The 144,179-nt window shown below is 37.5% G+C and overlaps 1 protein-coding gene and 1 pseudogene across 1 annotated transcript; both read right to left on the bottom strand.

Annotated features, from left to right (window-relative positions):
* Nucleotides 1–24,672: 24,672 nt before the first annotated feature.
* Nucleotides 24,673–105,863, bottom strand: LOC149154975 (alpha-dioxygenase PIOX-like; annotated as a pseudogene).
* Nucleotides 105,864–106,526: 663 nt separating this feature from the next.
* On the bottom strand, nucleotides 106,527–133,652 carry LOC149154974 (alpha-dioxygenase PIOX-like). Its single transcript, XM_089444273.1, has 15 exons — nucleotides 133,581–133,652; nucleotides 133,223–133,480; nucleotides 132,984–133,133; nucleotides 132,514–132,647; nucleotides 132,290–132,395; nucleotides 131,943–132,088; nucleotides 131,556–131,783; nucleotides 131,215–131,417; nucleotides 130,852–131,095; nucleotides 130,510–130,741; nucleotides 115,874–115,948; nucleotides 115,676–115,732; nucleotides 115,462–115,536; nucleotides 115,118–115,143; nucleotides 106,527–106,650 (listed from the first exon to the last, which is right to left on the bottom strand). Exons 1-15 carry the CDS (start codon nucleotides 133,650–133,652, stop codon nucleotides 106,527–106,529), a joined length of 2,130 nt encoding a protein of 709 aa, XP_089300399.1.
* Nucleotides 133,653–144,179: the final 10,527 nt, after the last annotated feature.

The following is a 144,179-nucleotide window of genomic DNA, read 5'->3' as shown; positions in this document are numbered from 1 at the left end:
TCCATGGTCTATCCGTGGAAACATTTGCAAGCATGCCATAAAGGTTAATTGGTTGTATTTCCACTTGGATAATTCTAATCCATTGCTTCATCAGCATGCAGAGGATAACATATGCAATGACCCACCTGAGATCAATATAGAGCCTCAAAACCATGATGAAGATGTCGATGCTACTCTTATGGCCACAAATGTTGTTGATGCAGATGCTGAGGCACTTCATTTGGCAAGGGAGGAGTTGTTTAGCTATACACATCTCATTTTAGATAACCCTCCCACTACTTTGGCGAAGACAATCCAGTTGACTGGCATGCTTAAAAAAATGTTGGATGAAGCCAATAATTTGCACGTTACTGGTTTTGACTTCACACCTGGATTGGAATCTCTTGATCCATCTTTGAAGAGGAAGAAGAGTTTCCTTAGCCCCACAAAGCAAAGAAGAAGCAGCAGAAAAAACAATGGTTTGGAAATTGATTTAAATGTTGATCCATCAGAATATGAACCATTTGAGTTTCAATACCTCAATAAGCGAGGACGTCATCGATCAAATAATGTCGTCTCTATGGTTCCAGGTTAGTTTCATGTGTTGAATAGAGTCATGGTTTTAGATTTAAGTATTTAATCATCACTATTCTTTAACATGTGGTATGTTTATTTTTACAGCAATGCAACAATCCCCAACCATGGTGATAACCCAAGACCAAAGGGAGATGCAAGACCATCCAACCTTACCTGCCATGCCAGGTACATTTGACGCTCTTTCATTGTGTGTGCACATATACCTTGATGCTCTAGAAAATTTCTTTGCGATAACATTTGACATTTTTCTAGGTAACTATAGAATAAGTGGAGAAGCATCATCTTCTACCATGACTGATCATCTATGGAAGGACTTCAACTCTAGTGGGAATCAATGAGGTATGCACAAAGAATAGATAAGCTAGACTATTATGGCGTCGTTAGGTGGCCCTTTATCATATGATAAGTATATTTGTGTTTTCCCATTGTTATGTTGTTATAAAAATACCTTTTTCATAATATGTTCATGGACATAATCTGTTCTCTTAAAGTTCATGAAACATTGTGCTTTGACATGGAATGTTGGATTGTTTCAGAAGGCTCTAGGTACATTGAGAACATGGGTGCGTGCAAAATTTGAGGAAAGTTTGAGCCTTCATCAGTGCAATATTAAAAATATGGGTGCTTGATGAGCACCGAGGAATGTTTGAGCCTTCATCATTGCAATATTAAAAATATGGGTGCCTGATGAGCACTGAGGAATGTTTGAGCCCTCATCAATGTAAAAGTAAAAGTTCAATTATATGCCACTACTCTCCTGAAGTTTCATGAAATTTTGAACTTTGACATGGAATGTCGAGTTAATTCACATGGCTCTGTAATTGTTCAACAAATTGAATTGTTGGTTCTTTTTACTGCAATGTTTCTGTATTTTCTCACGTAATTGGTCTAATACTGCAGACTAAGCTGTAACAATGTTGTATACACACCACAATTTGGGAATGAATTAGTGTTTTGGACATCAATCTAAATTGTTCTTCAAATATATTCTCAAATGTTAGATCTGTTATATGATCAAAACAAATCTAATTTTATTTACGGTGTTCATATTTAAGAAAGAAGCTCTTGGGTTCATAGCATCTTGACGTGCAGTTTTCTGAACCTGTTGCTTTTGAACCAAGTCAACCTGAAACATGCATTCTTAGTTATTCTAATGCTTCAATTATGAACTCTGTTACCAACTGCACAACCAACTTTTCCATGAGTTCTAAAAACATGAAGCAAACAAGACACAAATCAAACCCCTTATTTGGAATTGAAGCCTGATTTGGTATTTTTGAAGAAGGAGTGTTTAATTTAAACTGTCCTAGAATCGTTCTCATCACCAATGCTGGATTGTGAGTTGCTGGCAAGTTTGGAAGTGAGGAATAGGGCATGTGTCTTTGTTGCAGAACCTGGTGGTGCATTTATATATCAGACACCCATATAGCAGTTGTACCTACTGTCAATAAGTTTGTTTTCAAGGAGCTGAACAACAACTGTGATTAATGCCTGCTTTCACCCTCTAAGAGAAAGCATTTCAAGTTTTAGCTTCTAGTTGTATTACATATGAGATTTCTCACAACTTGGTAGTTCTTATTTACCAAATAGAAAGCACTGTGCTGATGAATTTTCCTGGCAGAGATTAATGAAAGCTTTGTACCATTTTTCTGGGCTATCTATATGTAAGCCGTTTCTCTTATAAATATTGGTAGTTAAGATATGTTAAAATATCAATTTTTCACTTGATTCTGTTAATGCTGGTCTTTTAGATTAAAGTCAAGCGAGTTTAACTGAAAAAATTGCTCAATTCAACTCTCTTCAAGTAGTTCCTGTGGTGTTTTAAGAAACTTATTTGCCCAATTCTCGTGGTGCTTAAGAAACTTATTTGCCCTTGCTCTGATTTTTTTTTGCTCTGTAGTAAATGTACTGTAATTTAATTTTCTGCAGTAAATGTATTGTAATTTAATCTGACATATCACTCTCTGCCTTATGTGGGTAGTTGGAGATTTGATTTTGATTTTTCCATCTTTTGTTTAAAAACATGTCCACAGGTAAGAGGTTCATACCATACTTCATATATGTTTGATTGCTTGTGTTAGGAAGTTTGCTATCCTGGATCTACTTCCCATGTTTTATGTTTAATTCACAAGACTCTCAAGTTTCTATTAAAACTGGCTTACAACTTTTTCAAGTTTTTACTAAAATTGCCTCTTTGTTTCTAAACCAAGGCCTGTTTGCAGTAAAGCTAAGTAAAGGCTTATAGGCTTATGGGGATTTTGACTTTTGATGCTATTGGATTACTTATTTTCATCTAAGGATAACAAAATGGAGCAATTGATCCTATTGAGACAGACACTGGTTTCTGTTTTTAGAAGGTTCTATTAAAATTGGCTCACGTCTCTTTCATGTATCTACTAAAATTGGTTCGTTGCTTTTAATGCAAGATCTCTTTGCAGTAAAGCTAAGTAAAGGCTTATGGAGAATTTGACTTAAGGTCCTGTTGGGTTACTTATTTTCATCTAAGAAGGACAAGAGAAAGGAGCAATTTTTTCTTTTCATTCCCATCAATTACCATAGCATCGTTTAAATTCAGTGATCTTGGCATCAATGCAATGCATATTCAGCATGTTAATCCGGATAAAGAAGCACATTATCTTTTGAAATGGATGAAATATGTTATTAATTTATTAATATTAATGTATATTTATTTTGATTTTTAATTTATTAAACATGGAGAAGATTAAAACCATGGAAGCTTTAGATTTGAGCAGAATTAAAAAAAATGGAAATTTCAGAGTTGAGTAGAATTAGGGAAAATGTAAAGTTTAGAATTAAGTTGAATTTATGTTCATTTTTTAAGCTACACTTACAGGATTTTGAACCAGCGATCTTCACATAAAAAGGATTTGGAATCAGCGATCTTCACATAAGAAGTGCCTTAAAACAATGAGCTTTATCATGGACTCTTCTAAGCCCATGGATTAAATTAAATTAATGTTAATTTATTTTATATTTTATATTATTTTTTAAATATTAAATAATATAACCAGTTTCAGGCTACCTCTAGAATTTGGCTTACCTGAAATTGTTGATATCACAATTTTTTTCTTTAAACTGTGATTTCAACCATCTAGGTTGATTGAGAGAACCTGTTACACTCTAATATTGCAACTTCGGGTACTTGAGATTCCGAGATTTGATTTGTGGACAATAGATATAAACAAGAAAGATTGTATGAGTGCCCTTTATGAACAAGTATGTCACTTGTTTATGTACAATATCTCATCACATGCATTGTAAAAGCAGTTAATTTCATTTTATAAATAATAAAACTGAGAAATAAGATTTTGCAAGTAATCACGAGGGTCAATTGAGTTTATTTCTAGTGTTTAAAAAGAATGATTGCTATCTTTGCTACTCAAATTTAATTGTCATTATATAATGACTTTAAATCTTGTTATACGGTCTTGAACCCTAAAAAAATCCATGAAATGCTTGATTTACATTAAAAAAAACAAATACTCATATAGATTGAACAGATAAATTGGCAAAATGCAACTTTACTTTCGAACTATCTCTCAAAGTCTTCCAAAAACAGGTACTATCCAGCCAGTTATGTAAACTGGAAGAGAAATAAATTGAAACTAGTTTCAAGAGAAATATGTGTTATTAAGAATAAATTGCTTATAAACATAGTAAAGAAACCTTTCATCACTGATCAACGACCAACGAACAAATCACATAGCATATCAATATCTCTCCAGAAACAAAGATCTGAGAAGGTGTTTGGAAGGATCAGACAACATCATAATGTATTGATGATAATCACAAAACCATGAACCAGTTACTTTTCTCAAAATACATTTGTCCATGTACATGGAATATATTACATTTGTCCATAAATTTGTCTCCCATACAAAAAACCGTAATCATTGCATGTTGGGAAAAATAAAACATTAATAGGTTCTTCTTTAGTGAAAGAACCATGCTATGATAGACCCCAGAAAAATGATAACAACAACCCATTCGCACAATGGGGATTTATATTGATGGTGATCAATGATTTCTGTTGCAGTGGATGGTGATCCTATGTCATATTTGACATCTACATATGTGCTTAAAAATGCTCTGGACATTATATCAATGGACATCTTTTCAATATCTGCAGAGTGATTGATGGTAAAATGTTGAAATTGACAACTCCAATTTATTGCTTCCTTATGAAGAGGTTTTAAATTGTCCTTCCGAACCCGATAGATGCCTTTCATCTGATTACATATCAACTCCGAGTTGGTGAATACTTCAATATCATTGACATCATGTTGTTTTGCCTCTTTTAACCCTTCAACAAGGGCAATGTAATATGCCTCATTATTTGTCATCATTCCAGGCACTTCTCTCTTTCCATGAAATAAATGATTTGTTGCCATATTGTAAAGGACGAATTTAATAACTGCTCGACCTAGATTTGGAAAGCAAGACACTTCAATGCATAAACGCCACTTTTGCACCATTTTTTACACTTCAAAAACCTGAAAAATAAATAACAATAAATTCATGCTAAATAAGTAAACAATTATCTATTTCCTAATACTAAACATGTTTTTCAATCATATATAATTAAAAAAAGCAGATAATTTGTGTTCATTTACATTGCAACACTTTCAATACTGGCAACTATTCTGCAAAAAACACATTTAGCAATCACCACTTTATATAGATGAAATGCTCATTATAGGACCTAAATACATCTATGAGTTTTAAAATAAATGATACTCAAGGAAGTGAATATTGTATGCAGTTCCCTTATTTTTGGATGTGTGAATAGGACTAATTCTGATCATAGACTAATTCAGATCACTCTTTGGTGTGTTTGTTGATAGTAAGTACAGATTCCCTTATTTTGGGATGTGTGAATAGATTAATTTAGATCACAGTGAACATATTGCTTCATTATTCTCAAACATTTATGTATATTAGTCCCCTCACAAAGGTACCATTACACTAAAGGGGGGAGAATTATAGTGTATTATGGTGTGTCATAAATACCATCCTGTACAGCATCATCATTTCCCAACATTCTTATTTTTAAGCGACAGCTAGAGTGTGTACATAAGGTATTCAAGGCGCTGAAGAAATTTTCATCCTTTACAAGCCTGAAACTGCTATCCACCAAGGTTTACAGGTCCCCTGACTCGTTTGCAAGGGTTTTGATTAAAAGATGATTATTTCTAGGTCAAAATTTAAAACACAAGAAAGTAGGACTTCCTTTAACACATGATGTACTCTGATTTGCATAACAATCACATCTTGTCATGCAATTTGTCAAAAGCTTGGGCTACCATCATCTTTTCACAAAGGAAATCACAAGTTATTCCAATTTACGCAAGCATTGGATCACAAACTGAGCTAGCATATGTTTCTCATTCCAAGGTGATGCATTGTGTTGAAGCAACAGGCAAACAGTCTGTCGGATCACAAATACCAGCTAGTGTTCAATAAGCATCCACTTGGTAATTGGAAGAAGATTCCCAACATAGTAGTGGAGCATTAGCTTTCTATTCAAGAATGGCATTAAGGGCATGGTCAAGGTTGAATCTTGGTCTATGCTTCATATCGTTTACACAATGTGTAATTGAACCTTTTTCATGTGGTTAATAGAAGGTTCAACTGGACAAAATAACCTTGCTCTAAACACAACTATAGAAGCCTGGAGATTGGTATTGGCTGGAAAATTTCAATTGCTTCACTAGTGTTGTGACTTTTACAGGAACATTCCCAACATAATATCTCCAAGAATACTTGGAAACTACTTCTATAATTCAGTCAACATAAACCCACAAATCTCAAAGGATATGATCCTCAGGGCAGAAGATAAACTCAACTTCATAACAAATATGGAGTGCCTCTGTTAAATACATCTTTGTCTACTCAATTAGCATTGTAAGCAAGTAGCCAAGCAGTGGACCAATCTATAATGGAGGCTTTGATATTGCCATTTCTAGTTTCTACAAACAACACCAACTTCACATGCCTTCAGAAGAATGGTGAGTATAGAGGTGATCGTAGAGAAGTTGCACTCAAAATTGCATTGAACACAAAAACTAAAACTCAAAGACCTGATTGGCATACTGAATAGCAAAGGTACATCTTGTTATTCCATTGCCCACTAACTGTTGTGCAAGCTACACTGAAGACAGAGATCTTTGTACAAGACATAGAACAAAGGTCAGAGGTCAGAGGTCAGATATTATTACTTGAATACACATAGAATTGTATCTCATAAATAGGCCATAGGCAGAAAATAGAGAAATGCATTAACCTTACAGCCACAGACTCAAATTAGTAATGTCGCAAATCCAAAGGAGTAGTTAATGAACATCCCCTGCCTCTCTAGCTACAGAGAGAACATGAAAATAAGTCCTTTATATCACAGGTTAGCTTAGTCAAAACTTCATCCAAGGAGATTGTTTCATGTATATAATTATGTAATCACAAGTCATTTCAGTGCAATTTTGGAGTGAACTTCACTTGTGTTTGCGGTGTTGGTTTGTCCTCACTCAAGGAAGTGAATATTGTATGCAGTTCCCTTATTTTTGGATGTGTGAATAGGAATAATTCTGATCATAGACTAATTCACATCATTCTTTGGTGTGTCTGTTGATAGTAAGTACATATTCCCTTATTTTGGGATGTGTGAATAGATTAATTCAGATCACAGTGAACATATTGCTTCATTATTCTCAAACATTTCTGTATATTAGTCCCCTCACAAAGGTACCATTACACTAAAGGGGGGAGAATTATAGTGTATTATGGTGTGTCATAAATATACTATATTTACTTGCTTAAGTTCTCAAAACTTGCAGATGCAGTTGATTTTCTGTGGGGCATACTGTTCTGTCTTTCCTTTCTAGAGGTAGGTTAAAATGCCAGATAAAGGGAAATACTAGCACAACCACACTAAATGATGGTTTGTGTAGGCAGATAGGAATCGAAGAGACAGTTGACCCAATAGAAATGTACGCTGACTTGCAGAAGATGTAAGCAGTATACTTGAAGTGTTGTGCTACAATTCAAAGTGGTGTTGAACGAAAGCAATTATGTGAAAAAATTCAAGGGGGGGAAGAAAAGTTACCAACTCTTGGAAGCAAGAAAGCAGATGTGTTCTCCCTCTACATTGGAAAGGTGATGTATTTGGAAACAAATGGATGATTGATCAGGCAAGACAGCCTATCTCGGATCTAATCCATCTAACAGGCATAAATGACACTGTTAATCAATTTTTCATGAGCTACGCACTTCATTCACTTTCGAAGAAGTTGTTCTATTTAGGTCAGACTCAGCTATCCAACTTTCCACTGGGATTGCCATGTTTAGAGAAGATGTAAACAATATTCAAATCATGGACACAACAAATATGGTAGCACTCTTTGCTTATGTAGGCACAGGGGACTCTTGTCTGGCTGCTCTTTGGCCCTTGGATGTAATGATCTCGATGTAGATGTATCTGACTTTTAGTATACTATATGCAGCATTTTCAAAAAAGGAAAATAGATAAATAGAGAAAAAGCAACAAGTTAGAGTTCAAGTTGAAATTGTTCTCAAGGCGAAGAAGTGGCCCTGTTTATTACAAAACCTTTTTAACTTCTATACTCCATGCAATAAAAGAGCATTTGGGGGGATGGCAGGGATCCACAATATGAAATTTTGGCTATTAATAATGCTTGATACATATGGAGATGATATCTATGTCCAATATCTCTTGAAACATTAGTATCAGTCCCCTGTACATCAGAAATAGGTCAGACAAGTGCAAGCATATAATAGTTTGAAATTTCCTTCATGGGAAAGCATAGTTTAGTGGTAGACACATCACTAACAAAATTTGAAGTTTTCCAACAATGTGTACAACATGTGCCTACAAAAAATGCATGGATTATTGAGCTCATTAATGCACTAACATATCTCATTGGAAAATGATGGAAAATATCATCTATTGGTACAATAGAGTTACAGAGTTGATGGGGTAATAGGATTTGAATTTAAGTTCATAAGTAGCAGATGGAAATATGGGTTTGTTCAAGGCTAACCTAATGCTGAATCAATATTTTCATCCTAGAAAATATTCAGTAAAGATATTAATGGTTTGTTTCACAAAACAATTATTTAAGAAAAAACAAAAAAGAGAGAGACTTGATAACCTCTGGCCCACGGCGTTCCTTACCTATACCAGAGGCAATCATGGGAGGACATATTACTGATATAATAAAAAGGACTCCATTTATGTCACTGTTGATGATAATCAATCACATCCCGTATCATTGTCCGATAGAAAACCTGCATCAGTTGAAGGAAATCATTCCATGGCATGGATACCCCATGAAAACTGTGTGGCGAGAATATGAAATAGCTGAGAGAAATTCAAAACATTACTGCCAGATTGAGTATTAGGTATCACCCAAAGTAGATAGCCAAGAACAGGTGCTTGATAACTCTTTAGAAGAGCATTTAAAATTCATAGGCTATAGTGACAAGTTACCTGAAACAGAAAAATGGGTACGGTTTTTGAAAATGTGTATTGGAAATGCCACTTTCAAAGTTTTAGGAAACCAGGAAAGGGCTATGTATGTGTGTGCATGCATATTGTGTATATACATACACCTAATGCTACAAAAATATGTTGTGTTATATTAAATCAACTGTCCAGCTGCCAAGGAAGCATGAACATCATGGCTTATGCAATTCAATAACCCACCACTTCCTTCCCTAGAAATATCAGTAGCAGAAACGAAATGGAAATATCATATCCATGATTTGTACCTTCATCTAGTCAAGCTAGATGAACAAGGTAGTCCTCGAGCAAAGAGAGACAAGGTAAATGGCCTTCAAGACAACGCTCATGCCAATGGATTCACATTCTTATAATTGAATTACTGAGAAAAAGATGTCTCTGAAAATGCATAATGAAATATTCATTTTTAGGTGATAACAGCTAGGCTTTGTATGGGGACTGTACACTCTCATAGGGTGAAAGAAAACTCTAGAATCTCTAATGGTTGTTGATATGCATGATGTACCTACAAAGGAAAAAGTCTAGAATAAGTGACATGATGGGTCCAATCATTCACATTTCCTGTCACCCCAAGTACAAAATCCAATTCAAATTTATTACCAAAATACTTAAGAAATCTCATATCTAGCTTCTCATTCTCAAGAGCCTCCGAAGATAAGGCACAAGCCAGGATGCCACAAGGAATGTAGCATAAATGAAACCTGATGCTTGCAAACATCAAGCTTATTCCTAATACCTAATTTAATGGCAGGAAGATATAAGGCCAAGTATAAGCAAAGAGCCAATGCGGCTATACAATCAACTCATAAATCATAAGAAATTTCCCCTTGTGTTTGGTAACAAACCAAAATAAGGAAACCTTGAGTTCCCCCAATGTTTACGTTTTAACTTTTGGAAATTTGTTGATGAAGAATAAGGATGGGTTGATCATATCCAGATTGATTTATATCTCTGCATGCAAGGTCCATCCTCTACTAGATAGGGTTGATATAAAAGTGATCATTGGGATACAAATAGGACAACCCACTATCAAACAAACAATCATATCTAGAACTTACAAAAAGGTCTCACCAGAGGCTAATTTGAAATGGAAGAAATCTCTACGGGCTTTGTGACAGAATTTCCCCAGACAATTAGGAAGCATGACTCTCTTAACTTGCTTAAGTTCTCAAAACTTGCAGATGCAGTTGATTTTCTGTGGGGCATACTTTTATGTCTTTCCTTTCTATAGGTAGGTTAAAATGCCAAATAAAGGGAAATACTAGCACAGCCACACTAAACAATGGTTTGTGTAGGCAGATAGGAATCGAAGAGACAGTTGACCCAATAGAAATGTACGCTGACTTGCAGAAGATGTAAGTAGTATACTTGAAGTGTTGTGCTACAATTCAAAGTGGTGTTGAACGAAAGCAATTCTGTGAAAAAATCTTACAGCAAGAAAGCACTAAGAAAATGATGAAACCCCTCTGGAAAACTAATTCAGAACACTGACCTGTCTCTACAGCTTGTAAAAGAACGGGGAAGAGTTCGCGCTTCACTGAGTTCATTGGCTGAAAAGGGAATATGAAAAGTACTTAAACATCTATTAGCCTTTTGGACGAGAATGAAATAAAGCCTACCTCAAACATTTCTGTATATTAGTCCCCTCACAAAGGAACCATTACACTAAAGGGGGGAGAATTGTTGGAAATAATACTGAGACGGGGGGGGTGAATCAGTATTATCAGATCAATCAAACTTTTCAATTTCATACTCAGAAACATATACGCTACTTCAATTAAGTGAACCCGCGTGTACACGCTACTGTGTCTAATGATACTCGCGTATATCCAGAGATCTTATAATTCAGTTAGCTTAATCTTCAGTAAATGCATCAGATCATTATTAAGCATATTAACAGTAAACAGGTGCAGAATAATAGAACAGAACATCACACAAGAGCCACACACATGAACACAAAGATATAAGGTGGAAACCCAATGTGGGTGAAAACCACCTGCTGCAAGTCATCTCAATCTTCTTCTTAATAAGAAAATCCTTTTACAATATTTGTACTGGTGCAGTCTTATACCAGTACGGGAGCTACAACCCCCTTTGCTCTTGTACTAGCCGATCCATTTACTAGTACGCAGGCTGCTACCTACTACAATGCTCCAAAGATCTCCTTTAGCTTTTGTACTAGCTTAGATACTAGTACGTAGGTGCTTACCTACAATCTTCTCACCTCCAGGTACCACGTTTCATCAATTTTCAGACTGGATACACTGAAGCACAACACATAATCTGTAAGGCCACTTTTCATCCAATTTTCATACTGGACCCATAACTATCATTGAAGCTCAAAACAATCATCAAACTCTGAATCACTGAAACCCTGTTAACAACAGTCACCAGAACACAGAACAGATACAGAACTCTGTAATAACCATCAGATCCATCTGCAACTTCAGATATCAAGCTTTACAATGTATACGCTACTTCTATGAATCAAACCCGCGTGTATACGCGCTTTTACCAAAGACAACCCGCGTACAGATCTAAAAATAATTTCTCATAACTTGCAGCTGTACCAGACATCAGTCATACTCATAACACTTATAGAACAATACATGCGTCAGTATGTAGATCTAGAATAAGCATCATAAAGATAGTTCATTTCAAACCATTTGACCCCGATCTCTCCTTAGATCTAGTTCTCCATCAACCGGTGAGATCTCTCCTTAGATCAAGCAATGCATCATCAACCCATAACCCTGCATACTGGATCTAATGCTTCATCAGATATTCAAGACATTTCAGCTGCACTTGCCTAATGATTTCCTTCTCCTTATATATCTTTAGGCCTTGTTCAATACCAAGGGCCACAACCATAGAAATCCAATACCATCAACTTCAAAACTAGGGATCAACACGTTCGTCAAGACACCAAGGTCCAAAACCATAGGCACAACTTCCAAGGACTAACCGCCATGGACCAAAGGTACGTTTTCTCATACACGCGCTTTTGATGAAGCCAACCGGCGTGTACACGCGACTTGGGCTTAACGAACCTGCGTGTATGAACTTTCTCTTCTTCTTATAGTCTGATCATCAATTCCTTGCTGATGTCCTTCTGCACTAAGATTTCTCATCAGTGTGGTTTGCCATCAAGGACAACACTTGTCTCATAATGCCAACAATCTCCCCCTTTGGACTTGATGGCAAAGCTAACTTGTCACACTTAGAACTATCATCTGATTCCTTTGAGTTGTCCTCCATCAGTCACATCTGATATCTCTTCTGAAGATTCATCCAGTTATACATAAGTGAGATATTCTTCTATGAGAGGGTTGCCATCAAGTACAACACATGCATCATAATGCCAACAATCTCCCCCTTTGGACTTGATGGCAACAACACCAAATCACTCTCCCCCTTTGACATCAAGGGCAAAGGGTGGACCAAGATATTCTCTTCCTTTGCTGAATCATTCCACTGTCCATACTCCCCCTGAGTACCTGCTGAAATCTCTAAATAATCTCCCCCTTTGTATATGCCAAGGTGTACCAATCTGTCCATGCTCCCTCTGAGTACATGCTGAATCTCTGTACCGCTGAAGTGTGTTGTTCATGCTCTCCCTGATTGTAGGCAAGATCTGCAAAAGATGTTCTTCAAGAAGAACATGACTCTATACATCATAAAAGACCTTCCTATCATCAAAGACTCATACATACATCCATCTCTCAACTAAGTGAGGATATTCAAAAATTGACTCATCCACCCAACCAAGTGGGGATACATCAAAAGTTTACATATGACAACCAATCATATTGCATCAATCATCCCAGGCATAGTGGGGAAACCAAAATAGGCCGTTACATGACCTTGACACCATGAAAGAGATACCATAAAAGAGATATATGACATAGAGACAAAATATCTAAAGTAAGACTTATGAATGTCACCAATAGCATCTGATAATCACCATTCAGATTAGCAACCAAGAGATCCTTATGTTCTCCTTTCTCCTTTGTTCCACCTGAATCAACAATAAATGTGAACTAGAACGAAAGGCTTTAAGATAATGCCAACAATGCATCATTGGAAGATTATCTGCTCCCCCTGAACCTGTGCCAGATGATCTCTGTCAGACCCATATCAGACTTTCTGCAACCAACATCTGTTCCTGCTGATTTCCTTCAGAATTCCATATACGCATCTGTATCCACATAAAAAAGCGTATATACGCAGATAGTCCTTATCCAACTCGCGTATACCAATTTCCATGTCCTGTACAGAATAAGTCATCAACCTATAACAAGGTATGTCTGCTTCAATTCATCCCTTTGAACAGAATTCAGAGTCATTTACATGTGTGAAACCACCATAGCCATTTCATCAAGCTCTACATGATCCAAGTATCATTACTTGGGAACATCTGCATCAATCAACACATGCAAGTATCAACCGATCATTATATAGATAAGAACTCATCACCATGTCTCCAGCAAAGCAACCTTGAGTAGTCATCCATGTATCAATACTATGTATCTTGAGCTCAACTCTTTTGACAAAGCTTCTTGATATGATCATCAGCAACAATCCTTATCCACATGAGTGCCTGCATCATAACTGAATGATCTTTATGCATATGACAACAGCAGTATATGAGTGACTCATCATCAAGAGAGGAAGATGTGTATTCAAGCTTTGTACTTCTCCTTGTCCTTATGAAGATCACCATGTAAGTACCATATATGCATCATCAAAGAATCAACCATAAATCTGATCTGAACATCTTCTATGTAACTTCAAGAATCATATGAGAGTTTATCATAGACAACTTACAACATCATATCATAGCAAGATATATCATTTAGCCATATAAGAATCATCACCATAATGCCAACAATGAATTACTACAGGCATATGCTCCCCCTCAACCAGTGCCATCTGTTAGATCTGATCATGCATATATCAGCAATAAGCATCAAAACATCATCATCCTCAAGTTAGGATCAAAACACTTCTAGACATCATACAAGTAACAAAACATTTCCACACATCCTCAGCAGTCTGTAGCTATTAACCAATAGAGCAAATAATGGACTGAATCATATCAGATCCCTTTTCTGAGCCTGTCCCCACTGCTTTTCCTCAGACTGACATATACGCGACTTTACAGTGTCGAACGCGCGTATATATGCGACTTCCCTTTAAGGAACTTGCGTATGAGATTCAGGACACTGAAGGTTTACACTTTCAGCTCCCCCTGAGTCTGATATGTCTGTGTTGTGCTGTGTCTCAGTACATTGTGCTGACTGTACTTCCTTCTTCCTCCATATCTTCAAGTGTGATGAGGTTTTCTTCTTTTGGTGTGATGTCCATCCTTTGTTCCTGCATTCCTTTGCTATATGTCCAAGCTTGTTACATGCATAACATCTAACATGTTTCATGTTCCTTCTGTAGCAATCAGCAGCTTTGTGACCAAACATATTGCAAGAAAAACAATATCCATTAAAGTACCTTGAATGTGATGATCTTTCTACATGATGGTCTTGAACCCTTCTTCTTCCACATCTAGCTGCAATATGTCCAAGATTATGACATACATAACATTCAACATTATTTATAGGAGGAGTAAAAGATTTTCTTTGAGGAGTCTCTTTCCTTGATTGTTGATGGGATTGACCTTTCATCTCCTTGTTGATCATTTTAGTTTTCTCTTTAGAGTTCCTTGCCTCACCTTGTGAGCTAGATTCACCTTCAACAGATTCATGAAAACCAAGACCAGTCTTGATAGCAGGAGATCTTTGACTACTAAGAATATCATCCAAGGCTTTAGTACTATCTTGAAATCTCAAAAGTTTATCCTTTTCTTCTAATTTACCTTTCAAGATATTTACCTCAACTTGAAGTTGTTCCTCCTTTTCTAGACATTGCTTCTTCATGTCTTCTCCATCTTTCCTTCCTTCTTCCAACTGATGCCTTAGTTTGAGAATCTCCTTTTCTTGTTCTTCATTCAGATCCTGCTGCATTTGACGAACTCGGAAGGCACATTCTAGTTGAGATTTTAAGCTGGTGACTTCGTTTTCTTGTTTTGCAATAGCTTGGAGTAGATCTGTATTCTGCTTCTTTGATTCTTCAAGATCTCCTTTTAGTGAGAGGATTGTAGCTTCAAGATTTTCATAGTAGCTGGATCTATCTTTGAGTTTCTTGATGGTTGTGCTTCTTTCGTTGACTTCTTTTCTTAATGATGTCACTTCATGCTGCAATTTTTGACATTGGTCTTCCTTGTCCTTGAGTAGCTTTCTTACCTTATTTCCTTCTTCTAGTTGGGCCTTTAGTTTGGTAACTTCTTCTTTGAAAGCACATTCCCTTTTGTTCAATAGATCTTGTTGATCTTTAACTTTGTCTGCAAGCCCTCTAAATACTGCCTCTATTTGATACTTTTCTTGCTCACCCATAAAAGCATGTTCAGTAGTTTCACTATCACTTCCATCACTTTCACAAGGAAATATAGCAGGAACATCAGAGGATAACACATTCATACCTGATAATGATTCTGAATCTGAAGAACTTCTTATACCTAATCCCCAATCGACTCTCCCACTGTCATAGATCTTCTGAGATGTCTTCTTCTTCTTATGAGCTTTCTTCTTAAGCTTCTTTCCCATTGTTCCACGGATCTCCTTCAACCGATCAAGCTTCTACCAAAGGACCTGCTCTGATACCAATTGTTGGAAATAATACTGTGAGGGGGGGGGTGAATCAGTATTATCAGATCAATCAAACTTTTCAATTTCATACTCAGAAACATATACGCTACTTCAATTAAGTGAACCCGCGTGTACACGCTACTGTGTCTAATGATACTCGCGTATATCCAGAGATCTTATAATTCAGTTAGCTTAATCTTCAGTAAATGCATCAGATCATTATTAAGCATATTAACAGTAAACAGGTGCAGAATAACAGAACAGAACATCACACAAGAGCCACACACATGAACACAAAGATATAAGGTGGAAACCCAATGTGGGTGAAAACCACCTGCTGCAAGTCATCTCAATCTTCTTCTTAATAAGAAAATCCTTTTACAATATTTGTACTGGTGCAGTCTTATACCAGTACGGGAGCTACAACCCCCTTTTCTCTTGTACTAGCCGATCCATTTACTAGTACGCAGGCTGCTACCTGCTACAATGCTCCAAAGATCTCCTTTAGCTTTTGCACTAGCTTAGATACTAGTACGTAGGTGCTTGCCTACAATCTTCTCACCTCCAGGTACCACGTTTCATCAATTTTCAGACTGGATACACTGAAGCACAACACATAATCTGTAAGGCCACTTTTCATCCAATTTTCATACTGGACCCATAACTATCATTGAAGCTCAAAACAATCATCAAACTCTGAATCACTGAAACCCTGTTAACAACAGTCACCAGAACACAGAACAGATACAGAACTCTGTAATAACCATCAGATCCATCTGAAACTTCAAATATCAAGCTTTACAATGTATACGCTACTTCTATGAATCAAACCCGCGTGTATACGCGCTTTTACCAAAGACAACCCGCGTACAGATCTAAAAATAATTTCTCATAACTTGCAGCTGTACCAGACATCAGTCATACTCATAACACTTATAGAACAATACATGCGTCAGTATGTAGATCTAGAATAAGCATCATAAAGATAGTTCATTTCAAACCATTTGACCCCGATCTCTCCTTAGATCTAGTTCTCCATCAACCGGTGAGATCTCTCCTTAGATCAAGCAATGCATCATCAACCCATAACCCTGCATACTGGATCTAATGCTTCATCAGATATTCAAGACATTTCAGCTGCACTTGCCTAATGATTTCCTTCTCCTTATATAGCTTTAGGCCTTGTTCAATACCAAGGGCCACAACCATAGAAATCCAATACCATCAACTTCAAAACTAGGGATCAACACGTTCGTCGAGACACCAAGGTCCAAAACCATAGGCACAACTTCCAAGGACTAACCGCCATGGACCAAAGGTACGTTTTCTCATACACGCGCTTTTGATGAAGCCAACCGGCGTGTACACGCGACTTGGGCTTAACGAACCTGCGTGTATGAACTTTCTCTTCTTCTTATAGTCTGATCATCAATTCCTTGCTGCTGTCCTTCTGCACTAAGATTTCTCATCAGTGTGGTTTGCCATCAAGGACAACACTTGTCTCATAATGCCAACAATCTCCCCCTTTGGACTTGATGGCAAAGCTAACTTGTCACACTTAGAACTATCATCTGATTCCTTTGAGTTGTCCTCCATCAGTCACATCTGATATCTCTTCTGAAGATTCATCCAGTTATACATAAGTGAGATATTCTTCTATGAGAGGGTTGCCATCAAGTACAACACATGCATCATAATGCCAACAATCTCCCCCTTTGGACTTGATGGCAACAACACCAAATCACTCTCCCCCTTTGACATCAAGGGCAAAGGGTGGACCAAGATATTCTCTTCCTTTGCTGAATCATTCCACTGTCCATACTCCCCCTGAGTACCTGCTGAAATCTCTGAATAATCTCCCCCTTTGTATATGCCAAGGTGTACCAATCTGTCCATGCTCCCTCTGAGTACATGCTGAATCTCTGTACCGCTGAAGTGTGCTGTTCATGCTCTCCCTGATTGTAGGCAAGATCTGCAAAAGATGTTCTTCAAGAAGAACATGACTCTATACATCATAAAAGACCTTCCTATCATCAAAGACTCATACATACATCCATCTCTCAACTAAGTGAGGATATTCAAAAATTGACTCATCCACCCAACCAAGTGGGGATACATCAAAAGTTTACATATGAAACCAATCATATTGCATCAATCATCCCAGGCATAGTGGGGAAACCAAAATAGGCCGTTACATGACCTTGACACCATGAAAGAGATACCATAAAAGAGATATATGACATAGAGACAAAATATCTAAAGTAAGACTTATGAATGTCACCAATAGCATCTGATAATCACCATTTAGATTAGCAACCAAGAGATCCTTCTGTTCTCCTTTCTCCTTTGTTCCACCTGAATCAACAATAAATGTGAACTAGAACCAAAGGCTTTAAGATAATGCCAACAATGCATCATTGGAAGATTATCTGCTCCCCCTGAACCTGTGCCAGATGATCTCTGTCAGACCCATATCAGACTTTCTGCAACCAACATCTGTTCCTGCTGATTTCCTTCAGAATTCCATATACGCGTCTGTATCCACATAAAAAAGCGTATATACGCGGATAGTCCTTATCCAACTCGCGTATACCAATTTCCATGTCCTGTACAGAATAAGTCATCAACCTATAACAAGGTATGTCTGCATCAATTCATCCCTTTGAACAGAATTCAGAGTCATTTACATGTGTGAAACCACCATAGCCATTTCATCAAGCTCTACATGATCCAAGTATCATTACTTGGGAACATCTGCATCAATCAACACATGCAAGTATCAACCGATCATTATATAGATAAGAACTCATCACCATGTCTCCAGCAAAGCAACCTTGAGTAGTCATCCATGTATCAATACTATGTATCTTGAGCTCAACTCTTTTGACAAAGCTTCTTGATATGATCATCAGCAACAATCCTTATCCACATGAGTGCCTGCATCATAACTGAATGATCTTTATGCATATGACAACAGCAGTATATGAGTGACTCATCATCAAGAGAGGAAGATGTGTATTCAAGCTTTGTACTTCTCCTTGTCCTTATGAAGATCACCATGTAAGTACCATATATGCATCATCAAAGAATCAACCATAAATCTGATCTGAACATCTTCTATGTAACTTCAAGAATCATATGAGAGTTTATCATAGACAATTTACAACATCATATCATAGCAAGATATATCATTTAGCCATATAAGAATCATCACCATAATGCCAACAATGAATTACTACAGGCATATGCTCCCCCTCAACCAGTGCCATCTGTTAGATCTGATCATGCATATATCAGCAATAAGCATCAAAACATCATCATCCTCAAGTTAGGATCAAAACACTTCTAGACATCATACAAGTAACAAAACATTTCCACACATCCTCAGCAGTCTGTAGCTATTAACCAATAGAGCAAATAATGGACTGAATCATATCAGATCCCTTTTCTGAGCCTGTCCCCACTGCTTTTCCTTAGACTGACATATACGCGACTTTACAGTGTCGAACGCGCGTATATACGCGACTTCCCTTTAAGGAACTTGCGTATGAGATTCAGGACACTGAAGGTTTACACTTTCAGCTCCCCCTGAGTCTGATATGTCTGTGTTGTGCTGTGTCTCAGTACATTGTGCTGACTGTACTTCCTTCTTCCTCCATATCTTCAAGTGTGATGAGGTTTTCTTCTTTTGGTGTGATGTCCATCCTTTGTTCCTGCATTCCTTTGCTATATGTCCAAGCTTGTTACATGCATAACATCTAACATGTTTCATGTTCCTTCTGTAGCAATCAGCAGCTTTGTGACCAAACATATTGCAAGAAAAACAATATCCATTAAAGTACCTTGAATGTGATGATCTTTCTACATGATGGTCTTGAACCCTTCTTCTTCCACATCTAGCTGCAATATGTCCAAGATTATGACATACATAACATTCAACATTATTTATAGGAGGAGTAAAAGATTTTCTTTGAGGAGTCTCTTTCCTTGATTGTTGATGGGATTGACCTTCCATCTCCTTGTTGATCATTTTAGTTTTCTCTTTAGAGTTCCTTGCCTCACCTTGTGAGATAGATTCACCTTCAACAGATAAATGAAAACCAAGACCAGTCTTGATAGCAGGAGACCTTTGACTACTAAGAATATCATCCAAGGCTTTAGTACTATCTTGAAATCTCAAAAGTTTATCCTTTTCTTCTAATTTACCTTTCAAGATATTTACCTCAACTTGAAGTTGTTCCTCCTTTTCTAGACATTGCTTCTTCATGTCTTCTCCATCTTTCCTTCCTTCTTCCAACTGATGCCTTAGTTTGAGAATCTCCTTTTCTTGTTCTTCATTCAGATCCTGCTGCATTTGACGAACTCGGAAGGCACATTCTAGTTGAGATTTTAAGCTGGTGACTTCGTTTTCTTGTTTTGCTATAGCTTGGAGTAGATCTGTATTCTGCTTCTTTGATTCTTCAAGATCTCCTTTTAGTGAGAGGATTGTAGCTTCAAGATTTTCATAGTAGCTGGATCTATCTTTGAGTTTCTTGATGGTTGTGCTTCTTTCGTTGACTTCTTTTCTTAATGATGTCACTTCATGCTGCAATTTTTGACATTGGTCTTCCTTGTCCTTGAGTAGCTTTCTTACCTTGTTTCCTTCTTCTAGTTGGGCCTTTAGTTTGGTAACTTCTTCTTTGAAAGCACATTCCCTTTTGTTCAATAGATCTTGTTGATCTTTAACTTTGTCTGCAAGCCCTCTAAATACTGCCTCTATTTGATACTTTTCTTGCTCACCCATAAAAGCATGTTCAGTAGTTTCACTATCACTTCCATCACTTTCACAAGGAAATATAGCAGGAACATCAGAGGATAACACATTCATACCTGATAATGATTCTGAATCTGATTCTGAATCTGAAGAACTTCTTATACCTAATCCCCAATCGACTCTCCCACTGTCATAGATCTTCTGAGATGTCTTCTTCTTCTTATGAGCTTTCTTTTTAAGCTTCTTTCCCATTGTTCCACGGATCTCCTTCAAGCGATCAAGCTTCTACCAAAGGACCTACTCTGACACCAATTGTTGGAAATAATACTGAGAGGGGGGGGGTGAATCAGTATTATCAGATCAATCAAACTTTTCAATTTCATACTCAGAAACATATACGCTACTTCAATTAAGTGAACCCGCGTGTACACGCTACTGTGTCTAATGATACTCGCGTATATCCAGAGATCTTATAATTCAGTTAGCTTAATCTTCAGTAAATGCATCAGATCATTATTAAGCATATTAACAGTAAACAGGTGCAGAATAACAGAACAGAACATCACACAAGAGCCACACACATGAACACAAAGATATAAGGTGGAAACCCAATGTGGGTGAAAACCACCTGCTGCAAGTCATCACAATCTTCTTCTTAATAAGAAAATCCTTTTACAATATTTGTACTGGTGCAGTCTTATACCAGTACGGGAGCTACAACCCCCTTTGCTCTTGTACTAGCCGATCCATTTACTAGTACGCAGGCTGCTACCTGCTACAATGCTCCAAAGATCTCCTTTAGCTTTTGTACTAGCTTAGATACTAGTACGTAGGTGCTTGCCTACAATCTTCTCACCTCCAGGTACCACGTTTCATCAATTTTCAGACTGGATACACTGAAGCACAACACATAATCTGTAAGGCCACTTTTCATCCAATTTTCATACTGGACCCATAACTATCATTGAAGCTCAAAACAATCATCAAACTCTGAATCACTGAAACCCTGTTAACAACAGTCACCAGAACACAGAACAGATACAGAACTCTGTAATAACCATCAGATCCATCTGCAACTTCAAATATCAAGCTTTACAATGTATACGCTACTTCTATGAATCAAACCCGCGTGTATACGCGCTTTTACCAAAGACAACCCGCGTACAGATCTAAAAATAATTTCTCATAACTTGCAGCTGTACCAGACATCAGTCATACTCATAACACTTATAGAACAATACATGCGTCAGTATGTAGATCTAGAATAAGCATCATAAAGATAGTTCATTTCAAACCATTTGACCCCGATCTCTCCTTAGATCTAGTTCTCCATCAACCGGTGAGATCTCTCCTTAGATCAAGCAATGCATCATCAACCCATAACCCTGCATACTGGATCTAATGCTTCATCAGATATTCAAGACATTTCAGCTGCACTTGCCTAATGATTTCCTTCTCCTTATATAGCTTTAGGCCTTGTTCAATACCAAGGGCCACAACCATAGAAATCCAATACCATCAACTTCAAAACTAGGGATCAACACGTTCGTCGAGACACCAAGGTCCAAAACCATAGGCACAACTTCCAAGGACTAACCGCCATGGACCAAAGGTACGTTTTCTCATACACGCGCTTTTGATGAATCCAACCGGCGTGTACACGCGACTTGGGCTTAACGAACCTGCGTGTATGAACTTTCTCTTCTTCTTATAGTCTGATCATCAATTCCTTGCTGTTGTCCTTCTGCACTAAGATTTCTCATCAGTGTGGTTTGCCATCAAGGACAACACTTGTCTCATAATGCCAACAAGAATTATAGTGTATTATGGTGTGTCATAAATACCATCCTGTACAGCATCATCATTTCCCAACATTCTTATTTTTGAACCCTTGAGGCTTCTTATAAAATTGTTTTGCCCATTACCAAGTTTCAATGGTTGGAAGCTTTACTGATTCAGTTTCTTTGTTCCCAGTATTTGATAGCAGAGAGTTTCAATTTTTGTGTGTTTCTATGAATTTCATGGAGAAGGATTGTTAGACCAGATTAGTTAGGTTGAGTGGCCTTACGGTGAGCTTTTGAAAATGCATTGTGTGGTTTTTTCAAAAGTTAAGTTAGTTGTAGGAAATGTAATGTAATGTAATCGTAATATATTGTGTTGCAGTGTACATTATGGATTTGATGTTTCCAGTTGTAGAAGGCAAAATGGATACATATGAAGCAACAAGGATTGTGTTCACAAGGATTCAGAGCATAGAACCAGAGAATGTGTCCAAGATCATTAGGTATTTGCTTCTTCAAGACCTGGGAGATCAAGACATGATTCGCCTGCCATTTGGGCCTAATGCACTCTTACAGTCCATGATTTCCAATGCCAAGACAGAGCTTGGTTTATCATCTCCATCCCCTCTTCAGTCACCTCTGCACTACACTCAGTTTTCTAATTTGTTGTCTCGCTCATTCTCTTCTCCAGCACCCAATGGCTTTCATGGGGGAACTCACATTCCACATGAGCAACAGCAAGATTCAGCATTGTTCGCCCATTATGAAGTCTTGAATCCAAACCTTTTTGTAACTGATGAGCACAGCGACTTTATCAATTTGAAGCACAGGAAAGTAGGACTGCAGAGCGGATCGTACCTGGGTTTGGAGTTGCAAAGCAGAATTGCAGAGTGGGGGAATTGTAGAGCTCCGGGCACTAAGTCGAGGAGGAAGGTGAGTGAGGGAGCAACCGCGGGATCGCACCTCCTCAATTCGAATTCGAGCGAGCAATAACTCTCCGTTCCTGACATTCCAGCTCGTCCCCGATCTGTCAGGGGATGTCAGGATTTACAGCTGCGATCGGATCCATTGTTAGGGAATGTCAGGATTGTCAGGGGAGGGTGGCGGCGAAGGAGGGTGGCAGAGCTAGGGGAGGGTGGTGGCAAAGGAGGGTGGAGGAGCTAGGGGAGGGCGGCGGAGGGCGAAGGGATTGCCGGTGGCTAGAGCCGAACGAATTTGCGACCGGTGCCAGAAAACGGGCCATTCCTCTGCCTAGGTAGACTACTCCGATTGAAAACATTGCGCTTACAGGTATTGTGTCTTCAACGTGATCGACCCAGTCATGAATCATGAACTGGATCCACGTCGCAGCAAGCATGTTAAATTGTTTCCCTGTATCTACCATTTTCCTCCGAGAGAGCAGCTTGGACCATGGGATGTGGCTTTACGTACTGTTTAGTAAATGCACATGTAATTTAGTTATTAGATTAATGACGTGTGAAAAAGAAACAATGTTGGGTGGGATGGTTTAATGACCTTATCATGCTGAGGAGAAGGCAGCATGTTTCGCCCAAAGAATGCCCTTTGGCATCCTATTTCGGGATAGAACGGGTCATCGTAACTTCCATCAGGTGTTCTATCCACTGCATTATATCTTCCCCCCTGCACTGTCGTAGTTCCCACGTAGATAAGATTATAACGCTAGTACAATGACCGCCTTATCTCCAGGTATAGGAACCCTAGGCAGACAGGAAATCTATGCCACGCATAGAATCGATCCACCAAATGTATAATCTGCAGATTACAAAAAAAGAGAAACATCAAAGTTCATAACCCCTCATTCATTCAGTATTCTACATTTACAACATTTCATTAGGAAGAGGAGCCTGTCTATGAAACTCAAACTTGAATATTGGGAGACGAGGTTCTAGTCGAGCAAACCCATGATCTCAAACAGAATACAACTACAGTTAATACGCAAGATCGAAGAGGACGGAAATGCTCTCTGTGCTGGAAGAAAGAACAATGGAGGCCTTTATATAGAGGGCTGAGACCAGAGTAGTCGAAACCTAGAACGGAGTCATTCACAATTCATAACAAAGCCACCTCCCACATGCATAAACTTACAAATGTGATCCTCTGCCTCATATCGGCAGCTCCTCCGCCCAATGTGAATTCCACCAGGGACGCGGGGGGCTCCGCGTTGTTGACATTGCAGAGGAGCGACCCTCCGCCACCCCGGCATAAACTTACAAATGTGATCATCAGCCTCATATTGTCAGCTCCTTAGCTCAATGCAATTCCACCAGCGTCGCAGGAGGCTCCGCGCTATTGCCATTGCACAGGAGCGACCCCCCCGCAATTGCCGGTGGCACATTTCCATCTTCCGTCCTCATTGAATGTGCACAACGTGCCTCTCCACACACGGCCCGACCATCCACGAGGAGCTTCAACTGTCATACTCTGCCCGGGCCTCACCTCAGAACCCATGCTGGATTCCTCTGTGCCCGCGCCCGCCTGGAATCCCGGCCATACAGTGTACTCGCAACATGTTAATGGAAAAATTGGTTGGTATAAGGATTGAAGAAGACATAGAAAGGGAAATTCTCCCTATAGTGGAAATCGTTACACGAAAAAAAATGATGAACCACTCTCAACTCATAGATGATTTTCTCTTCCTCGATGAAGCCTTGGCGAAAATAGCGCAAAGATTCAAATTAACATTAGATCATAATTAGAGGCCTCGACAAAGAAAATAAATAACAACAAAAGCGACATATCTAATTAGAATAGCTTCAAGTTTACCCTCCACAATATTGTAAGAGAGATGGTATTCCTAGGTCAAGGTCATTGGAAGACATTCATATTTGGGCATCTCTATAGTGCTCACCCATCCAAGAATCTCATATTAGTCCCATGCTTCAAAATTTTAAGATTAAGATGATCTATTGGGGAACTTAGTGGCACAATCTAGTAGATTGGACTATCATTGTAAAATTTATCATCATGTCCACTCTAGTCATTTTTCTCAATTGAGCTGCTATAACCTCAATGTAGTTCACAGAATCTTTAAGAATTTAGAGATTAAAATATTCACGTGGCAAGGAAGAAAAGAAAAATAAATTCCATCTAGTCAACTATAAAATAGTTCATGGTCCCTTAAATAGATGTTATTTGGAAATAATAGATCCTATATTGTCTAATCAAGCAAAGGGAGTCAAGCTCTTTATGGAGATATGTGACAAGTAAAATATAAATAGTGGGAAGAAGTTCATGGTCCCTTAAATAGATGTTATTTGGAAATAATAGATCATATATTGTGTAATCAAGCAAAGGGAGCCAAGCTCTTTATGGAGATATGTGACAAGTAAAATATAAATAGTGGGAAGAAGTTCTCTAGTGTAGATACTTTAGAGAAAAACATATTAGAATCTCGGATGATCAAGTGCCAATGATCTTTGGATTCCCTTTTTAGTATCTCCATAAAGCATTCACATCTCCACCCAAAAGCATCTCAAATGGATTCTAGGTATCATGAAACAAACCAAAGTATGGGAAGACAATATAATGGGTTTCCATCCCTTTCTTTAGGGATTTTCCTTCAACATATAAGAGTATAGATATTAAATCAAGGTATCAAATTTCTCTTTGATCTTTCTGAATGGGAAAACTCTAATAGCCCCAAGGGTTACTCAATTGGTTGAATTCCCATAATTAAAGCACCTCAGTAATGGAACATCATGTGGTCAATTCGCCTCAATGTTCTTGGGGTTAGGATCTACTAATGAGTTGGTGGGAAGTGATCCCTTTGGGTGGATATGCTTGGGTAGTTTCTGTGGATGTAACGTCCAGTGATCTCTAATGTCCGTGAACCACACATAAAATAAATAAATAATGGGACAACTCTATTGAATTTCAGGTTGGAAATGGACTAGATGCGAGTATTTAAATCCTCCTAACGAGTTATGCAATAATATGATCTAGCATCTATCTCAACTAAAGGGTGCATCTCCCTTAAATAAATGAGCCAAATATTGAAGAGGATGCCCCCCACCCCCCCAAGGGGGAAATCTATTTATGAGCATTGAATATTTGAAATATTTAGCTAACCAAAACCTATCACGCCATTCCCTCATTTACAAATTAGTTGAATGGAGATATTGACTCCCACATATTCATATCTCCATTTGGATTTTTTCTCACAACAAAATCTTTACTCATGACAATCTACATAAACAAGGATTCCATGGACCTTCACTTTGATAAATATGCAAATGAAAAGAGGAATTAGTAAAGAAGTTATTTTTTGAGAGTTAGTTCATTGCAAAAGTGTGGAGGAAAGATATTAAATATCTTGTAAAACTTATTCACCCATGCAAGATACAAGAGAAATGTCGTTGACTTAAATACATCACTATCCTAGTTTTATGCTTAAGAAACCTCTTTTTAAGAGTTATTTGATGATGTTACCTGAGTTCTTTATGTGGAAATATAGATATCTTGTAATAAATACATATTTAAATAGGTGCCCCACATCCCTAGCAATGATATCCAATGAACCGATCCAAATTTTTTGTTCAATCTAAAGGTAGAAAAAAAAATCTTGCTATAAAAATTACTTTTCTCTAAGTTCCTTATGAAATTTAACACCCTCCTCCCACATCTACCCAAGTAACCGGCCAACCGAGGTAAACATGTGACAAGATTCTAATATGATATGATTCAAACTCCTAGGTGACCTTAAGGAAGTGGAATCGACGGAAACACAACATACAAACCTTCCACATCAGCTACAAGACCCCTGAGAACAATCCCAACACTTCAGGAAGCTAGCCCTTGGGTCCCATTGAAGTTTTTGATCACTTGACCTCTAGATGCTCTCTTTCTATAGGTTGGCCAGTGTCCAGGGGGATTTGGATGCTCTCATGCTATAGGCATGCCATCGTCCAGGGACTATTTTTTCTAGTTATGTGCCAACGTCCCTCGGATTTAAGACACTTTTTCAGGCCCAGAGCCTAGTTCACCACACAGAATTGAATGTCATATTCATAACAATAAAATACAAGGAAACAATGATGCAAAATCAAATCGTTGAACAAGCTCTTAACCATACCCCTACTAGCCATGACAGGCATTTCGTCAAACATATCACAAATATGTAATCTACATGTGTAAACAACATATTTAAGCATAGGGATCTCATACTTATCTGAGAATCGCTAAGAAACATTATTCCCTCTTATCAATTGTTGTCTTATCATCTATTAGGTCATAGATACATTTTCCATTCATTTACAAGTAAAAAGTTGATGAGAGCCATAAATAGGCACTGTCATAAAATACATATATAACCAACATAATAGTAGCAAAAATACTAATGAAATCACAACCATATGATCCACATATAAACCAATATAATACTCATAGAAATACAAAGATAAATAACCTTTCCTTAATGACCCAAAATCCAAACCTGGGATGGGACTACCACACTCCACCTGACCATAGAATGGATGAGCCAAATCTCTCTTTAGCCATTCACCCTCGTACCATATTCCAAGCATGAATGTGAGACTCAAACCAAAAGAACCAACCAGGGCATACCGAGGCTAAACCTCCTCACTCTCATCAATAGAAACCAGGCTTTACTCTAATCCATCCCGTATCACTAGGCAACACAATGAACATGTAATAACAAGCTTTACCATGATCTCCACCAGATCACTAGGCAAAAACAAGCATGGAAGCCACCATATTTCACCACCTACACCGTGAGGAATTTTACCGCTTTATCGCAATATCTTAGGCTTTATCGCAATCCAAACCCGGATTACTATGCCCTAAACTGAGGCCTACTCTCCATGCATTATCTTATATCTAAAACCCGCGATTACTAGGCACAACAAAGATCAAACCACCTCTTGGCTTTATTGTATATCCTTCCATTCACCAACAAGTTTCCTAGGCCCACTCATGCAACACAATTGTTGAGAAATGACAACAAGAAATTCCAGTTTAATTTGTCCTTGAATTAAACAGAAAATTAAAATCGAATTATATTTTCATAACAACTTGTAAATAGTTAATTAAGTTTAATTAACTTAATTAGCTTAGGAATTTCAAGTTGGAAGTCTTTCTTAAGTCATATGTATGTTATCCCTAAGTTTTAGGGGTCCAGTATGAGTTTGAATTGAGTTGGGTGGGTGGGTGGACATTCTGTTTAAAAAAGTGAGTGCAACCAGATATCCCAGAAAGTAAGCATTGGCCATAAGAGGCGCCTTCCATATGAGATGAAAAAGAAGAAGTAAGTAGACAAATATGCAAAATGCAATAATATTGGAAGTAAGTAAACAATGTAAATGCAATATGTTGCAATTATATTTCTATTTGGTATTGCATTTGTTGTTTTATGGAATTGTTGGGGATTGATAGTAGATTATTTGTTTATTTACATCAAACAACCAATTAAACTAAACTACCTTCTTAAATGTTTGTAACCTTGTTCCTCTAGTAACTTAAGTTGTTGTTTAGAAATATGAGTAACGTAATTTTGAGGTGATGTAGTTATTGAATGTGGCAGGGGCGTGGGCGTCATCGTTTACACTAATAAACAGTTGTGAGTACACGGTATGGCCGAGAATCTAGGCGGGCGTGGGCACATAGGAGCTATCAAGCACAAGTTTCGAGGTGAGGCCCGGGCAGAGTATGATAGTTGAATCTCCTAGTGGATGGTCAAACCACGTGTGGGGATGCACATTATACACATTCGACAAGAACGAAAGAGGGAAATGTGCCACAGGCCCCTGCGGGGGGTTGCTCCAGTGCAACAGCGACAACGCAGAGCCCCCTATGACACTGGCAGATTTCACATTGGGCGAAGGCGTATCTGTCAAATTTTAATAACATTCTAGACAAATCTGTAAGCTACAATATATTTCATCATCTCTACATGATTTGGATGCTAAACCTTATGAAATTTCTTTTCAATTAGTCAACCTTTAGTTCTTCTTTGTTCTCCTTGTAGAATTTCTCTGCTACATTGGTCACAAGATTGCAAATACACCCGAATTTGTGTATGACTCTCTCTGCAACAAAACAAATTTGCAGTTAGCGTGGAAGCCAATATGAGGAGGAGAAGGCATGATGTTCTTATTTTCCATCAGTTAACTTGTTGACAACGTCCACAATGTCGTCTAGAGTGACGTGAGACCAATACCCAAGTCCGCCCTATGATTAGAGCCACTAAACGTTGTAATTTTTTTTAATGGGAAATGATGTTATGATGGATATTATTAAGTTTGATAGTGTTTATTTTGAATTTTTTGAATTTTAATTTAATTAATAATTATTAGATAAGTGATAGGATTTAATTTTCATGGAATATTTTAGAATATTTATAGTAATATACACAAATTAATAGTTATTAAAAAATGAGCTATGGTTTTTTGGGCATGCACTATTAATAAACCACTAAATTGTAGCAAAATTTATTTAAACATTAAAAAGCTTCATGATAAAGTGGGAATATATCTCCATAATTAAGAATTTTATTGCATGTTTTTCTATTTATAAATGTATATATATTTAACTTATATATTAATTATTTTTAAATAAATTTATGACATGGTATTTTTTTGTAATGTGAAATATATTATGCAATACATTTTTTTTATGATTATCATTGTTGACACTTCCATTCTTTGTGAAATTATATCATTTTATGTTAATTTTAAATTAAATTTTATATACAATGATATGATTTCCAATCATTTCTAAAAGTTTGTACCCATTTGTGTTTTCTAATTTTAAATAACATTGAAGTCAAAATGAATAATAAAACCCACCTTGAAAATGTGTGTTTTGGAGAATTTGGTATCTATGGATAAATACGAATTCCCTAGATAAGTAGTTGTATCTAGAACAACAGTTTAAAGTGTTTTAGACTTTTCCTATAAGCAATAGATAAGATGAGAAGACCTACTTGTAGTTCTTCTTTCCTCTCGTCTCCCTTGTATCGATCCTGTCGCTCCTTCCCATTCTTAATACGCTTGAGAAGTACCTATAATCACAATAGAAAACAAATAATCGATCAAAGGAATTAGATAAAATTCACACATATAAGCATTATGAAACAATACAAACATATGGGAGAAAGGTTCAAACACTTTATTAGATAGAAGAAGGAACTACAACCATTGGTGTCTGATTCAAATCCATTCCTTCAGCTTGGATCCCATCCACATCACATCAAAATCATGAAAAACTTGTAGCATTACAATACTTTCTCCAAAGCCAAATCTCATAGCAGCATTATCTCCTTACAATTCAACATAATCGAGCCCCTGATCACATAGATGAGTGGTCAATTTATAGGAATATGAAGGCGGTTTTGTCATAAATGGTGTTATTGAATGGCCTTCCATACTTATAATTAGTTCCATGGAGGAAGGGATGAGAGGATAGGATGCACCCTAACTCATTCCTCATCCATTTTCAAGCTCATAGGAGTTGATAAGTGAGGGAACCTTCTAGATGAATCCAAAGGATAAGAATATTCCCCAAACCCTATGTGAATTTCGCTCATTCTCACCCAGTGCAGGTGAAAGGAAGCCTAAGTGCTCTGCAGAGCACTCTGGCAGTGGATTCAACTGCTCTACAGCGCACCTTTACAAGCGCTTACCTGCGTTGGTCCCTCTAGAGGTTGTTTCTGGATGCCTTCAAGTCATGAAATTGTCTGGGAAGGATGCATTCAAAGGGGTGAATTGTTTAGGGCATGTAGCAACTGAAATTGGGGTTTGATGAGACCTAAAACATTGATCTGGACGATGGGATTGATGTGCCCAAATGGATTTGTAACAATTGCCCCTTAAAGTGTGAAGTCAGAAAAATTCCAATGTTGAATGAAATGCTCTACGATGTGATGAGGAGGTATCGAAGTGGAAAGTGACCTGCATCAATTACAATACACATATCATGATATTTGATTTTGCATGAATTTATGAGGGAAGGCATACCCATACTCAACTTATAAACTTTCATTATAGGTACATAAACCATCGTCTACAGATATAGACCCATGATCGGATTGACTATCAATGTAAAGCCATTGTACATATGATTTAGTGCTCCTGAAATTGCAGCCTGAATGGATGAAACTAGATCAGGGTTCTTCTATCTCATTCAATCATTTGCTCAAGTACGAGTCTAACCATGTGAATATGTGATCTGAAGTCGAACATGGGAAGACACCATCTAATTACCAACCAATGATGTAAGTTGTTAACAGATGCGAGAAAAATCACCAATAATGATAATGACCCTCAAGGTACTGCAGTACATTCTGCATGGTGTGAATGGATGATTTAATGTCGAACACCATACAAATTCTTTCGGTCGAAGGCCATTGATTTTAACCTATCTTCGGAAGTGAGAAACTTTCCATTGATGCATGCAAGCCTAAAGGTACTAGAAGAGTGTTTCTAAGTCAACTTCTTGGATAATGTGCTGATGTCGACAAGAAGCGACTCATCATAGGAGGGCCTTGATGTATCCCACATCAACGACACAAAATGAGTGTAGTGATTTTAGAGATAGAATTTGACTGATGACACAAGGTTCAGGAATGGAGGTCATAAAAATGAAGGTGTATGGTATCGTAAAGGATGAATTTTGACTGAATGACTTCTCTTGAGCATATCGGCGACACTGAAATGAATTGGTACCATTAACCCAAAAAAAAGTGATGGATGGTATGATATACTAACAGTTTGATAACCATCAAGCTAATAAACTAACCCAGATAGTCACGATGATGGAGTGAAAGTGTCATGTTCAAGAGCGACCAACTACCATAAAGTGGTTTTCCCCTTTTTCCATTTTCCCCAGTCATTGCTAACCAGTACCTCCTTATTTTTTATCAATCTAGAGGAGGATAAAATATTCTTGTTGTATAATTCCACCCTTCGGGTGATTCCATCGCTATTTGATGTTTTAACGAGTCTAGCGAAGGTGAAAATCGGTCTTGTCTAGATGGACAAGTTTGTCGCTATTTGATGTTTTAACGAGTTTAACGACATAGATAACTCAGTCCTTTTCATGTTTAGAGAGTTTGAAAATAGACAAAAATAAAAATTCACAAGTTCTTTTTCGTAAATTAATCTCTCAATCTAGAAAAAGCGTAAAATAATACAAGAGAGATATTGTTTCCAATCTGTTAATGAGCTGAAAAGGACAAGCGCTCGACAAAATTTTCATATTTTGAGAGTCTGAAAAGAGCTTAAAGACGATTCCATTTTGAGTAACAAGTTGTGTCTAGGGTAGCAACTGGTTCCAGTGATGTTGGAACTTCTCAAAACATGCCGATTTAAGTGAATAGGCTGGCTAATATGACCACTCATTGCAACTGTTCCTTAAAAAGAGTAAAACAACAAAGTGAAAGCGTATGATCGGCCATGCAGATAGTGACGATGGAAGGAGAAAAACCAAGGCTCATCTGATGGAAGAGGCTGATAGAATGACAATCACGAGGGTTAAAATGGAGATGGGTTCATTTTTACACAAGCTTGAACCATGGAAAACTATGCTTGGATTCAGTTTCATGTTTACACAAGCTTGAAACTACAAACTATGCTTGGATTCAGTTTCATTTTTACACAAGCTTGAAACGGAGAACCATGCTTGAATTCAATTTCATTTTTACACAAGCTTGAAACGAAGAACTATGTTTGAGATTGGTTTACACGCCCCCAACATGATAAAAGGGAGAGTCTCTTGTAACCAGATGGAAGTCGCTGCAGTGAAGAAGGACGGTTATCCAACACGTTTTTGGCTTCGTCTAGATAGGGACAATGGTGAATGGGGTGATTCCCTTCACATAACCTACAGGGAAACTTAACTTTGCCACTAGGTGCATTCCCCCAAGCTTCATTACAGTCACCTAAGTAGACTACTTGTGGCTATCAGGTGGATGGAATGAAGGTTCGTTTATGAGATCAAGTTAAAGACTCCACTGGGATTTTATGAGATCTAATCAAAGACTCGAATTGGAACTTTGCTCGAGGGGACCTTATTTCATTTCTTATGAGCTTGACACAAGTCAAGGAACTCTTCTCAACTTCCTTGTTTCATTTTTTAACGAGCTTGAGACAAGACAAGGAACTATGCTCATACTCCTTGTTTCATTTTTTAACGAGCTTGACACAAGACAAGGAACTATGCTCATAGACTTGTTTCTTTTTTTAATGAGGTTGACACAGTAAAAGAACTCTCCTCATATCCTTGATTTCATTTTTTAACGAGGTTGACACAAGACAAGGAACTATCCTCATATCCTTGGTTTCATTTTTTGACGAGGTTGACACAGGACAAGAAAATTTCCTCATGGGAGTTGTTTCATTTTTTAATGAGGTTGACATAGTAAAAGAACTATCTTCATATTCCTTGGTTTCATTTTTTTAATGAGGTTGACACAACACAATGAACTATCCTTAAAACCTTTGTCACGACCCATACGAGGTCATGACTTCCAAGAGGTTCTCATTAGATGGGAGAACAATGCTCTGGAAGGAGAGATCTGGTTCTAATGCCCCCAGTACATAATGTACAACATCACTGAATTGATCATCAGTTGATGTAGGCATGGAACAGGTTGCCACATAATTAACCCATGGTGGGGATGATACCATTGGTACAAAAGGACCACTTAGGGAAGATGGTTGACTAGAAGCCATATTTGGATCAGGAAATGAAAGCTGGTCAATAGTGACAATTCTGCCTTCATGCGGGAAACAAATCACTCGAAAGAGTGTTGAAACAATAGCTCCCATGTCATAAACATAGTCACTCCCAAGAAGTAAATTGTAATCTAAAGAGACTGGGACTACCATCCCATTCAAATAAATGATTTTTCCTCCCAAAGTAATAGGTAATTGAGGGTAGATCCCTAATAGTTAAATGGTTCCTCTGTTAAAAACCAACAGATTCTGGGTAACAAGCACAAGCGACGCCGAACCGAGTGCTTGCCAAGCAGTTGAGGAAAGGATACTCATAGATGCACCTTCATCTATAATAGTGCAAGATATTATCATATTACAAACCTATACTATGATCTAGAAAGGCACATAAGAAGGAAGATGGAATCCTGCTAGTCGATCTAATCAAAGGAAGTGACCAGACTACTTGAAGGGGTTACCATAAGAATAGGAGAATTATCCCCTTCAGTTACTAGAATGGAAGGATTTTCCTCCTGTCTTGATGGAACAGGAGGGTTTCCTCCAAGCTCATTCAAATCTGAAGAAACAAAAAGGACCTGAGTGGTATTGTATTCACTCTCTTCAGGAAAGGTATGATTAACTGAAGGTGAAATCAGATCAACTGTTACCTCGACCCTTTGATTTGGGTCAGGTATAGACTCATAGGATTCACTTTCAGAGAGAGTGGGTTTGACCAACGGTTGATTTGAGTCAGTCAATTCATCAATTAGTGAAGGATTAAGGGAGAGTCTCTTGTAACCAGATGGAAGTCGTTGCGAAGAAGCAGGACAGTTATCCAACACTTTTTTGACTTCATCCAAATAGGGACAAAGGTGAATGGGGTGATTCCCTTCACATAACCTACAGGGAAACTTAACTTTACCCTTATTTCCATGAACTTTACTACCACTAGTTGATGGTGTGTCACTAGCATGATCTTTAGAAGTTGATGGCACAGGATGATGTGAATGAGAAGACCATTCTTCTAAGATTTGAGGAATATCAGAACAATTTCGAAGAAGATGGTATCTCGTACAAAGTTTTCATGGATATCAAACTTTGTGAGGCTTGACGAATGATTTTTCATCAGATGTTGCATTCAAAACAATGGTTTCCTGGTTGCCCCTCTGCTGAATTTGCTTCTTCTTCTTCTTCCCTTTCTTCTTCTTCTTAGCCACCTGGTTACTAGTACCAATACTTTCACTAGGAAAAGCGGAAGAAGGCAAAGGTGGTGAGTGCCTGTATTGCAGCAAGAATGTTGCAACTCCTGGGATGCCAACTTTACTTTTATCAACCCGGTAGTTCATAACAAACTTGGAAGTGTTGGTGCTATATGCACAAGTACTAATTCTCACTGCAGGATGTCACTTGGTCAGTCGGCGCGAGATCACTAGGAGCTCAAGTCAACTTCTATAGATTTCAAACGAAGCTCTATGTGTGATGAAAGAAAGAAAGATTACTCTACATAAGCTATTCTAATTGCAAAAAGGAAAAAGACTGGAATGTAAAGCAAGACCTAGTCCCTAATTAACAAGCTAATTCTACTTTTGCCAAACATAGTATGAAAACCATGAAAGAAATGCCATTACCTACTCAAGGAAGTAAACAATATCTAACCATGTTATTTCTGGAATTAAATAAGAAAAAAACATATTTTTGGGTTTTTATGTAAATTTAATCATGCATCTAATTTATTGTGTGTGAGTGTGCCAGCGAACAAGTGGCGTTGGAGGGTGGTTTTGGAGCTTGGGAGGATGTAGGATGGAGTGGATGGGTCTTAGGAGGTCTTAGGTGGCCTTCTAGAGGCTTTTTCCACACTTGGCCTTCAAAAGGGAGCCTACAGGAAAAACTACAGGAGGAAAACAAGGAAACTGCAGGAGGCCTACAAGAGGAGGCCGAGAGCAATTTCAGCTGTTTTGAGGGTGTGAAAGTGGGTGAAAAAGGTGGATGAAGGTTGGAATGAGCTATTAGGGCACCTAAGGTCTACCATGAATCACCAGAAAAGAGAAAGATGATTAGATTTTCTCAAGGAGAGAGGAAGAAGTTCTATGAAAAATGAAGGAATCTAGGGCAAAATTGAGGTGAGGTTTGGGAGACCTATAGGGCATGGATCAGATGGAGGGTGTGATTGCTGGTAAGCTGGCCTACTACTAGAAGAGATCTGCTACATAGAAACTGACAGTCAGCTAAGAAGATCAAGCAAGCAATGAAATGAGTGCTTCTAGAAAAACAGTGTTTTGCATTAAAATGATCTAAACTATGATCTATGAAAGGAAATGCTGAGAAATGATGTAGGAAAGGAAAGCATGAAAGAGGACTACTACAAATTAGGAAATGAACATGATGAAGGAGATTTGAAGCAAAGCAGAACTAGACTATTAACGTACTAAAGAGCTGCAAACACTAGAAGTCTTATGAATGAGGAAAATCTTTGTTTTTGGGGAAACAAGAGAGTCTTTGCCTCAAATCATGGTCCCAGAGGGAGGAAGAGAGGCCAAGGCACTATTTCTAGCCTTTCGAATCTTTTCTGATCACTGCTTAACCTGCTACAGAAAGCACGAATGAAAGAAAACTACTAAATCATCAAAAGAAACCTATTCTTAACCATAAAATAAATATGTCTAACATCAAACTAATCTACAACTGAAGTAAAGCATAAAAATATAATTGAAGAGAAGCTTGGCTGCTTGGATTGGGCCCTAACCTAAGAGCTTCAACCCTCTGAGGTAACTCAGTGCTAGCTCAAAAAGGATTCCATCTTTACTATCAAAAAAGTAACAAGATTACAAGAACTGTGACACAAAAATAAGCTCGAAATTTGAGCAGAGTTTACATAAGCAAAAAAGCCGACCCTAGTGAGGCCCTAGGCCTCTCTACTTATACATTTGAAGCTACCAAAAGCTTCCTTAAAATCAGGGAGGCTTGGCTCCCAAAACTCAAGATAAATATTAGTCATCTTCCACTTTCTCGGCTGCCTCCTAGTGCATGATTCGGCTGGTTGTACTCCGAGCTGAATGAAGGGGAATTATCAGTGAGGAGTAATAAATGAGGGGGATTCCCTCCTATAATTCCTATCGTCTGTCTACTTTGAGTTATTGCTGTCATTTGACCACCAGATCCTTGACTTTGACCTCGAAATCCATCAATAATCTGCATTAAATACATGTTAGACCACATGGCATCATAACTAACTCAACTCACTCTATAAGCGTAAATATAATCAGAAAATCATACAATAAGCTGAGAGAATGGTCGATTTGACTAGGATAGGAGGTAAAATGAGCCCATATAATTACCGATTTATGAGGCTCATCATCACCTCCTACTGAAGGTGTTGCTCATCCTCTGAGCAACTTAGTCAATCTCCTCATCTTTTATGGCCCTAGTGGCCTCCCTAGCATCCCAGGCTTCTGATGTGGTCTGCTCATGTTGGTCATAAAACCCTATTGTTCTGTCTATGTCCTTCCACTGCTCCTTCTCTTCTTCTTCTCTTCTACCTTTTAGCATCCTCAATAGGAGTGGAGGACTCAGTTTGAGGCCAATCCAGTTGACCTTCAGCCTTTGCATAGAGTGCTTATACATTGGCACTCTTTTCAATGCCTCCCTCAGCCTCATTGGGGAATGGTATTCTCTAATCTGCAAGTTGTGGGGTAGGGTGTTCCATCTTCTCATGCATGCATGCACACAATCATCCCCAAGTAGCCTTTGCATATCTTCAAAATGTGCAATGGCTTGTGCCTGATTGGCTAGATATTTAGGGGTAATCTGAGGGTCATTGGCAAGTAGGTTGTGTGTGCTGATGAGTGCCATAGGATCTGATGGCTCAGATCTTATCATCAATGGTTCATTCTGCTCTTTTATTATCAATCTCTTCATTTCTGTTGCCCTCAATTCTTCATGGTTCATCCATGAGGCCATGGCCATTAATTGCAGATCCCTTAGCTTGGCATTGGGGTCCCACACATTCATGTCTGTGAGGGCCATGTTGTGTAGGTAGAACTCTGCCATCTTTTCCTTATCCTCTAAGGTGCTTTGGTCACATAAATCTATGAACTGTCTGTAGTCTTGGAAAGGAATTGTGCCTCTTTGTGCCAAAGTCTTTATTTGGAATTGAAGCCATTGATCCTTCAGATAGAGGCCATAAGATTTGGCTGGTGTTTTGTATTGTAATGCTTCCATGGATAAGCTAGCCATGTATGCCAGCCGAGTCTCTTTCTCTTGCAGCTACCTCCTTAGTAGTTCATTCTCATTTTCAAGGTGGCTTCTTGTAATGGCCTCTCTGTCTCTGAGAGCACTCAATTCTTTGCCCATTTCCCTGAGTTTGGTTTCCATATGGCCAACATCCTCAACTCCTTTAGATTTGGCTATCTGCATCCACCTATGTGTTCTCACTCTTTCTTTCTCCAATTCGAAAAACAGTGGAATTACAAATTTCTTTGGGATTATCCTGCCTCCCTCATGTAGATTGTAATATGAGGCAATACTAGGCTAGGGGTTAGGTTCTTGTAGCTCTTGTGCTTCCCACTTCACCTCTGGCTGTTCCCCTATATTTTTCTCAAGCTTTTGGGTCTCCTGTAGTTTAGATAGTGTCTCCTATAGGACTCTCTGAGCCTCTTGTAGATCTAGTTTTGGGTCCTGTAGTACTGCCTTTCCATTCCAAGTAGAATATCTTGGAGTCCCCCTCCCATAGGTTATAGGTGTCTTGGAAGGAGATTCTTTCACTTTGGAAGATGTTGAATCTTCAATGGTAATGGGAACTTTTGAGGAGGGCTGAGGTTTACCTGTTTTAATTCTTGTGCTCTTCCTTGCCTTGAAATACATGGATGTCTTTCTTTTTCTCTTCTGCTTTGGCTTGACTGGTGTACTGAGGGCAGTGAGGGCAGCTTCTACTTCCCTTTCCAAAGTCTCAAGGTACTCCTCTCCTTTCTTTACCTTCTCTGCCTCCTTTTCTCCCTTTTCTATCTCTTTTTCTGTCTCTTCAACTTTTCCCTCCTCTGTTTCTTTTCCTTCATCCTTCCTTTCTTGCTCTGCTATGTCACCACTACCTTCATCTTCTCCTCCTTGCTGTTCTTCCTCCCCACTGCTAGTAGGGTTGACATCATAGGTTAATGCCTTTATGTCATCCTCAGCTATCATATTTTGGAAAACTTCCCATGCTATAGGGAGTGTAAAGGTATGGAGGGCTTCCTCTACTAGGATTTTGATTAAGCCATGGTGAGCCAACTGCCCTGAATTTCCTACTTGTACCTTGGTGTTGGAGTCAATGAGGGACTGAAGGAGGAAGTAAGGGATACTGAGCTTTTGAGGTGCTGGGGTATCTATGCCATATCTTAAGTCATGGAGGATTCTGAAATGATATCCATAGACAATGTTGTGCCTCCCCTCACAGGAAATGTATTTGATGACTTGGTAGCTAACCCCATCCCAGGGATATGGTATACTAGCCCTTCTAATTCCATTTTTATCTTCCATAGGGGTTTCATTATTTTGGAAAAAATTCTTCTTGGTAGCCTGGCCAATTGGTTTCTCATCTTTACTCCAAGGCAACCCAAGAGGAAGGGTAGTGATCCTACTAATGACTTTAGGGGCTATTTTTAGGAGAGGCCCCTAATGGTTATAGTGGCATGTGTTCTTGTGTGAGGGACCAAAGACAACAAATTCTTGGGCAATTTCACCATCAAACCCTCTAAATTTCTCAAAGAAATTCATCCAGTTTGCCCTTATGAATATGTCCACCACTTGAAGATGTGCATGGAGCCTAGTGGATTAGTGGGCTCCTTTCTCACAAACTCTCCTGTCATACTGCCTGTACTTTTTTAAAAACCCAAATATGGAGGTGGAGACAAAGGGTTTTGAGAAAAATAAAAAACATATGAGACTGTGTTTTGTTTTTTAAATAAACATAAATTTTTTATGTATTTTCTTCCCTCCTAAATACTTATTTCATCCTCAAACTGAAACCACTTCTTTCATATATTGATATTCAACAGGGGGCATGCATGAACCCTACCTCTTTAGACTTAAATTCATGCCAAAAATCATGGTTTCTCCCTTCAAAATGACTCACTGCCCCTCTTGTAGAAGCCTGTTGTCCCTCCTGTAGATTTCCAGTAGGTGCTCCTATAGATTTCCTGCAGGTGCTCCTATAGAAAATGCCGAGAGCAAAGATAGGGAGGAAATCGATGGAGGATGGTGGTTACGAGGTTGTGGGGGCACAAGAGGACTGCTATGGCTATGTTACGAGGAGGAAATGAAGAAAAGGTGGTGAGAATACATGGGGAGGAGCACTCATTACCCTTTATGGATATTTTCGGTTATGAGTGCTGAGCTGGCAAGGTGTACGTTGGCCATATTTGGACCGTTGGTCCCCACTTGCTTGGTCATCATGGCCCCTCCTTGTAATCATCCCTCATTATTGCATCGGAGTTCACACTTCCTCCCACTACCTGTCCTTGGCATCTTGTGCTTGAGTTGACTGTGCGCACGTGTGGGTGACATCTCGAATAAGTGGAGTCAACTAAATGAAGGTGGCCAAGTTAACTCACCACCTTTCCCTCGTTCAATCTCAACCATCTCATTTCCTTCGTATGACTCCTAATTACACAAATGCAAATAGAGGAGTGACTTAGTTACTTACCTGTGATCCGAGTGTATTTGTTGTGAGGTGTTGTGGCTTTCTCTGCTGCATGCCTTCATTTCCCTTTATGCATGCTGTCTTTGCTTGCTGATGTGTGGTTATGCAGGTTCTTCTCTTGCTGGAGCTAAGCTTCATGTTCCTTTTCAACCTACATATGTGCACTCTCTTGCTGCTGGTACTGGACTTCTATGGGATCAACTGCTACAGGAATTCCTACAGGAGCTCTTGTAGCTGCTTCTCCCTTGGAAACTTCAACTTTTCCCTATGCTTGGAGCTTGAGAATAATGCCAGATGTGTCATGAATGATGGAGGGATGGTAGGTAAGCTTATTTGCGCCTTGTCCTCTTTTTATTTTTGTTTTTTTTTTCAAAACCAATTGTTTTTTTTTTCTGTGTTTTTTCCTTGGTCAGGAAAAGAAAGAACAAAAAAAAAATGATGCTTAGGGTGTGATGCATGCTTGGAAATAATGGCAAGGAGGTTTTAAGATGGTAGGGGGGATTATAGGTTTCTCATGAAGCATTTTTGTCCCTCAAACTGCCTTTTGTAGGCACTTTTTGCTCTCTGTAATTCCTACAGGAGCCTCCTGTAGAAAACACAGAGCATCCTGTAGAAAACACAGTTTTGGAAGAAAAAGGTACAGTGGGGTGAAAGAGATGCCAAAAATGATGGAGGAAGGTGTGCAGAAAATGAGATGGATGTTGTTGTGAATGTCAGGATCCCCTTGGCATCTTCTTCTACTCCCTGTAGTCCTCCTGTAAACCTGCAATGCAATAAAATTTCATTTTTTTTTTTTTTGAAAACAACTAGGGTGCCTCAGAGAGGTTTTCACCTTAATTGCCTGCCCTGGGCGCTTTCAAGGGAGGTTTTTACCTAGGGATCTTATTATTTTTTCCTCTCTCTTTTTTTTTTGACATCACTGGGCCACCTCAAAAGAGGTTTTCAACCCAATGATGGGACTCAAGCACCTCATTGAGGTTTTCACTTGAGTCCTTATTTTTTATTTTTTCTTCTCTTTAGTGAGTTGGTGAAGTGGAAGCTAAGACATGCTCCACTACCATCACTGCTTTATTAAGATCTTCAATAAACTCTTGCTTGGAAAGGGTTTTCTTGTAGACTTTCAACCGATGTCCATTGACAAGCATGGGGATGGCTTCCTCATCAATGGTTCTGATTAGAACTGAACCATTGTCATTGCATTTCTCCACAGTGCAGGGTCCCAACCATCTTTACCTCAGCTTGCCTTTGAAATCTTTGTATCTTGAATCATAGAGTAGTGCCCAATCTCCCTCTTGGAATTGCTTCTCCTTGATATTTCTGTCATGCCATATCTTTCTCTGAAGCTGCACTACCTCTGTATGGAGAAGGGCTTGCAATTTGTATTCATCCAATCCATTGAGCTGAAGTAATCTCTTCTTCTATGCATGGCTGAGGTCTAGGTCCAACTGAGCTGCCATCCTTAGGGTATTGAATTCAAACTCTATTGATAGCAAAGCCTTCTTCCCATAGACCAGTTCATAGGGTGTGAACCCGGTGGTGGTCTTCCATGTTGTGTTGTAGGCCCAAGTGGCCTTAACTAATCTGTCCACCCAGTCTTTTATGCTGCTGCTCACTACCTTGGTTAGGATCCCTTCCAATGCTTTGTTAGTGACCTCCACTTGCCCATTGGTTTGTGGATGGTAAGGGGTGGAAGTCCTGTGCTTGATCTTATGATGTGTGAGTAGGTCTTTAATCAGGCTGGAAGTGAATTAACTGCCTTGGTCTGTGACCAAATCTCTCAGATACCCGAATTTGTAGAATATGTTTTCTCTTAAAAACTCAGCTACTTTTTCCTCTGTCGCTGCTTTGATTGCTTTTGTCTCTACCCACTTTGTCAGGTAGTCGGTGCACACAATGATGTATTGCTTCTGCTTTGAAGGGGGGTTGATAGGCCCCACAAAGTCCATGCCCCACTTCTCAAATGGCTCAAAGGTCACTTGAGGCTGCATGGGCATTTCATCCTTCAGAGTGGGTTTCCCCATCCTCTGACACCGATCACACTGGCTCGTGTATCTCCTCACATCCTGATGAAGAGTGGGCCAGTAGTAGCCTACTTGCAATATCTTGAAGGCAGTTCTTTTTGCTGCAAAATGACCTCCACAAGGCCCATCATGACAGGTTAGGAGGATGTCAAAGACTTCCTCCTCCCTGACACATCTTCTTAAGATCTGATCTGGGCCTAGTTTGAATAGATTGCCTCCAATCCAGGTGAAAGGGGTGCTTTTCCTTACTATCATGCTCTTCTCTTTTGAGGACAGATGTGGTGGGAACTGTGCTAAAACCAAGTAGTTTGCTATATCAACAAATGCTTCGAAGCATCGGTGTGAATGTGATGGATTGATTTTCAATGTTCTTTCTAGGCCGAACTCTATGTTTTTAACATGGAGAGAAGTAGGAGCAGCCACACAGAGATCAGTTGAGGCTTTTTTTTTGGGTTTCTCTTACTATGTCTTCTAATGGTGATACACTGGGAGGTGGATTCTAAATCAAATTTTCAATCATATCATCCTCATCTTGTGGTTTCCCCCCATTATGATTTCTAATGCAAAAAGTGGTGCAGAATAAACTTCATCCTCATCCTCCTCCTCCAACCAGAGAGGTAGATCATGTTCTAGCCGGGGTTGGGCAGGAGGATATAAGGTTAACTGCTTGTACATGTGCCCATTATTTATGGTCATGTTCCCAACTTGATAGCTAATGTAGGCATTGGTTGTAGCCAACCAGGGTCTTCCCAGAATGAGAGGATACCCAATGAGCTTTTCCTTTGGCTGGAGAACTAAGAAATCCACAGGGTACTCCCAAGAGTCAATGGAGACCATCACATCTTCCAAAATCCCCTCAGGGGTCACGGTGGAGCGGTCTACTAGCTGCAGCACTGTCGTGGTCTTCCTCAAGGAGTCTTGGAGATTAAGTTTGAGCATTGTGTCCTTTTTCATCACATTAATGGCAGCTCCCAGATCAATCAAGGTATGTGGGACCATTGTGCCATTGATGTGGACATCAACTACTGGGCTTCCAAGGTCCAGACATTTTGGATAGATTATCTGCCCCAACATCAGGTTGGACATTTGTCTTATGACATTGATGGTTGGGGCATCTCTCTTGCGCCTTCCTGGCTGTGTAAAGCACTTCTCTTTGATCAACGTATTGTAGATAGGCACAACTTTTATGGCTTGGAGAAGTTGTATCTTCACACATAAATGTTTCAATTCTCCCAGGAGTTCAGTCTCTTCTGGGGTAGGTTGGATTGTCATGGATAGTCTCTCAGGAAAGGGTGGATTTGCTTTAGGTTCGCTTTCCTCTTTATCTTCCTCAACCTCCCTAGGTGGAGGCTGGCTATCTGGGAGAACTTTCCCAGATCGCAAATTGATTTCTTGAATCTCCATAGCATAAGTTGGGCATATGGTTCCCCACTATACACTTGCTAAGCTTGTCCGTTGTTCGGGTTCAGATTTGGCTAGCTAGGCATTTGGGATTGCCTTGGTGGAGAAAAGGGTAACGGTTGTGGTTGAGCAGGTAGTGGAGGCAGAAGAGCCGGAAGAGGGTTGTATTGGGGCCTCCATCCTTGATGAGGTGCATTCCACTGAGGTTGCGGCTGAGCATAGGGTTGAAATGAATGAGTGGCTAGTTGGGCATGATATTGAGATGTGAAGGACCAAGGAGGTGGTGTGGACTAGGAAGAATGAGTAGGGGGGGCCCAAGAAGGTATGGAGGGGACTTGGTTGGGGTTGTAGTATGCTTGTGATGTCCCTTGCAACCCCTGCTGGTATGGTCTAGGTCCATGCAGCCTCATTTGGTTTATGTAATAGATCTGTTCAGTGACTCCTTCGGCCCCTTGGTATACAACTTTAATTCCGAGCAAGGAATGGCACTTGTCTGTAGAATGATTTTCTTCACAGTCTGAACAAACCTCTATAGAGTTCAATGGGCATTCGTTCCTAGGATGCCTCCTAGTGCATCTAGGGAAAAAAATGTCCAAATCCCTCTCTACATCCTCTTATTTTCTTTTGATATAAGATATCCATTTGCATGGCAAGAGTCTGCAACATCTCACTCTTGAAGTCTTCCAGCATGTTTCCAATTTCACCTTTAATGGATGAATTGGAAGAAGAGGTACTGACTATGGGTTGACTCCCCCTACCTTTCTTTATGGCTACTCTAGAATGGTTTCTAAAAATAGCCTTTATGTCCTCATAAGATAGTTGGTAGATGTCTCCCTCGGCAAGTAGATGGATTGTGTCAAGAAGGTCTTCTCGAATTCCCCTGAGCAGGACCAACTTTAGAGACTCAGGGTCAAGTGTACACCTGGCCATTTTGTAATTGAACTGGAACCTCTCTTCATAGTCTTCAAGGGACTCATCACTTCCCCAGGTCATTCGAAAGATTTATTCTTTAGCATCTTTTAACCTACAATAGTATCGATACTTGTTGTTAAAGGCTTGCTGCATCTATGCCCAAGTTGTGATGTTGTTGCCAAGTAATCTCATGAACCAGTGCAGTGCTGCATCCTTGAGAGTAGAAGGGAACAGTTTCAACTTTTGCTCATATTTTGCATAGTCATAAGTTCGACAGACAATAGAAAACTCAAACAAGAAGGTTTCAGGATCTTCTGTAGTCAGACCATGGAAGTGAGGAAGGGCTGAAGAGCTTATATTCTTCATTTTGGTGTCCCCATTGATCTCCCGAATGGGAAAGGTACCCTCTATTCTCTCTCCATTCCCCCTAACATTTCTGTTTTCAGCCATTGGCTTCAAAGGAATGTTTTCTTCTTCTTCTTCCTCTATAGGTTCCAAATATGTCCGGCTGTTCACCTAAGGGTTCTACTTGATCGCAGCCACCGAAGAAGAGAGAAGCTTGGCTGTGTGAAGCAGTGGGGGTGTTGGGCGAAAATTTTCCTGAGTTATCTCTATTCCTACGAGGCATGAAAGGAAATATTTTTGGTTGGTTTTTTGTTTCTTTTTCCCCACACTGATAGTACCAGTAGAAACTGAAATTGTTATTGAACAAAACAAATTGCAACCAGCTGAAATGAAGTCGCTGAATGGAAATTTTCAGAATTGAAAAGGAAAGCAAGGAAATGCATAATTGAAAGAAAGGAAATGACTAGTCTACTTTTGCCAAAATGAACTATTATTTGAATGTTGCAATAGGAAATAGAAGAAAGCAGTAATCACAAAATACTTTGATGCTTCCCCAACAATAGTGCCAAAAGGTGGTGAGCATCAGTATTGCAACAAGAATGCTGCAACTCCTAGGCTACCAAATTTACTTTTATCAACCCAGTAGTTCGTAACAAACTTGGAAGCGTCGGTGCTATGTGCACAAGTACTAGTTCTCAATGCAGGTTGTCACTTGGTCAGCCGACGTGAGATCACTAGGAGCTCAAGCCAACTTCTATAGATTTCAAAAGAAGATTTATGTGTGATGAAAGAAAGAAAGATTACTCTACAGAAGCTATTCTAATTACAGAAAGGAAAAATACTGGAATGTAAACCAAGACCTAGTAAACCCTAATTAACAAGCTAATTCTACTTTTCCAAAAACGCTATGAAAACCATGAAAGCAATGCCATTACCTACTCAAGGAAGTAAGCAATATCTAACCATGTTATTTCTGGAAGTAAATCAGCAAAAAACATATGTTTGGATTTTTATGTGTTTTTGTGTAAATTTAATCATGCGTCTAATTTATTGTGTGTGAGTGTGGCAACGAACAGGTGGCATTGGAGGGTGGTTTTGGAGCTTGGGAGGATGTAGTATGGAGTGGATGGGTCTTAGGAGGTCTTAGGTGGCATTCTGGAGGCTTTTCCCACACTTGGCCTTCAAAAGGGAGCTTACAGGAAAAACTACAGGAGACCTACAGGAGGATGCTGAGAGAAATTTTAACTATTTTGAGGGTGTGAGAGTGGGTGAAAAAGGTGGATGAAGGTTGGAATGAGGTGTTAGGGCACCTAAGCTCTACCATGAATCACCAGGAGAGAGAAAGATGATTGGATTTGCTTAAGGAGAGAGGAAGAAATTCTATGAAAAATGAAGGAATCTAGGGCAAAATTGAGGTGAGGTTTGGGAGACCTATAGGGCATGGATCAGATGGAGGGTGTGATTGTTGGTAAGCTGGTCTACTGCTGGAAGATATTTGTTTCATATAAACTAACAGTCAACCAAGAATATCAATCAAGCAATGAAATGAGTGCATCTAGAAAAACAGAGTTTTGCATTAAAATGATCTAGTAAACTATGATCTATGAAAGGAAATGTTGAGAAATGATGTAGGAAAGGAAAGCATGAAAGAGGACTATTGAAAATTAGGAAATGAACATGATGAAGGAGATTTGAAGCAAAGAAAAAATTGGACTATTAACCTACTAAAGAGCTGCAAACACTAGAAGTTCGATGAATGAGGAAAATCTGTGTTTTTGGGGCAGCGAGAGAGTCTTTGCCTCAAATCATGGTCCTAGAGGGAGGAAGAGAGGCCAAGGCACTATTTCTATCCTTTTGAATCTGTTAAGATATCTTCTTAACCTACTACATAAAGCACAAATGGAAGCAAACTACTAAATCATCAAAATCAACCTATTCTTAACCATAAAAGAAATATGTCTAACAACAAACTAATCTACAACAAAGTAAAGCATACAAATACAATTGAAGAGAATCTTGGCTACTTCAATTGGGCCCTAATCCAAGAGCTTCATCCCTTTTGAGGTAACTCAGTGCTAGCTCAAAAGGGATTCCATCTTTATTATCAAAAAAATAACAAGATTACATGAACCGTGACACAAAAATAAGCTCGAAATTTGAGCAGAGTTTACATAAGCAAAAAATACGACCCTAGTGAGGCCCTAGGCCTCTCTACTTATACATCTGAAGCTAACAAAAACTTCCTTAAAATCAGGGAGGCTTGGCTCCCAAAACTCGAGATAACTATCAGTCATCCTCCACTTTCTCGGCTACCTCCTAGTGCATGATTTGGCTGCTCGTACTCCGAGCTGAATGAAGGGGAATTCGAAGTGAGGAGTAATAAATGAGGGGGATTCCCTCCTATAAGTCGTCTCCTTTGTCTAATTTGAGTTATTTCTACCATATGACCACTGGATCCTTGACTTTGACCTCGAAATCCATCAATAATCTGCATTAATGCATGTTAGACCACATGGCATCATAACTAACTCAACTCACTCTATAAGCATAAATATAATCAGAAAATCATACCATAAGCTAAGAGAATGGTTGATTTGACTAGGTTAGGAGGTGAAATGAGCCCATATAATTACCCATTTATGAGGCTCATCAAAAGGGTCAACTTTAGGATCAACTGGAGGTTGATTTGTCCAATTGGAGGAGTACTCAATTACAGAGAAATCAAGACATTTTGAACTAAGGAGGTTGAAGACAACCATACTAGCAAGCCAATGGTAAATCCCGAAAGGGAAAATGTAGCCATATATGGAGCACCAATATTTCGAAAAGGAGGACTAGACAAGGAGAAAAAATTTCCCTAGCTATTCCTTTCAACCATTCACAAACTACAATATGAATGATGCAAGTTTTTCTTTTCATAATAGCATTATCTCCTTACAATTCAACATAATCCAGCCCCTGATCACTTAGATGAGTTGTCAATTTATAGGAAGATGAAGGAGGTTTTGTCATAAATGTGGCATTGAATGGCCTTCCATAATTAGAATTAGTTCCATGGAGGAAGGGATGAGAGGATAGGATGCACCCTAACTCATTCCTCATCCATTTTCAAGCTCATAGGAGTTGATAAGTGAGGGAAACTTCTAGATTACTCCAAAAGATAAGAATATTACACAAACCCTATGTGAATTTCAATCATTCGCACCCATCACAGGTGAAAGGAAGCCTAAGTGCTCTACAGAGCACCCTGGCAGTGGACCCAACTGCTCTGCAGCACACCTTTACAAGGGCTTACCTGCGTTGGTCCCTTTAGAGGATTTTTTTGGATGTCTTCAAGTCATGAAACTATCTGGGAAGGAGGCATTCAAAGGGGTGAATTGTTTACGACATGTAGCAACTGAAATTGGGGTTTGATGAGCCCTAAAACACTGATCTGGATGATGGGATTGATGTGCCCAAATGGATCTGTAACAGCTACCCCATAAAGCATGAAGTCGGAAAAATGCCAATGTCGAATGAAATGCTTTATGATGTGATGAGGAGGTATTGAAGTGGAAGGTGACCTGCATCAATTTGTTATGAAACCAGCTCACAGAAAGATAGAAAAGATAAATCAACGCCTTAGAATTCAGCCTCTTCGAGGAGAAACCTCCTTTACATTACACAAATGAACAATTCTTGGATGATACAAATGACAAGACCGCCTTTCTATATATAGGAGTCTAAGGGGTCATAATATAATTAGAGTTGACATAACAATAATAATGTAATGGCACAATAATAACAATAGTGGGCTTCTATGGGGCAAAATACTAACAATATGGGGACTACATGGGTACAACAATATAATAAGGGAGTTGTACTAATAACCATAAGGGGTTACACTAGTAGTATAGGGGCCTAACATGCCCCTCTCCTTCAAAAAGTGTTGTCCTCAATGCTTGAGTAGTTCTTGATGCTTCTGTATAAAATTCTTGTCCTCCCATGTGGAATCTTCACCAGGTAAGTTCTTCCACTTGATGAGATACTCTGAAATTGATCGATTTTGTAGCTGCTAGGTTCTTCTTTCTATGACTGCTCCAGGTTCCAATATGATTTTTTCTTCCTCTTCAAGTTCTCGCAATATTGTTTCAATTGGGATATTTTGAAAATTTTGAATGAGTGGCCACACTTCTTCGTCCTTTTTCCATTCATCCCTTACTTTGTTTATCCAATTTGGTTGGATAATAGAAATAGCACAAAACAATGCTTCCACATCCTCAACCCTTCTTGAGAGTGCATCTGCAACAAAATTTTGCTTCCCTTTTTTATAGATGATGTCAAAGTCATAACCCAACATATTTGTGACCCATTTTTTTTGTTCTTCTAAAGATAATATTTGTTCTAAAAAGTATTTAAGACTATCATGATCCATTTTTACCTTGAAATGTCTTCCCATTGGGTAAGGTTGCCATTTCTTAAGTGCATGTAGTATTGCCAACATTTCATTCTCATAAATAGCTTGCTTGAGATGTAGCTGTAAAAATACCCAATCACCTACATCAAAACATTTTTCACTGCGATGTTGATCTACCTGTTTTTTCATTCGATTCTGCACCAAAGTGGCGTTATCCTTTAAAAGTTGGAGAACTTGTTGTTGATGCTCAATGTGATATTTCCCTGCTTGAACCTTTTTCTTCTTGATATTTCCTTCTATCTTTATAGTTTGAAGAGTGGTAATTTCTTCCAATGCTTTACAAGCTATGGTCGGATTCATTTCTTGATGCTCGATGTGATCTTCACTTCTTGAGAATTTTTCTTCTTGATATGTCCTTCTATATTGATAGTTTGAGGAGTGGTAATTTCAGCCAATGCATTACAAGATATGGTTGGATTCATTTCTTCTTTCTAGATCTAATCTTTCACTTCTTGAACCCTTTTATTCTTGATATGTCCTTCTATCTTGAGAGTTTGAGGAGTGGTAATTCTTGTCAATGCTTTACAAGATATGGTCAGATTCATTTCTTCTTTCTCTGGGGTTGGTTCCTAGTGTATATCCTCCTCTTTTTATGTTTCTTGATCCTTTTCTTCCTCCTCTTCATAATCTATGTAAAATAATTTCTTCTCAGCACACTTATGACCTTTAGTGCATTTTCTATCACAATTGTAACAAAGCCCTTTTTCTCTTTTTTCTTCCAATTGTTGTGGTGTAAGCCTTGTAGGTTGTGGAATGCTAGAAGAAATAACACTTCCATGTTTATAGTTGTGAGGGGTAGAATTCATTGTTGCCATAATTTTGCTTTCAATTTTTCTTGCCAACTCGAATGCCTCCTCCAATGAATCAGGTTCCCAAAAACAAACCTCATGTTGAGCGTTATCCTTTAAAGTCCCTATGAAGACATCAATTCTTTGCTTCTCTGGAATATAATTTACCCTTCTATTCAATTTTTGAAAGTTCTCAATGTGCTCTTCCATTGAACCCTTTTGTTTTAGATTTATCAATTGGCTAAAGAAGGAGTTTCTCTTTGTATCCTCATAATCTGCTATCATTTCCTCCTTGAAAATTGACCACGTAACAAGTGGTTTACGTGAACAAAACCCTTTATACCATAGAAATTGATCTGGTTCTAAATATGAATATGCAATACGTACCTTCTGTAATAGTTGCACCTCATGTAGATCGAAATATTTCTCCATATGTAGTATTCAATCTACCGGATCCTTGCCATCAAACTTCCTCATCTCACTTTTTCTTGATTTTAGGAGCTCGATCTTGAAATGACTGTAACTCTGTAATTTCGAATCTTCTAGTTCTGAAATCATGACTTGCAGTAACCCTCTATGTCCTCTTTCCAATGCCACCATTCTGATCGAATTTAGATTCTCCAAGGAAGAGTTATACCAAATCTCCCACGCTGACCTGATTATAGACATTTTCAGAAGAGCGAACTTGTATGAAGCGCCATGTGTCACTATTTAGATCTTAGGATCTAAAAAATATAGACAAGAAACTACAGTCTCTCCTCTTTCTGTAACTTCTTACGAAATTTCAATCTGATGCTCGAAACAAAAGTTATGACTATTTTCCCCAGGTCACTTGTTTGGAATGTAATTCGGGAGTCTGCAAAAATGTCAACCTCCTCAGATCATATCTCTACAAATATAGTGCGAAAGGATATGAAATTTAGACCTATGGATAAAGATGATTTCGGCCCAAATGAGTTTTCTTTTTAGCGTCTGAAACGTCGCAGAAAAAAGTTATAGTGCAAATTCCATGATGACCTGTTTGGAGAAGCGAAACCATAGAGTTCAAAGCTCTGATACCAAATGTTATGAAACCAACTCACAAAAAGATAGAAAAGATAGATAAATGCCTTAGAATTCAGCCTCTTCGAGTGGGCAACCTCCTTTACATTACATAAATGAACAATTATTGGAGGATACAAATGACAAGACCTCCTTTCTATATATAGGAGTCTAAGGGGTCATAATATAATCAGAGTCGACATAACAATAATAATGTAAGGGCACAATAATAACAATAGTGGGCTTCTATGGGGCACAATAATAACAATATGGGGACTACATGGGTACAACAATATAATAAGGGGGTTGTAATAATAACCATAACGGGTTACACTAGTAGTATAGGGGCCTAACATAATTACAATACACATATCATGATATTTGATTTTACATGAATTGCTTAGGGAAGGCATACCCATGCTCAACTTATAAACTTTCATTACATGTACATAAACAGTCATCTACAGATATAGGCCCATGATCAGAATGACTATCAATGTAAAGCCATTGTACATATGTTTTAGTGTTCCTGAAATTGCAGCTGGATGGATGAAACTAGATCCGGGGTCTTCTATCTTGTTCAATCATTTGCTCAAGTACGAGTCTAACCATGTGAATATGTGATCTGAAATCGAACATGGGAAGACACCATCTGATTACCAGCCAATGATGTAAGTTGTTAACAGATGCGAGAGAAATCACCGATAATGATAATGATCCTCAAGGTACTGTAGTACATTCTGCATGGTGTGAATGGATGATTTGATGTCGAACACCATACAAAGTCTTTCGGTCGAAGGCCATTGATGTTAACCTATCGCCGGAAGCGAGAAACCTACCATTGATGCATGCAAACCTCTAGTAATTGGAAGGGTGTTTCTAAGTCAACTTCTTGGATAATGTGCTGATGTCAAAAAGAAGCGACTCATCGCAGGACGGCCTTGATGTATCCCACATCAACGACATGAAACGAGTGTATTGATTTTGGAGATGGAATTTGACTGAAAACACAAGGTTCAGGAATGGCGGTCATGAAAATGAAGTTTTATGGTATTGCAAAGGATGAATTTTGACTGAATGACTTCTCTTGAACATATCGGCGAAACTAAAATGAATTGGTAGCATTGACCTAAAAGAAAGTGATGGATGGTATGATAACCATCAAGCTAATAACCTATCCCAGATAGTCACAGTGATGGAGTGAAAGTGTCATGTTCAAGAGCGACCTGCTATCATAAAGTGGTTTTCCCCTTTTTCCATTTTCCAGAGTCATTGCTGACCAGTACCTCTTTATTTTTTATCAAAATTGAGGAGGATAACATATTATTGTTGTATAATTCCACCCTTCGGGCGAATCCATCACTATTTGATGTTTTAACGAGTCTAGCGAAGGTGAAACTCGGTCTTGTCTAGATGGACAAGTTTATCTCTATTTGATGTTTTAACGAGTTTAACGACAAAGATAACTTGGTCCTTTTCATGTTTAGAGAGTTTGAAAAGGGACAAAAAGAAAACTCCACAAGTTCTTTTTCATAAATTAATCTCTCAAGCCCGAAAAGGAGTAAATTAATACAAGAGAGATATCGTTTTCAATCTGTTAACGAGCTGAAAAGGACAAGCACTCTGCAATCTTTTCATATTTTGAGAGTCTGAAAATAGCTTAAAGAGGACTCCATTTTGAGGAACGAGTGGTGTCTAGGGTAGCAACTGGTTCCGGTGATGTTGGAACTTCTCAAAACATGTTGATTTACGTGAAGAGGCTTGCTAATAATACCACTCATTGCAACTGTTCCTCAAAAAGAGTAAAACAACCAAGTGAAAGTGTATGATGAGCCATGCAGATAGTGATGATGGAACGAGAAAAATGAAGGCTCATCTAATGGAAGAGGCTGATAGAATGACAATCACGAGGGTTAAAATGGAGATGGGTTTTTTTAACACAAGCTTGAACCATGGGAAACTATGTTTGGATTCAGTTTCATGTTTAGACAAGCTTGAAACTACAAACTATGCTTGGATTAAACTTCATTTTTAAACAAGCTTGAAATGAAGAACCATAGTTGAATTCAGTTTCTTTTTTACACAAGCTTAAAATGAAGAACTAGGTGCATGGAATGAAGGTTCGTTTACAAGATCAAGTGAAAGACTCAACTAGGATTTTATGAGATCTAATCAAAGACTCGAATTGGAACTTGGATTGAGGGGACCTTGTTTCATTTTTTAATGAGCTTTACACAAGTCAAGGAAATCTTCTCAACTTCCTTGTTTCATTTTTTAACAAGCTTGACACAAGACAAGGAACTATGCTCATACTCCTTGTTTCATTTTTTAACAATCTTGACACAAGACAAGGAACTATGCTCATAGAATTGTTTCTTTTCTTAATGAGGTTGACATAGTAAAAGAACTCTCCTCATATCCTTGGTTTCATTTCTTAATGAGGTTGACACAAGACAAGGAACTATCCTCAGAACCTTGGTTTCATTTTTTAACGAGGTTGACACAAGACAAGGAACTTTCCTCATGGGAGTTGTTTCATTTTTTTAATGAGGTTGACACAGTAAAAGAACTATCCTCATATTCTTTGGTTTCATTTTTTAATGAGGTTGACACAAGACAAGGAACTATCCTCATAACCATTGCCTCGACCCATAAGAGGTCATGACTTCCAAGAGGTTCTCATCATATGGGAGAACAATGCTTTGGAAGGAGAGATCTGGTTCCAATGCCCCCAATACATAATGTACAACATCACTGAATTGATCATTAGTTGATGTAGGCATGGAACGGGTTGCCACATAATTAACCTGTGGCGGGGATGATACCATTGGTACAAAAGGACCACTTAGGGAAGATGGTTGACTGGAAGCCATATTTGGACTAGGAAATGGAAGCTAGTGAACAGTGACAATTCTGCCTTCATGCGGGAAACAAATCACTCGAAAGAGTGTTGAAACAATAGCTCCCATGTCATAAACATAGTTGCGCCCAAGAAGTAAATTGTAATCTAAAGGAACTGGGACTACCATCACATTCAGATAAACGATTTTTCCTCCCAAAGTAATAGGTAACTGAGGGAGGATCCCTAATGGTTGAATGGTTCCTCTGTTAAAAGCCAAAATATTCTGGGTAATAGGCACAAGCGATGGTGAACTGAGTGCTTGCTAAGCAGTTGAGGAAAGGATACTCACAAATGCACCTTCATCTATAATAGTGCAAAATATGATCATATTACAAACCTGTACTATGATTTGGAAAGGCACATAAGAAGGAAGACAGAATCCTGTAAGTTGATTCCAATCAAAGGAAGTGACCAGACTACTTGAAGGGGTTATCGTAAGAATGGGAGAATTATCCCCTTGAGTTACTCGAATGGGAGGATTTTCCTCCTATCTTGATGGAACAGGAGGGTTGCCTCCAAGCTCACTTGAATCTGAAGAAACGAAAAGAACTTGAGTGGTATTGTATTCACTCTCTTCGGGAAAGGAATGATTAAATGAAGGTGAAATCGGATCAACTATTATCTCGACCTATTGATTTGGGTCGGGTATAGACTCATAGGATTCACTCTCAGAGAGAGTGGGTTTGACCAATAGTTTATTTGAGTCAGTCAATTCATAAATTAGTGAAGGATGAAGGGAGAATCTCTTGTAACCAGATGGAAGTAGCTACGGAGAAGCAGGACGATTATCCAACACTTTTTCGGCTTCATCCAAATAGGGACAAAGGTGAATGGGGTGATTCCCTTCACATAAACTACAGGGAAACTTAACTTTACCCTTCTTTCCATGAAATTTACTACCACTAGTTGATGGTGTGTCACCAGCATGATCTCTAGAAGTTGATGACACGGGATGATGTGAATGAGAAGACCATTCTTCTAAGATTTGAGGAATATTATGACAATTTCTAAGAAGATGGTCTCTCGTACAAAGTTTGCATGGATATCAAACTTTTTGAGGCTTGACGAATGGTTTTTCATCAAATGTTGCATTCAAAGAAATGGTTTCCTGGTTGCCCCTTTGCTAAATTTTCTTCTTCTTTTTCTTCTTCCCTTTCTTCTTCTTCTTAGCCACCTCATTACTAGTACCAATACTTTCACTAGGTGAAGAGGAAGAAGGGGAGGAAGAAACAACCGAGGAAGAAGGCAAAGGGTCAACTTTAGGATCAACTAGAGGTTGATTTTGTCCAATTGGAGGAGTACTCGATTGAGGAGAAATCATGACATTTTGAACTAAGGAGGTTGAAAAAAACCACACTGGCAAGCCAATGGTAAATCTCGGAAGGGACAATGTAGCCATATATGGAGCACCAATATTTCCAAAAGGAGTAAAAGGACTAGGATTCCCATCCAAAGGAATTCCTTGGTCAGTGGAATCTGGTTTTGTCGCCATATGTTTCAAAATAATATCATATAAGAAGCGAATGTGGAGGATGTTATCGTGGTCAATTAAATTAATTTTAATCAAAGTAACAGAACAAAAAAAAAGAGGGATAATCTAGGCAAAAGGTTTTCCAAGCAACTGTGAACTGTAGAATACCTCCCGGCGAACCGAGAAGTACAAGCAGGAAATCTCCATGAATGTTATATTCAGTGTATCACAGTGTACAAGGTCGCCAACTCGGTTACCTATGGATGGATAGCAAACTAGTTTTGTCCTTTCATATATACCCGAAAGTACATGGAAGCCCAATCTGTATAAGTGTTGTCTAATGCAAAACCACACAGTGAGAGCATTCCCATATAATTTACATACTATAACATCGCCCTATATACCCGAAGTTACATGGACGAGCTACGATATACTCACGTATGTGGAATGAGGTATTACACTCGGGATGTATTGCAGACAACTTAGTGACAGCTGCCTTGTTTTACGACGCCGGAACACGTCTCTAGCCTAGACCTCTAAATGTTTTTTGTTAAGTGACAATGATCCATGAGGTAAATTCAGATAAATTTTAAGTTGAACTTCTTTAGAATTTTCCTTTCAAGGTTCACCAGGTGATGTACATTTTCAATTCCTAAAATGAAACTAATATGATAAGTATTATTCTCAATCAATTTAGTAATGAAAATCCTTAGCTAGTAGGGATAGAGCAATCAAATTTTTTACAAAGAGCAAAGAGCACATTTAATGCAATTTCCCTAGCTATTCCTTTCAAGCATTCACAAACTACAATATGAACGATGCAAGTTTTTCTTTTTGAATCCCTTAATGATATGATGAACAAAAAGGAAACTAATGCACATAGAATCGATCAATCTTTCATAAGAATGAAGACTTTTACGATAATTATATTTCAAAGAAAAAGAAGACTTTACGACACTTTCTTTCGAACAAAGATTAATCAAATATATTCTAACTTTGACTATAGAATCATAATGACAAAGAAAACATTTAAGAAAAATTAATCAATCAAGTCAAAGTAGGACTAGACAAGGAGATAGAAACTTGTTCTCTGAGACATGACATTCATTTATCAATCAGCAAGCAATCAAACAAAATAACTTGGCAAAAACTCAATCCAAAGGTGGGAATTTTACCTAAGGTGGATTAGTGCAGATCAAAGAGGGCCTAACTGTGTTGCAGAGAACCATCTCTTACTCAAGGGTGTTCTGCAGAGAACTGTCCCCTGACCAAGCCTACGCTGATTCCTAAGAGGCCACTCAAGAGTCATCTAACCTCAATTTTTGACCAAAATTCAATGCAAAAGGGCTGAAATACAATCAATGAACACAAGCAGGGTCTACAAGAGTGTCATAGGAGGTGGATAAGCTACTAGGAAATGTGATCTTTCCCCAGCGGAGTCGCCAATTTGTTTTGGAGAATTTGGTATCTACGGATAAATACTAATTCCCTAGATAAGTAGCATATCTAGAACAACAGTTTAAAGTGTTTTAGACCTTTCCTATAAGCAATAGATAAGATGAGAAGATGAGAAGACCTACTTGTAGTTCAACTTTCCTCTCGTCTCCCTTATATTGATCCTGTCACTCCTTCTCGTACTTAATACGCTTGAGAAGTACCTGCAAACACAACAGAAAACAAAGAATTGATCAAAGCACACGATCTATTGAATATAAGTGAAAGGAATCAGATACAATTCACACATATAAGCATTATGAAACAATACAAACATATGGGAGAAAGGTTCAAACACTTTATTAGATAGAAGAAGGAATTACAACCATTGGTGTCTGATTCAAAGCCATTCCTTCAACTTGGATCCCATCCAAATCACATCAAATCATGACAAACTTGTAGCATTACAGTACTTGCTCCAAAGCCAAATATCATAGCAACATTATCTGCTTACAATTCAACATAATCCAACCCCTTATCACTTAGATGAGTGGTCAATTTATAGGAAGATGAAGGAGGTTTTTTCATAAATGGTGGCATTGAATGGCCTTCCATACTTAGAATTAGTTCCATGGGGGAAGGGATGAGAGGATAGGATGCACCATAGCTCATTCCTCATCCATTTTTGATCTCATAGGAGTTGATAGGTGAGGGAACCTTCTAGATGACTCCAAAATATAAGAATATTACCGAAACCCTATGTGAATTTTGCTCATTCTCACCCAGCGCGGGTGAAAGGGAGCCTAAGTGCTCTGTAGAGCACCCTGGCAGTGGACTCAATTGCTCTACAGGGCACCTTTACAAGGCCTTACCTATGCTGGTCCCTCTAGAGGTTGTTTCTAGATGTCTTCAAGTCATGAAACTGTCTGGGAAGGAGGCATTCAAAGGGGTGACTTGTTTAGGGCATGTAGCAACTAAATTTAGGGTTCCATGAGCCCTAAAACACTCATCTAGATGATGGGATTGATGTGCTCAAATGGATCTGTAACAATGTGATATAACTTTGATTTTCATTTTGATGTTATTTTCTCTCTTAAATTATATCTATAAGCTTACATCTATAATTTTTGAAAAGGCGTCTTTATTATAAACTATATATTTATAAATATATGTTGCTTCATTATGAGATATGTTACTTCATCATTGAATAAATCAAATATGTTACCAATATGAATCCATATATATATATATATATCTATATATATATATATATATATATATATATATATATATATATATATATATATATATATATATATATATATATATATAGATATATATATATATATAGATATATATATATATATATATATATATATATATCTATATATATATATATATATATATCTATATATATATATATATATATATATATATATATATGTATGTATGTATGTTGCTTCATCGTTGAAGCAATCAGATATGTTATGATCCATCTTAGCCATATATATTTATATGTTGCTTCATGGTTGAAGAAATCATATACATTACCAGTATAGATCCATCTTAGGAATGGTTTTAGATCTAACAAGACTTGAGAGGGATACAATCTAGTAGACGTTTACACTTGAAGAGATTTGATCATTTTTAATGATTGATATAAATATACTGTTAAGATGGATCTATACCAATTATTTTTATATGTATATATGTATATTTAAATGCATAAATAGGTTAAATGCCTTGAAAATTCCCTTGGTCACCTGAATTGAATCGTGTAAACTATATAGCTTAAACTATAATTCCAACAATTTTTTTCTAGATTTCGAACAATATTAATCAACTTGAAGAAGGATCAAATTATATAGTAATAAGAATACTTGAAATATTTGACATTCAATTCTTTTATATAATATATACATATTTGACATTGAAATATTTTATCTGTGTCCATATTAAAATATTTTATTGTTATCAAGATTTTTTAGATATATAAATGAAGTTGATATTGAAATATATTAATTAACATGGATTTTCAAATAGTTTATATATATATCTATATATATATAGATATCTATATATATATATATATATATATATATATATATATATATATATATATATATATATATATATATATATATATATATATATATATATATATATATATATTGGTGTGGTTCACGAACATCCTGGTCGTTGGGTGGCCGCTACGTCCATGGAAATATCTGAGCTAATAGACCCTGAAGGGAATCAAGCCCCCTAGCCAATAACTAGGCCTAACAACAAGGGCTTCGGGAGAATTGACCCTGTGACTTCCCGATCGACGAGGCACTGATTTGACCGGTTGAGATAACCCTTGGGGCTATAGTTTATATATATATATATATATATATATATATATATATATATATATATATCTATATATATATATATATATATATATATATATATAAAAGAGAAGTATAAGAATTGTACATCTTTTTATGATATTTTTACTTTTAATTATTTTAATTCTCTTTAAAGTTTATATAAAGTTATTTTACTTAACATGGATAGGGATATGAATCATGCTGTATCGATAAATCAACACTTAATACTTTTTGTCTTTTTTTTACAAATAACTGATAATTCAATTAATTAGCCAACACATAACATATGCATGAACTAGATGTTATGAGCAACATATATAACATGTCAAAGTCACATAAACATAAGAACAACACATAAATCATCATCATCACATGAAGACACTTTATATTAAGTGAAAACCTTTTTGGGAGACAAATCATCATCCTTTATTTGCTTCTTCTTATTTTATTAAGAAATCTTCTTATTACATAATGTACTAGCCACCACCATTGTGAAACCTCTGATTTGTGATGCACACGAGCAACCACTCACTCCATGCCACTACCTGATGAAAACCACCACTTCCTCAACTATCTAGGGCACTACCTACTCCAAGCTCCTACCTCCAATAGTTTCTTTGGGCACCACTAGAGGGGAGCCATTTCTCCCAATTTCTCAGGCCACAACCCGAAGGAATCCACCACTCTTTGAATCCAAAAACCATCACTTGCCCATAGAAGGCCCCAACCTTCAAGCTCTTGTGGACCACATTCATACATTTTCAAAAAAGGGCCCACTATCTCTGCTCAAACATTTTAGGGCATGTTTCATCCAATTTTTAGACTCGACCCAATTAATCCTCTACTCAACCTAAATACAAAAAGCATTGAATCAAATCTCTTTTTGCAACACACAATCGATCTGTTCTCTCATAAACAAATATGCTCATCAAACCCACTCAACAACAATGGCACATCAAACTCTATCTTAGGAATACAAAATCTGCTCAATGCACTCAAAAACAACCTTGTTGGGTGTGTGTTATATTCTTTCCATCACTAGCCCCATGCGCGAACCTGGGGGGTGGTAGTCCTCCTGCACGGGGTATGGGCAGCACCCTGGGAATTTTGTTTTGGGCCACATATTAGGTGGGCAGACCTACCTATTGTTTTGTGCATTGATTTTAGACATGGTTTTGGGCATGATGGTTTTCTGCCAATGGTATTTTGTAGGTCTGGTCAAGGGAACTACAATTATGTTCTAATCCAGGGTTAATGAATTGGGGTATATGGATGCTACGACATGTATATATGTACTGTAACATTGAAAGGAATATAATGAAAATTCAATCTAGTAGTCCCAATTTTGAGATCTAGGTGAAAATCTTTGTGTATTTGTTTTTTGTTTCTCGCCATTGTATATTTTCTGTTTTTTAAGAATTCATTTACAAGTAATTTATATACAGGGTTAAAACCTATATTTGGTATCAGAGCCAAGTTTTGGCTTCAAGGGGATGTCTTTGCTACTAAGGGGTTTTTTCTTGGGCCTATGGTAGACCTTGTTCAGTGGGAGATATGCGGGATTGATTCTTGCGATGAGAGAAGATGGCGAACAAAAGAAAGATAGAGATTGAGAAATTTAATGGTAAAAGTTTTGAGTTGTGGAAACTCAACATGGAGGATCTATTGGTGGATAAAGATTAGTGGATCGTGGTAGATCCGGGTACTAAACCAACGACAATGTTTGATAAAGACTTGAAGAACTTGGGTCAGAAAGCAAAGAGAATAATATGATTATGTATCTCAGATTGAGTATTGTTGAATTTATTAGGGGAAGCTTTGGCGAAGGCTCTTTGGGAAAAGTTAGGGACTTTGTACCAATCTAAGTCTTTGGTGAATAAATTTTTCATAAGGAAAAAATTGTATAACTTGAGGATGAAGGATTGAGACGCGGTGACAGAGCATTTGAATGCCTTTAATACTGTTGTAAGCCAATTGATATCTGTTGATATTAAAATTTCCGATGAAGATAAGTGCATCAGTTTGTTGTATTCTCTACTAGATTCTTGGGATAGTTTGGTTGTTGCAATAGGTAGAAATATAACTACCTTGTAGTTTGATGAAATAGTCTCATCCTTGTTGTCAAAGGAGGTGAGACAGAAAAATATGGAGGGCGAGAATAGTGATGCCTTGTCTATATGAGGACGATCCCAAAAATGAAACAAAAATAAGTCCTCGAGTGGGAGAACAAAATCTAGAGGGAGATATAAATCTCTAGGAAAACTTGTAAAGGTGTGGTGGAAATGTGGAAAGGAAGGGCACTTCAAAAAGGACTGTAGATCTAAAAGTCTTGAGAAATGAAAGGGATCTGATGATGCTTCTTCTATAGAGGCGAAAAACATCTCAGATGAAGGTGAGGATGTGTACTTGGATTTTTATTCAAGAACAAATGTAGATCATGAGGCATGGTTGACTGACTTGGGTGCATCCTTTCACTTCATTCCCCATAAGGAGTGGTTCTGCGAAATTGAGAAATATGATGTTGGTGATTTCTTCTTAGGGTATGATAGGAAGGCAAGAATCATCACACGGTGAAAAGTCAAGCTAAAGTTGCAAGGTGGAAGGATTAGAACACTTATGGGTGTTCTATATTTTCCTGCATTGGGTAGGAATATGATTTCTGTAAGCAAGATGGATGATGCAGGTGTAGAAATAATGTTTGAGAAGGATATCGACAAGATGATTTGAGGAGCACTGGTATTGATGCGGAGAGTTCATATTGGAACTCTGTAACAGATTTTGGGTAGCACTGTTATTGATGGGTGCAACAATTCTGTGGATCCTGAAAGTGGAGCAAAAAATCTAGTGTTCTCTAGAGAAAAGACCATCCTATGACATTAATGGCTTGGACATATTGGAGAGAAGGTCCTTTAAATATTTCATGGTAATGGTATGGTAGAAGGTATGTCTAATTTCTCCCTAGATTTCAATTTATGTGAACAGTGTGTATATGGGAAAAGAATTGGGTGAGTTTCCCTTCTGCTGCTAATAAGGTGAAAGGGATATTAGAGCTTGTGCACGGTGATGTGTTTGGACCTGTGTCGGTTCCATCACTAGGTAAATCTATGTACTATGTATAATTTATATATGACTTCTCAAGGAATACATGAATATATTTCCTCAAGAAGAAATCTGAAGTCTTTGACAAGTTTAAAGAATTTAAGGCTCTAGTGGAAAACCAGAAAGATAAGAAGATAAAGGTGTTGAAGACAGATAATGGTGGAGAGTTCTGCAAGAAGGAATTTGAATATTTTTGTAAGAAGTGTGGAATATCACAGTAGAAGACTACTCCATATACACCTCAACAAAATGGAGTTGCAGAAAGAATGAACATGACATTGATGGAAAATGTAAGAAGCATGCTCAGTGGTGTCGGGTTAGGACAAGAATTCTTGGTAGAGGCAGTGGAGACTGCATGCTACCTGGTCAACATATCACCTTCATCAATGTTGGAGGATAAAACTTCACATGAGGTATGGACTGGTAAGAAACCCTCTCTTTCACATTTGAGGGTATTTGGTTGTGATGCATATGTAGTACATGTTCCAAGGGAGAAAAGAACCAAGTTGGATAGTAAATATGAAAGGTGCATATTTATTGGGTATAAGGATGGTTTCAAAGGTTATAATATTTGGAACCCAAAAACAAGGAAGGTTGTGTAAAACCGAGATGTTGTGTTTAGAGAGGTGAAAAATGTTATTAAACATGAAATCCTAACAAAGGAACCTGAGAAGATAGAGTTTGAACTAAAGGAGGAAGAATTAGACTCTACAACAGAAGAGGAATCAGAAGATGAAGAGCCACAAACTCCAGCTGTGAGAAGATCAGTTCGAGAAAGAAGGCAACTAGAAAGTGTTACACATCATTTTGTCATTGTCTGTCCCTGTATTCCCCGTCTACGATTCTTGAGGACCTCTACAGTGTAACCGACATGCTTTCCCATCGTTAAGAAAACCGTAGTATGTCCCTCTTCATGAGCAAGATAATTCCCCTTTGCAGCATTTCCCAGTTTACAAGAATCATTCTTCTATCCTAGTTTACAAGAGACGAAGCTTCCATGTCTAGAAGCTTAGTAACAGAAGTTTGGTAGATGGTTAGGCCGGATAGAGCCGAGGAAATTTGTTTAGGCTGCTTTCCCCTATTAGGATGGAAAAACCTTAAGAGATAAGACATTCTCCCATGATGAGATGAACCATATCCCACCCATCCAAGCTATATAAACCTCTGTTTTTCCCAAGCAAAATCTAGTTGGAGTTTTGGAGCAAGTTTGAATAACCAAAAAGTCATCTATAGCTTGTAGCTTTCTAGTGTATGTTTGAGGGAGAATAGTGTTATTTTGGTTTTGTTTGAGACTAGAGGGAAAGAGGCCTTAAAACTTCCATTCTTGGGGTTATCCATGAAGTACTAGCAGAAGTGTGGGAACCCAGATATGTCGGAGGAGACCAGCAATGTAAAGGCACCGGTTGTAATCTCTTTCTGATTTATATAAATGCAACTATTGATTGATTTCCTACATGAAGTGTCATTTTACATCTTTATGGCTTAATTTCCCTTGACCTATTAGGTAGTCTGAATACAATATTGTATGCTATCACGTTTGTTGTTGTTGTTTTCTTGTTTCAGGTATTCGAAGGAAGGAAACAGAAGATAGCTGGAGTGAGGAAGCAGGATTCTCACCAAGTGGAATAGTGTTCTAAGAGGTAGGCCCTCTTAATTTATTCTAGCTTAAGGATATTTTTCATAGATTGTTTGTTTGTGGCTAGACCCACTCTCTCCAGCTAGAGGAATTGCTAGTGTCTGCCTTGAGAATTTACCTGCACCACAAATTGGTGACCATACTGGGGAGCAAATCCTTCTATTTGATGGATTGTCATTTTATGGTTTTGTGTGAACTTTTTTAGTATCACCATTTCCCTTTAGTGTTCTCTGATTTTCTTGGTTTACTTCTCTGAGCCTAAAATTTACAGTGGCAAGTCTGGTCTTAGCCTTTGAAATTTTTGATTTTTTTCCTCGAATCCTCAGTCAGCGCGTTTATTTTTCTGATAGTGGCACCGATCAACGCAAGTTTCTCAAAAACAGTCATGCCCACCCCCTTTTGGCGTGTGTTGTTAGTTATGCCATCACGTCTATTCTTGTAGGTGAAGATCAGGGTTTACCCTAAATCATACCTAGTGTGTCTTTCCCTTTTGATTTTTGTCTGTTAGCTTGTTTTGACTGTGTTCTCCCTGGCTGGAAAGCTCTTTTAGCTTAGTTTGTATGATTGGTTGATTTGAATTTTCTTTGCTTGGTTTCTTGAGTTATTGGAAGGTGTATAACTCTAGGGCATCTAGGTCATCACCCATTTGCTTGCTTTCCTACTCAGAAAGTCAAGCTGATAGTCAAATTTGCTCGCATTTCGTTTGATTAGTCCTTTTGTTGCTTTGATTTCCATTTAACAAGTTTGAAAGGTTTCGTTTAGTGTTTTAACGTCTCTTTTTGAGCATAGATCACATTGCCCATCTTATTTTTGGTTCAGTATTTGCTTCATTAGTTTTGAAAGGAAACCTCTTTTGTGCTTTGTGTTTGCTTGTGATTGATTGTATTGAGAATATTTCATTGAAGTGTTTTTGAAAGATTCATTCCGTCATTTCAAAGAAGAATACATAATTCTAGTTTGCTGAATCAATATGTTATGTTAGTTAGCATCATTGAAGGCTAGAGTTGCATCGTCACTTACATTGGAAAAGAAATGGATTCTCTTTACTAGTGAAAGGGCTACTTGAAGTGCATTTGATAGGAAAGTTAGGAATTGGAAAGAGTTTTTATTTTCATCATTTTGTTTTCAAAAGGAAAAATAGTGAAAAAGTCATTTTGCATTCAATTGCTTTTTTTGTTGCATTTGAGTGTGTTTTCTACTCTCATTAGTATAGACAATTCATCGAATTGAAAGGGTCTTGTCTCATAAAGCTACATATAGGTGTTTTTGAGTCACATCGATAAGGCCTGAAAACCGAGACATAATTTCAAAATAAACTCTAAAATGTACTCAATTAACCTAAGGCGCATTTGAAATCTAATGATCATATCTTAGAAGTTCTGGGCTAGAGATGTGTTATGGCATCTGAAAACCTAGCAGTTGTCATTCGCTTCGGCACTAGACAATGCTAGTACAAACTTTTTATCCCTATACCATCAAGTATATAAAGGGAGAACCCATTAGGCTGTAATCATTTATCCATAGGAAGCCGAGTCTACCCCTTGTAAACATGATACAACGAACACATCATTCACGGAGATTGTTTGCCTGTACTTCTCGTTCTCCTCGAGGTATTCTACAGTTCACGGTTACCTAGTAATTCTTTTTACCTAGATCATCTTGAGTAGTCATTTTGATATTTTTAACACCCTAAATATAAAATATCACCTGATTTCTTGTCCTTTCGAGCTCGTTTCAAACCGAAAGTGATAGAGTCACCTTTACTTCTTTCTCGACTCTTAAAACATGAAAGAGCACCAATTTGTTTTTGTGTCTTAAAAAATTGTTTCCACAATCTTATAACATACATATTAGTATTTTTTAGACCACATCATGAGTATACATTTAAATACATTTAAAGCCCTTGAAAGCAATCTCTCTTTTGGTTACTTGAGACAAAATCATCGTGGTTGAACCAACTGGTTCATTTAGTTTCTCTTCCTCTCATCTGTCTGAATGATTGTCTAAGGAGCCTTTTCCTGAATTTCCACAGTCGCTTGAGGACCAAGCTGTTGAGCTTGGAATTATTCTGAGTATTCAACCTTTGTCATCTCGTCCTCCCCCTTTAGATACTGGGTCACTTTCTGACATTAGCCTGGAATCTCTAGATAACCATATCTAGACTGCGGAGAGTCCATCGAATTTTGAAGGTCAGGTTGGACTAGTTGTTTATCCTCTGAATCCTTTGTTCAATCCTATTGTGATATCACCACAGCGTCCATACAGTCTGTAAGATCAGCCATGTATTCCTTTGGAATTATCCCCTCAAACATCTTCGGTAGTTCGTCGTCATCTGTTTTCACCCATGGAATCAGAAGGCAACATCCCAGTCTCCTCTATGGGTCACTCAAATTTTTCCACTCCACGCACAGTTAAGGAGCAGGGATATCCCTTCCCTTCTGAAGGTTTCCCTTACACAGGAAGCATTCCGACGAGTGTTCATCTCGAGTTACCGCGTAATTACGTGACTTTATGTTATGAAACCAGCTCACAAAAAGATAGAAAAGATAGATCAACGCCTTAGAATTCAGCCTTTTCGAGGGGTCAACCTCCTTTAGATTACACAAATGAATGATTCTTTGATGATTCAAATGAAAAAACCTCCTTTCTATATATAGGAGTCTAAGGAGTCACAATATAACCCAGCCGACCTAACAATAATAATATATAGCCACAAAAATAGCAATAGAGGGATTCTATGGGGCATAGTAATAACAATATGGAGACAAATAGGGGCACAAAAATATTAATAAGGGATACAACTACAATAGTAATGGGGTAATCACTAGTATTATAGGGACCTAACATGCCCCTCTCCTTCAAAAAAGTGTTGTCCTCAATGCTTGAGTAGTTCTGGATGCTTATTTATAAAATTCTCATCCTCCCATGTGGAATCTTCAACGGATAAGTTCTTCCACTTGATGAGATACTCTAAAATTGATTGGTTTCGTAGCTATCGAGTTCTTGTTTCTGTGACTGCTTCCGATTCAAATGTAATTTTTCCTTCCTCATCAAGTTCTGGCAATATTGTTTGACTGGGAGCTTGTTGCCTATAACCTTCTTTAAACATGAAACATGGAAAGCTGGGTGCACTCGAGAAGTTGTAGGAAGCTCCAATTTGTATGCCATAGTACCAATCTTTTGCAACACCTTTTACGAACCATAATACTTTGGCGACAATTTATTATCCTTTTTAGCTTGCTTGAGGGGCATTTGTTTATATAGTTGTAGTCGTAGGAATAACCAGTCACCTACATCAAAACTTCTTTCGTTGTGATGTTGATCTGCCTGTTGTTTCATTCTATTATGTGCCAACACGAGGTTATCCTTTAAGAGTTGGAGGACTTGTTGTTGATGTTCGATGTGATGTTCCACTACTTGAACCTTAGAGTTTTCTCGTAAATATGATGTGATGATGGTGGATGATATCCATAAAGTGCCATAAATGGGGTCATTTTTGTTGCTTTATGGAAGGAAGTGTTATACCACCATTCGGCCAGAGGCAACCATTTGACCCATTGTGTCTATTTATCAGATACAAAGCAACAAAGATATCCTTCCAAACATTTGTTTACTATCTCAGTTTGCCCATCAGATTGAGGATGATAAGATTAGCTATGAGCTAACTGAGTACCAAGACAAGAAAATAATTTTGTCCAAAAATTTCCAGTCAAAATGTGATCTCTTTCACTTACAATAATCTTTGGGTTTCCATGTAGCTTTTGAATTGTTTCCATAAATGCAGTAGAAACTGTACTGGTTTTAAATGGATGTGATAATGCACAAAAGTGCGCATACTTGGTAATTCTGTCAACTACCACCATGATGACACTCTTTCCCTCAGACTTGGGTAAACCTGTGATAAAATCCATTGAAACCTCCTCCCAACATTGGCTTGGAATGGATAAAGGTTGTAATAGACCCGGGGTCTTAATTGTTTCAACTTTATTTTGTTGGCAAACCAAACATTCCGCCACAAAATTTTGAATATCCGATTTAAGGCCATCCCAAAAAAATTCCTTCTTAACCATGTGGTAAGTTTTTAAAAATCCTGAGTGCCCTCCTAAGGGAGAAGCGTGAAATTCCATAAGAATCTTTTGTTTGAGTTGGGAATTCTCACAGAGGTATAAGCGATCTTTATACCATAATGAATCATTTTTCCAGCTAAATGTATTAGATGTACTGGAATCTTGTTGTAACTTTTGAATAAGTTCCCACACTTCTTCATCATTCTTCCATTCCTCCCTTTCTTCATTTATCCAATTTGGTTGGATAATAGAAATGGCGCACAACAATGCTTCCACATCCTCATCCTTTCTTCAGAGTGCATATGCCACCACATTTAGCTTCCCTTTTTTGTAGATGATTTCAAAGTCATAACCCAACATCTTTGTGACCCACTTTTGTTGCTCTGCAGAGGATAATATTTGTTCTAAAAAGTATTTAAGGCTATCATGATCCGTTTTTACCTTGAAGTGTCTTCCCATTAGGTAGGGCCGCCATTTCTTAAGTGCATGTAGTATTGCCAACATTTCCTTATCATAAATAGCTTTGTGTAAAAACTTTCCCTTGATTGGATGACTTTCAAAAGCAATGGGTCTTAATTCTTGCATTAAAACAATACCAATTCCATTTCCTAAAGCATCACATTCCACAATAAAGGTTTTTGTGAAGTTCGGTGTAGCTAAGACCAGTGCTTGGCACATTGCCTCTTTAAGATGTTCGAAGGCCTTTGTTGCTGATGGAGTCCATGAAAATGCATCTTTCTTCAATAATGTTGTTAGAGGTGCTGCTATTCTCCCATAATTCTTAACAAACTTGCGATAATACCCCATCAACCCAAGAAATCCTTGCAGATGCTTTATGGATGTGGGGATTTTCCATTCCCTAATGGCTTTAATTTTGCTAGGGTCTACCTTAACTCCTTCATGAGATACAATATGACCCAGATATTCCACCTCTTGTACTCCAAAGAAACATTTGGATCCTTTTCCATATAATTGTTTCTCCTCCAATAGTTGTAGCACCCTGTCAACATGTTCAACATGATCCTTCCAAGACTTGCTGTAGATTAGTATATCATCAAAAAATACTAACACAAATTTTCTAATGAAGGGTTTGAAAATGGAATTCATCAAACCTTGAAATGTAGAAGGTGCATTGGTAAGGCCAAAAGGCATGACAAAAAATTCATAATGACCCTCATGAGTTCTAAATGTTGTTTTTGGAATGTCTTCAGTCTTCATTCTTATTTGATGATATTTTGAATGAAGATCCAACTTGGTGAAGTAAATTGATCCATGCAATTCATCTAGTAATTCGTCAATGACAGGAATGGGAAACTTATCTTTAATAGTGAGCTTGTTGAGATCCCTATAATCTGGACACATGCACCATGATCCATCCTTCTTGCACACCAATACTACTGGAGCAGAGAAAGAACTTTGACTAGGTTGAATTATACCAGCCTCTAGCATTTCTGCAACCATACATTCAATTTCACTCTTTTGGGCATAGGGATATCTGTATGGCCTGATGTTTGGAGGAACACTTCCTAGAATCAGATGAATAGCATGATCATGATCGTGAATAGGTGGGAGACCTTTGGGAGTCTTGAATACCTTGAAATGATTGTCCAAGATTTTTTGGAGATCTGGAGAAATAGATGATTCCAATGTGGAAACATCGAGCGAACATAATTGTGCAATTACACCTCTTTGTTCCTTTTTTAGAAGCTTGGTCATACCGTTAGAGCTGATTATCTTTCCCGGTTTCCCTGCAATATCCCTTAATTCAACTTCCTTTCCTTCCATATAAAATTTCATGAAAATTTCTTGAAAATTAAAAGCTATTGTACCTAAGGATTGTAGCCATTGGACTCCTAGTACAACATCAGCACCTCCCATTGGAATGGAAAGTATTGGGCTAGTCAATACATATTCTCCCATGGATAGATTGATATTATGACACTTTCTAGAGAAATTTATTGTTTCTCCATTTGCAACCATCACTTGACACTCTGGTGCTGGATATAGGAAGAAATTAAATTCTTTTGCTACCTTACAATGAATAAAATTGTGGGTACTTCCTGAATCAATCAACACTATTACCTTTTTCTTCTTGATTTGTCCTTCTATCTTGATGGTTTGAGGAGTGGTAATTCCAGCCAATGTATTACAAGATATGGTCAGATTCATTTCTTCTTTATCTAGGCTTTGTTCCTGGAGTATATTCTCTTCTTTTGACCTTTCTTGCTCCTTTTCTTCTTCCTCTTCATAATTTATGTAGAATAATTTCTTCTCAACACACTTATGACCTTTAGTGTATTTTCTATCACAACTGTAACAAAGTCCTTTTGCTCCTTTTTCTTCCAATTGTTATGGTGTCAACCTTATAGGTTGTGGAAGACTAGGGGCAACAACACTTCCATCTTTATAGTTGTGAGTGGTATGCTGCCTGGTTGCCATAATTTTGCTTTCCATGTTTCTTGCTAACCTGAATGCCTTGTCTAATGAATCAGGTTCCCAAAGGTGAACATCATGTTGGATATTATCCTTTAAAGTTCCTATGAACACATCAATCCTATGCTCCTCTGGAATATTTTTTACCCTTATGTTCAATTTTTGGAACTCCTCAATGTGCTCCATTATTTAACCCTTTTGTTTGAGACTTATCAATTGGATAAAAAAAGTGTTGCTTTTTGTATTCTCATAATGTGCTATCAATTCTTCTGTAAAAATTGCCCAAGAGATAATTTGTTTATGAGAGCAAAGACATTGATACCATACAAACTGATTTGGTTCCAAATATAAAGTTGCAATATGTACCTTTTGTGTGTTTTGCACATTATTGAGGTCGAAAAATTGCTCCATCTGTAATATCCATGTTGTGGGATCCTTGCCATCAAACTTCCTCATATCGATTTTTCGAATATGGTGAGTCTTTGATCCAACAATAGAGTCTATGAAATCATGATTAACATTTCTTTTGTTCACATCATGAGTTTCCTTTACTACCCTTTCACCATTAGTAAGTATTTCTTGTAGAAAAATTATCAAATCTGTCTTCACATCTGCCATGCCTGTCGTCAAATTTTTCTTCAAATCATCCATCTTAGCTTCCACTCCATTCATCTTAGCTTCTATGCCCTTTATCCTAGATTCCACGTCATTTATCTTAGCTTATGTTAGCTTTTGTGAGAGTGACATTTGTTGCACTTGCTCTTGTAATTTTGATATATCATGTCGCATCTCTTCCTCTTCTTTATGAGTCATGCTAGAGATTTTAGGTTGCTTACTAGGTGTTTGCATTTTCTTTCCTCAGGGCATCAGTTACCACTAATAGTGCTCTACTATTCCCTTTGAATTCCTTCAAAATAATTTTTCAAACCAAGCTTAAGCAAAAATTTTAAAAAATCTACACACCTTTTTTCACTTTATAGCAGCTCGATATTGCCTCTGATGTATCTATGTAATTTTAGATCATCCAATTCTAAAATTGCGATCTACAGTAGCCCTATGTGTCCTCTTTCTAATGCCACCGGTCTGATCCAAATTGGATTCTCTAAGGAAGAGTCATGCCAAATCTCCCACAGTGACCTGATTATAGACTAGTTCAGTAGATTGAACTTTTATGACTTGCCACGTGTCCCTCTTTCGACCTTTGGCTCTGAAAAATATATACAAGAAACTAAAGTCCATCCTCTTTCTATACCTTCTTATGAAATTTCAATCTGATGCTCAGAGAGAAAGTTATAACAATTTTCTCCAGGTCACCTGTTTGGAATGTAATTCAGGAGTCTGCAAAAACACCAACTTGCTCAGATCATATCACCATAAATATGGCACGAAAAGCTCTGAAATTTGGACCCAAGGTTCAGTGCGATTTCATCTGAAATGGGTTTTTTGTTGCTTCTGAAACGTCATAGAAAAAAAGTTATAGCGAAAATGCCACGATGACCTATTTGGAGCAGCGAAACACTAGAATCCAAAGCTTTGATACCAAATGTTATGAAACCAGCTCACAAAAAGATAGAAAAGATAGATCAACGCCTTAGAATTTAGCCTCTTCGAGGGGGAAACCTCCTTTACATTACACAAATGAATGATTCTTTGATGATTCAAATGACAAAACCTCCTTTCTATATATAGGAGTCTAAGGAGTCACAATATAACCCAGCTGGCCTAACAATAATAATATATAGCCACAAAAATAACAATAGAGGGATTCTACGGGGCACAGTAATAACAATATGGGGACAAATAGGGGCACAATAGTGTTAATAAGGGATACAACTAATCACTAGTATTATAGGTACCTAACACTTTAGCTCAGTTGGTTTCAGGCATGCCTACTGCCTCATCATTTTATCACAACCCTATTTGGACATCTGGCACTATGCCTACCATAGGTCCATTCATTAAGATTCTGACCTCCCAACAGACGATGATTTATGTAGTTACTTCAATATAGGTGAAACCCACCATTTCCAATCCTCTTTTTTCGCTAATCCATATAACCTATCTGGTTCAACTGACGATCTCGAGTCATGTGATTGTCAGTTCTTCGATCCCTCCAGTAAGTGGATAGGTTATCCCACTGCCTGGGGGGCAGAGTCCAAATGTTTCTATGATGTCTAGCACAACCAATGTGAATGGCTCACAACCTCACATGGTTGGGATGAACCAACCCTCTTCGGGTGCCATTTCAAATCTTGTTGGTCCTGCTGGATCAAGTAATTTCCAGTACCAACAACCCAATGTTGGTCTGTCTAGATCAAGTCATGTCGAGTACCAATAGCCCAATGTTGGTCCATTTGGATCAAGTCACATCCAGTACTAGCAGCCCAATATGGCTCAAGGTCGGTACCAACTTCCTTATGTTCAATTCACAAGTGATGGCTAATCCGTCATACATCCCTTAGCCTGGACCATATGTCCAACCTGGTCCATCCACCGCGCTCGGTGGGTATGGCCAGATACAGTTCAAGAAATTTCAAGTTGTCATTCCGGGAATTGTTCAAGTACCTTTGCAGTAGCAAGGGCAACTCCTACAGCAGCAAGGGAAACCTTCGTTGCAACAAGGGTCATCCATGCAGCAACAAGGCTAGATCATACAGCAGCAAGGACAATTGCAACAACCATAGGGACAACGCTCACAACAATTACAACAAACCATGCAGCCGCAAATGCAGTATGCACCGAAATCCTCCGAGCCTATGCCTTTGCAAGGTCAACCTCTGCAGCCGTAGGGATAGCGTTTACAGCAGCAAGGTCAACCCTTGTAGCCACAAGGTCAACCCGAGCAGCAACAACCCTTATACTCATATCAACAAGGTCAACCCTTGCAAGGGCAAGGATAGGGTCAAGTCTTGCAGTAGTAGGCGCAAAATCCTTACGTCCAAGGGCAATAGGTTCAGCCTCGTTTTGTGCGAGGACAGAAAGTCCAAAATCCTTATGTCCAAGGACAACAAGTGCATAATCCTTACTTCCAAGGGAAACAGGTCCAAAACATGTTCGTCCAGGGGTAGTAGGTCCAAAACCCTTATGCTCAGATACATCATGTGCAAAATCCATATGTCCAAGGTCAGCAGGCTCAACAGCCTTTTAGCTAGTATGTTGCTTATCAACAACCTTTGACCGGATAGTTTCAAGGCTTTCAAGGTAAAAATTCTCTCTATGGGTAAGGTAAGCTACAGTGGGGAAAAAATCAAATGCCTTATGGACAAAATCCTTACCAGCAAGGATGGGCCCCCTTATCAACCTCCAATGCCCTTCAATACTCAATTTCCATTGTTGTCTACGCTAGAATTACTAGATGTGTCTAGACTCATGAATGACCTGATTCTTCATTCGCCATACTAGCCTCCAGTTCCGTCCAAGATTTTGAGTGATTGTCTGAAGTTTGAAGGAAAAGCAAAAGGGGATCCTCAAGCCCATGTGATGACATATCACCTCTGGTGCTCCTCGAATTCCTACGTTGATGATTCTATTCTTCTTTGCCTTTTCCAACGAACTCTTATAGGGGATGCAACCAAATGGTATATAGAGCTACCTCGGAATACCTATCATGACTTTAACACTCTCGCCATGACCTTTCTCACACATTTCCAGCTGTCGGTTTTCTATGAAATTGGCACCCATCTATTAATGTCACTCAAGCAAGACACTGCGACTCACATCTCCGATCACATCCATGAAGGGAGACATAGGCATCGTCTGATTAAGTTTGAAATTTTTTATCAGTTGTTGACTGAGTGGTTCACCAAGTCATTTGTCAACAAAATTGTTGAGGACATTGCTATGGGTGGATGCGTCATTGAGGAACAATCCATCGTGTATGCCCAATTTCTAGACCTTGTCTATTCATAGTCCAACATGTTATATGATGTGTTACTCTATGCACCCAAACCATCGTTAGATCTGATGACATCTAAGTCTTCGGCTAACCCTCTTGCTGATGGAGTAATTGGTTTAGTGACTCAGACCCCTGCAAAATCTTCTTCCAAATAGAAGTCGGTCTCCACCACTACTCCCAATGATTCCTCTCGCAATGCATATGGCCGTGGTAAAACCTCGAAGGTTCACGTTGTCCAGTCTACTGCAACGGAATAATCCTATAAAGGTAAGAAGAAAGGCAAAGGCAAGGGTAAAGCTGGATTTCACAAAACAAGGTCCTCCTAAATCATCTGCTGGTGATGTTTCCCAATGGAAACCCAAGTATCCATGCCTCATCTATGAAGAGGATCACTATACTAAGGATTGTCTCAGAGGGTCTGAAGTTAGTTGTTTTCTCAAAGGAAACCTAGTTGTCCTGGAAGAGCCCTTTCCGTCCCAACAGACTCAAATGGTAGACCAGCCTTAGTCATCTGGTTCCTCGGGTTCACAGGTGTTCATGATGAGTACCCCGATCAACATGGCTACCAGGTCAAAATATTATCAAACTCCTACCCCATCAGTGAGGAAAGAGAAAGAAGGTACCCCTTCTTCTCCTGCCCTGTCTAGTTCTGGTCCTCTCCATATAGAGCGACCTAATCCTAATTCCGCCATTTGACCACCTTCTCGAGATATGCTTCAAAAGTCCTCGTACAATCCCAACGCTCGAGCACTCAACATTATAACATTTTTCTAGATTTTGCTCAAGCACCATCAACTATGTTTTCTCTCGAGGTCCTTCAAAGTTTTCCTTCTCAGTGAAAATTGTTACTATCAGCTATTGGGGGTATTCATCCAGCTACCTATAATCTCATTTTTTTTGACATGGAAAACCATGTTCCGCGTTTACCTCGTCAAATTTCCTTTCTCATTCAAGTAATCATAAATGAGAAAACAATTCATAGGACCATCATTGATGAAGGTACTTCTACCTACATCATGTCTGTCGCTTGTAGGAAGGCAATTGGTTCTCCTACACTGAACTAGTCCCCTAACACTTTGGAAGCTTTTGACAGGCATGATTCAGGACCATTAGGTGTCCTTCTCAACCTTTCCATTACATTGGAGGGAAAGATGGTACATGTTGAAGTAGAGATCGTTGACGGTAATCTCAACTACAATCTTCTACTCGGACGGAGCTGGACCCATGACAAGCATGTTGTAGCCTCCTCCCTTTTCTGTGTGATTCGTTTTCCCCATCAAGGGAAGATAGTCACAGTTGACCAACTATCCTTGTTTGCCTCTCCCTCCTCGAATAGCAATGTTATGTATGTCAAGCACACCGATGCCCCTTATGAGAGTGTGGGTGCAAGAATTTTCAAAGATCCTGACTTGATGGGCATACTTCCACTCCCAACTCCTCATGTTGCCCATGTCAACATGATTTCGATCAAGTTTGATCCTTGAGTCATTCCTTCACCGGATCTTGTTGATACATGGGGCGAGGTTATGTCGTTAATTCCCACCAAAATTGATTATGTGGAAATTGTTTCGGCTTCACCTTCAGTATCCTCTGATCATCATGTTTCGAGTTCATCTCTCGACATGTATTCTCATTCCCCGTGGCTTAGGTCTGGCCCAACGGTCATGTCTATGTGTCTTGAGAGGTTCTCTTCTCTGCTGCCAATTGACATGCCAGTTTCTCCTGATTTTTTCAAGATCTTTCAACTGAGGGCACCTTTATCTCTTCATGGATTCAGGTTTTTCCCCCTCCCAGAGTTTTTACCGATTGCCCATTATTGCAATGGGGTGTTCATCTTCTGACCCGTAACCCTCCCTCACCCAGGAGGCATGGGGGCACAACCTTATATGAGTTCTACTCCATTATTTGGCCGAGTCAATGCTTACTCGTCATGTCAATGGTAAAACTCCAGTTTTCATCTGTGTTTATTGATTCCCTGGGTCTGAGCATGGACTCTCTCAAAAATTACTATGCTTAGGTCATCTTGCATGGTTACATTTGTATAATAGTGTGTTATTCATTTTTGTACAATGTGTTTTGGTTTGTTATTTTGCAAGTAGCTTTCCTGTTTATTATGTTTTGCCCGCTTTGCAGATGTCAGTGTCTCCTCACATCGGTTTCGTTGATGGTGCTTCCGTAGTACCCAGAATCTATCATCCGTGGCATGGGCCATTTATGACCCCCGTGATGAGTTGATTGATCTTCAAGGTATTTGTCTAGGTTGAAAAACGAATAACATCATTGAGTATAACGCAGTTATCAAATTATTGTTAGAAGCTATCACTCTTGGCATCCGAAAATTGTTGTCAACCTTGATTCACAACTTGTCATTCTTCAACTCGATAGGAAATATTCCATCAGAATCCCTCAGATATTGAGAATGTATCTACGTATTCATCTACTAGAGAGAAATTTTGATTACATTACATATCATCATATTCCTAAACACATGAATACGTTAACATATGGATTAGCTAATTATGTGCTAGTTGTACATTTGTGAAACATGTAAAAACTCAAAAAAAAAAACATTTGTACCATAGTAAGCAAGGAAGTACAAAATATATATACATGTGTGCCGGTAATGTTTGTCATACATCAAAACCCCAAAAAATAATATGTGTTCAAAATACATCGGTGGCTCGCAAACCTTATACATTTGTGGCTCAGAGGCCTAAAAAATGTGGAATGCTAGACCTATGCACTAAACAGCATGATGCTCATGACAACATGTAATTGCTCAGACTACACGAGTCAGCAATCGGTGGATCCGATGTGACACCCCCACCATATGCCTCTGGTACCAAGGTGGGACATCACCCATCCAAGCATACTCTGAGATCCCATGGGTCAAACCCTCGAGATTTAACGCAATCTCCTCCCCGTTGTCACTTCCCTCCTGATAAGGAGAGACATCAAACTGCCAAGCAACATGCCTGGAGATTGAGGACATCTCGGTAGGGTGTTCCGGTCCAACATCTGCATTCATAAAATCAAAATTTCATGAACACGTATATCTCAAAAATAAATAAAAACGTTAAAAAATTAAAAATTGTTTGTTTTTTACCTCCATCATCATAATCCTCCCCCTCTGGGAGAGGCATATCCAAATCTTCGTGTAAGTTGGTACTGTTGTAAGGCCAATTCTCCACTACGATCAACTATCGTTGTAGCGACGAGAAAAAGGCAGGCTTATAGGACATCTGTTGGCCCCCAGTAACACTGGGCATCAACTCACTCCAATGGACCATCTGTGGGTCTCATGGCATCGGCGGTTCCACCTCGGTCAGTTGGTATTGGAGCAGCGGAACCCTCTCCAGGAAGAAGATCACTAGCATAAAGCCGAAGCAAAACTACTTAAGGTTTCCCGCCTTAGCTTTTGATAGCTGGCACTTCATGTTGACTTTCATAGCTTCCACCCAGTTAAAGATAATGGGCGAGTTGATAGCATACTAAAACTTCGACTTGTTGGTCTCATGCGGTGCTTGGGACCCAACCACTCTGTTGATAGTCAATAGTAACACTCTCAACACAAGATCTCGAATAGTCATAATCTCGATCTTGCCACTTTTTTATTTGAGAGCTTCTGGGAAATGTTCGGCAAGTAGCATGGTCACACTTGCCCCAATCGGCCTTGACCCATATAAATTGACCCGTTCCCCTCTCCTGGACAGTCCTATGATGAAATAAATTTCTAAAGTTTCCAATTCCATCTCTTGATCACCAATGATGAAAATTTCCTAATTCACATCCTAGAGACTCATTAGGTACCCTAGCAAATTGGGTTGAGCCCGTAGACCCGGTGTAAGAAATAATTTGAGGAGCCCACAGTTCTTCAAAGCATCAAAGCAATTTGGGTCAGTTATTGCTTGAGTGTCAATATCCTCATGCTCGCGTTCCTTCCAATCCACCATTTTTCACAATTTTTTCCTTTGCAAAAACCATATAATCAAGTCAATGATCATCTTTGGTTGGAAAGATTTGGATTCAAATGGCCAATTTGAGCAAAAACATGAAAATTCTTTGCTCACGGCGTCTGTGCGACTGTTTTAAAAATAGTGGTGCCGATGACACGGTTGGCAGTCTTAGCAACCCCCGATTAGCGTGATTCCATGAACGAAAATCGTGCCAACCAAGGGATTTTTTTTTTTTGCCAAAACCTCCTCATGAAATCCAAAAAGTGGATAAAAATAGGTGAAATAAGTATGAAAATGGAGCTTAAGGTCTGGGCTCTTACCTACAACTGTCGACTCGACGAATGACCTCCTGTATCTCCCGCAATCTGCTCCAGAAAAATTAGGGCACAAGTGGGTAAAAAGATCTTCACACAAAGTTAAAAAGGTAAATGGTAAAAAATAATTACTTTTGCCTCGTTTTATTCACTTTTTCATGAAATATTGGGGTTTTTGAGTATTTTTTTTTATTGATTTTTCCTAAGAATTGGATAATGCATTTACCTTTTTTGTGCAGTGACAGGTGATGGATTGTCGATGATGGTACTGGAGTTGTGTTTCATCTCTTTTCTATACTCGTACAACTCAAATGAAAAGATCATCAAGTATTTTTCCCTTTTTGACTTGTAAAAGAGAATAAAATGGGGGGTATGCTTTCAAGCTCTTTTCCGGCTCTTTAAACACGAAAAGATTGCTAAGCTCTTGTCATTTTGAACTTGTTAAAGGCTGCAAAACGTCGTTCACCTAGTATATGTTTACCCCTTTCTCGGGCTGGGATGCACTATTTATGAAAAAGGTACTCCTTGACTGAAATGGTCAAGCATTTCTCTCAAGTATCGTTTTCTACCTTTTCGGGCTCGAGAGACACAAATGTGTGAAAATGGACCATGTGGAGTTTTATTTTTAGTGTCTTTTTCAAACTCTCTAAACATGAAAAATATACCGAGTTACATCTTTGTCGGACTTGTTAAAACATTAAACGACACTGGATTCGTAGCCATGACGAATGTGAGATTCTCCTTCCAAGGGCTCATTAAACTTACTAGGTTGGATTGATATGAAGGATGAACTTATAGGTGCAAGCAAATGCTATCCCCTTCAAGCTGGCGATAAAAAATAATTGGGGTACCTGCCATAAATCATGGGGGGAAATTGGAAATCTTATTAGTCATGTCAACAACTCACTCTTGAACATGACACTTTTTGCTTCGTGGCGAGTTGGGATATCCTCCTTTTCATCATTGACCTTCCTGGGTTGGGCCGTTTCATTTTTTCCTTCCATTTGATCTCTGCCATGTCATCATGACCATTGATCCTATGGATCCAAAAACTACCAAACTCCGAAGTCGTGTTGCTGATATGTTCAAGAGTTAGTCCTTCTGTAGTTACACTTACTCCCGATTCTCTATATCATCTGAAATCATTTGCATCCATTTGTCTTATGTCGATGATGAGGGATACATCATGGCCCTCCTTTGACATGGTTTCTTCTTGTCACCTTCAACTTATTATCTAGGAAGTTGGTCGAGAGACTCCCTTCCAGCACCTTAGAGCTTGCATGCCCTAATGGAAAGTTCTTCGCACTCGACGCAAGTTCCATCATTGGCTTTCGATCGGGTGATTCCACGGGTGTCCGACATCAGTTCCTTTATTCACATTCCGTGAACTATGCTGCGAGTACCTTGAGAGCCATTATCATTATTGGTGGTTTCTCTCACACTTGTTAATGTTTCACATCATTGACCGATAATTAAGCGACTTCCTAGCATGTTCAACTTCAACACATTCATTCACATGTTAGGATTTGTACTTTGATCAGGTTGTTTGGAGCGCAAGACCCTGGGCTAAGATTACACAAGTCCAGGTTGTGAGGCGATGTGACATGGTCATGTTGATATACATGTCTCTTTCAGATGGATGGCTGCGACCATACCATGAGTTGTTATATGTGATCCTTCTCATTATTGGATGGTTGCGACCATACCTTGGTTTCGTTATGATCCTTTCTATTGGATGGCTGCGCCCATGCCTTGGATCCATTCACATGATCATTCTTTGGATGGTTGCGTCCATACCACGATTCATGTATCATTATTCAGAGTTTTCAGTGATGTATATGTATCTATGGTTGCTTGTAGATTTTTTGATGACGGAATCTGGTTCCCTATGCCCACTTGTAAAGAATTTCACCCCTCACAATAGTTTGGCCTTCACACTTTAGGGGGCATCTATTACACAACATTTTGTCACTATCCCTGTACTCCCCATATACAATCCTGGAGGACCTCTATAGTGTACCCAACATGCTTTCCCATCATGAAGAAACTCTCAATATGTCCCTCTTCATGAGCAAAATAATTCCTCTTTGTACCATTTCCCAAAAATCTTTCTTCTATCCCAGTTTACAAGACAGGGGCTACTGACCAGTTTCCTCCTCGCGCCGATTTAGAGAGGTTAAAACTAGCCCTCGCGCTGATCGGAGTGACTGAGCCCTTTTCCAATTGCATCGGTCCTCTTTCGTAACGGAAGTCTGGTAGATGGTTGGGCTGGATAGAGTCAAGGAAATCAATTTGGGCTCCAAGCTATATAAACCTCTGTTTTTCCCAAGCAAAAGCTAGTTGGAGTTTTGGAGCAAGTTTGAATAACCAACAAGTCATCTATAGCTTATAACTTTCTAGTGTATGTTTGAGGGAGAATAGTGTGATTTTGGTTTGGTTTGAGACTAGAGGGAAAGAGGCCTTAAAACTTCCATTGTTGGGGCTATCCATGAAGTGCTAGCAGAAGTGTGGGAACCTGCATATGTCGGAGGAGACCAACAAGGTCAACGCACCTGCTGTAATCTCTTTCTAATTTATATAAATGAAACTATTAATTGATTTCCTACATGAAGTGTCATTTTACATGTTTATGGCTTAATGTTCCTTGACCTATTAAGTAGGTCGAATACAATGTTGTATGCTATCACGTTTGTTGTTGTTGTTGTTTGCTTGTTTCAGGCATTCGAAGGAAGGAAACGGAAGATAGCTGGAGTGAGGAAGGAGGATCAGCGGAATAACGTTTTAAGAGGCAGGCCCTCTTAATTTATTCTCGCTTAAGGATATTTTCCATAGATTGTTTGTTTGTGGCTAGACCCGCTCTCTTGGGCTAGAGGAATTGTTTGTGTCCGCATTGAGAATTTACTTGCACCACAGAAAGGTATAGTCCATCTACTTTCTGTTTAAATTTTTCTTTATATATTACTGACGATGAACCCAAAACTGTCAGGGAGGCAGTAGATTTAGAGGATGGTAAGCTCTGGAAGGAGGCTATGGTTGATGAAATGGCATCTTAGAACAAAAATGAGGCTTGGGATCTGGTGCATTTGCCAGTTGGAAGGAAACCCTTTGGAAGAAAATGGGGGTTTAAGAAGAAGATGAATGCAAAAGGCAAGGTGGAGAAATATAAAGCTCAGTTGGTAGCAAAAGGTTATTCCTAGGTGTCGGGAATTGATTTTGGTGATATTTTTTCTCTTGTTGCTAAGGTAGCTTCTATTAGATTACTTTTATCTGTTGTAGTTTCTTTTGATTTTGAGGTAGAATAGATGGATGTGAAGACAACATTTATTCACAGGGATCTGGAAGAAGAGATATACATGAAGTAACGTGAAGGCTTTGCGGTGAAGGGAAAGAAAGAACTGTTATGGAGGTTAAAATAGTATTTGAATGGATTAAAATAGTCACCAAGGAAGTGGTATCAGAAATTTATATGGGGACTTGGCTTCACCAGAAGCAAAGCAGATCACTATGTGTATTTTACCAGGTGATGATTACAAAAAAGCCAAATGGATGCAATAATCAACACCTCCAGAAAATTGTGTTGTTGCTCCAAAATTACACTGCTTCCTGACTTAGACCCTTGATTTTCCCACTCTATATTGCCCAAAAAACTATAGGAATTTGGGATAATGATCCCTGCCCAAATCCCAGAAAAACCCAGAAAGGGTTTCCCTTGGTTCCCACCTTCAAAAATTGACCCTTCATAGCTTAGCCCTCCTCCAAATACGAATTTTGTTGTTGTGACTAATCGTGTCAATCTTTGCACTCCCAACTCTAGCAATCCTCCTCAAATGGCCCTCAAAATGATCTCCCATCTCCCCAGCTCCAAAATCCCTGCGATAATGTTGTCCCAACAAATCTCACTCCAATCACTGCGTAGTGGTGGCTCCTGAGTTGTGTGTTATGCTCCGGAAATGTGTATGACCTGCAATTGATGCTTCTTTCGGTCTTGGTGGTGAAGGAAATCCTTCCTTAGGTGGCACTCGAATTCCACTGAAAATGGTTGAGCTTCTCTCCCTGGGAAGCTCTTGTGCTAAACAACACAATGTTCGCTCAGCTGAACAATTAAGGTAATTTAGATTTTCAAATAGACAAAAGACCCTTCTTGCTCCCTCATTCCTTCCTTTTATAAGTGATGGCCATGCATTCCTTGTGGGTCCCTCCACAATTTCGATTTTTCCTTAAGGAATTTGAAACCCCTTCCTCCCAAGTGTGTATTTCGAGTGGGCCCCATATTCCACTAGCATGCAAATAAAGCATTCCTCCTATTTTCTCCACCAAAATTTTCCTTGAGCTAGTATTAACGAAAATTGTCAAAATTATTTTTCCCAACATTAGGAAAATTTAGGAAGGAACATTACAATATCTATATTTCCACATTGAGAACTTCGGTAACATCATCAAATAACACTTAAAAATAGGTTTCTTATGCATAGAACTAGGATAGTGATTTATTTAAGTCAATGACATTTCTCTTGCATCTTGCGTGGGTGAATGAGTTTTACAAGATATTTCATTTTTGTCCTCCAAACTTTTGCAATGAACTAACTCTCAAAAAATAACTTCTTTACTAATTCCTCTTTTCATTTTCATATGTGTCAAAGCGAGGGTACATGGAATCCTTGTTTATGTAGATTGTCATGAGTAAATATTTTTTTGTGAGCAAGAATCCAAATGGATATATGAATATGTGGTAGTCAATATCTCCCTTCAACTAATTTCTAGATGAGGGAATGGGGTGATAGGTTTTCGTTAGTTAAATATTTCAAATATTCAATGCTCATAAATAGATTCCCCCTTGGTGGGGGGTACATCCTCTTCAATATTTGGCTCATTTAGTCAAGGGAGATGCAACCTTTAGTTGAGATAGATGCTAGTTCATCTGAATAACTCATTGGGAGGATTTAAATGCTTGCATCTGGTCCATTTCGAACCTGAAATTAATTAGAGTTGTCCCATTATTTATTTATTTATATGTATGGTTCACGAACACCAGAGATCGGTGGTCGTTACATCCACATAAAATATTCAGGCATATCCACCTGAAGGGATCACTTCCCACCAACTCAGTAGCAGAGCCAAACCCCAAGAACATTGAGGATAACTGACCATGTGACGTTCCATTACCGAGGTGCTTTAATGATGAGAACTCGAACAATTGAGCCAATCCTTCGGGCTATTAGAGTTTTCCCATTAAGAAAGATCAAAGAGAAATTTGATACCCTAACTTAATATCTATACTCTTATATATTGAAGGGAAATCCCTAAAGAAAGGGATGGAAACCCATCATATTGTCTTCCCATACTTTGGTTTGTTTCATGATACCTAGAATCCATGTGAGATTCTTTTGGATGGAGGGATGAATGCTTTCTAGAGATACTAAATATGGAATCCAAAGATCATTCCACTTGATCATCTAATATGCTAATATGTTTTTCTCTAAATTATCTATGCTAGAGAACTTCTTTCCACTATTTATATTTTACTTCTTGCATATCCCCATAAAGACCCTTGCTCCCTTTGCTTCATTAGACAATATATGATCTCTTATTTCCAAATAACATCTATTTAAGGGACCATGAACTATTTTATGACTAGATGGAATTTATTTTTCTTTTCTTTCTTTCCACATGAATATTTTAATCTCTAATTTTGTAAAGATCGTGTGAACCGTATTGGGGCTAGAGCAGTTGAATTGAAAAAAATGACTAGAGTGGACATGATGATAAATTTTACAAGGATAATCCAATCAACTAGATTGTGCCACTAAGTTCCCAAATTGATCATCTTAATCTTAAAATTTTAAAGCATTGGGAACTAATATGAGATTCATGGATGGGTAACCACTATAGGGATGCCCAAATATGAATGTATTCCAATGACCTTGAACTACGAATACCATCTCTCTTACAATATTATGGAGGGTAAACGTGGAGCTATTCCAACTGGATATGTTGCTTTTTTTGTTATTTATTTTGTTTGTTGACGCTTCTAATTATAATCTAATGCTAATTTGAATCTTTGTGATATTTTCACTAAGGATTCATCAAGGAGGAGAATATCATGTATGAGTTGAGAGTGGTTTATCACTTTTGTTCCTGTAACGATTTCCACTCTAGGGAGAATTTCCATTTCTCTTTCTTCTTCAATCCTTCTACCAACCAATTTTTCCATTAATATGTACAAGAATGATTAAATAGGAAAACATTCTTCTAGGAAGGTATGCAAACTAATATATAGGATTACATAGCATCTTGTGATGCTTTCTAGGGAACTAAGGGTGAGATGATGAAGATATTTCAACCTCAATCAATCCTAGCATAGATCTAGATAGACATTTCAATGAATTTTATCACAGGACTATCCAAAAGTGAGCAATAAATCAACACAATCAAGATTGATCATCCAAGTAGAGGAAGTTATAGTAATGTATTTAGATATACTTATTAGTCCTACTAAGAGTTTCTTGACTACAAATACCCGCTTTATAGTAAGCGTCCAACAGGAACAATCAAATTTGACATACTACAAAGTAATAACATTCTTAAAAGTCTTGAACCATGAATTGAAAATGAATTTATGCTCACTGATCATCGAATTCCAATAGTATGGTATTATTTGTAGGTAACATAGTGCCTTCCTTAGAGAGCTTGTCCACTATTTGGTTCCATTCCCTAAAGATACGTGAAAATTATGTTTGAAGAAATAATCCAACAATATAATGAATGTGGCTTGTAAATTGCCTTAAGTTGATATTGTGTTGTTGGACGTTGCTAGATACATGGTTCATGACAAGTCCAAAATCTTCATATACTCTAAGAGTACCAAATCATGGAAGAAATGATAATTTTAAAACTAGGAAGAGAGAAATAAAATCCTTGAAATTATTAGTACCCCTCCCTACATTTACTTTGACTAGAAATAATTGGTAATCAGATAAATATAAAACTTTTATTTATATCAAAAATAGTTTGCCTAGATTCTTGCCCCCCTACCAGTTGGTCAAGAGGATGAAGAACCAATGGCCTTTAATCCATGATATTAATAGGTCAAAAAATCCCACATACAACATATAACCCTATTTTTAAAAAAATTAGAAAAAGAAAAGACACCATGAGTCGATAAAACATAAATTAACATCTTGTCATTTCCTATCTGCATAAAGCAAACAAAGCTTGAAGGCCCTACACATTTTTTATCTCTTAAATAAATTAATATTATTGTTAAAATAATATTATAATAATGATAAAATATCAATAATATTTTTGTTATATCGTATAATAATAATGCTAAAATGATAATGAATTTAATCATTATCATATTATGAGACATACGATAACAAGCAATCTATTATTCAAAGGCTGAGCGAGGGTCACCACCGATTTCTAGGGTAGTACAATAGTCTTCAAGTGAAGAGAGGAATCCACGAGCTCATTCTACTTCTATTAGGATACCTCAATGGTTCAATCAAACATTTATGGATTCTCATGAGCATGTTGAGAGTCCTAATAGCGCTTTTAGAGAGAATAATCCTTTAAAGAAGTTTCCAAACTATATGACATTGATGAGAAGCATTCTATATTCCAATTGTTCTAGTTTTCAAGAGGCAATAGACAAATATGTATGGCGACATGCCATGTGGAGGAGCACACCTCCATCATGAAGAATGATTTTTGGGACATAATACCAAGACCAAATGGGATTACAAATCTAAGTTCTTGGTGGCTCTACAAGATCGAGCATGTTGTATATGGTAGCATTGAGAAGTTCAAGGTGAGGTTTGTGGTGAGAGGGTTCTTCGAGAGAAAGGGAGTCAACTATGGGGAGAAATTTGCTCTAGTCACCAAGTACACTTCTATTAAAGTTGTTGCATCCTTGGTTTCATTTATGGTATGGAAAATACATTAGTTGGATGTGATGACAACTTTCCTTAATGGGATCATTGGGTAAGAAGTGTACATAGAGCAACCTCAAGGCTTTGAGGTAAATGGGATGGATTCCCATTTGTGTAGGCCAAATAATTCCTTATATGGACTCAAGTGGGCATCAAAAGCATGGTATTCTAGGATTGATGCATATTTATAGATTATGGCTTCACCAAAAGTGAAACAGATTCTTAACTTATACTACATATTTGTTCATATTGAAATATTTACTTTAGTGTTGTATGTAGATGGCTTTTTTTTTTATAGGTGTAGAGAAGCTTATTACATGGTGCGAAACCAAAGTGGTAGTTGAATTCGAGATGAATGATACTAGGATGATGCATTAGTTCTTGGGGTTGGTGGTTTGGTAGAGACTATGGGAGGTCTTCCTTAGGTGGGATAATGATGCAATTCAAATTCTAAATATGTTTTAGATGGAGGATTGAAAACAAATGGCCACACCCATGATCACTAATTTGAAGAAAATGAAAAATTTATATTCATAGTTGGTGGATCCCATGATGTGCACATAACTATTAAGTTCCTTGATTTATTTGGTCAATGCTAGGCCAAGATATGTTTTGGACTAGACACCTTGAGTTAGTTTGTGGTGGAGGTAAGATAGGAGCATCATGTAGCAATAAAATATGTGCTTAGATATTTGAGGAGCACACTAGAGTATGGTCTTAGATATCTTGGAGATGTTTAAGTGAAGTTGCATAGTTATTTCTCAGATTGGGTAGGCATTATTGTAGAGAGGAAGAGCACCGTAGGGTTTTGCTTTAACATGGGATCAATTATGGTATTATGGTTCAATAGGAAGAAAAATTCATGAGATTTTCCACTATTTGGTTTTGCTCCCTAAAGATGACACCTTTCCTTAATGAGATCATTGGGGAAGAAGTGTCCATAGAGAAATCTCAGGGATTTGAGTTAAATGGGAGGGATTCCAATGTGTGTAGGCTTAATCATTCCTTATATGGACTCTAGTGGGCATTAAAAACATATTATTCTATGATTGATGCATGTTTACACATTATGGGCTTCACCAAAAGTGAAACAAACTCTTAACTTATATTACATATTTGTTCATACCTATCTATTTACCTTGGTGTTGTGTGTATATGAATTTTTTTAATAGGTGTAGAGTAGCCTAACATGGCAATTGAATTCAAGGTGAATGATACTAGGATGATGCATTAGTTCTTATGGTTGGTGGTTTGGTAGAGACCATGGGAGTTTTTCCTTACGTAGGATAAGTATGCGAAGAGGTTTTAGAGGGAGGGTTGAAAACCAATGGTCACACCCATGATTAATAATTTGAAGAAAATGAAAAATTTAGATTCAGAGTTGGTGGATCCCACGATGTACACATAACTAGTTATTTCATTTATCTAGTCAACACTAGGTGAATAGATGTTTTGTACTGAACACATTGTGTTGAGTTAGCTCGTGGTGGAGCTAAGCCAACTGCATAGGGTAACCACAAAATATGTGCTTAGATATTTGAGGAGCACACTAAAGTATAGTCTTAGATATCCTAAAGATGGTAAAGTGTAGTTGCATGGTCATTTCTCAGATTGGGTAAGCATAGAAAACCTTAAGGTGTTGCTTTAACATGGGATTAATTATGGTATTATGGTTCAATAGGAAGTATACTTCAAGAACTTTTCCACTATTTGATTTCTTTCCTTAAAGACACGTGAAAATTGTATTCTAACAAATAATCTAAATAATATAATGAATATGGTTTTCCAATGACCTTAAATTCATAATGTGTTGCCCAATAGTGTTATTGGAAGTTGCCAAATACATGGTAAAAGTGTATTGTGGTAAAAGTCATAATTTTAAAACTAAAAAGAAAAGCCATAAAACTCTTCAAATTATTAATACCCTGCCTAAATTTGCTTTGAGTGGAACTTTTATTTATATCAAGCAATTACGCATATCAGTTACTTTTCTAACTTGGGGAAACCACCCTAAAGATAAAAGAACTGATAGTAGGTGCAAAATTCCTTGGAACTTACTCCACATACACCATCTGGCCATATTATAAATAGTTTTAGAAAACAAAAGTGCACTATAATTATGTAAAACATAAACCGTGCCCATATTGCAACACGGTGTAAATATGTAACGTAGACAATATCAATGACACGATGTAAATATGTAACGTCAACCATACCAATGATAGGTAATGGATATAACATGTTGTTAGATGGAGAGAGTATTTTGTTGGTAACTAGTATAAGTTTATTGCTCCGATTACACTCACCGAAACGTTTTGCAATGTCTCCAAGAAAGGGGAGTACAATACATTTCTTTATTCAACAACAGCACTTGCAAAAAAAATGCAACACTAATTGGCGCTTAGGTAAAACATACACAATGAAAGAAAGAAAGAAACAGGGAATAAAGAGGTCTCATGCCCTCAGGAACCACGTCTTAGTAATATCACGCAGAGACACACAGTAACACCTAGAGATGATGGGAATTTTTCTGCTAAAATTCCAAAAACAAAATCATAGAATAGAGAACAATGCTATGTTTTTCACACACAGGATCTTAACACAGCGGAAGGCTAAAAATTTATTTGCAGAGGACAGAGTTTTCACACACCAACAGATTTTTATTCATTAATAAAACTGTTGTTACAAAAGAGTCTTCCTCTCTCACAGAGGGATTTCACCACTAGAACTGTTTCAGATACAGTTTTTAACTTTACTCTGTCTCTTCAGAAAAATAAAATCCTCTTGTTTCAATCACGCTGCTGCATTACAAAAAAAAACTTATGTCTCTGCTAAAGAGATCAACGCACTGCTGTGTGGAAATTACACATAGATTTTTCTCACGTTGCTGCGTTCTATTTTTACTTCGCACTGTTGTGCATTACAACTCATGGTACACACCAAAAAAGAACATTACATATATATGACAACAAAACAAAAAAAACTTACATCCGTTTTCACTTGCCATGCTGCTGTAAAATAAAAAAAAAACAATAAAATTAAATGGTTTTACCAACTTTTTCTTGTGCCCATACTCCCACTGATAGAAGATAATGATATTTAAAATCTTTACCAAAACTTACCAACCCACAGTAAATTGCATTTACTATTTTACTGACATTTACTATTTTACTGACAAAACTGGCGGTAAATGAAACTTTTACTTCACGTCAAATTTCATATTGCAGGCCTGTACTTCAACCATTGACTTCAATTGGATCGCATCACAATTTGTGGAAGGAAAAATGGAACACTATTATATTGGTGCGATTTGCGATTTGCGATTTGATCGCATCGCGAAATCGCATTTGGCGAAACGAAAGAAAATGGAGCACAAACATATGGTGCGATCTGCGATATGCGATCGGATTGCATCGCACCATCGCAATCGCAGAAAACACAGGTTGTAACAAAAGGCAATGAGGCTGAGGATGCGATTTGCGATATGCGATAATATCACATTGCAAAAGAAGGAAAATTTTGCAGTTGAAATTATTATTTCAACACTCCCCTTTAATTTCAACTGCTGGGTTTTCAGTCATACCCAGACTTTTTCTTAAAAACTCAAAATTTTCTGTCTCAAAGGCTTGGTCAAAATGTCCGCAACCTGTTCTTGATTGCTGCAATGGTGTAAAACAATTTCTCCATTGTTCACCAATTCTCTGATGTAGTGAAACCTTGTATCAATGTGTTTCATTCGCTTGTGAAACATAAAATTCTTGGACAACGCAATAGCTGACCTATTGTCACAAAAAATCACCGTTTCTGTTTCCTGCTCTTGGCATAGACTTCTTAATAGTCTCCTCATCCAAACCGCTTGACACGTTGTTGCTGTAGTTGCCACGTACTCTGCTTCTGCAGTAGACAACGCCACAATGGGCTGTTTCTTGGAAGCCCATGAAATGGCTCCTGAACCCATGTGAAAAACGTAACCAGATGTGCTTTTCCGGTCATCTATACTTCCAGCCCAATCACTATCAGTGTATCCAACTAAGTCTGAACTTTCTGAAAAATTATACAAAATGCCAAATCTTTTTGTACCTTTGACATACCTCAGAATTTTTTTTGCTGCTTGCCAATGTGCTTCTTTTGGCTTCTCCATGAATCTGGAAATTAAACTAACAGCAAACATTATATCCGGCCTAGTTGCAGTTAAATACATAAGGCTGCCAACTATGCTGTTGTACACACTAGGATCAAAATCCTTGCTGGTATCCTCTTTGCTGAGTTTTAATCCCATCACTGTGGGAGTGATTGCTGCCTTGCACTCTTGCATATGGAATCTTTTCAACACTTCATTTACATATTTTGCCTGTGAGATAAAAATTCCATTTTCATTTTGATCTACTTCTATTCCTAAGAAGTATCTCAGCAAACCCATGTCAGTCATCTCAAATTCTTCTTTCATGACTGATTTGAAATTTTCAATGAGGTAGTCATCATTACCTGTAAAAATCACATCATCAACATACAACACTACAATTAAAATTTTACCATCCTTTTCTTTGATGTAAACGGTGGGTTCTCCCTCACACTTTGCAAATTCATTTTCCAGTAGATAGGAATCTATTCTACTATACCACGCTCTTGGCACTTGCTTCAGCCCATAAAGAGCTTTCTTCAATCTGCACACTTTGTGCTCTTGGCCTTTCTTTTCATAGCCTGGAGGTTGTTCAATGTAGACCTCTTCCTTTAACACTCCATTTAGGAATGCTGACTTCACATCCATTTGGTAAACTTTCCACTTATTTTGTGCTGCTATGGCAAGCACTACTCTCACGGTTTCCATTCTTGCAACTGGTGCGAAAGTCTCCTCATAGTCTCTCCCATACTGCTGCTTGTATCCCTTGACAACAAGTCTTGCCTTGTGTCTTTCTATCTTTCCTTCAGCATTACCCTTGGTCTTATAGACCCATTTAACTCCAATGAATTCTTTACCTTTTGGTAGCTCAACCAAATCCCATGTCTTGTTTCTTTCTATGGCATTCATCTCCTCATCCATAACTTCTATCCATTTCTTATCTTTAATTGCATCTTCGAAATGAACAGGGTCATCAACATGGAAATACAAAGCAAACAAGGAATTCATTCCTTCATCATAAATATCACTTAAATTTCTAAATTTCTTACCTCTTTCATTTGGTGTGCAAGTTCTTGAAGACGCACTTGAATTTCCTTCTTGTGGTGTGCTAGGAGAAGCACTCTCATTTCTCCTCAAGGGTGTCCCTTGCTGTCCTTGTGTTGGCGCTGCTGTTTGGGGATGTATTTCAGCCAACTCTTCATCATTTTTATCATGAGACAAACAGCTTTTAACATTAATTGTTTCCTCTATGCTTCCATCCCAAGCTTCCTCCTCAATGAATTGAACATCTCTGCTCACAAAAGCCTTCTTGGTGGATGGGATATACAACCTGTAAGCTTTGGATTCCTCATTGTATCCAATGAAAATACATTTCTCCCCTTTGCTGTCCAACTTTCTCCTTAGCTGATCTGGAATGTGTGCATAAGCCACACATCCAAAAACTTTCATGTGGGTGACTCCTTGCTTTCTCCCACTCCATGATTCTTCCGGAACTTTGTTCATCACTTCTTTTGTTGGGCATCTATTCAAAATATATACTGCACAGTGTACAGCTTCATCCCAATAATCATTTGGCAAATGCTTTGCCTTTAGCATGCTCCTCGCCATATCCATGATTGTTCTATTCTTCCCTTCGGCAACTCCATTTTGCTGTGGAGTGTACCTAGCTGTAAATTGTTTATGGATTCCATTTTCTCTACAAAACCGTAAGAATTCCTTGGAGATATACTCACCTCCTCTATCAGTTCTCAAAACTTTGATATGCAGCCCGCTTTGATTTTCTACAAGTGCTTTGAAATTTCAAAATTTTTCAAACACTTCACTTTTGTTCTTTAGGAAATAAACCCAAGTTTTTCTAGTAAAATCATCAATGAATGTTAGAAAATATTGGCTGCCTGCTAGTGATGGAGTTTGCATCGGTCCACATAAATCTGAGTGGACAATTTCTAAGGGTGCCTTTTCCCTTATGCTTTTCCCTGATGGAAAACTTTCTCTATGTTGTTTCCCCAAGATACAACCTTCACAAAGGCTGTCCGCTTTCTCTATTAATGGTAATCCTCTTACCATTCCTTTTCTGCTCAGCAAGTTAAGACCTCCAAAGTTGAGATTTCCAAATCTCAAGTGCCACAACCAATTTTCATCTTTTGGTTGGCTTTGGAAAGCCTCTTGGGTAACTGCTGCAATTACTTCTTTGTTTTTCAAATCTGCCCTTATTCTGAGGGGGAACATCTTGTTCCTCGTCATCTTCACTTCAGCAAAGCATCTTTTGCTGGGTGCTCTATCCATGATGGTGCATACATCATTCTCAAAGAAGACATTGTAACCCTTTTGAACAAGCTGTCCAATAATTAAGAGGTTACATCTCATTCCTGGAACATAATAGACATCTGCTATGGTTTTCTTTTCACCTTGTTTTGTAAATATTTTAACTTCTCCTTTACGCATAATAGAAATTTTACTATCAGTCCCAAGTGTGACTTGTGACTTCACACTTTGATCTAAAGCAGAAAACAAAGCTATGTTTCCTGTCATATGGTTGCTACAACCGGAATCTAGAAACCATATATCTTCACTATTTGTTTCAGCCATATTACAAGCTAAAATCACATTATCTTGGCTGATATTTTCTCTAGTGATATGTGCACTAGATCTATTATTCATATCATGTTGTTTCTTCCTACATTCATTGGAATAATGTCCATATTTCTTGCAATAATAACATTGGACATTGGATTTTTCATACCTTTGTCCTTGAGCATGATGATGTCCACTTTGTTGGTTGCTGCCTTGGCCTTGGTTCTGATTTGGATTGCTGCCTCTTCCTTGAGAATTTGATGGACTGTTCCTTCCACCTCTGTTTTGGCATCTGCCTCTTCCTCTCTTGCTTCCTCTGCCTTCACCTCTTCCTCTTCCAAAGGATATCTAGGTCTTGAAGGCATGCTCTAGAGATGAGTTTTCATTTCTACTCAATCTCTGCTCATGTGTTATCAGTGATGCATGAAGTTAATCAACTGAAAAGTTTGAGAGATCCTTTGTCTCTTCTATGGTGGTGACAATCACATGGAACTTTGAGGGTAGGCTCCTCAATAGTTTTTCCACAATCCTCCTTTCTTCAAGAACTTCTCCATGAGTCCTTATTTGTGTGACCAGACCAATCACATGTGTGAAGAATGAGTCAATATTGTCTGACTCCTTCATGCACAGGTTCTCAAAATCTCTCCTCAGCAACTGTAGTTTTGTTGTCTTCACTTTCTCCATGCCTTGATAGGTTGTCTTGAGGGTTTGCCATGCTTCTTTGGATGTCTTGGCTGCTGCTATCCTTGGAAACACACTCTCATGCACTGCTTGATACAAAAATACGAGGGCTTTTGAATCCTTCTTCTTATAGCTCTTCAACAGATCTTTCTCTGCCTGAGTTAGATTATTAAACTCATTTTCATCTACTGGTTCTTTAAAACCATCTTCAACTATTTCCCATAAGTCTTGTGAGGCAAACAGGGCTCTCATGGTTATTGCCCAATAGTCATAGTTTTTCCCATTAAACTGTGGGAGTTGAGTATTAAAAATACCCATGCTAGTGCTGGTGCTGGTGCTGGCCATTCTTGCACTCTAAACTATGCTTCAAATATACAGTCAAGTATTTAAATAACTGGCTTGAGGAATACCTTGGATTTTTGACTGAGTCTTCAGTTTGCTGGAGAAGCTGCTGCAACAAGAATCCTTCCTTCAGCTTCTTTGACACCTTCAAAGAGCCTGGAAAGCTCTGATACCACTGATGGGAATTTTTCTGCTAAAATTCCAAAAACAAAATCACAGAACAGAGAACAATGCTCTGTTTTTCACACACAGGATCTTAACACAGCGGAAGGCTAAAAATTTATTTGCAGAGGACAGAGTTTTCACACACCAACATATTTTTATTCATAAAAAAAGCTGTTGTTACAAAAGAGTCTTCCTCTCTCATAGAGGGATTTCACCACTAGAACTGTTTCAGATACAGTTTTTAACTTTACTCTGTCTCTTCAGAAAAATAAAATCCTCTTGTTTCAATCACGCTACTGCATTACAAAAAAGAACTTCTGTCTCTGCTAAAGAGATCAACACACTGCTGTGTGGAAATTACACATAGATTTTTCTCACGTTGCTGCGTTTTATTTTTACTTCGCACTGCTGTGCATTACAACTCATGGTACACACAAAAAAATAACATTACATATATATGAAAACAAAAAGAAAAAAAACTTACATCCGTTTTCACTTGCCATGCTGTTGTAAAATAAAAAAAACAATAAAATTAAATGGTTTTGCCAACTTTTTTTTGTGCCCATACTCCCGCTGATAGAAGATAATGATATTTAAAATCTTTACCAAAACTTACCAACCCACAGTAAATTGCATTTACTATTTTATTGACAAAACTATTGGTAAATGAAACTTTTACTTCACGTCAAATTTCATATTGCAGGCCTATACTTCAACATTTGACTTCAATTGGATCGCATCGTAGAATCACAATCTGCGGAAGGAAAAATGGAACACTATTATATTGGTACGATTTGCGATTTGATCGCATCACGAAATCGCATTTGGCGGAATGAAAGAAAATGGAGCACAAACATATGGTGCGATCTGCGATATGCGATCAGATCGCATCGCACCATAGCAATCGCAGAAAACACAGGTTGTAACAAAAGGAAATCAGGCTGAGGATGTGATTTGCAATATGCGATAAGATCGCATCGCAAAAGAAGGAAACTTTTGCAATTGATATTATTATTTCAACAAGAGAGAGACAAATATAGAGGGGTGTGTTGTTCCTAGGTTCCGGGGATGCATTCCACATAGAAAATGCACTCGATGAATTAATCCATTTCTTTACCAACTCTGGATGGTGACGTTTCAGCACGTCTTTGAGGCCCTCTGTGTTTTTTATCCATGCCATCCCCTCCTCCGTATACACTTCGTTCTTGAAATCACTGGTGAAAAAGCTATCTACCTCCAATCGACTGCAATCGACATATATTCACAAAACACATCTTACTAAATGAATGATAAATTTTGCGCTTTTTATTGAAGAATGGAATATTATAAAATGAGAAATTATATATTTACCCACCGTGATGCCATGAGCAAAAAGATAAAGAAGGCCGTCTCGCTGATGGCAAAACCTTTAATCTTCTTCTCTACCATGAGGCCAACTTGTAGATCTAGAAGTTCAACGTCGTTATCATAGACCTCTTTCAACATTTGGATGGCCTCCTTATCGTCTCACAGGTCTTCCCATTTTGAGATGGGAATCATGTTGTGTGTGGAGCATGATTGTTCAGAGGTCTTTGTTTCAGCCGGATGTATACCCCAGGAAGTTTGTAAACCCATCCACGCGGGGTGGTACGGGGGGGACTTGTCCCCCCCGCGGGGGTCCGGCTCCCCTGGCGGGGGCTCGGGGGCAGCGCCCCCGAAACTAAAAACAAATGTAAAATTGTTGTGTAAAAGTATAGTAATTTCTAGTCAATCTGGGCCGTTCATTAGGCAGATGATCTAACGGTAGAACTTATGTTTAGTTTAGGGTTTTTTGCCCTAGAAGGCAACCCCTCTCTTTGTATGAGGGCATTGTATTTGAGGCTGAGATATAGATGTGTATTCTGTGAGCGAGAAACAAAGAGGTGAGACTGTGAGAGAAAACAGAGGATACTACAGCGGATTTGTTGTAGGTTGTGTCTCTTCATTTTGCTGGATAATAGAAAGGAAGGACTGGCTGTTCGGGGTGGACGTAGCCCAAACTAGGTGAACCACGTATATCTGTGTCTCTCTTGTTTTGTGTGTTTTCTGTGTTTATATTTCTGCAATATTTTATGTGTTCCATTGCTCCGTAATATATAATTTTCTAACAAATCATCAGCATGTTCCACCAGAATTCATTGTATCTTGCTATGCTCCTCTCCCTATCACGATAAACTAGAAAAGTACACTCTATCAAATCCGCTACTTCACATTTTAATTTAACAAATTTAAATAGGATGAAATTAAAAAAAAAGAAGAGTGCAACCAGTAACTAAAGTAATAAATTTCTTACTCTCCAGTGCGGGCATGCCTACAGGATATGGTCTCTCATTTCCAACGGGGTCCTAATCGACAATGTCTCTCATCCATAGACGGTAGTTCCACAGATTAAGGGCCCCACAGGCTTGATGCCACATTGATACAATGTGACATTCCTTACCAATATCTGATAACGTTTCTTCTCCTGGAATTCCTATTAGTTCCTTCATCTCTATCCGGTGAGTAACATGAATGGATGACACTGGATATTTAACTACTATTTGCTTTTATCATAGTCTAAAGTTAAAACTACTTCCAAAATAACCAAAATGTGAACAGAGTTCCAATCTAAGTGATGCTGTAAACTCAACTCACTCTTTGAGAATTGGAGGGGTTTTGTTGTCCATTGGAGTTCCATGAATGTCTCTGACGAGGATGTTGTATGGCAACAAACTGTGCATTCGATAGACACCCACAAATTCCTCATTGAGAGAGTATGGGACCCCATTTGTCATGCCCCTACACCTGCGGTAGTCTTTCAACCGCTTATAGCGAGGTGCGGCACTACTAATCGTTTTCTTTTCACCAATACTTACGATTGTAGACTACGCCTAACATTCCATACTTAATTTTATTTCTTGTTACCAAGTATTATTTTTATCCTTTATACAAGTGAAAGCCCATAACATTCACATAAACAACATTATATAATAGAAATGCACAGCAGTATAAAGAGAGGGGCAACTCCCTGCAATATGAGTCTGCCCGAATCAATATATATATAATCTTCTTTTACAAGTACAAGTTAAATCTTGGGAAACCCCAAATTTACACTTAGCCAATTTTCAACTTCGGCAAACTCGGTTGCCCAGCTCGTTGGCGCCTCTGCATGGTCACTGCACGACTCACCAACCCTTCGTTCACCTCGTTGCACGATCGTGTTGTTTGCCCAACTTGGGCGTGCCTCGTCATAACCAAGTCGCCACACACGGGCGCCTCCGCATGAGTCACACCTCCGTTCACAATCTCAACACTTCACTTTTTCCACCGTTTCATCGTGCACGACGCACCCTCACTCGGTCACCCTTCCGCACGTCCGCCCGTTCACCCAACTTGTCCACCCGAACTCGTTCACCCGAGTCGCCACACAACTTCATCAAGGTTGCCACACGACTTCACTCGGTTCGCCCGAACGACCTCACCCAGGTCGGCACACGACTTCACCCGGGTCGCCTGAACGACCTCACCTGAGTCACTCGAACGACTTCACCTGGGTCGCCCGACGCCCTCACCCGGCTCGCCCGAACGACCTCACTTGGTTCGCCCGAACGGCCTCGCCCGAGTTTCATACCTGAACGACCTCGCCCGAGTTCTACCTGAACGACCTCGCCCGAGTTCTGCCTGAATGACCTCCCCCAAGTTTTCTGAACGAATTTCCTGAATGACTTTTCTAAACGACTTTCTTGAACGAGTTTTACACCTGATTTCCACCCGTCTTGCGGGCTCATCCACGCACTTCAGAACTCCTTGTTCGAACTCGTGTTGATCGAATGATGGTCGTTTGCCTCCAAACACCCACCAATATATACGGGTGGGTGGCGGGTTGTGTCACTCGGCCGACCCACACCAAACGTCCAACCAACTCGTTCATAATGCGAACTCTCACCCATGAGGTAGGTTGGCCCATCCAACTCATGGGACCACTCCCTCATCGCTCGCCCAACGCCTTATAAACTCATCCAAGGTTCGTTTCATTTCATATTTCACACGTCCTTCACACGGTGGAGTCGCCCTGATCGTCACACAGACTGTAGGTCCTAGCATCCTCCCCCACTGGAAGTCATTGTCGTCCTCAACAATATCTCATCTCAGCAACCATCTGTCCCCAAGATCACCATACCAAGGTATACACCTCATCAATATGTCATACATCAGAAATCATCTCAATCCATGACCATCGACCATCTCGTTGCAATCTCCACATGCTGCTCCCCATTGTGGAAGGCTGGCCCTTCCATCTCAAGCTACATGCTTCCTGCAACATCTCGTGCCGACCTCATCATGTGTCGTCATCATGTGAACTGCTGCCATGATACTCCAACACAATGTTAACACATCTCTATACATGCCGGCCCCCATGTCTAAACTAGTTGGGTAGCTAATCCAACTGTTATGCTCAAACCATGAGAATGCACATCCTCATGCCACCATCAGATGTTTCTTTGAACATCTTGTCACACCCTCAACTCGTTCAAGAATCCATCTCCATATAAGTATAAGCCATGCTCAGGTCCATGAAGTAGTCCTCATCTCATCTGCAACATGTTTTCCATGATGTCTGGTACTAATGTGCTACATGAAATCAGCTACATCTACCCCCACATCATCATCCATATGTGTATCTCCTCAATATGAAGAGACCATCTCATCAACCCGACTCTCGATGTGCCACATCCAGGTTCATGAAGCAACCTCCATCATATTTGCAATGTGCCATCCCTCAAGTCTACCATAGAAACAAGTATACACCTACCTCATCTATCCATGTGCTGCCCATGATCATAGATCAATCAACTCCCATGTGTCAAAAGTGGTCAAGTCTCAGCTCAACCCATGCCCAAGTGTTGCCACCAAGGCATCATCATTTTTGTAACTCCATCACTCCAAAGCATCTCGTATCGATCCTCCACATCAAGTCACTCTTCCAAGCCACACCCATACATGTACTTGAAAGTATGCACCCCATCCTTCATCAAAGTCTCTGACCTCAACTCCTCAATGCATCAGATCCTCTAAGTCCACCATATATGAAGTCCCAAAAGTCACAACCTCATGTCACCATGAGCTGCATGAGTCATATCCAACCAACATCTAGCAAGCATACAAGTCTCGGCCCAAAGGTCTTTGCAAGATGCCTCAGCACTCCATGTAGTAGGAATGCTCCATAGTCTGCTCACAACTCCATCCAAGTCCATGGCCTTGTTGTACAAGAGTGCACAACCTCTCCATCGGCTCATAAGTAATAAGTCTCCATGTTACACCAGCAATTCTACCTGCACAACATCCTTGCCTTGGCACTCCTCATTGGATGCCCATAAGTGACACCTCTATAGTGCTCCTGCATAATGTCCCTGCATAAGACTGCCATGCTCCATGTCTCCAACCTGATGTCCATGACTAAGTTTCCCATGTAGTCCAAGTAGACCCATCACAACAATCGGTCATCCGCATCCAAGTCTGCAATCTTCGGTCTAGTGAACTCGGTCACCCAACCATATCATCATCATCACGAGTCCCTTCCATCATATCTCCCCCACTAAAAGTTCCACCAAGACTTGCTCTTGGTCTCAGCCATGAGAAGTCCACCCAAGTATCATCAAACTCAAGTGTGTGCCCTATATTCTATCCATGAGTCATGCTGGGCACTTAGCCAATTCTTCATGTGGCTAAAGCATGACCCAATCCTCTGCAATGATCATCATATTCCTCCCTTGTCACGGGCCTTTGCACCTTCTACCATAAGGCCACAAACAACCCCAACAAGTCCTGCAACAGTAAAAAATCCTTGCTTCTCCATACAAGGTCTCACCATAGACATCCATGGTAAGATGTTCCCTTGCATCGGCAAACTGATTTTGTCCTTCCATGCATATGATCCATATACCAAATGCTCGAATGAAACACAAGCATCAATACTTACTTCATGAGGCTCCTCCATGTGAGTATCCTCATCCATCCATATTTGCAAATTGCACGATCTTGGTCCAACTTGATTAATCTCAAGTTCATCCTCCATCGTTGTCACATCTGCAACATCCTCAATCATCACGACTTCCTCTTCCTTGTCAGCACAATCTGCAACTTCATCTTGCTCCATTGTCCAACCAAGTTGAAGAAGTTCATCTTCAACATTCTTTTCCAAGACTTCAAGTTCCTTTCGAATCCGGGGATTCTCTTCTTTCATCTGCTTCAACCTGTATAAGGTAAGCAAGAGCTTCCCTTCACATTCTTCCAAACCTGCCATGCCTTGTTGTTCAGCTTGGTCCAAGCACTAAGCTTCACCTCTGCTAAACCTGTTTCACCATTCACCTGAATCACCCTGATATTCCACCTGTCACCTGCAAAACTTGAGCTCCCTGCCAAGTCTTTAGTCTTCGTAGAATCAGCTCCTTGATTCAATTCACCAGCTCTGATACCACCTGTCACGCCCCTACACTTGCAATAGTCTTTTAACCGCTTATAGCGAAGTGCGGCACTACCAATCATTTTCTTTTCACCAATACTTACGATTGTAGACTACGCGTAACATTCCATACTTAGTTTTATTTTTTGTTACCAAGTATTATTTTTATCCTTTATATAAGTGAAAGCCCATAACATTCACATAAACAACATTATACAATAGAAATGCACAACAGTATAAAGGGAGGGGCAACTCCCTGCAATATTGTTGGAGGGAATTGCTCCCCTAGGGCTTTTTGGGTTGAAACCCTAGCAGACTGAAAGTTGTCTATTCAAAGAAACATGCATTCACACAGCCATTATGCTATTATAAGCAAATTCTATGATAAGGGTACGTACCTTTGGTCCTACGTTTGAGAAGGCCCTTAGGGTCCAAACCCTTCTTGGAGTTCCCTTCTTCTCTTTTGTCCTGCAAAACAACCAATTCAAAGAACAGAGCAGTATATGGACAAAAACTTATAAAGAAACCATGTTCATGTTATAAAGAAAAGTAGTTAGTTATGAAATCCAAACAACCATTTACATATGAATTCTAAACATGAGTATCATTAACATAAAGAAGATTCATTTCGGGAACCAAGACATGTGTTTCTTTTATTATAGACAAATAAAGTACATAAAAAAGGAATATTTTCACCTGAGTCACCTTCAGCAGGCTCCAAGCAAAGCTTCCTTCCGGATCCGTTCCAGCCTCAAGCCTCTAACAAACTCCTTCCATGACTCTCTCCATGATGCCATAAATGGTGGATGAACATCAATACACAAGGAAACAAAGGTTTCCAGTACAAAATGGGGGAAGTGCAGAAGGCACAAGGGACTTCAGACCTGGTCAAGGAAAAAATCTCAGCATAATAACCTTTCTCTCTCTTCTCTCCTCCCTTTGGCCTTCCCTTTGAGGTCTTTTTATACCTCTCCCAAAGTAGTTTTTTAGTTGGGAACAGTTGGGCCACGGGCACTAACAGGTGATCGGCAGGTAAAACCCACGATCTCCGCCTGAAAATAAGGAATTTTATATTTTTTTAAGTGTTTTAATACATACACGCGGGTTGGGTATACACAGACCGCATATACACGCGTTTAACTCAGGGCAATGTCGCGTATAAGAGATAAAAGACTGTTTTTTAAATTTTACGACCAGATCTGTAAGGAGGGGTTGCCCTAGGCCATGAGTACAGCATCACAAACCATAGGAGTGAGATTTGGAACTATAAAAAATATGAGTCTGCTCGAATCAATATATATAATATTCTTTTACAAGTACAAGTTAAATCTTGGGAAATCCCAAATTTACACTTAGCCAAAGTTCAACTTCGGCAAACTCGGTTGCCCAGCTCGTCGGCGCCTCTGCACGGTCGCCGCATGACTCACCAACCCTTCGTTTACCTCGTCGCACGATCATGTTGTTTGCCCAACTTGAGCGCCTCGTTGTAACGAAGTCACCACACACGACCGCCTCCGCATGAGTCACACCTCCGTTCACAATCTCAACACTTCACTATTTCGTCGTGCACGGTGTGCCCTCACCCGGTCACCTGTCCGCACAATTCTTCGTTTCGGCATGCCCTCGCTCGGCCGCCTGTCCGCACGTCCACACGTTCACCTGTTCACCCAACTCGTCCACCCGAACTCGTTCACCCGAGTCGCCACCCACACGACTTCACCCGGTTCGCCCGAACGACCTCACCCGAGTCGCCACACGACTTCACCCGGGTCACCCGAACGACCTCACTTGGGTCACCCGAACGACTTCACCTTGGTCGCCCGATGCCCTCACCTGGCTCGCCCGAACGAGCTCATTCGGTTTGCCGAACAACCTCGCCCGAGTTCTGCCTAAACAACCTTGCCCAAGTTCTGCCTGAACGACCTCACCCGAGTTTTCTGAACGACTTTCCTGAACGACTTCGTGAACAACTTTTCTAAACGACTTTCTTGAATGACTTTCTTGAACGAGTTTTACACTCGAGTTCCACCCATCATGCGGGCTCATCCACGCACTGCAGAACTCCTTGTTCGAACTCGTGTTGATCGAATGATGGTCGTTTGCCTCCAAACGCCCTCCAATATATACGGGCGGGTGGCGGGTTGTGTCACCCGGCCGACCCACACCAAACGCCCAGCCGACTCATTCATAATGCGAACTCTCGCCCATGAGGTAGGTCGGCCCGCCCAACTCGTGGGACCGCCCCCTCATCGCTCGCCCAATGCCTTATAAACTCGTCCAAGGTTCGTTTCGTTTCATATTTCGCACGTCCTTCGCACGGTGGAGTCACCCTGCCCGTCGCACGGACCGCAGGTCCTAACACCATGATTTTGAGGCTTGGGCATTCCTATATAGCCACTAAGAATAGAACTTCCAGTGTGACCAAAAATGTTCTTCACCTTCTTACCCAATAACCCATACTTGCACATAGTAAAAGCTTCGTTCATTAATAAGAAGAAAGCCTGTATTTAAACATTTTATTAAAAATACGAATTCCTTTATGTTTTAGCTCTGATATTTTAGCCCTTTGCCTTAAATTTCAAGATTGCAAGCTGTGTAAAACAATATGTAATATGTACCAATTGGCTTTCATTCCAGCAAGGAGGGTGTCCGTTTTGATGAGCTCCACCGTCCAGTCAATGGTGTGGATCTTGGCTATCACGGCTGAATTCACTAATCTTGCATGGCCATACAAATCCTCATCGCTCATACCAATATAGTGAAGCTGCATTTATAAATTAGTTGACCAAATTATATTAGTCTGCAATGAGATTGATCTTAGTGCTGAAATATTCTCTAACATGAGGGTCCAGATATGAATTTCAACGAAAAACTTTCATAATCAATGGTCATAGTCAAGTAACATCCATAGTATTCTATAAGTTAGATTGGATTATTGAGAGTTTCTGCAATAAAATATAATTACCTTTAACATGTCGCAAACGGAATTATGTTCTTGGATAAAGAGAGCCTGCATAACCGACACCCCTGCCCATGAATTACGATCATCTCCAGAGAGGGCAATTCCGTCGTTGTCGTGAAGAGAAGGCCATCGTCCCCCAACTTCGACTTACCATCTTTGAATGTTCTTAGCTTTTTTGATTCACTCGCGTTGTTTCCATACACTACACTCCCATCCCTGTTTATTTATGTATAGCATGACAAGAGTATATACATTTATATATATTGTGAGACACCTTCACAATTCAGAGGATTTATAGAGAGATAGAGCGTTTAGTCCAGGCAGGTTTTCTTACCACCAGGCGGTCCTCCTATTTCGTGATCATGTTTTGATGTCACAGCTGCCAGTAGGCACTGCTTTGCCTTCCAAGAATTTGAATGCCTTTAGCGGACATTGCGGTGCAACGTTGGGTGGGGTGCTTAACTTTGCCTGAAAAATCATGAATTAATGTTAATGTTATATAATTTCTCGTATAAATATATGGTGTTTTCTATTTGTCAGATGGGAAAAAACTGTGATCAAATCTGTTTAAACTAATTTTTTTTTGAAAGAAGTTTAACAGAGAGCATACGCTCTAAATATATTGAATAAAGTAAAGTTAATGTTATATAATTTCTGATATTTGCATTGAAAATTGTGATAATTGTGATTGCAAACGTTGTGCTTACATGTACTGTGTCTTCAACGTGATCGACCCAGTCATGAATCATGAACTGGATCCACGTGGCAGCAAGCATGCTAAAATTGTTTGCCTGTATCTACCATTTTCCTCCGAGAGAGCAGCTTGGTAGCAACTACCATGGGATGTGGCTTTTGCAACTGTTTAGTAAATGCACATGCAATTTAGTTATCAGATTAATCTATTTAATGTGAAAAAGACACAATGTCGGGTGGGATGGTTTAATGACCTTATCATGCTGAGGAGAAGGCAGCATGTTTCGCCCAAAGAACGCCCCTTCGCATCCTGTTTCGGGATAGAACGGGTCATCGTAACTTCCATCGGGAGTTCTATCCACTGCATTATATCTTCCTCTCTGCACTGCCGTAGTTCCCACGTAGATAAGATTATAACGCTGGTGCAATGACCGCCTTATCTCCAGGTATAGGAGTCCTAGGCAGACAGGCAATCTATGCCACGGGTAGAATCGATCCACCAATTGTATAATCTGCAGATTACGAAAAAAGGAGAAACATCAAAGTTCATAACCCCTCGTTCATTCAGTATTCTACATTTACAACATTTCATTAGGAAAAGGAGCCTGTCTATGAAACTCAATCTTGAATATTGGGAGACGAGGTTCCGGTCAAGCAAACCCATGATCTCAAACAGAGTACAACTGCAATTAATACGCAAGATCGAAGAGGAGGGAAATGCTCTCTGCGCTGGAAGAAAGAACACTGGAGACCAGAGTAGTCGAAACCTAGAACGGAGTCATTCAGAATTCACTTTTTTCTGTTAAGTAGATTGGAGTGACTTTATTTTCTCTGGGTGAACGTATTTTTATCGACCTGACCCGTTTGAATTTTATGATTGGCTAACGTATTTTTATGCAGGATCTTTATTTCAGTCTCCAAAATATTTAAAAATATATTTTCTGCCATTAAACACGTAGTTATACACAGTACTATCCCAGCCATGTTCATAAATGAAAATAAAGCTCAGAGTAGATCATGGTTCATAAATTTTTCTTAAACCGTAAGTTGTATTAAACTAGTAAATGTTAAGTAATGTTATATAATGAATATCATTTTATAATTGATTTATTACCTGCATTATGCATTATACTTATATTTAAGATACAAAGCCACCTCCCACATGCATAAACTTACAAATGTGATCGTCAGCTCCTTCGCCCAATGTGAATTCCGCCAGCGTCGCAGGGGGCTCCGCGTTGTTGCCATTGCACAGGGGCGACCCCCCGCAGTCGCCGGTGGCGCATTTCCATCTTCCGTCCTCATCGAATGTGCACAACGTGCCTCTTCACACGTGGCCCGACCATCCACTAGGAGCTTCAACTGTCATACTCTGCCCGCGCCCGCCTGGAATCCCGGCCATACAGTGTACTCGCAACTGTTTATTAGCGTAAACGAGGACGCCCACGCTCCTGCCACATTCAATAACTACATCACCTCAAAATTAGTTACTCATATTTCTAATCAACAATATAAGTTACTAGAGGAACACGCTTACAGACATTTAAGAAGGTAGTTTAGTTTAATTGGTTGTTTGATGTAAATAAACAAATAATCTACTGTCGGTCCCCAATAAATCCATAAAACAGAAAATGCAATATTGTAGTTTAGTTTGAAATGCCGTCTACAATAAGGTTTTCCTATTTAATCATCTTTGTACATACTAGCAATTGTCTCTAAAAGTGCAAAGGTACACTGAAGTTTGAGAAGATCATCTTGTCAAGAATAGAATCTATTGATACATGCTCATAATAAAATTTTAGAATTAGAAATCAGCTATATAATTTCAAAAATCCTCTTAATAACACAAATACTCATAAACTTCTATTTATAAAATACAAATAACTCAATCCATTTAGTTACATTCAACCTAATGACAATGATGACAATATTCATTTTTAACACACAAAATTTGTAATAAAATAAAGTTTCCCTGTTTAATTATAAATATAGAATTTAAAAATAATAATAAAGTTTTTTCACAATTTTAGATACCAACATTCCCCCAAAATAACCATTTGCAATCCCTTACAAACTTTCATTTTTATCATAAGATTAAACTAGAAATTCTTCATCCTAGTTTAATCTGGGAAACAAATATAGGTTAAACCTTATCTCTAATTTGATTCTATAACTTAACAACATAGACACATTGGAGTCAATTGTTTTCAACAACACAACAAATTTAAATTAATTATGTAAAAAAAGAAATGATATCTCTAGTACAATTAAATCCAATAAAAAAAACAATTTCTGATATCACATTGGAAATAGTGAAAAGAAAAATTCCATGCTCAGACTACTGAAAAATAATTTCATACATCACATTGGAAACACTGATAAGAAAAATTTCATGCTGATGAAAAGAAATGTAGAGCAAAAGGGTAGGGTGGAGGGTTTATCTAGAGGTTGTTTTTCTAGAAACCACCCATTTTTACAATTGGAAGGTGTCATTTTACCAGCATATTGATTTGTATTTTTTTTAAGTAAGACCATTATTGGGTAAATTGAGAATCGATCATGCACCAGTTAAATGAAATCAGGTGATTATGGTGAACTCTGACCGAGGACAAAGCACTACGGATTTTGCTAAGGTGTGAAACAAGTGTCTGATCAAGCCAATTAAGTTCCATACAATTTCTCATTAGTACAAAGAAACTTACCTTTCAAAATTACAACCAAGATATAACGAAATAACATTTTACCTTTCTATTTATACGAAAAAATTATAAAATCATATTTATGAATTAATTTGTGACTTATCTGATATAGATAATATATAAAAGTGAACTTATTGCATCAAAATTGTTCTTATATGGATTTAAAAAAGAGAAAAAGAATAATTGAATTTTATATTGAATGTAAAATTTTTTAAAAATTATATTTATATAAATACATTAATGAATTTACTTATATAATTATAAATTTATTAACAATTCCATAAAAATATAATACACACTTTTTATATAATTTAACTTCATTCATATGGGTGGGTGAGAGATCCATCTCAAGCCATTTTTCCTGAATTGGTATTATAATTAACGTGTAATTTCATTACACATGCTGTTTCTTGAGCTATTAATTCCTACTCAATCAATTAGATCAGGAGATCCATCTCAAGCCATTTTTCCTGAACTAGTATTATAATTAACGTGTAATTGCACATGTATGTTGTTTCTTTGAGCTATAAATTCCTACTCCACCAATTAGAGCAAAGTCTTAACAGAGTAACAAAACATGAAGTATTACAAAAGAGACACTACATAACAACCCTGCTCTTGACTACCAACTTATAGATAAATACGTATCTTTATGCAGTTATAATTTCTTTTTGATTTAGCACATCTGAATTTAATGAGTTAATTTAGCACATCTCAATTTAATGAGATAATGTAGCTAGTATTAGAAGCTGATATAAATGCATAAACCATTGATGACATATTTTATTAAACCCACATTCTCATTTAGTGCAGTTATGTTATAGAGTTTGCATGTAAAAAATACAAATCGACTGTAATGATACCTACTTGGTTTCACAAACAAAAATGATACTACCTGATTTCACCAACCAGCTTTAGGACACTAAGTAAAAAACACCTGATCATCATCTTTGCTAGTTGAATCACATGCTAATGCTAGTCACCCAGATCTTTCCACGATATTTCTAAAAAAAACCTTGCAACCTTGCAACGCCTTCTTCAGCTTTCGTGGGCAATGCATGAGTTAGGCCTAGTTAGATTCTTGACTATTCTTAATGGAAATAATCAGCACTGGGATATTATACTACAAGTCCACAATGGTTTCCAACTAGAAACAAATTTGGAAGTGTAAAACAAAGACAAAGTTATAAGAAGAGCTTCGGCCTAATTCACATAATGAAAGGCTAGTTTTGACTTAGAGACAGTCAAAAAGTCAAATTGATTATTACAAGGAAGATAGCAATGACCATACCTATATATAAATATATAATTATATAAATGAAATAATTTAAGAAGGGGTTTACTTTAATAATTAGTTAAAATGTATAATTTAATAATTAAAAAAAATTAATTAAATGAGAATTAGTTAAATTGAAGACCTAACTTATTTATAAACAAAGTAAATGTAATTAAATAAAATAATAATACAAATCAGCAAATAAATAAATAATAATAATATATATTCGCTAGATAAATAAATAAATAGATAAAAATCTATATAAAAATAAAAATAATATATATATATATATATATATATATATATATATATATATATAAATTAGTTATGAAAAAAAAATAATAAAGTAAATACTAATAATGATATATATCCGTTAATAAATAGATAAATTACCAATACTAACAATATATAAAAATTAGTGACGAAAAATAAAATAATAATAATAATATATCTTCCTTAATAGATAAATAAAATTAGTATATAATAAAATAATAATAATATATATAAAAATTAGTTACGAAGAACTACTTAAAAAATAATAATAATAATAATAATAATAATAATAATAAATAAAATAATAATAATAATAAATAAAATAAATAATAATAATAATAATAATAATAAAATAGTAATAATAAATAAATAATAATATTATTATTATATATATATATATATATAATAATAATAATAAAAAAAATAAAATAATAATAATAATAAGTAAATAAATACTAGCTATAATAATAGATACCAATATCAATCCGGGAAAGAGGAGCGACACAAAATAAACAGGAGAAGGCCTGGAAAGAGTCCAGGGCCAAAAAGGATAAACCAAAGGAGAAAGGAAGGCTCCAGGGGAACGACAAAAGCGAAAAAAGATGAAAGAGGGGGGGGGAGACTAAGAAGAAAGGGTAGGGATCCAACATCTACTGATCTTCCAGCCGTCATCTCTATTGAGATTGTTAGGCCTTCTTTCGATCTCAATAGCTTCCCTGAGTTTCCGATGATGGAACTGGGCAACCTTGGCAATAACCTTAGCCTCCTCAATACAAACGTGATGCTTGGTCTTATCCACATGCTCTGCCAGCGCTGAAGACTTGGTTCTCCCATGTTTTAGGTCAGCAGCATGTTCACAAATCCTCTGATGGATGGAGCGCCCTGTTTCCCCGAAGCTCTTCTTATAACTATTATGGATCACAGAAGTCTCAATTCAACAAATACAAAGTTTTTTAATATCACACTGCCAGGAAAGCAAACCCCACCAGAAAAACCTGCACGGGAGCTTTATATTATTTTCAAGAGTGCCAATGATGGTTGAATTCTCGATGTTGCTAGTAGCAATAGGGGAAATGGAAGAGGATTTCACTGGGTCAGGGTTTGGCCGCCTTGTTTTTTGTTTTTCTTGCATCCACCACCGATGGGGACACTTATGAGGATTCCCCTTGGTCTAGTAGCAGCGGCAAGCCTTGTAAAAATGGCGGGGTTGGGAGAGATTTTGCTTCTCAAATTCATTGATGGATTATGGCTAGCACCTAGTGTGCCTCCTTACTGTTTGGTCAAATCAACCGTGGAAAACAACGACAGCTATTTACATGAACGAACGGTGGAAAACAAAAGCGTAGATGAATGTCAGTGGTGAGTTCTTTCAAAATGGAACACCTTCAGTGTAATTAATGGAAAATTGGTTGGTGTAAGGATCAAAGAAGAAAGAGAAAGGGAAATTCTCCCTAGAGTGGAAATTGTTACAGGAACAAAAACGATGAACCACTCTCAACTCATAGATGATATTCTCTTCCTTGATGAAGCCTTAGTGAAAATATCACGAAGATTCAAATTCACATTAGATCATAATTAGAGGCCTTGACAAAGAAAATACATAACAACAAAAGCGACATATCTAGTTGGAATAGCTCTAACTTTACCCTACACAATATTGTAAGAGAGATGGTATTCCTAATTCAAGGTCATTAGAAGAAATTCATATTTTGGCATCCCTATAGTGCTCACCGATCCAAGAATCTCATATTAGTCCCCCATGCTTCAAAATTTTAAGATTAAGATGATCAATCCGGGAACTTAGTGGCACAATCTAGTAGATTGGACTATCCTTGTAAAATGTATCATCATGTCCACTCTAGTCATTTTTCTCAATTCAACTGCTATAACCCCAATGTAGTTCACAAAATATTTATTAATTTAGAGATTAAAATATTCACGTGGCAAGGAAGAAAAGAAAAATAAATTCCATCTAGTCAACTATAAAATAGTTCATGGTCCCTTAAATAGATGTGATTTGGAAATAATAGATCCTATATTGTCTAAACAAGCAAAGGGAGCCAAGCTCTTTATGGAGATATGTGACAAGTAAAATATAAATAGTGGTAAGAAATTCTCTAGCATAGATATTTTAGAGAAAAACATATTAGAATCTTGAATGATAAAGTGCCAATGATCTTTGGATTCCCTATTTAGTATCTCCATAAAGCATTCATACCTCCACCCAAAAGCATCTCACATGGATTCTAGGAATCATGAAACAAACCAAAGTGTGGGAAGACAATATAATGGGTTTACATCCCTTTCTTTAGGGATTTTCCTTCAAAATATAAGAGTATAGATATTAAATCAAGGTATCAAATTTCTCTTTGATATTTCTGAATGGGAAAACTCTAATAGCCCCAAGCGTTAGCTCAATTGGTCGAGTTCTCATCATTAAAGCACCTCAGTAAATGGAATGCCACGTGGTCAATTATCCTCAATGTTCTTAGGGTTAGGATATGCTAATGAGTTGGTGGGAAGTGATCCCTTCGAGTGGATATGCCTGGATATTTTCTGTGGACGTAACAACCACAGATCTCGAGTGTCCGTGAACCACACATAAAAATAAATAAATAATGGGACAACTCTAATGAATTTCAAGTAGGAAATGGACTAGATGCAAGTATTCAAATCCTCCTAACAAGTTATGCAATAAGATGAACTAGCATTTATCTCAACTAAAGTGTACATCTCCCTTAAATAAATGAGCCAAATATTGAAGAGGATGCCCCCCACGCCCCCAGGGGGGAATCTATTTATGAGCATTGAATATTTGAAATATTTAGCTAACCAAAACCTATCACCCCATTCCCTCATCTAGAAATTAGTTGAAGGGAGATATTGATCACCACATATCCATATCTCCATTTGGATTATTTCTCACAACAAAATCTTTACTCATGAAAATCTACATAAACGAGGATTCCATGGACCCTCTCTTTGATACATATGCAAATGAAAAGAGAATTAGTAAAGAAGTTATTTTTTGAGTGTTAGTTCATTGCAAAATTTTGGAGGAAAGATATTAAATATCTTGTAAAACTCATTCACCCATGCAAGATACAAGAGAAATTCCATTGACTTTAATACATCACTATCCTATTTTTGTGCATAAGAAACCTCTTTTTAAGAGTTATTTGATTATGTTACCTAAGTTCTTAATGTGGAAATATAGATATCTTGTAATAAATACATATTTAAATAGGTGCCCCACATCCCTAGCAATGATATCTAATGAATTGATCCAAAAAAATTGTTCAATCTAAAGGTAGAAAAAAAATCTTGCTATAAAAATTACTTTTCTCTAAGTTCCTTATGAAATTTAACTCCCTCCTCCCACATCTACCCAAGTAACCTACCAACTGAGGTAAACATGTGACAAGAGGCTACTATGATATGATTCAACCTCCTAGGTGACCTTAAGGAAGTGGAATCGACTGAAACACAACATACAAACCTTCCACATCAGCTACAAGACCCCTGAGAACCATCCCAACACTTCAGGCAGCTAGCCCCTGGGTCCCACTGAAGTTTTTGATCACTTGACCTCTGGACGCTCTCATGCTATAGGCCAGTGAGCATCCAGGGGGCTTTGGATGCTCACATGCTATAAGCATGCCATTGTCGAGGGACTATTTTTTCCAATCCTGTGCCAATGTCCACGAGATTTAAGCCACTATTTCAGGCCCAGAGCCCAATTCACTGCAAAGAATTGAATGACATCTTCATAACAGTGAAATAATAGGGAAACGATGATGCAAAATAAAATCGTTAAGCAAGCTCTTAACCATACCCCCACTAGCCACGATAGGCATTTCGTTAAACATATAAAAAATATGTAATCTACAAGTATAAACAACATATTTAAGCATATGGATCTCATACTTATTTGAGAATCGCTAAGAAACATTATTCCCTCTTATCAATTTTTGTATTATCATCTATTAGGTCATAGATACATTTTACATTCATTCACAAGTAAAAAGTTGATGAGAGCCATAAATAGCCACTGTCATAAAACACACATATAACCAACATTATAGTAGAAAAAATACCAATGAAATCACAACCATATGATCCACATATAAATCAATATAATACTCATAGAAATGCAAAAAGAAATAACCTTTCATTAATGATGCAAAATCCAAACCTCGGATAGGACTACCATGTCCCACCTGACCATAGAATGGATGAGCCAAATCTCTCTTTAGCCATTCACCCTCGTGCCATATTCCAAGCATGAATGTGGGACTCAAACGGAATGAACCAACTAGGGCATACCAAGGCTAAACCACCTCACCCTCATTAATAGAAACCAGGCTTTACCGTAATCCATCCCGGATCACTACGCCAACACAATGAACATGTAATAACAAGAATTACTATGATCTCCACCAGATCACTAGGCAAAAACAAGCATGGACACCACCAAATTTCTCCACCTACACCATGAGGAATTTTACTGCTTTACTTTAATATCTTAGGCTTTACCGCAATCCAAACCCAGATTACTAGGCCCTAAACTGAGGCCTACTCCCCATGCGTTATCTCATATCCCAAACTCGGGATTACTAGGCCCAACAAAGATCAAACCTCCTCTTGGCTTTGCCATATATCCTTCCATTCACCAACAAGATTCCTAGGCCCACTGAGGCAATACAATTGTTGAGAAATGGCAACAAGGAATTCTAGTTTAATTTGTCCTTGAATTAAATGGAGAATTAAAATCGAATTCTATTCTCATAACAACTTGTAAATAGTTAATTAAGTTTAATTAACTTAATTAGCTTAGGAATTTCAAGTTGGAAGTCTTTCTAAAGTCATGTATATGTTCTCCCTAAGTTTTAGGGGTCCATTTCGAGGTGAGGCCCGGGCAGAGTATGGAAATTGAAGCTCCCAGTGGATGGTCGAGCCACGTGTGGGGACGCACATTATGCACATTCAACAAGGACAAAAGAGGGAAATGTGCCATCGGCCCCTGCGGGGAGTCGCTCCAGTGCAACAGCAACAACGCGGAGCCCCTTGCAACACTAACAGAATTCACATTAGGCGAAGGCGTATCTCTCAAATTGTAATAACATTATGGACAAATCCGCCCGCTACAATATATTTTGTCATCTCTACATAATTTGGATGCGAAACCTTATGAAAGTTATTTCCAACTAGTCAGCCTTTAGTTCTTCTTTGTTCTCCTTGTACAATTTCTCTGCTGCATTGGTCACAAGATTGTAAATATGCCCGAATTTGTGTACGACTCTCTCCACAACAAAACACATTTGTAGTTAGCGTGGAAGCCAATATGAGGAGGAGAAGGCATGATGTTTTATTTTCCATCAGATAACTTGTTGATAATGTCCACAGTGTCATCGAGAGTGACGTGAAACCAATACCCAAGTCTGCCCAATGATTAGAGCCACTCAGCGATGTATTTTTTTTAATGGGAAACGATTTTATGATGGATATTATTAAGTTTGATAGTGTTTATTTTGAATTTATATAATTTTAATTTAATTAATAATAGTTATTATTATTATTTATTTTTTTTTTTTGTAAATTTCGTGGTGCTTCCTCTATTTATATTAATCTTCCAAAATTAGAAACTTCCATTTGCTCCAGGTGGCTTACCTGCCCAAAGGAAACCAGATAGCCACCTGTTTGCATTAAAACCTGTCCAAAATTTGAAAAGTTTTTTTTTCTATCCATCTAGCGACATTGTCTTTACTATCTATACTACTGTTCAAATTAAAAAAATAAAAGAATTTCATCAAAATTCTATTAGAATTGTACTAGACCGTTGCTTCAATCCTTGTCTGAGGATGTTACTGGGGCTGGCACTTTCGCACTGGGGAGCTAATCATCTCGCTCCTCTTCATATCTTGTAGTGTCTGCTCAATTCTTCCCAAGCCCAAGTTATTTTTGTAAGTCTATATCTAAACTGTTGCAATTTCCCTGAGGAGTTCAACCCTGACTAGATCCTTTTCCTTGGTGTTCTCCTTTGCCTCTATTCTGCCACTCGCTGCTTGTTCTCGATTAAGGGTCATGGCCTGTGCCACCACACCACATTCTTCATGACCCAATACTGCTATATTTTTTGTCTGAAGAGGGAGTGACAACTTCGAGAATTCCCTGGATTGGGAACCATACTTTCCCAATCCTCCATGGGGATGTCTTGGTTATTTATACTGTCATTAAGTTCTTGCTCCCAACCAGAAATTTGGGCTCTGATGTCTGGCGGGTTCCCTACCATATAGGCGTCAATGAGGGTTTTCTTATGTTCACTGCCCAACTTTCTCCCTCTTTTCCTTTGTTCTTTGTTCGAGCTGCTCGTTCCTTTTGCCATCTTTTTATCTTGCTTGCCTCTCCTAGTCACCATGTTACTACCTGCTTGCCTGTTGCTGTCTTCTTCTTGTTGTTCTTTGTCTTCCTCACTATGTTGGGCGTAGTGTGAGGTGAGACCTATCACATAGTCATTACAGTTATCAGTTTTATAATAGTAAAAAAAAAAAGTTTCCCATTTACGTATGTCCTTTTTGTTATCCCTTCTATTGCCAGAATTAGTTTCCTTCAAAATTTATTTCGTAATGCAACCAATCCTCTCAATGTTATGGGTTCTTTCCTTTCTCGATTCTTGATGTTTTTCCCTCACGACAACAAATGACACGCAACCAGCTTGTCCTGGGCGTCCGTATGGTTTCTTCCCTAGGTAAGGTTGGTTTGTTGTTCCTCGCTTCCCAGGGTCTCTTAGGTTTGGGTATGTCCTCCCTCAGAGTGCTAGCCCTATATTCCTCCCCTAGAGGTTTCTTGTTTCCCTTATTCTCTTTTTTCTTGGTTCTTTTTACTCTCTGAGGTTCTTCCTTGTTACCTTCTGGTTTTCTCCCATAGTTTCCTACAAGGGTGACTATAGTCTTGCTCTGTCTTATTTTGTTTCGAGCATTTGCCATGGTGTAGACCTCTCCCATCCTAGGTTCTAGTCCCTCCCACCTTAGCTTCCTCCCCCGGGTTTTCATAACCTTTTCTATTGTTTTTTCCTGACCCAGGTCACGGGAGTGTCTGCATACCTCCTTGCCTAACTCATTCCTTTCCCTTATCAAATTTCCTATATTCCTACAAAGATCCATCCTATGCCCTACAAAGCTAGGGGCCAGAGGAGCAACATACTAACTTTCAGGTTTGATGCTGCTTCCGTCCACAGGCTGGAGCATTGATCTTCAGCCACCTTTCCTTTCTCTGGCTCTCATCTTCGTCTTCTGGCTCTCCTAGTCACCATGTTACTACCTGCTTGCCTATTGGTGTCTTCTTCTTGTTGTTCTTTGTCTTCCACACTGTGTTGGGCGTAGTGTGAGGTGAGACCTATCACATAGTCATTACAGTTATCAGTTTTATAATAGTAAAACAAAAAAGTTTCCCATTTACCTATGTCCTTTTTGTTATCCCTTCTATTGCCAGAATTAGTTTCCTTCAAATTTTATTTCGTAATGCAACCAATCCTCTCAATGTTATGGGTTCTTTCCTTTCTCGATTCTCTTGAAGTTTTTCCCTCACGACAACAAATGACACACAACCTGCTTGTCCTGGGCGTCCGCATGGTTTCTTCCCTAGGTAAGGTTGGTTTGTTGTTCCTCGCTTCCCAGGGTCTCTTAGGTTTGGGTATGTCCTCCCTCAGGGTGCTAGCCCTATATTCCTCCCCTAGAGGTTTCTTGTTTCCCTGATTCTCTTTTTTCTTGGTTCTTTTTACTCTCTGAGGTTCTTCCTTGTTACCTTCTGGTTTTCTCCCATAGTTTCCTACAAGGGTGACTATAGTCTCGCTCTGTCTTATTTTGTTTCGAGCATTTGCCATGGTGTAGACCTCTCCCATCCTGGGTTCTAGTCCCTCCCACCTTAGCTTCCTCCCCGGGTTTTCATAACCTTTTCTATTGTTTTTTCCTGACCAGGGTCGCGGGAGTGTCTGGGTACCTCCTTGCCTGACTCATTCCTTTTCCTTATCAAATTTCCTATATTCCTATAAAGATTCATCCTATGCCTTACAAAGCTAGGGGCCAGAGGAGCAACATACCAACTTTCAGGTCTGATGTTGCTTCCGTCCACAGGCTGGAGCATTGATCTTCAGCCACCTTTCCTCTCTCTGGCTCTCATCTTCGTCTTCTGCATGCATCTAACTATGCCCTGATCTCCCTTATGGTTTATGCCCCTCCCCTTCCTGTCGTTTACCTTTGCTGCCACTTGTCTATCATTATTCCCTGCACTAATCCCTACGTCGTCACCTCGGAATGATGACCCCCCATCCTGGCTACCACCTCCTCACATTAACCCTCACTTGCTCTTGGCTACTCTTGCCATATGTGTGTTGTCCTCACCCTGCCACTTGCTAATTAATAATTATCTAAAGTATTTATATTTTTTATTCTTTTAATTAATTTAATTAATAAAAAATTGAGCTATGGTCTTTTGGGCATGCACTATTAATACACCACTAAATTGTAGAAAAAAATTATTTAAACATTAAAAAACTTCATGATAATGTGGGAGTATGTTTCCATAGTTAAAAATTTTATTGCATGTTTTTTTTTTTATATTTATTAATGTATATATATTTAACTTATATATTAATTATTTTTAAATAAATTTATGACTTAATGTTTTTTTGTAATGTGAAATATTTTATGCAATACATTTTTTTGATAATTATCATTATTGACGTTTCCGTTCTTTGTGAAATTATATCATTTTATGTTAATTTTAAATTTATTTTTAGATACAATGATATGATTTTCAATAATTGCTAAAAGTTCGTACCCATGTGTGTTTTTTAATTTTAAATAACATTGAAGTCAAAACGAATAATAAAATCCGTCTTCAAAATGTGATATAACTTTGATTTTCATTTTGATGTTATTTTCTCTCTTAAATTATATCTATAAGCTTACATCTATACTTTTCGAAAAGGCGTCTTTATTATACACTATATATTTTTAAATATATGTTGTTTTATTATCAAAAATGTTACATCATCATTGAATAAATCAAACATGTTACCATTATAGATCCATCTTTTATATATATATATTAGGATTTGTTGCTTCATCATTGAAGCACTCAGATATGTTATGATCCATCTTAACCATATATATTTATATGTTGCTTCATGGTTGAAGAATCATATACATTACTAGTATAGATCCATCTTAAGAACGGTTTTAGATCTAACAAGCCTTAAGAGGGATAAAATCTAGCAGAGGTTTGCACTTTAAGAGATTTGATCATTTTTAATGATTGATATAAATACACTGTTAAAATGGATCAATACCGGTTATTTTTATATGTATATATGTATATTTAAATGCATAAATAGATTAAATGCCTTGAAAATCCCCTTGGTCACTAGCATTGGATAGTGTAAACTATATAACTTAAACTTTAATTCCAACAATTTTTTATTTTTTTTTTTGTATTTTCAAATAATATTAATCAATCTGAAGAAGGATCAAATTATATAATAATAAGACTACTTGAAACATTTGACATTCAATTCTTTTATATAATATATACATATTTGACATTGAAATATTTTATCTGTGTCCATATTAAAATATTTTATTGTTATTATTATTTTTTAGATATATAAATGAAGCTGATATTGAAATATATTAATTAACATGGATTTTCAAATTGTTTATATATATATATGTATGTATGTATGTATGTATGTATGTATGTATGTATATATATATGAGAAGTATAAGAATTGTACATCTTTTTATGATATTTTTACTTTTAATTATTTTAATTCTCTTTAAAGTTTATATAAAGTTATTTTACTTAACATGGATAGGGACGTGAATCATGCTGTATCAATAAATCAATTAATATTTTTTGTCTTTTCTTTACAAATCACTGATAATTCAATTAATTAGCCAACACATAACATATGCATGAACTAGTTGTTATGAGCAACATATATAACATGAACTCACATAAACATAAGAATAACACATAAATCATCATCATCACATGAAGACACTTGATATTAAGTAAAAACCCTTTCGGGAGACAAATTATTGTCCTTTATTTGCTTCTTCTTATTTTATTAAGAAATCTTCTTATTACATAATTCACTACCCACCACCAATGTGAAACCCCTGATTTGTGATCTGCACGTGATCAACCACCCACTCCATGCCACTACCTGATGAAAACCACCACTTCCTCAACTATGCAGGGCACTACCTACTGTAGGATCCTACCTCCAATAGTTTCTTTGGGCACCATTAGAGGGGAGCCATTTCTCACAATTTCTCAGGCCACAACCCGAAGGAATCCACCACTCTATGCATCCACAAACCATGACTTGACCACAGAAGGTCCCAACCTTCAAGCTCTTGTGGACCACATTCATACATTTTCAAACTAGGGCCCACTATCTTTGTTCAAACATTGTAGGACATGTTTCATCCAATTTTTAGACTCGACCCACTTAATCATTCTACTCAATCTAAATACAAAAACCATTGAATCAAATCTCTTTTTGCAACACACGATCAATATGTTCTCTCATAAACAAATATGCTTATCAAATCCACTCAACAACAATAGAACATCAAACTCTATCTCAGTAATACAAAATCTGCTCAATGTACTCAACAACAACCTTGGTGGGTGTGTGTTATATTCTTTCCATTGCTAGCCCCATGCACGAAGCCAGGGGGCGATAGCCCCTTTGCACGGGGTATGGGGCAGTGCCCTGGGAATCTTGTTTTGGACCCTATACTAGGTGGACGGAACTACCTATTGTTTTGTGCATGGATTTCACACATGGTTTTGGGCATCATGGTTTTCTGCCAATGGTATTTTGTAGATCTGGTCAAGGGAACTACGATTATGTTCTAATCTAATGTTAATGGATTGGGGTATATGGATGCTTTGGCATGTATATATGTATTGTAACATTGAAATGAATATAATGAAAAATCAATATAGTAGTCCTGGTTTCGAGATTTAGGTGAAAATCTTTGTGTATTTGTTTTTTGTTTCTCACCATTGTATATTTTTTGTTTTTTAACAATTCGTTTGCAGGCAATTTATGTACAAGGTTAAAACCTACATTTGGTATTAGAGCAAGGTTTCGGCTTCAAGGGAATGTCTTTGCTATTGAGGGGTTTTTGCTTGGGCCTGTGGAAGAACTTGTTCAGTGGGAGATATGTGGGATTGAATCTTGCGCTGAGATAAGATGGTGAACAACAAAGAGATATAGATTGAGAAAGTTAATGGTCGAAATTTTGAGTTGTGGAAACTCAATATGGAGGATCTGTTGGTGGATAAAGATTAGTGGATCGCAGTAGATCTAGGTACGAAACCAATGACAATGTTTCATAAAACTTGAAGAATTTGGGTCAGAAAGCAAACACCATAATATGATTGTGTATCAGATTGAGTATTGTTGAATGTACCAGGGGAAGCTTCGGCGAAGGATTTGTGGGAAACATTAGGGACTTTGTACCAATCTAAGTCTCTGGTGAATAAATTTTTCATGAGGGAAAAGTTGTATAACGTGAGGATGAAGGATAGAGACTCAATGACAGAGCATTTGAATGCCTTTAACACTGTCATAAGCCAGTTTTTATTTTTGATATTAAAATTTCAGATGAAGATACGTACATCATTTTTTTGTATTCTCTACTAGATTCTCGGGATAATCTGGTTTTTGCAATAGGTAGAAATAAGACTACCTTGCAGTTTGATGAAAGAGTCTCATCCTTGTTGTCGGAGGAGATGAGACAAAAAAATATGGAGGGCCAAAATAGTGATGCCTTGTCTATATGAGGACGATACCAAAAAAGAAACAAAAATAAGTCCTCGAGTGAGAGATCAAAATCTAGAGGGAGATATAAATCTCTAGGAAAACCTGTAAAGGTGTGCTGGAAATTTGGAAAGGAAGGGCACTTCAAAAAGGACTGTAGATCTAAAACTCCTGAGAAAGGAAAGGGATCTGATGATGCTCCTTCTGCAGAGGCGAAAACTATCTCAAATGAAGGTCGGGATGTGTACTTGGATTCTTATTCAAGCACACATATAAATCATGAGGCATGGTTGACTGACTCTAGTGCATCCTTTCACTTCATTCCCCATAAGGAGTGGTTTTGCGAATATGAGAAATATGATGTTGGTGATGTCTTCTTAGGGAATGACAGGAAGGCTATAATTATTGGACACTGAAAAGTCAAGTTAAAGTTGCAAGGTGGAAGGATTAGAACACTTATGGGTGTTCTACATTTTCTTGCATTGGCGAGGAATATGATTTATGTAAGCAAGATGGATGATGCAGGTGTAAAAATAGTGTTCGAGAAAGATACTTGCAAGATGGTTTAAGGAGCACTTGTATTGATGCAGGGAGCTCATATTGGAACTCTGTACAAGATTTTGGGTAGCACTGTTATTGATAGGTGCAACAATTCTATGGATCGTGAAAGTGGAGCAGAAAATCTAGTGGTCTCTAGAGAAAAGACCATCCTATGACATCAAAGGCTTGGACATATTGGAGAGAAGGACCTTAAAATATTTCATGGTAATGGTATGATAGAAGGTATGTCTAATTGCTTTCTAGATTTCGATTTTGGTGAACATTGTGTATATGGGAAAAAAATCGGGTGAGTTTCCCCTCTGCTGCTAAGGGCAAAAGGGATATTAGAGCTTGTGCACAGTGATGTGTTTGGAATTGTGTCGATTACATCATTGGGTAATTTTGTGTACTATGTATTATTTATATATGACTTCTCAAGTAATACATGGAAATATTTCCTTTGGAAGAAATCTGAAGTCTTTGACAAGTTTAAAGAATTAAAGGCTCTGGTGGAAAACCAAAAAGAGAAGAAGATAAAGGTGTTGAGGACAAATAATGACTGAGGGTTCTACAAAAAGGAACTAAACAGCTTTGTAAGAAGTGTGGTATATCACAGTAGAATACTACTCCATGTACACCTAAACAAAATGGAGTTGCAGAAAGAATGAATCACACATTGATGGAAAAAGCAAGAAGCGTGCTTAGTGGTGTCGAGTTAGGACAAGAATTCTAGGCAGAGGTGGTGGAGACTACATGCTACCTAGTCAACGGATCACCTTCATAAGCATTGGAGGATAATACTTCACATTAGGTATGGACTGGTAAGAAACCCTCTCTTTCACATTTGAGGGTATTTGGTTGTGATAAATATGTAGTACATGATCCAAGGGAGAAAAGAACCAAGTTGGATAGTAAATCTAAAAGGTGCATCTTTATTGGGTATAAGGATGGTTTAAAAGGTTATAAGATCTGAAACCCAAAAACATGGAAGGTTGTGTAAAACCGAGATGTTGTGTTTAGAGAGGTGAAAAATGTTATTAAACATGAAGTCCTATCAAAGGAACCTGAGAAGATATAGTTTGAGCTAAAGGAGGAAGAATTAGACTCTACAGTAGAAGAGGAATCAGAAGATGAAGAGCCACAAACTCCAGATGTGAGAAGATTAATTCGAGAAATAAGGCAACTAGAAAGGTATAGTCCATCCACTTTCTATTGAAAATTTTCTTTATCTATTACTGATGATGATCCCAGAACTGTCAGGGAGGCAATAGATTTAGAGGATGGTAAGCTCTGGAAAGAGGCCATGGTTGATGAAATGGCATCTTTGAACAAAAATGAGGCTTGGGATCTGGTGGAGTTGCCAGCTGGAAGGATACCCTTTGGAAGCAAATGGGGGTTTAAGAAGAATATGAATGCAAAAGGAAAGGGGGAGAAATATAAAGCTTGATTGGTAGCAAAATGTTATTCCTAGGTGCCGGGAATTGATTTTGGTGATATTTTTTCTCTTGTTGCTAAGGTAGCTTCTATTAGATTACTTTTATATGTTGTTTTTGATTGATTTTGAGGTAGAACAGGTGGATGTGAAGACAAAATTTCTTCACAGGGATCTGGAAGAAGAGATATACATGAAGCAACCTAAAGGGTTTGTGGTGAAGGGAGAGAAAGAACTAGTATGTAGGTTAAAAAAGTATTTGTATAGATTAAAACAGTCACCAAGAATGTGGTATCAGAAATTTAATACATTTATATGGGGGCTTGGCTTCATCAGAAGCAAAGAAAATCACTATGTGTATTTTACCAGGTGATGAGTACAAGAAAGCCAAATGGCTGCAATAATCAACACCTCTAGAAAATTGTTTTGTTGCTCCAAATTGCACTGCTTCCTCACTTCTCCTCCTGATTTTCCCACTCTAGAGTGCCCAAAAAATTATAGGAATTTGGGATTGTGATCCTTGCCCAAAACCCAGAAAGAGTTTCCCTTGGTTCCCACCTTCAAAAATTGACCCTTCACAACTTGGCCCTCCTCCAAATACAAATTTTGTTGCTATGACTAATCCTATCAATCTTTGCACTCCCAACTCTAGAAATCCTCCTCAAATGGCCCTCCAAATGATCTCCCAGCTCCCCAGCTCCAAAATCCCCAGGATAATGTTGCCCCAAAAAATCTCACTCCAATCACTGCATAGTGGTGGCACCTGAGTTGTGTGTTGTGCTCCAGAAATGTGTATAACCTGCAACTGATGCTTCTTTCGGTCTTGGTGGTGAAGGAAATCCTTCCTTGGGTGGCACTCGAAGTCCACTAAAAAAAGGTTGAGCTTCTCTCCTTGGGAATCTCTTGTGCTAAATAACACAATGTTGGCTCAGATGAACAACTAAGGCAATTTCGATTTTCAAATAGACAAAATACCCCTCTTGCTCCCTCATTCCTTCCTTTTATAAGTGATGGCCATGCATTGCTTGTGGGTCCCTCTACAATTTCGATTTTTCCTTAAGGAATTTGAATTCCCTTCCTCCCAAGTGTGTATTTTGGGTGGGCCCCGTATTCCACTAGCATGCAAATAAAGCATTCACCCTGTTTTCTCCACCAAAATTTTCCTTGAGCTAGTATTAACCAAAATTGTCAAAATTAATTTTCCCAACATTAGGAAAATTTAGGAAGGAACATTACAATATCTATATTTCCACATTGAGATCTTCTGTAACATCATCAAATAACAGTTAAAAATAGGTTTCTTATGCATAGAACTAGGATAGTGATTTATTTAAGTCAATGACATTTCTCTTGCTTCTTGCATGGGTGAATGAGTTTTACAAGATATTTAAATTCTGTCCTTCACACTTTTGCATTGAACTAACTCTAAAAATAACTTCTTTACTAATTCCTATTTTCATTTTCATATGTGTCAAAGCGAGGGTCCATGGAATACTTGTTTATGTAGATTGTCATGAGTAAAGATTTTGTTGTGAGCAAGAATCCAAATGGATATATGGATATTTGGTATTCAATATCTCCCTTCAACTAATTTCTAGATGAGGGAATGGGGTGATAGGCTTTCGTTAGTTAAATATTTCAAATATTCAATTCTCATAAATTGATTCCCAATTTTGGGGGGGGGAGGGGGGGCACATCCTCTTCATATTTGGCTTATTTATTCAAGGGAGATGCACCCTTTAGTTGAGATAGATGCTAGTTCATCTTATTTCATAACTCGTTAGGAGGATTTAAATACTTGCATATGGTCCATTTCGAACCTGAAATTAATTAGAGTTGTCCCATTATTTATTTATTTTTATGTGTGGTTCACGAACACTGGAGATCGATGGTCATTACATCCACATAACACTTGGGAAGCTCTTGTGCTAAACAACATAATGTTGGCTCAGCTAAACAACTAAGGAAATTTCGATTTTCAAATAGACAAAATACCCCTCTTGCTCCCTCATTCCTTTCTTTTATAAGTGATGACCATGCATTCCTTGTGGGTCCCTCCACAATTTCGATGTTGCATTAAGGAATTTGAATTCCCTTCCTCCCAAGTGTTTATTTCGAGTGGGCCCTATATTCCACTAGCATGCACATAACACATTCCTCCTATTTTCTCCACCAAAATTTGCCTTGAGCTCGTATTAACCAAAATTGTCAAAATTAATTTTCCCAACATTAGGAAAATTTAGGAAGGAACATTACAATATTTATATTTCCACATTGAGAACTTTGGTAACATCATCAAATAACACATAAAAATAGGTTTTAAGTACTTGCATCTAGTCCATTTTAATAGGAGGATTTAAATACTTGCATTTGGTCCATTTCGAACCTGAAATTAATTAGAGCTGTCCCATTATTTATTTATTTTTATGTGTGGTTCATGAACACTGGAGATCAGTGGCCGTTACATCCACATAAAATATTCAGGCATATCCACGTGAAGGGATCACTTCCCACGGACTCAGTAGCAGATCCTAACCCTAAGAACATCGAGGATAACTGACCATGTGACCTTCCATTACCGAGGTGCTTTAATGATGAGAACTCGAACAATTGAGCTAATCCTTAGGGCTATTAGAGTTTTCCCATATAGAAAAATCAAAGAGAAATTTGATACCTTGATTTAATATCTATACTCTTCTATATTGAAGGAAAATCCCTAAAGAAAGGGATGGAAACCCATTATATTGTCTTCCCATACTTTGGTTTGTTTCATGATACCTAGACTCCATGTGAGATTCTTTTGGATGGAGGGATGAATGCTTTACGGAGATATTAAATATGGAATCCAAATATCATTGGCACTTGATCATCAAAGATGCTAATATGCTTCTCTCTAAATTATCTATGCTAGAGAACTTCTTCCCACTATTTATATTTTACTTCTCGCATATCCCCATAAAGATCTTGGCTCCCTTTGCTTGATTAGACAATATATGATCTCTTATTTCCAAATAACATCTATTTAAGGGATCATGAACTATTTTATAGTTGACTAGATGGAATTTCCTTTTCTTTTCTTTCATTCTACATGAATATTTTAATCTCTAAATTTGTAAATATTGTGTGAACCACATTGGGACTAGAGCAGTTGAATTGAGTAAAATGACTAGAGTGGACATGATGATAAATTTTACAAGGATAATCCAATCAACTAGATTGTGCCACTAAGTTCCCAAATTGATCATCTTAATCTTAAAAGTTTAAAGGATGGGAGACTAATATGAGATTCATGGATGGGTAAGCACTATAGGGATGCCCAAATATGAATGTCTTCCAATGACCTTGAACTAGGAATACCATCTCTCTTACAATATTATGGAGGGTATAGGTGGAGCTATTCCGATTGGATATGTTGCTTTTGTTGTTATTTATTTTCTTTGTTGAGGCCTCTAATTATAATCTAATGCTAATTTGAATCTTTGTGATATTTTCACTAAGGATTCATCAAGGAGGAGAATATCATGTAAGCATTGAGAGTGGTTTACCACTTTTGTTCATGTAACGTTTTCCACTCTAGGTAGAATTTCCATTTCTCTTTCTTCTTCAACCCTTCTACCAACCATTTTTCCGTTAATATGTACAAGAATGATTAAATAGGAAAACCTTCTTCTCGGAAGGTATGCAAACTAATATATAGGTTTACATAGCATCTTGTGATTCTTTCTAGAGAAGTAAGGGAGAGATGATGAAGATAATAGGGGCATTTCAACCTCAATCAATCCTAACATAGATCTAGATAGACATTTCAATGAATTTTATCACAGGACTATCCAAAAATGAGCAATAAATCGACACAATCAAGATTGATCATCCAAGTAGAGGAAGTTATAGTAATGTATTTAGATATACTTATTAGTCCTACTAAGAGTTTCTTGACTACAAATACCCGCTTTATAGTAAGCGTCCAACAGGAAAAATCAAGTTTGACATACTACAAAGTAATAACATTCTTAAAAGTCTTTAACCATGAATTGACTATGAATTTGTGCTCACTGATCATCGAATTCCAATAGTATGGTATTATTTGTAGGTAACATAGTTCCTTCCTTAGAGAGCTTATCCACTATTTGGTTCCATTCCCTAAAGATACGTGAAAATTCTATTTGAAGAAATAATCCAACAATATAATGAATATGGTTTACAAATGGCCTTAAGTTGATATTGTGTTGTTGGACATTGCTAGATACATTGTTCATGACAAGTCCAAAATCTCCATATACTCTAAGAGTACCAAATCATGGAAGAAGTGATAATTTTAAAACTAGGAAGAGAGAAATAAAATCATTGAAATTATTAGTACCCCTCCCTACATTTACTTTGATTAGAAATAATTGGTAATCAGATAAATATAAAACTTTTATTTATATCAAAAATAGTTTACCTAGATTCTTGCCCCCTACCAGTTGGTCAAGAGGATGAAGAAACAATGGCCTTCTGATATTAATAGGTCCAAAAATCCCACATACACCATATAACCCTATTTTTAAAAAATTAGAAAAAGAAAAGACACCATAAGTCGATAAAACATAAATTAACATTTGTCATTTCCTATCTGCATAAAGCAAACAAAGCTTAAAGGCCCTACACATTTTTTGTCTCTTAAATAAATTAATATTATTGTTAAAATAATATTATAATAATGATAAAATATCAATAATATTTTTGTTATATCGTATAATAATAATGCTAAAATGATAATTAATTTAATCATTATCATATTATGAGACATACGATAACAAGCAATCTATTATTCAAAGGTTGAGCGAGGGTCATCACTGATTTCTAGGGTAGTACAATAGTCTTCAAGTGAAGAGAGGAATCCATGAGCTCATTCTACTTCTATTAGGATACCTCAATGGTTCAATAAAAAATTGATGGATTCTCATGAGCATGTTGAGAGTCCTAATAGTGCTTTTAGAGCAAACAATCCTTTAAAGAAGTTTCCAAACTATATGACATTGATGAGAAGCATTATATATTCCAATTGCTCTAGTTTTCAAGAGGCTATAGAACAATATGTATGGAAACATGCCATGTGGAGGAGCACACCTCCATCATGAAGAATTATTTTTGGGACATAATACCAAGACCAAAAGGGAAGATAACTCTAAGTTCTTGGTGGCTCTACATGATCGAGCATGTTGTATATGGTAGCATTGAGAAGTTCAAGGTGAGGTTTGTGGTGAGAGGGTTATTCGAGAGAAAGGGAGTCAACTATGGGAGAAATTTGCTCTAGTCGCCAAGTACACTTCTATTAAAGTTGTTACATCCTTGGTTTCATTTATGGTATGGAAAATATATTAGTTGGATGTGATGACAACTTTCCTTAATGGGATCATTGGGTAAGAAGTGTACATAGAGCAACCTCAAGGCTTTGAGGTAAATGGGATGAATTCCCATTTGTGTAGGCTAAAGAATTCCTTATATGGACTCGAGTGGGCATCAAAAGCATGGTATTCTAGGATTGATGCATATTTACAAATTATGGCTTCACCAAAAGTGAAACAGATTCTTAACTTATACCACATATTTGTTCATATTGAAACATTTACTTTAATGTTGTATGTAGATGACTTTTTTTATATGTGCAAAGAAGCTTATTACATGGTGTGAAACCAATGTGGTAGCTGAATTCTAGATGAATGATACTAGGATGATACATTAGTTCTTGGGGTTGGTGGTTTGGTACAGACTATGGGAGGTCTTCCTTAGGTGGGATAACGATGCAATTCAAATTCTAAATATGTTTTAGATGGAGGATTGAAAACCAATGGCCACACCCATGATCACTAATTTGAAGAAAATGAAAACTTTAGATTCAGAGTTGCTGGATCCCTTGATGTGCACATAACTATTAAGTTCCTTGATTTATTTGGTCAATGCTAGGCCAACATATGTTTTGGACTCGACACCTTGAGTTAGTTTGTGGTGGAGGTAAGACAGGAGCATCATGTAGCAACAAAATATGTGCTTAGATATTTGAGGAGCTCACTGGAGTATGGTCTTAGATATCTTGGAGATGTTTAAGTGAAGTTGCATGGTTATTTCTCAAATTGGGTAGGCATTGTTGTAGAGAGGAATAGCACCCTAGGGTTTTCCTTTAACATGGGATCAATTATGGTAGTGTGGTTCAATAGGAAGCAAAATTCATGAGATTTTCCACTATTTGGTTTTGCTCCCTAAAGATAACACCTTTCCTTAACGGGATCATTGGGGAAGAAGTGTACATAGAGAAATCTTAGGGATTTGAGTTAAATGGGAGGGATTCCAATGCGTGTAGGCTTAATCACTCCTTATATGGACTCTAGTGGGCATTAAAGACATATTTTTCTATGATAGATGCATGTTTACACATTATGGGCTTCACCAAAAGTGAAACAAACTCTTAACTTATATTACATATTTGTTCATACCTATCTATTTACTTTGGTGTTGTGTATATATGAATTTCTTTTAATAGGTGTAGAGTAGCCCAACAGGGCAACTGAATTCAAGATGAATGATACTAGGATGATGCATTAGTTCTTAGAGTTGGTGGTTTGGTAGAAACCATAGGAGTTTTTCCTTAGGTGGGATAAGTATGCAATGAGGTTTTAGATGGAGGGTTGAAAACCAATGGCCACACCCATGATTAATAATTTGAAGAAAATGACAAATTTAGATTCAGAGTTGGTGGATCCCATGATGTACACATAACTAGTTCTTTCATTTATTAGTCAATGCTAGGTGAATAGATGTTTTGTACTGAACACATTGTGTTGAGTTAGTTCGTGGTGGAGCTACGTGAACTGTATAAGGTAACCACAAAATATGTGCAGACAACTGCATACGGTAACCACAAGATATGTGCTTAGATATTTGAGGAGCACACTAAAGTATAGTCTTAGATATTCTAAAGATGGTAAAGTGTAGTTGCATGGTTATTTCTCAGATTGGGTAGGCATAGAAAACCTTAAGGTGCTGCTTTAACATGGATTAATTATGGTGCTCCGATTACACTCACCCGAACGTTTTGCAATGTCTCCAAGAAAGGCGAGTACAATACATTTCTTTATTCAACAACAGCACTTGCAACAAAAATGCAACACTAATTGGCGGTTACGTAAAACATACACAATGAAAGAAAGAAAGAAACAGGGAATAAAGAGGTCTCATGCCCTCAGGTCTCAGTAATATCACGCAGAGACACACAGTAACACCTAGAGAGAGACGAAGATAGAGGGGCGTGTTGTTCTTGGGTTCCGTGGACGCATTCCACACAGAAAACGCACTCGATGAATTCATCCATTTCTCTACCAACTCTGGATGGTGACGTTTCAGCACGTCTTTGAGGCCCTCTGTGTTGTTTATCCATGCCATCCCTTCCTCCGTATACACTTCTTTCTTGAAATCACTGGTGAAAAAGCTATCTGCCTCCAATCGACTGCAATCGACATATATTCACAAAACACATCTTACTAAATGAATGATAAATTTTGCGCTTTTTATTGAAGAATGGAATATTATAAAATGAGAAATTATATATTTACCCACCGTGATGCCATGAGCAAAAAGATAAAGAAGGCCGTCTCGCTGATGGCAAAACCTTTAATCTTCTTCTCTGCCATGAGGCCGACCTGTAGATCTAGAAGTTCAACGTCGTTATCATAGACCTCTTTCAACATTTGGATGGCCTCCTTATCGTCTGTGAGGTCTTCCCATTTTGAGATGGGAATCATCAGCATATTCCGCCGGAATTCATTGTATCTTGCTATGCTTCTCTCCCTATCACGATAAACTGAAAAAGTACACTCTATCAAATCTGCTACTTCACATTTTAATTTAACAAATTTAAAATAGGATGAAATTAAAAAAAAAAAAGAGTGCAACCAGTAACTAAAGTAATAAATTTCTTACTCTCCAGTGCGGGCATGTCTACAGGATATGGTCTCTCATTTCCATCGGGGTCCTGAGCGACAATGTCTCTCATCCATAGAGGGTAGTTCCACAGATTAAGGGCCCCACAGGCTTGATGCCCCATTGATACAATGTGACATTCCTTACCAATATCTGATAACATTTCTTCTCCTGGAATTCCTATTAGTTCCTTCATCTGTATCCTGTGAGTAACATGAATGGATGACACCGGATATTTAACTACTATTTGCTTTTATCATAGTCTAAAGTTCAAACTACTTCCAAAATAACCAGAAAGTGAATAGAGTTCCAATCTAAGTGATGCTGTAAACTCAACTCACTCTTTGAGAATTGGAGGGGTTTTGTCGTCCACTGGAGTTCCATGAATGTCTCTGACGAGGATGCTGTCTGGCAACAGACTGTGCATTCGATAGACACCCACAAATTCCTCAGTGAGAGAGTATGGGACCCCATGATTCTGAGGCTTCGGCATTCCTATATAGCCGCTCAGAATAGAACTTCCAGTGTGACCAAAAATGTTCTTCAACTTCTTACCCAATAACCCATACCTGCACATAGTGAAAGCTTCGTTCACTAATAAGAAGAAAGCCTGTATTTAAACATTTTATAAAAAAATACGAACTCCTTTATGTTTTAGCTCTGATATTTTAGCCCTTTGCCTTAAATTTCAAGATTGCAAGCTGTCTAAAACAATATGTAATATATACCAATTGGCGTTCATTCCAGCAAGGAGGGTGTCCGTTTTGATGAGCTCCACCGTCCAGTCAATGGTGTGGATCTTGGCTATCACGGCTGAAGTCACTAATCTTGCATGGCGATACAGATCCTCATCGCTCATACCAATATAGTGAAGCTGCATTTATAAATTAGTTGACCAAATTATATTAGTCTGCAATGAGATTGATCTTAGTGCTGAAATATTCTCTAACATGAGGGTCCAGATGTGAATTTCAATGAAAAACTTTCATAATCAATGGTCATGGTCAAGTAACATCCATAGTAGTCTATAAGTTGGATTGGATTATTGAGAGTTTCTGCAATAAAATATAATTACCTTTAACATGTCGCAAACGGAATTATGTTCTTGGATAAAGAGAGCCTGCATAACCGACACCCCTGCCCATGAATTACGATCATCTCCATACACTATACTCCCATCCCTGTTTATTTATGTATAGCGTGACAAGAGTATATACATTTATATATATTGTGAGACACCTTCACAAATCAGAGGATTTATAGAGAGATAGAGCGTTTAGTGCAGGCAGGTTTTCTTACCACCAGGCGGTCCTCCTATTTCGTGATCCTGTTTTGATGTCGCAGCTGCCGGTAGGCACTGCTTTGCCTTCCAAGAATTTGAATGCCTTTAGCGGACATTGCGGTGCAACGTTGGGTGGGGCGCTTAACTTTGCCTGAAAAATCATGAATTAATGTTAATGTTATATAATTTCTCGTATAAATATAAATTATATGGTGTTTTCTATTTGTCAGATTTTTTTTTGGGAGGGAAAAAACTGTGATCAAATCTGTTTAAACTAATTTTTTTTTTGACTATATATAATTTCGGTACCAGAAAAGCTTGAGAACAGTTAGATTGTAAAAAATGCACTCCTCATATTTATGATTCTAATAAAATCACTACAAAATTCTAGGCAAATTATACCAGAAAATATTGAATAAGGTAAAGTCAATGTTATATAATTTCTGATATTTGCATTGAAAATTGTGATTGAAAACGTTGTGCTTACATGTACTGTGTCTTCAACGTGATCGACCCAGTCATGAATCATGAACTGGATCCACGTGGCAGCAAGCATGTTAAATTGTTTGCCTGTATCTACCATTTTCCTCCGAGAGAGCAGCTTGGTAGCAACTACCATGGGATGTGGCTTTAGCAGCTGTTTAGTAAATGCACATGCAATTTAGTTATCAGATTAATCTATTTAATGTGAAAAAGAAACAATGTTGGGTGGGATGGTTTAATGACCTTATCATGCTGAGGAGAAGGCAGCATGTTTCGCCCAAAGAACGCCCCTTGGCATCCTGTTTCGGGATAGAACGGGTCATTGTAACTTCCATCGGGAGTTCTATCCACTGCATTATATCTTCCTCCCTGCACTGCCGTAGCTCCCACGTAGATAAGATTATAACGCTGGTGCAATGACCGCCTTATCTCCAGGTATAGGAGTCCTAGGCAGACAGGCAATCTATGCCACGCGTAGAATCGATCCACCAAATGTATAATCTGCACATTACAAAAATAAAAATAAAAAATTCAAAGTTCATAACCCCTCATTCATTCAGTACTCTACATTCACAACATTTCGTTTCATGGTGATACTTACTAGGAAGAGGAGCCTGTCTATGAAACTCAATCTTGAATATTGGGAGACGAGGTTCCGGTCAAGCAAACCCATGATCTCAAACAGAATACAGCTGCAATTAATACGCAAGATCGAAGAGGAGGGGAATGCTCTCTGCGCTGGAAGAAAGAACACTGGAGGCCTTTATATAGAGGGCTGAGACCAGAGTAGCCGAAACCTACAACGGAGTCATTCACAATTCAGAACAAAGCCACCTCCCACATGCATAAACTTACAAATGTGATCGTCAGCCTCATATCGTCAGCTCCTTCGCCCAATGTGAATTCCGCCAGCGACGCAGGGGGCTTCGCGTTGTTGACATTGCATAGGAGCGACCCTCCGCCACCCCGGCATAAACTTACAAATGTGATCGTCAGCCTCATATCGTCAGCACCTTAAGCTCAATGCAATTCCGCCAGCGTCGCAGGAGGCTCCGCGCTGTTGCCATGGCACAAGAGGGACCCCCCCGCAGCCGCCGGTGGCACATTTCCATCTTCCGTCCTCATCGAATGTGCACAACGTGCCTCTCCACACGCGGCCCGACCATCCACGAGGGAAACTCGAGGAGCTTCAACTGTCATACCCTGCCCGGGCCTCACCTCGACCCGTGCTGGATTCCTCTATGCCCGCGCCCGCTGGAATCCCGGCCATACAGTGTACTCGCCATCCACTAGGAGCTTCAACTGTCCTACTCTGCCCGGCCCTCACCTCGAAACCCGTGCTGGATTCCTCTGTGCCCGTGCCCGCGCCCGCGCCCGCGCCCGCACCCGCCTGGAATCCCGGCCATAGAGTGTACTCGCAACGGTTTATTAGCGTAAACGACGACGCCCGCGCCCCTGCCACATTCAATAACCACATCACCTCAAAATTAAGTTACTCATATTTCTAATCAACCATATAAGTTACTAGAGGAACATGCTTACAAACATTTAAGAAGGTAGCTTAGTTTAATTGGTTGTTTGATGTAAATAAACAAATAATCTACTCTCGGTCCCCAATAAATCCATAAAACAGAAAACGCAATATTATAGTTTAGTTTTCATGTCGTCCTAGAATAAGGTTTTGGAATCATCCTTGTACATATTAATGGAAAAATTGGTTGGTATAAGGATTGAAGAAGAAAATTGGTTGGTATAAGGATTGAAGAAGAAAGAGAAAGGGAAATTCTCCCTAGAGTGGAAATCGTTACGGGGAAAAAAACGATGAACCACTCTCAACTCGTAGATGATATTCTCTTCTTTGATGAAGCCTTAATGAAAATATCACAAAGATTCAAATTAACATTATATCATAATTAGAGGCCTCGACAAAGAAAATAAATAACAACAAAAGCAGCATATTTAATTGGAATAGCTCCAAGTTTACCCTCCACAATATTGTAAGAGAGATGGTATTCCTAGTTCAAGGTCATTGGAAGACATTCATATTTGGGCATCCCTATAGTGTTCACCGATCCAAGAATCTCATATTAGGCCCCCATGCTTCAAAATTTTAAGATTAAGATGATCAATTGCGAACTTAGTGGCACAATCTAGTAGATTGGATTATCATTGTAAAATTTATCATCATGTCCGCTCTAGTCATTTTTCTCAATTCAACTGCTATAACCCCAATGTAGTTCACATGATCTTTACGATTTTAGAGATTAAAATATTCAGGTCGCAAGGAAGAAAAGAAAAATAAAGTCCATCAAAGTCAACTATAAAATAGTTCATGGTCCCTTAAATAGATGTTATTTGGAAATAATAGATCCTATATTGTCTAATCAAGCAAAGGGAACCAAGCTCTTTATGGAGATATGTGACAAGTAAAATATAAATAGTGGGAAGAAGTTCATGGTCCCTTAAATAAATGTTATTTGGAAATAATAGATCCTATATTGTCTAATCAAGCAAAGGGAGCCAAGCTCTTTATGGAGATATGTGACAAGTGAAATATAAATAGTGGAAAGAAGTCCTCTAGCGTAGATACTTTAGAGAAAAACATATTAGAATCTTGGATGATCAAGTGCCAATGATCTTTGGATTCCCTATTTAGTATCTCCATAAAGCATTCACAGCTCCACCCAAAAGCATCTCACATGGATTCTAGATATCATGAAACAAACCAATGTATGGGAAGACAATATAATGGGTTTCCATCCCTTTCTTTAGGAATTTTCCTTCAACATATAAGAGTATAGATATTAAATCAAGGTATCAAATTTCTCTTTGATCTTTCTGAATGGGAAAATTCTAATAGCCCCAAGGGTTACTCAATTGATTGAGTTCTCATAATTAAAGCACCTCAGTAATGGAACATCATGTGGTATTAGAATCTTGGATGATCAAGTGCCAATGATCTTTGGATTCCCTATTTAGTATCTCCATAAAGCATTCACAACTCCACCCAAAAGCATCTCACATGGATTCTAGGTATCATGAAACAAACCAATGTATGGGAAGACAATATAATGGGTTTCCATCCCTTTCTTTAGGAATTTTCCTTCAACATATAAGAGTATAGATATTAAATCAAGGTATCAAATTTCTCTTTGATCTTTCTGAATGGGAAAATTCTAATAGCCCCAAGGGTTACTCAATTGATTGAGTTCTCATAATTAAAGCACCTTAGTAATGGAACATCATGTGGTCAATTTTCCTCGATGTTCTTGGGGTTAGGATCTGCTAATGAGTTGGTGGGAAGTGATCCCTTCGGGTGGATATGCTTGGGTAATTTCTGTGGATGTAATGTCCACTGATCTCTAATGTCTGTGAACCACACATAAAATAAATAAATAATGGGACAACTCTATTGAATTTCAGGTTGGAAATGGACTAGATGCAAGTATTTAAATCCTCCTAACGAGTTATGCAATAATATGATCTAGCATCTATCTCAACTAAATGGTGCATCTCCCTTAAATAAATGAGCCAAATATTGAAGAGGATGCCCCCACCCCCCGAAGGGGGAATCTATTTATGAGCATTGAATATTTGAAATATTTAGCTAACCAAAACCTATCACGCTATTCCCTCATCTACAAATTAGTTGAACGGAGATATTGACTACCACATATCCATATCTCCATTTGGATTCTTTCTCACAACAAAATCTTTACTCATGACAATCTACATAAACAAGGATTCCATGGACCTTCACTTTGATACATATGCAAATGAAAAGAAGAATTCGTAAAGAAGTTATTTTTTGAGATAATTCATTGCAAAAGTGTGGAGGAAAGATATTAAATATCTTGTAAAACTCATTCACCCATGCAAGATATAAGAGAAATGTCATTGACTTAAATACATCATTATCCTAGTTTTGTGCATAAGAAACCTCTTTTTAAGAGTTATTTAATGATGTTACCTGAGTTCTTAATGTGGAAATATAGATATCTTGTAATAAATACATATTTAAATAGGTGCCCCACATCCCTAGCAATGATATCCAATGAACTAATCCAAATTTTTTGTTCTTGCTATAAAAATTACTTTTCTCTAAGTTCCTTACGAAATTTAACTCCCTCCTCCCACGTCTACCCAAGTAACCGGCCAACCGAGGTAAACGTGTTACAAGATGCTAATATGATATGATTCAACCTCCTAGGTGACCTTAAGGAAGTGGAATCGACATAAACACAACATACAAACCTTCTACATCAGCAACAAGACCCCTAAGAACCATCCCAACACTTCAGGAAGCTAGCCCTTGGGTCCCACTGAAGTTTTTGATCACTTGACCTCTAGACGCTCTATTGCTATAGGTCTACCAGCGTCCAGGGGGATTTGGATGCTCTCATGCTATAGGCATGCCATCATCCAGGGACTATTTTTTTCCAATTATGTGCGAACGTCCCCTAGATTTAAGCCACTTTTTCAGGCCCAAAGCATAGTTCACCACACAGAATTGAATGACATCTTCATAACAATAAAATAACAGGGAAACAATGATGCAAAATAAAATTGTTGAACAAGCTCTTAACCATACCCCTACTAGCCATGACATTCATTTCGTTAAACATATCACAAATATGTAATCTATAGGTGTAAACAACATATTTAAGCATAGTGATCTCATACTTATCTGAGAATCACTAAGAAACATAATTCCCTCTTATCAATTGTTGTATTATCATCTATTAGGTCATAGATACATTTTCCATTCATTTACAAGTAAAAAGTTGATGAGAGCCATAAATAGCCACTGTCATAAAACACATATATAACCAACATAATAGTAGCAAAAATACTAATGAAATCACAACCATATGATCCACATATAAACCAATATAATACTCATAGAAATACAAAGAGAAATAACCTTTCATTAATGATGCAAAATCCAAACCTGGGATGGGACTATGACATTCCACCTGACCATAGAATGGATGAGCCAAATCTCTCTTTAACCATTCACCCTCATGCCATATTCCAAGCATGAATGTGGGACTCAAACCAAAAGAACCAACCAGGGCATACCGAGGCTAAACCTCCTCACCCTCATCAATAGAAACCATGCTTTACTGTAATCCATCCCATATCACTAGGCAACACAATGAACATGTAATAACAAGCTTTACCATGATCTCCACCAGATCACTAGGCAAAAACAAGCATGGATGCCACCATATTTGACCACCTACACTGTGAGGAGTTTTAATGCTTTACCGCAATATCTCAGGCTCTACCACAATCCAAACCCAGATTACTATGCCCTAAACTAAGGCCTACTCTCCATGCGTTATCTCATATCCCAAACCCGTGATTACTAGGCCCAACAAAGATCAAACCACCTCTTGGCTATATTTTTACTGTGCTAGATAGCTCCTATATTTTTACTGTGATTACTGTGTACCCGGCTGGTTGCTATTGGTCTTCTTTCACACGTACAAAAAGCATTTATAACCTACGTGCACAAACATCGTTTTGCATCGGGAGGTGTATATTGAGATTTTTTTGCATTCAGACAAGCGGTAGAAGCAACTTCAAGTGAAGAATAATTGTTCAAAGAACTAAAAAGTGGATTATGATCAGCAATTTTGAAAATTCACGCCCACACCATTGTTTCAAGATATTAGATAGCTTTTAATTTTTTATTAAATGATCCAGATTTGGATTAAGAGGTTAGGATTTTAAGAATGGTCGAGATTTTGGATTAAGATGTTAGGATTTGAGATGCATTTTTAAATTTTTGATCGTAAGATTAAATGGAGTTGTTTTTTGGTATATTTTTAGTTTAATTTTTTAAAGCAGAAATTTATTAAGTGTTTTAGGGTTTTTCACTGTGATGAATTCATATATATAGTCAAAAAATTAATTTAAATAACATAAATCAAGATTTGACCATAAAAATTTCAGCTGGATTTGAACAGAAACTCCAAAAAAATAACACTAAAGACAAGTCCAGATTAAAATTTTTGTAAATTATTAATTAAATGAAAAAATTGTCATGATTTAAAGTTTTCAGTTAAGGTTTGATTTTTTAATAAAATATTTGTGTTTTTAAATTTATATGTGATTTTAAAAATATTAAGATTTTAAATTTTATATCGATGATTAATATTTTTAATTTAAAATTCCACATTTTGATGATGAAATCCATTTTTAAATTTGTAATAAAAAAAATAAATTCTTTATAATAATTTAATTTATTTATTAACTCATTTTTTAATACGTAAATCTGTGATGTTAAGATTAAAATTCCCGTAAATCATTGATTAAATGAAAAGATTGTCATGATTGTCCTGATTTAAGGTTTTAGACTAAGGTGTAATTTTTTAATAAAAGATTTCAGATTTCAGTATTTTTAGTCTTATATGTGATTTAAAAGACTAGGATTTTTAATTTTTAATTTTATATTAAAGATTAATATTTTTAATTAAAAATTGAAATCAATATTCAAATTTTTGATTAAAAAAATTATTTTTAATAATTTAATTTATTTATCAACTCATCTTTTAGTATTTGTTATATATATATATATATATATATTTCTTTTAATCTATGTTATCTTTTAATTATTATTTTATTTTATTTTATTATTTCATATTTTTTATTTAATAAATATTAAATGACTAAGTATCTTAATAAATAAAATAAATAAGTAATGATTAACTTGGTGTATAGAAATAGCGCCAATAAAATTGATGATTTGTACTATGTGTGATAATATAAAGTGACATATTGTATGATTTGTTATTTAGGTAGTGAAGTGGTGTCGCCTTTTTTATCTATTTATATGTTTTAATGGCAGATGTTATGTTACTTCATTCATGTAATGTAATAGTAATTTTAATATATATGTAATATTACGGTAATATATCTATATGTGAGTTGAGTTTGGTTAAATTGAATTGAATGATATAATATAGTATATTATCAATTAAATAAATAATGTTAAAAAGATTTATAATATTAAAATATTTTAATTAATATTAATTAAAAATGTAATAATGTTTAAGTTTTAAATTTTAAATTTTATTTTATTTTTGTAAGTTTTGTAAGACTTTCCGATTTTAGAGTTTTATATGTCTATTATTCACTTCGCTACCCGGTAGCATAAGATTCAAACTCAAGATCTTTGGTTCGATGAGACTTCATTTTATGGTCATTATTCACCTCGCACTCAAGATCTCTGGTTCGATGAGATTTCATTTTATGGCCATTATTCACCTCGCAGTAGCACAAGATTCGAACCCAAAATCTCATTCTACAGCCATCGCCACTTAAACTACCCCATTTATTTTTTTAAAATATTTTATTTATTTAAAAATATTTAAAATGTAAAATAAATAAATATATAATGATTTAAAAATATTTCAAATATAAAATAATTAAATATAAATTTAAGAAAATAAATAAATAAATTTCTAATTAAATAATAATTTTGTACGTATATAAAATTAAAATTGAGAAAAAAAGATATATAATTAATTTCTTTGTTTATCGTGACAAGTTATAATTTTAATGTAATAATGACATTATTATTACTTTTTCCTTACTCTAAGGTTGTACATTGTGTGGATTTTGTATAGTTGGTATAGGCGAATGCTATTTCTAACCCTATAGCATTATAAATGCTGCTGACAAGCGAGGGAAATAGTGTTCGCTCTCTCTCCACCCTCCATCCATTTGTTCACGTGCTATGGAGAGAGAGGGCCAACACTATTTCCCTCGCTTGTCAGCACACATTTATAATGCTATGGGGTTGGAAATAGGAATCCTCGTTGGTATATCTTTAGATTTCATTACATTGTCTAGTTGCATAGTTGGTATATCATTAGATTTCATTTCAATAGTTATTAATTTTTGATGGATTTTATTTGTTTTAAATAATAAATATAATTTAATTGTATAAGAGTGGAATAAAAAGGAAAAGTTTTGTTTTTTTTTTTAATATATATATGATTTATAAATTTATAATTTATTTATATATTCTTAAATATAATTTATTATTAAAAAAATTATTATTTAAATATTTAATTTTAATTTATATATATATATATATATATATATATATATATATAAAGACAAATATGTTGTAAGCTATAATCCATATTAAGTCTTATTCGGGTATACTTCATCTTTAGAGCTATATAAAATATAAACTAAATTCATAGATAAAAATACTTAAAGAGAAATATTTATTAGTATAAATTTAATTTAGCCACATATCATAGCATTTAGAGAAATCAAATTTCTTGATGTGAAAACTCTTTTTGCATATAAAATTTCAAAAAAAGTTAGTACCTAGAGAGATTTGATATGTGTGTGTGTTTGGGGTATGTGTGTGAGCAATTTTTCATTGTTTGAAATGTATTTTTGGATGCATAAATGTATTACATAGTTTAGACTTGTATTCAAACATATCTTTGTTGGACTCTAGACAAATTTGCCTAAAAAGGAGAAAAAACAAAATAGTTAGGATTACTTTAAATGTACTACCAATAAGAATTTTTGTAGATAGACTTCTAGAGCTAAACTAGATGTAAGTGTGATGACAAGTTTGATGTTTTAATTGTTTTATATAATATATGCATAGTTATATTAAAATATTTTACCTAACATGTCCATTGAAATATTATTACCCTTTTTCTTTATATGAAGTTGATACCCAAATACATTAGTTAATATTAATATTAAATTTATTTAAATAATGTATTGAAATATTTTTAAAAATGATAAGAATTATACTTTTTTTGCATGCTCAAAAGCTAAATATATGTGTCTTTTTTAATTACTTTATGTCTTTTTTATGTTAATATATAAATATGTACTTTACATGGACATCTAAATATTTTATTTATGGTTAAGAATGAGAGGTAATAATAAACCTAGAATAGTCAGACTTTGATTATCGATGTTTTAGAATACTTTTAATTAAAGATAATGAAAAGTATATATTCATTTTTGTTTTCTATTATAGGCAACCATGTTTTTATTTAAAGAATATTTTATTTTTATTTTAAAATAGACACATCACAACTTGAGGTTGAGCACATAACAGATTTCACATCTCCTCATACAGGGATGTAGAGTGGAAAATCAAATAATATTGGAATGAGAAACCACATTTAAGTCATAGTCACCAATTTTGACTTCAAATTTTAATTTTAATTCGATATATCCATCTTAACCAAGGATCTACAAAGCACCCCAATAGATCCAATCTCTTGAGGTGCAAATCTCTTTTACAATGCAAAACTTCAAAAAAAGAGTTTGCAATTAGAGAGATTTGATCTCTCTTGAACTTTTCATTGTTTGAATTGAATTTTTGAATGCATAAATGAATTCAATGCCTTCACAATCACTTTGGGCACTTGGATTATGTAGGATACACACTTTATACTTGCAATTCAAACTAATATTTGCTTGATTTTAGACTAAATTACCTAAGAACAAGCCAAAATGTAAAATAGTTAGATTACTTTAAATGTTTTAACAACCAAATTTTTTGTGGATAAACTTAATTGACATTGAAATATTTTAGTTAACATAGCCATTTAAATATTTTTACTCTTTCTTTTCATATGAAGTTGATACTGAATTACATTAGTTCACATGGATATTAAGTTTATTTCGGTGATGTATTGAAATATTTTTAAAAGTATACAAATGATACATCACAGTCAAAAGTAGATATATCTATATATATATATATATATATATATATATAGTCTTTTGAATCCATCACATAAATGTATTAATAATGTGGTTCATCATTTCTCTTTAATGTTGATATATAAGTATGTTAATTTATATAAACATCTCCTCATATTGTGTTGTGGGAGTATGATTATCAATGTTTGTATTGATTTTAATTAAAATTAACCAAAAATGCATACTCATTTTTGTTTTTAATAATAGAATAGACACTTGCCAACTTGAGGTTGAGCATAGAAGCAATTGCGCATCTCTCTACTATAGAATGGAAAAAATGAATTTAGATCATAGTTAACCAATGTGAATTTGAATTTGATATATTTCTCTTAACCATGTATCTATGAAGCATGGAGAGGATCAAATCTCTTGAGGTGCAAACCTATTCTACATTGCGAAATCTCAAAAAAAAAATCTCCTAGAGAGATTTGATCTATCTTAATGCTTCATATATCCATGGTTAAGATATTCAATTTTTCAATATATAGAGACAAGTTCAATTTTTCATTGTTTGAATTACACTTTTGAATGCATAAATGGATTCAATCCCTTGAAATTTCCCTTAGTTGATTGGACTAGACTTCAAGTTTAGACTTCAATTTCAATTTTAACAAATATTTGCTAGATTTGAGATCAAATCGTGTGAAAAAGAGCTAAAATGTAAAATAGTTAGATTTGAATATTGTAAATGTTTTAATTACAATACTACTTTTTGTAGATAAACTTAAAGAAATGAATTGTTTAGTAGGATGTAATGTGCCATTGAAATATTATTATTCTTTCTCTATACATGAAGTTGATTGAAATACAATAGATAATATGGATATTAAGTTTATTGAAATATTTCTTAAATGATAAGAATTATACATCTTTTGCATATTAAAAAATGAAAGTATAAGTTTTCTGTTTTTCTTGCTTTTTAATGTTTTGAACTTTATCTCCCTTTACTTTACATGGACATCAACATATTTTATTTATGGTTGAGAGTGAGAATGAAATACTTTTGCCATTTTCCCCACATCTCCTGATTGTAATATCAACAACCATGAATGGAGAATAGTCAAATTATCCATGTTTTACAATGCTTTTAATTAAAATTTTCCAACAACCAACATTGTTTTTACTTAAAAAAACATATTATTTTTATTTAACATGTTATCGGTCATTAGTTAGCACACAAAAAGGAAAACCAACTGTGTATTACTTGTTTTAGGCATGAAGAAACCAACTTTGAAGCACAAATAGAACCCCGACCACCACCAGGAGGCACCCTCATAGCGTCAACAGTCCTCATGCAATCTAACTGTAATAAATTGAGTAAAGGCATCAGGTAAATAAGAATCCTTTGTCACGATATATACAGGGAACCTGCTATCGAGCAAGCCAAATGCTGGAGAAGACTGTATAGCACCTAAGAAGTGGCAACGGAGGAAAGAAA

The sequence above is a fragment of the Pinus tabuliformis genome, chromosome 9 (assembly GCF_031772625.1).
Source record: "Pinus tabuliformis cultivar Carrire ecotype Pingquan chromosome 9, CPIR1, whole genome shotgun sequence".
Taxonomy (NCBI): Eukaryota; Viridiplantae; Streptophyta; class Pinopsida; order Pinales; family Pinaceae; genus Pinus; species Pinus tabuliformis.
This window is presented reverse-complemented; position numbering and strand designations above follow the sequence as displayed.

What these genes read in the sequence shown, in the direction of transcription:
- LOC149154974 (XM_089444273.1), bottom strand. Translation starts at nt 133,652, where the DNA reads ATGGGTTTGCTTGACCGGAACCTCGTCTCCCAATATTCAAGATTGAGT. An exon ending in TTTTTGCTCATGGCATCACG is followed by an intron (nt 130,742 to 130,851) that starts GTGGGTAAATAT and finishes TGTCGATTGCAG; the next exon opens with TCGATTGGAGGCAGATAGCT. An exon ending in ACACCAAGGAAAAGGATCTA is followed by an intron (nt 115,144 to 115,461) that starts GTCAGGGTTGAA and finishes TAATGCAAACAG; the next exon opens with GTGGCTATCTGGTTTCCTTT.